This window comes from Rhinolophus hipposideros (assembly GCF_964194185.1).
Source record: "Rhinolophus hipposideros genome assembly, chromosome: 16".
Classification (NCBI taxonomy): Eukaryota; Metazoa; Chordata; class Mammalia; order Chiroptera; family Rhinolophidae; genus Rhinolophus; species Rhinolophus hipposideros.
Genome location: NC_138062.1, coordinates 48594499 through 48704990, shown reverse-complemented (window position 1 = coordinate 48704990; position 110492 = coordinate 48594499). Strand labels below are relative to the sequence as shown.

General features: G+C 45.3%; 6 protein-coding genes and 1 pseudogene across 16 annotated transcripts; 2 read left to right on the top strand and 5 right to left on the bottom strand.

Moving 5' to 3' along the window:
- Positions 1-10818: 10818 nt before the first annotated feature.
- On the bottom strand, positions 10819-11746 carry LOC308509419 (olfactory receptor 1f45-like; annotated as a pseudogene). Its single transcript has one exon. The product of its transcript is annotated as an olfactory receptor 1f45-like (transcript).
- A 21549-nt stretch (positions 11747-33295) lies between these two features.
- On the bottom strand, positions 33296-34288 carry LOC308509418 (olfactory receptor 2Z1-like; the record flags this gene model as incomplete). The annotated part of the gene is made up of 1 exon (XM_081077390.1): positions 33296-34288. The coding sequence occupies one exon, from the start codon at positions 34286-34288 to the stop codon at positions 33296-33298; it is 993 nt and encodes a 330-aa protein (XP_080933516.1).
- Positions 34289-46915: 12627 nt separating this feature from the next.
- On the top strand, positions 46916-47863 carry LOC308509254 (olfactory receptor 10H5-like; the record flags this gene model as incomplete). The annotated part of the gene is made up of 1 exon (XM_081077072.1): positions 46916-47863. One exon carries the CDS (start codon positions 46916-46918, stop codon positions 47861-47863), a length of 948 nt encoding a protein of 315 aa, XP_080933198.1.
- Positions 47864-54602: 6739 nt separating this feature from the next.
- On the bottom strand, positions 54603-55614 carry LOC308509253 (olfactory receptor 10H1-like; the record flags this gene model as incomplete). The annotated part of the gene is made up of 1 exon (XM_081077071.1): positions 54603-55614. The coding sequence occupies exon 1, from the start codon at positions 55548-55550 to the stop codon at positions 54603-54605; it is 948 nt and encodes a 315-aa protein (XP_080933197.1). The 5' UTR covers positions 55551-55614.
- A 9125-nt stretch (positions 55615-64739) lies between these two features.
- Positions 64740-65618, top strand: LOC308509259 (proteasome subunit alpha type-3). Its single transcript, XM_081077077.1, has one exon. The coding sequence runs from the start codon at positions 64772-64774 to the stop codon at positions 65537-65539; it is 768 nt and encodes a 255-aa protein (XP_080933203.1). The 5' UTR covers positions 64740-64771; the 3' UTR covers positions 65540-65618.
- Positions 65619-73011: 7393 nt separating this feature from the next.
- LOC308509255 (olfactory receptor 1f45-like) lies at positions 73012-73947 on the bottom strand (the record flags this gene model as incomplete). Its single annotated transcript, XM_081077073.1, has 1 exon — positions 73012-73947. One exon carries the CDS (start codon positions 73945-73947, stop codon positions 73012-73014), a length of 936 nt encoding a protein of 311 aa, XP_080933199.1.
- Positions 73948-82419: 8472 nt separating this feature from the next.
- LOC308509249 (cytochrome P450 4F3) lies at positions 82420-100800 on the bottom strand. Of its 10 annotated transcripts, none has more exons than XM_081077057.1 (13): positions 100754-100798; positions 99983-100399; positions 97943-98087; positions 95212-95265; positions 94991-95118; positions 91627-91748; positions 90561-90831; positions 89534-89600; positions 89213-89342; positions 85666-85799; positions 85512-85576; positions 85265-85347; positions 82420-84922 (listed from the first exon to the last, which is right to left on the bottom strand). In XM_081077057.1, exons 2-13 carry the CDS (start codon positions 100178-100180, stop codon positions 84745-84747), a joined length of 1575 nt encoding a protein of 524 aa, XP_080933183.1. In that variant the 5' UTR covers positions 100181-100399; positions 100754-100798; the 3' UTR covers positions 82420-84744. The 10 variants fall into 10 exon arrangements, with proteins under 10 accessions (XP_080933183.1, XP_080933188.1, XP_080933185.1 ...); XM_081077062.1 differs by lacking the exon at positions 97943-98087 and adding an exon at positions 96321-96465 and having other exon boundaries at positions 82426-84922; positions 100754-100800; XM_081077059.1 differs by having other exon boundaries at positions 82426-84922; positions 99983-100329; positions 100754-100796.
- Between the last annotated feature and the right edge of the window lie 9692 nt (positions 100801-110492).

The following is a 110492-nucleotide window of genomic DNA, read 5'->3' as shown; positions in this document are numbered from 1 at the left end:
CTGTGTCTCTCTCCATCCCTCTGTCTCTCTCCATCTCTCTTTCAGTAATTGTCTCTGTCTCTATTTCTCAATTTGTCTCCATCTCTTTTTTGTCTCTATGTCTCTCTCCATCTCTCTTTTTATCTGTTTCCTTCCATCTCTCTGTCTCTCTCTTTGTGTGCCTCTATTTCTCTTTTTTGTCTCTGTGTCTCTATGTCTCTGTGTCTATCTCCATTTCGCTCTCTCTGTCTCCCCACCTCTTTCTCTCTCTCTGTATCGCTTTGTCTCTGTCCTTCTCTATCTCTCCAGGTTCCCCTCTCGCTCCTTCTCTCTCTTTATGGCTCCCTGCCTCTTCACCATCTCCCCTTCCCGCTGTGGATCCAGCTCGCCAGGGTGATATTGACTTAAGCCACCTTTCTCTCAGAAACTCCGAGAGGCCAAGGCAGGCCCGGATCAGACGCTGACCTCTTTCTCCCCCGCTCAGAATCCTGCTGTGACGCCCCAGCACCCTCAGCTCCAGGAGGCCTTAGCCCTTCAGCCTCTCACTCAAGACTCCTACTCACCCCACTCGGAGCTCAGAGTTCCTCCCACAGCTTCCCAGGCAGGGCTGCCATTTCCCACCTCTAGGCCTTTGCACCAGGTCCTCTCTGCCCGTTGTACCTTCCCTGTCTCATCCAGCAACTGGGGCAGGATTCACTGCCTTTTGAAAGATCTGTTTGCTCATCCATGTGCTTCACAAACACAGAGTGCCTTTCCTGTGCTGTGGCCCAGCAGCACTTGCTCAGAATGTGGGAGCCATTACTCTTATTATTTGGTCGCCTTTTGCGACTGGGAGCTACTTTGGGACATGACTGTGCCTTGGTCTTATCTGTGGGCCTCTGAAGATCAGAAAATCCTTCATAATTAAAATGAACAATCCCCCTCTATATATTAGGTTGCTGTAAAAGTAATTGAGGTTTAAAAGGTTAAAAATAATTGCAAACACCGCAATTACTTTTGCACCAACCTAATACTCACACACACTCTGACACACACACACACACACTCACTTCTTGAACTAGGAAACTTCTTTTCATCCTTCAAAGCCCAGGTCAGATGGCTCCTCCTCCAGGAAGCCTTCCTGGACAGTGCCCTGAACCCCCAGCCCAGCATCAAGACTTCTATGTGTGATGGGGTGGAGGTAGTGAGGTTTGCATGTTTCCTGCCAAAAGCCAAGGAAGGGAGTGGGATAAAGAGAGATTGGGCAGTGGCCAGTGCAACGGGGGACCTTGGGGGCCAGGCCAAGATCCAGAGTTCTCAGCTTCCCTGTGCCCCATCCTGATTTCTTTACTGCCACTTAAGCTAGCTAGCTTCCTTCTGTTTCTCATGGTTAGAACTTCCCACCCAAAGGCATGGGGGTGAAAATGGTAGCAAACAGAACATTCTGGAACCTCTCTTATGCTCTGAGGACATTGTTTTCTCTCTATGTTGGAGAGCCGAGAAGGTCCAGCCCAGACTCTTCCCAACTCTGTTCTACATCCCCCTCCCCATGTCCTGGCTGTGCGGAGTACAGAGGTAGATAATAGAATCCTGTTTGCTGAGTGCCCACCATGTACCAGATGCTGCTCTGAGCACTTGACTTGCAGCATCTCACTTCAGCCTCCCTGAACCCCAAGGGGCAGGGGACTGTTTTTGTTCTCACTTTATAGAGGAGGAAGCTGAGGTCCAGAATGGCCCCAGAGTCACCCAGCCTGTGACCAAGCTGACTTTAGAACAGAGCTGCAGAGAGGTCCTAATATCTCTCCCCACCATGCCTTCCCCCCAACATTCCCTGACTGTCTCAGGCTGAGTCATCAGAGGTCAGCTCACTCCTACACCCCCAGGGAGGTGCCACAGGTGGTGTGGCTAATTCCAGGCCTGACACCACCAGCTCAGAAAAGGATCCCTCCCTCAGGAGATGCCCACTCGCTCTGTGGCCTTGTAGGGCAGACCCTTGTCCCTGGACCGGTCTCCTGCTCAGGGAGCTCCCGGAGGAGGAATCTAATGCCTGAGAGGGAAGAGGGGAGCTAGGAATGGCTTTAGTACTAGCTGTGCCACTTCTACCCCCCCACGCTGCAGACTTAGGACTAGAGTTACCTCCTCTCCATGTACCTGCCTCAGGACACACCAGAAATCCTGGCTAGGCCTGAAAGGTCATCTCAGGTTCCTGGCCCCTGGGGGCCCTGACCCAGCTGTTCAGTCTGTGTGACCTGGGGCATGAGGCAGGTGGAAGCTGCCATTTATAGCTTGGGAGGAGAAAGCTCCCCTCCTACACTGTAGCTCTCCAAATGGGGGCTTTTGAGGACCCCAGTGGGGCAGAGCTCCTCATTATCATCCTGGCCACCTCATAGGCAAGAGACTCAGGGTCATTTATTGAGCATCTACTACATGACAGGCAGTGCACAGGTTTTGGAGACACTAGGGTGGACATGACTCAGGCCAGAGGGGAAAAATGCCCAATACCTGCAAACAGTTACGAAATTCATTAGGATAAGGCAAACTGGTGTCTGAGGTTGGGCTCCCCTCGAAGCAGATGCTGAAACAAGAATTCGGGGGCAAGTAATTTATTCGGGAGGTAATTCAAGTAATTTATTTGGGAGGTAATTACACCGGGTAAGGGGTAGGAGGTGAGACAAACAAGGGAATGTGGCCAGTAACCGCAGTAATGAAGACAGTTACCACTCTGGACAACTGGGGCGCAGTCCCGCCGGGGACCTCTCGGGGACAGCAGAGAGCAGACTCTTCAGGGTCTCCAGAGCTGAGGGGCGTGGGAGCTGGAATTTATCCACCAATCCCTATCCTCGTTCCTTAAAGGCAGCAGCCTGATTGGGCAGGCCGGCGGTTGTTGATTCCTCTGCCCTTCTGGCCTGACTTTGCATGGGTGGTTGTGCCCTCCACAGCAGCTGGAAAAAAACAAACAAACAAACAAAAAACCCCACCCCACCCCAAGACCTACCGTTGCTGGAAGAAGGAATCCTGGGTAGGACTGCAGTGGAGTGGAGAACAATGGGAGCTGAGGGGACCTGGGCAGCACCAAGAGTTTTGAATAAAAATGTTAATGGAATATGCAACACGGGGACCTAATGAGCCTTGGGTGGAAGTCAGGGAAGGCTTCCCTGAGGAGGTGGCAGTTGAAGGGGATGCCTGGAGGACTGAAAGGTGTGACGGTGGGGGTGGTGGAGATGAGTGTTACCTATGCGAAGACCACAGGTGGAAGGGACTGAGTGTGCCTTGGATGAGGCTGCAAAGGTCAGATGACAGAGGAGAGTATGGGGGTGCCCCTGCCCACGCCCACCAACGTCTCTCCTGGAGTTTGAGGCATTCAGAGAGACGGCCGGGCCAGAATGAATTTATTGAGTGCTGGAGGAAAAGAGCAAAGATGTTCTCAGCTAGTACCCAATGGAGTCTTGCTCATTAATAATATGACTATGAGAATCACAATGACACAGGCTAAGGATGAGTCAGTGTGACCTGAGCAGGTCACGTGGGGCGTGTAGGGTGGCGGGAATAGGGGATTCACTTTCCTTTCACTCAGAAATGTGCAGGAAGTACTTGTAGGTCCTCAGCTGGGAAGTTGCTCACCAAAGTCACACACCTGGCACATGGCAAAGGCAGGATTTGAACCTGAGTCCCTCTGATTGCCTGGACCTGAAACCACTACTGCTCCAGCCCTGCAGCCCTGTTTATTAAGTCAGTGTTGGGAGGAGTGAGCAAAAGGCCCTGGTGCCCTCCTCGAATTCTCTGAGACAGACTCCAAGGGCACTGTGTGGGTTACACAGCTTGCCCACAAATGCAGAAAAACAGGCATGACTCAAGCTTTGCAGCATAGTCATGATAATTAGTCATAATTATAATTAACACTGACATGGCCCTCAACCTGCCCGCGCTATTCCAAGTACCTTATATAAGTTCATATATTAATTTTCACAATAACTCTATGAGATAGGGATTATTGTTGTTTTCATTTTACTGCAGGAGAAGCTGGAGCACAGAGAGGTCACAGTACAGTAACTTGCTTACGGTCGTACAGCTAAAGAAGTAGCAGAACCAGGACTCGAACACAGTCTGTCTAACTCAAGCCTACACACTGAACCACTCCATTATACCCTAAACAGCCTCATATGTGTGACTTCTGGCCCAAACTACCCTTACATATGACAGCCACTGCCCATTGGGTGTCAGTGCTATTACTACTGGGAGACAATTTCCCTGAGTTTCTAGTATTTTCATATAACTCACATCACAAGCAGGGGTGAGGACAGCTTTTGTTCCAGCTATATTTTCAAACATATTTATATAGCAAACAGCCTTGGAAGGTAAAGTTTCTTACTGTGGCACAGAGGGCAGATTTGTTTGCTGTCCATATAATAAAGATGAATGTCTCCTCTGAGATAAAGGGAGAGCAAGTTTGTTTGCAGTCCCCTTGAAAAGACTGGGGTTTCTAAGCTCAGAGATTCAATGCAAACCCAATGTCCATCCAGTGCCAATGTGGGTTCACATGTGTTGTCCCTGTGGGACTTGAGAGGAACCAGCAAACACAAAGTTTATGCTGCCTGCTGTGCTGTGAATAAGTCCTTTGTCTCTGACCTAGGAATCTCGTATCTTCTGTCAGCATTGGGGAAACCACGGCAGGTTAAATTATCCACTTGAAAGTAAGGGAACTCCGAGACCCTTTTTAATTCTTGATACCTACTTGCTCTGTCTGTGAGGCAACCTGTCAGCCATGTGTCTCTCGTGGGATTCTGGATGTAGCCTGTGTAGGTCCCACCTCTGCGGCTGCCTTTCTGACCTGGTGCAGATTGGGGTGGTGAAGAGTTAAAGCATGCCAGGCTTTAAGGCTGATTTCTCCAACTTGGCACTGTTGACATTTGGGGCCAGGCCATTCTTTACAGTCACAGACTGTCCGGTGCATATAGGATGTTGAACAGCAGCCCCGGTCTTTACCCACTAGATGCCAATAGCACCCCAGTCATAACAACCAAAACTATTTCTTTACGTTGCCAAATGTCCCCGGGGTGCCGTTAAATCATTCTCTTGGTTGAGAACCACTCCTTTTTGGAAGGACCCACATCTCGGGCATCCAGCAAAGCTGCTTTATTTGGATTAAAAAGTATTTTTTTTCTGAGAAATCTCTCTATATTTCTAAATTAAATTACTTTTTTATTGTTGCTGTATTCCAATGAACCTTTATTTACAAAAACTGGTGGTGGGCCACTTTTGGCTGACTCCTGTCCTAAATAACAGCTCTACTTGTTTTGTTTTGTCTTTAGTTTCAGGTGTACAACATAGTGATTCGACATTTGTATCTATTGCCAAATGGTCATCACAATAACTCTACTTCACATCCATCACCACACATAGTTACAATTTTTTTCTTGTGAGAAAAACTTCTAAGACCTCCTCTCTTGGCAACTGTCCAATATGCAATACTGTATTGTTAACTAAAGTCATCATGCTGTACATAATATCCCCATAATTTACTTATTTTATAACTGGAAGTTTGTACCTTTTGATTACCATTTTTCCTAACATTCATCCCCTGCCTCTGGCAACCACCGATATGTTCTCTGTAGATACACATATAAGCATATAACAGATCAAACAGTATTTGTCTTTCTCTGTCTGACTTATTTCACTTAGTATAAGGCTCTCAAGGTTCATCCACGTTATTGCAAATGGCAGGATTTCTTTCTTTTTTATGGCTGAATAATAATTCATCCATCTTGAATAAACATCTTGCCAGCTCTATGACACAGATACTAACTAGCAGAACAACCAGATAAAGAATTAGGCCACCCCCACCCACAAAGATTTCTCTTTCAGAAAGCCCTATGTGACCTAGATAACTGACCGCGTAAGTGACCCTGCTTTTCCCTTCCTGCACCCGAATTTCCTCTCTTACGCTTTAAATTAGCCAATAAAGACTTAATCCACAAAACCTTAGACACCCCACTCAGACCCCAATAAAGGCAGAGCCCTAGGTCTACTCTCTCTCTCTTTCTCTCTCCCCCCACGACCTTGCAGTGTGGACCCCAGGTGTGCCACATACCCTCTAGGACCTGTGAGTAATAAACCTTATTTTTTCAAAGTTCCCTGATGGTTGTTGCTGAGGTGTGTCTTGCAATCAAGAACTGGTCCAGCCACAGCATAAACTCAGCTCTGATGGGGAAATGTCCGTGGGGGCTGCTGAAAGTAGTCCAGTTGATGCCATCACTATGGATAGGCTGAGACTTTTGTATCAAATTACCTCAGTCAGCCATTCTGAACATGATAGACGTGAGTCATTCAAGGAATGTAACAAGGAATGAAGGAACTTTGGGCGTGGTTACTGAATGGAAACAAATAGCCTACTAAGTGTTCTAGAGAATTATCTTGAAACCATGAGCCCACTTTGTGTCTGTTTGAGCCTTAAAATGCTCTCCAGGTCTGTAATCTGCGTGGAGGAATCAATCTATGACGGCTGTAAAGTCCCCAAAACAGGACTCAACCACCATATTCACTTCAAATGTGAGGGTAATAATCATGGAGGGTAATAACAAAGAAGATCACCTCAGATGGTGTCACGAGGGGTCTCAGCTCCCGCTCCCCACATAAGAACACACGATATGGAGAGGTCAGTCCCCCATACCATTTAACACCCATGGAGCCATAGATAGAGGAGTCATACCACTATATCCTCCCTGGCGGCCGGGTGAGACACATGACGTAGGATCCATATGATCCGCAACCCGCCATCAGCTTTTTTGCCTGCCAACCAACCAACCAACCAACCAACCAACCAACCAACCAATGCAGTCACAGCAGTTACATCATCAGCCAATTGGCTAACTGGCTACAGCCAATGGCCAACCAGTCACAGCCTACGGCCATCCACTACCCCAGCCAGCACCCTCCCCTCCTCGGCGAGGCCAAGAGGGCCTCTGGGCCTCTGGGACTCTGTCCCCACAGATGGCAAAACCACAGATCACAGTGAACAACAGACAATGGGCTCTCCTGCAGAGAGCCAAAGAATTTATTCCACTTCGTAGCAAGGAATTCTTAAACAAATCCTGCCCTGTCGGATTGGATTTCTATTAAGGACAAGCAGCTGGTCTCATATTGTGCACTGTGTGAGATAAATGGACTTTTCATTTATAAATTATTGGATCATGGGAGAAACTTTCCACCCTGATGACTCTAAGCTGAATGCATTGGTTGGATGGGACTTCAGGTTGTCTCCTTCAAGGTGGGTATAAGTGGATTGCATGGGTGGAAAGAAGCATGCTTTCATTAACAAGACCTTAGAGATATTGTAGATTTGGTTGCAGACTACCACAATAAAACAAGTATCTCAATAAAGTGAGTCACATGGATTTTTTTGGTTTCCCAGTACATATAAGTTATGTTACATTATACTTTAGTCTATTAAGTGTGCAATAACATTATGAGTAAAAAAGAAATGGCCATACTTTAATTTAAAAAATACTGTATTACTAAAAAACTGCTATTATCTGAGTCTTCAGAGAGGCATAATCTTTTTTGCTGGTGGAGAGTCTTGCCTTGATATATTAGTGGCTGTTGACCGATCAGTGTGGTGGTTGCTGAAGGTGACTGTAGCAATTTCTTTTTTTCTGAATGATTAAATTTAAAAAATTTATTACAGTAAAAGACACATTGCCATTAATCCCCCTCAAAATAGGCCCCCTCGCTTCAAACACACTTATCCCATCATTCTTGCCACTTTCTGAAGCAGTTCTGGAAGTCCTCTTTCGTGAGTGTCTTTACTCCATCCTCCATCACGACAACACTCCGTGTCACATATCGCTTCTGGTACAGCAATTTCTGTCAAATAATAACATTACGGTGTGTCCTCATCCACCTTATTCACCAGATCAGGCACTGTGAGACTTCTGGCTCTTCCCCAAAGTCAAAATGACCATGAAAGCTAAATGTTTTTAATCGATTCAGGACATCGAGGCAGCCATGACAGCTCAACTAAAGAATATATATACCTCATGAGCCCCAAATTGAAAGATTGAAGGGAGAAGACAATTCAACAATAATAGTTGGAGACTTCAACAACCCACTTTCAATATGGACAGAAAACCTACATAGAAGATCAACAAGGATGGAAGACTTTCATAACTCTAAAACACACGTGACCTAATAGATATCTGTAGAACATTCCACCCAACAACAGCAGAATACACATTCTTCTTAAGTGTATATCACCTTCTCCTCTGTGCACATATATTTAGCAATATCTTAAAATAAGACAACAATGACGCTTGCTACATGGACTGACTCTTCTGTTCGTAAATGATTTCTCAAAGATCACCAATCACAGAGCACCATAACAAATATAACAATAAAAATGTTTGAAATATTTCAAGCATTAGCAAAATGTGACACAGAAACACGAAGTGAGCCAATGCTTTTGGAAAAATGACGCTAAAAGACTTGCTTGACACGGGGTTCCCACAAACTTTTAATTGGTAAAAAATGCAATATCTGTGGAGTGCATTAAAATGAGGTATGCCTGTATTTGGTGGCTAGAGGCATGGAACGTGGACTGCTAGCTCTCCAGAAAAATCCACTCTCTCCTTCTTCTGTAATAACAGAATCACAACCTAGCAACACAGCTGACCATTTATGCCACATTTCCTGGCCTCTCTTGCAGCTAGGTGTAACCTGGTGTGAAAAGTGAGAAATACAAAAGTGTGTCATGTGGGGTGACAGGCAGGGTCTCTAGTCCCGCTTCCCACATAAGATCACAGGATATGGTGAGGCCAAACAGGAACACCCATGGAGCCATAAGTAGGGGAGTCATACCACTATAGTCTCGCTGGTGGCTGGGTTGGAAACACAGGCAGCAGGAGCCACAAGATCTGAAACCCGTGGTCCACTTGTCTCTGCCAACCGACCTCACTTGCTAGCTGTAATCCGCCTCTCTGCAATCCATAATTCACACTCTGCCACACCATGCCATGCTCGGACGCCACACCAATACACCACCATCTTACTAGCTTAGCCGCGGCAGTTATATCAGTGGCTAATGGCTAACTAGTCACAGCTGATGACCATCTACTACCTGAGCCAGCACCTTTCTATGTGCTGGAAACTGCTCTCTGGGGCTCTGTCCCCACAACATGGCACTTCAAGATCACAGACTTGCCTCCCCTGTGCTCTCTGATTATATTTTTTGTAATCTAGAGTTCACAATTTCAATTTTATAGACAAGAATAATGCCCTGGAAGATAGGCAAGAAATAAGACATAGGGAACATGGGTCTGTAAATGACTTAAAAGAGCAGTCACCCACTGACCTAGAACTTTGTTACATGAAAGACAAATTTTACCTTGCTTGAGTCCTATTCCTTTAGAGTCTTTCTTTTTTCTTTTTAGCAAATGTTATGAGTTGAATTATGTTCCCTTCCCAAATTCATATGTTGAAGTCCCAAACCCCAGTATTTCAGAATGTAACCTTGTTTAGAAGTAGGACGGTTGCAGATATAATAGTTAAAATGAGATCATATTGGAGTAGTGTGGGCTTCTATTCAAAGATAACTGGTGTCCTTATAAAAAGGGGACATTTGGAGACAGACATGCACACAGGGAGGATGCCTTGTGAAGATAAAGGCAGATATCTACAAGTCAACGGACATCAAAGGTGGCTAGCAAACCACCAGAAGCTAAGGGAGATGCCTGGAACAGATTCTCCCTCATAGCAGCAGAAGGAACCAACCTGCTGACACCTTAATTTCAGACTTGTGGTCTCCAGAACTGTGAGAGAACACGTTTCTGTTATTTAAGCCATCTAGTTTGTGGTCGTTTGTTACAGAAGCCCTAGAAAACTACTACTTTGTTTATTTATTTTAATACAAAAATTAGAACCAGAAGTGGATGGTGCCATCACAAAAATGAAAAATTAGTTGCATCAGCTTAGTGGTCTGGTGGTAAGAACATATATTGCAGGCTAGAAAGCTGGTGACCTTTGTTATACCAAAGAACAACATTTGGTAATACCATCACCTGTGATAACCTGAGAGGTAGATTATGTATCTACAGAGCCTGTGTCTCTAGAAGTGATTGGAAAGAGCTAGAATGTCACTGTGAGTTGACTGCTCCTTGGTGATTGTAGCAAGGAATTGCAAGAATAAGATAATCTTAGACAAGAATTGGCCACTTTTCAGTTAGAAACATCACAAAATTGGAAGAGCCAACAGCTTCCTGTTCCCAAAAACAGTATAAATAGAGATCACGCCTCTCACAGGAGGCTATGGTTTCAGATGCCCATTAGCTGAGAGTTACAAAGATGTAGAGAGTGCAAGGACGCAAACAAGGCAAATGAAATAGACCCAAGAACTATGGCTAGGAAAGATCATTGGATGTGGTTCCTAGCAATGGAAAACTAGAAGCACCTAGACCAGATGCCTGCTAAGCTTTTCAAGGAGCTATATTGCTAAAGTAATAACAAGTTCAGTTAGCAAAATCTTATGACTTTTGAGCCTTTGCATTTTGGGTCTTTTTGTTAGGTGCTTACCCTGAACCTTAACCCAACCTGGGGCTTGAATCCTGGTGTCTTTGGTTTCCACGATGTGTTCTTCACACTGTAGTGTAAGCACCACAAGGCCAGGGATTTTGTTTCCTACTGAACACTCAGCCCTTAAAAGAGTGCTGAAAATGTAATAGATACTCAGTAAGTAGCTGTTGGAAGGATGAAGAAATAAGCAAATAAGCCAAGAATGATATGAAGAAAATGTCTAAGATTGGGACCATGGAGGGAGATTCAGGACAGACGGGCACTCTGTGCAGACACTCAGACGTCCCCGTGCTGTGGTCATCAAACAATAACTGGCTTTCTGCTGACAAGGGCCCCCAAGGTGCCCTTCGTGTTGCTGTTGCATAGACTGTAAATGAAGGGATTCAACATCGGACAACGTACATCACTGCAGCTGCCATGTTCTTCGGGCCGTGTGGGAGAACACGGGGCTGAAATAAACTCCAATGAGCATCCCACAGAACAGGAACACCACAGAGAGATGGAGCCGCAGGTGGAGAAAGCCGGTCTGTTGCGGACGGGATCCTCAGCATAGTGGCAAAGATGTGTGTGTAGGGGACGAAGATGCCCACAAACGGGGTGATGATGGGCGTGGCTACACAGTGTATCCCACTGCATTGTTGAGGAAGGTGTCAGAGCAGGCGAGCTTCAGCAGAGGGCTGAGGTCACAGAAGAAGTGGGGGACCTGGTGGTGGGTGCAGAATGAGAGGCAGGTCAGTAATACCGTGTGGGTCAGGGCATTCCTGAAGTCTGCATCCCAGAATGCCATCCCTCGGAGGCCACAGGATTGCGGTGTTACAGACACGGCATAGTACAGAGGGTGACAGATGCCTGCATAGTGGTCGTAGGCCAGGGTGGTGAGCAGGAAGCTGTCAATGTCGGCAAACCAGATGAAGAAGAAAATTTTGATCAGGCATCTGGAATAAGAGACCCCTTTGTGCCCTGATACATAGTTGGCCAGCATCTTGCGAATGGCGGTAGAAGTGAAGCAAATATCCATGAAGGCCAGGCTGGTCAGGAATAAATACAGGGGAGTGTGGAGCCAGGCGTCAGTGGCGATGGCCAGGATGATGAGCAGGGTTCCTAGCCCCGCGACCAGGTACAGGCTTAGGAGCAATATGAACAGCAGCTGCTGGTGTTTGGGGTCTTCTGAGAGGCCCAGGAGAAGGAACTCAGAGACCCAGGTGAGGTCTGCCCCTTCCGTGGCCATCCCGTAGCAATCAGAGAGGAAATGGGGGAGCTGTCCGAGGTCCTGGCCAAGGGCAGCCCCTTCGTTGGACACTGGATCTCATCACAGGTCGTTCATTCAGACATTCATCAATTCTTCCCACTCTCTCCTGCAACAGGATCCTCCCACCCACCTGCTGCATCGTTTCCGTCAGTGAACACACTACTCATTGCCCACAGCCCACCTGCAGGATGTCACCTGCAGTTTGGTGACAGACACACAGACTCCCAGACACACTGACCATTTCTCACCTCCACCACCGGCATTTCTTTCTTTCTTTTTTCTTTTCTTTTCTTTTCTTTTTTTTAAGGAGGGCGCCGTTCACAGTGGCCCATGTGAGGATCAAACCAGCAACCTTCATGTTAAGAGCACCGCGCTCTAACCAACTGAGTTAACCAGCAGCCCCACCGCCTGTATTTCTATGCCCCAGGGCTTTATACGGCCCCAGCAGCAGGGTTAGGCCACAGATGGGGTTACATGGAAGTGCTGGGGGTCGACACCCCCAGCGAGGAACGGCGCTGATAGGTGACTCTCCTGGTTTCATCAGTCCTGAGGGAGGCAGTTCTGAGGTGTGTTCTACGTTCTCTCAGAGATCCCTAAAAGGGTCACTCCACAGTTGCCCAGAATGGGAACCTACTCATTCACACATTTCTTCCCCAAATGCGCATTGGGTCTCCTGGGATTATTTCCTAAATAAACTAGTTGCACTCAAGTCCTTGACTCAAAACCTGCTTTGGTGAGAACCCACACTAAGTAAGACGCAAGGGCTCCAAAATTTCTTTTCCATTTGTGAAAGAATCCCTTCTTCACCCCAAATACCCCTCCAGCTACTGCCCTCTTGCTCTGCTACGTTGGACCCCAACATTCCTCAAAACGTTGCCTGTCCTTGCCTGTCAAAAACAACCATGACTCCTATTGCTAATCCAAGGCTAGTATACATCCAGCATGCACCAGTACAATTGTCCCATTGATAAAATTCAGAAATACTTGGCACAGGCTAGAAAACACGTGTATAGTCCTCCCAAAGAACAGGAAAATTAATAACCATTACGAATTGTCATGTAAGCTCAATATTTCAAGCTAACTGTTGTTGAATGTTGCAATGAGCTTTGATACACAGGGAGTATTTGCACAACTTTTTGCCAATTTGGCTCTTGTCACTGTGAGCAGCGTGGTTGTGTGCATATGAAATGCTGTGACCTACTGGAGAGGTGCTAGTTTATCATTATCCTCAAACTTCAAGATTGGTTCTGGTTTTAAATGTTAATCGTTACAGTTTACTTTGGATTTTATTGTTTGTGCATTGTACATTTTAGGTGAGGTGCAAGTGTGCAATGCTTTGCTAATTATCAAATGAAAAGTCTATAATAAAAGATTAAAAGAAAACATCCAGAATGAAAAGGCAACCAAGCTTGGATAAGCTTTTTAATGATCCTATTAAATATCACAATGGACACTCCGCTGTACTTGTGGGAGCACGAGAAGTGATATTTACAGCGAACTGCAGCCTTGGCACATCTGATACTTGAAGAACTCAGAGCAACCTAGAACAGTGAGCCTGCTGGGTAAGACTCTCTGTAAAATATAGCAATTAATTTATATTTTTTGGAATAAAAAACAAAATTTAATAAGTAACACTCTGGGTGGTTTATGCTAATGGGGGCTATAAACATTGGATGCAAATGCTGTTCAAAAACTCTTCATTAAAGTCGGAATTGTTGATACTTAAATATTTCATCTGAATGGCAATCATGTTTTGTCCATTTTGGCTCAAAGAAAGGAAATTTGTAGTAGTCAAGCGGAATTCCGTGTCACATTAAAAAAAATTTGAAGGGGCCGGCCCGGTGGCTCAGGCAGTTAGAGCTCCATGCTCCTAACTCCGAAGGCTGCCGGTTCGATTCCCACATAGGCCAGTGGGCTCTCAACCACAAGGTTGCCAGTTCAACTCCTCAAGTTCCGCAAGGGATGGTGGGCTCTGCCCCCTGCAACTAAGATTGAACACGGCACCTTGAGATGAGCTGCCTCCGGGATGGCTCAGTTTGTTGGAGCGCGTCCTCTCAACCACAAGGTTGCCGGTTCGACTCCCGCAAGGGATGGTGGGCTGTGCGCCCTGCAACTAGAAAACGGTGGCTGTACCTGGAGCGGCTGCGCCCCCCACAACTAAGACTGAAAGGACAACAACTTGACTTGGAAAAAAAGGCCTGGAACAAGAAAAATGGCGGCGTGAGGTGAGCCTCTGTAACGTTCCCCTGGAATTTACAACGAATCGGACAACAATAACTCCACAAAGGACTCCTTGCACAGCAGACAGGCAAGACGAAGAGGCCGACTACTGAATTCACCTTCAGGTGGGTGAATCGCGCGAGCGGGGGAGGAGGGAGAGGAGAAGTGCGGAGACGGAGCCGCGCGGGCGCAGGACAGAGACCTAGCTCAGTGCTCGGAGCCCGCTGCGCCCGGAACTACCGCCGCTGCGGGAGAGGGAAGGACTCGGACTGCTAGGGCTCCGCTTACGGCCCACAGGGCTGAGGGGGCAGCATACAAAACCGCTAAACCCAACGCTCACTCACGGCAGACCTCGGAGCAAAGACTGAGGGAAGAGGGCTGAAATCGGTGGTTTAAGCCCTCACTGCCGAGCGGAGAACGGAAGCCTCAGGCACGGAGACTAGCCGCCCCCTCCCTACCCTCCCAGAGCTCGCCCCGCCCCCACCTGCCCGGTGCTAGAAGCGATAAAGTAGCAGTGTCGGATCAAAGGACAGAATATTTGCTGCTCTGAGAACTGTGGACCGCAGACACAGATTCGCAGCTCAACTAGTTCCGGCAAAGGGGAGGGAGCTGTGGAAGCAGGACTGGCTGTGGTGGTGGTCGCCGCCATTGCTCTGGGCCACCTCTCACAACTCACCCCGCCCCTGGCCCCACCTATCTGGGCGGATCCCTGCAGGAGTAAACAGAACGGCTGAAACAAACGGGCTCTGAATCTGGTGCAGAAAGAGCTTTGGAACTCCAAAAGCTCTTCGCATACCTATCAACCTGTTGCAGAAGCCACTCCTGTAGATGTCTAGGAAGAGAAATAGTAAATCAGTGATTGCCATGAATAACCAAGGCAACAAGATAGCTCAGAAAGAAAGTGAAAAGTCTCCAGAAAAGGAACTTAGAGATATGGACCTTTGTGATTTAAATGACAGAGAATTCAAGATAGCAATTCTGAAAAAACTGAACGAGATGCAAGAAAACACAGAAAGGCAGTTTAATGAACTCAGAAACACAATCAAAGAACACCATGAGCATTTTACAAAAGAGATTGAAATCTTGAAAAAGAACCAAATAGAATTTCTGGAGATTAAGAACTCAATAGAAGAAATTAACAATAAAATATCCAGCTTAGGTAGTAGAGTTGACCAGATGGAGGAAAGAATCAGTGACATCGAAGATAGGAACCTGGAATTTACACAGAGGGAAGAAGAAAGAGACTTGAGACTTAAAAGAAATGAAAGAACTCTACAAGAACTTTCTGACTCCATCAGAAAGAGCAATATAAGAATAATGGGCATACCAGAAGGAGAAGAAAGAGGGAAGGGAACAGAGAATATATTCAAACAAATCGTCGATGAGAACTTCCCAAACTTGTGGACAGAACTGGATCCTCGAATCCAAGAAGCAAATAGAACACCTAATTACCTCAATCCCAACAGGCCTTCACCAAGGCACATTGTATTGAAGCTGTCTAAAATCAATGACAAAGAAAGAATCCTCAAGGCAGCCAGGGAAAAGAAGACGGTAACTTACAAAGGAAAGCCCATTAGATTATCATCAGATTTTTCAGCAGAAACTCTACAAGCTAGGAGGGAATGGAACCAAATATTCAAACTATTGAAAGAGAGAAATCATGAGCCAAGAATAATATATCCAGCAAAGATCTCTTTTAGATATGAAGGAGGAATAAAGACCTTTCCAGACATCCAGAAGCTGAGGGAATTTTCTAATACACAACCTGCACTACAAGAAATACTAAAGGAGGCTATTAGACCACCATCAACAGGGACAACTTGTGGCAACCGAAACATAAAAAGGGGGAGCATAAAGGCCTGAACTGGAATATGGGAATAGAGAAAGTAAGCGTACTGAAGAAACTGGAATACTCTAAATATCAAACTTTCTTTTACATAAACTCAAGGGTAACCACTCAAAAAACATCCAAATCTGAAATATATACTGTAATAAAAGAAGAAACAGAGGGAAACATCATAGAATACCACCACACAGAAATAACAGACAACAACAAAAAGGCAAAGAAACAATGGAGACACAGCCTTACCAGAAAACTAAAGACAGAATGACAGGAAATCCTCACATATCAATAATCACCCTAAATGTAAATGGACTGAACTCACCAATAAAGAGACACAGAGTAGCAGATTGGATCAAAAAACTAAACCCAACCATATGTTGCCTACAAGAGACACATCTCAGCTACAAGGACAAGCATAGACTCAAAGTGAAAGGGTGGAAATTGACACTCCAAGCAAATGGTACCCAGAGGAAATCAGGTGTAGCCATAATGATTTCCGATGAAACAGACTTCAGGGTGAAAAAGATAACAAGAGACAAAGATGGACATTTCATAATGGTAAAGGGGACTATACAACAAGAAGACATAACAGTCATCAATATTTATGCCCCCAATCAGGGAGCACCGAAATATACCAAGCAACTACTAACAGAACTAAAGGGAGAAATTGACCAAAACACAATTATACTAGGGGACTTAAATACATCATTGACAGCTATGGATAGATCATCCAAACAGAAGATAAATAACGAAATCGCAGCCCTAAATGACACATTAGATGAATTGGACATAATTGACATATATAGAGCACTTCATCCTAAAACATCAGACTATACATTCTTTTCTAGTGTACATGGAACATTCTCAAGGATAGACCATATATTGGGACACAAAATCAGCCTCAGCAAATTTAAGAAGATTGAAATCATACCAAGCATATTCTCTGATCACAAAGCTTTGAAATTGGATATCAACTGCAAAAAGAAAGCAGGAAAAAACACAAATACATGGAGATTAAACAACATACTTTTAAAGAACGACTGGGTCAAAGAAGAAATTAGAGGAGAGCTCAAAAGATACATAGAAACAAATGACAATGAAAATACATCCTACCAAAATTTTTGGGATGCCGCGAAAGCAGTTTTAAGAGGGAAATTTATATCATTACAGGCCTATCTCAAGAAACAAGAAAAATCCCAAATAAATAATCTCATGTTACACCTTAAAAAACTAGAAAAAGAAGAACAAGCGAAACCCAAGGTCAGCAGAAGAAAGGAAATAACAAAAATCAGAGCAGAACTAAATGAAATAGAGAACAAAAAGACAATAGAAAAAATTAATGTGACAAAAAGCTGGTTCTTTGAAAAGATTAACAAAATCGACAAACCCTTGGCTAGACTCACTAAGATAAAAAGAGAGAAGACACTAATTAACAAAATCAGAAATGAAAAAGGGGAAGTTATCACGGACACCACAGAAATACAAAGGATTATCCAAGAATACTATGAAGGACTATATGCCACCAAATTTAATAACTTAGAAGAAATGGACAAGTTCTTAGAAACATATAGCCTTCCAAGGCTGAATCATGAAGAACTGGAAAATCTTAACAGGCCGATCACCAGTAACGAAATTGAATCAGTCATCAAAAACCTTCCCAAAATCAAAAGTCCTGGACCAGATGGCTTCACCAGTGAATTCTACCAAACCTTCAAAGAGGATCTAATACCAATCCTGCTCAAACTCTTCCAAAAAATTGAAGAAGAGTCAGTACTCCCTAACTCATTTTATGAGGCCAACATTACCCTGATACCAAAACCTGGTAAGGACAACACAAAAAAAGAAAACTACAGACCTATATCTCTGATGAATACAGATGCTAAAATCCTAAACAAAATTCTAGCAAATCGAATACAACAATGCATTAAAAAGATTATTCATCACGACCAAGTGGGGTTCATCCCCGGGGCACAAGGATGGTTCAACATTCGCAAATCCATCAATGTGATACATCACATAAACAAAATAAAGGACAAAAATCATATGATTCTATCAATTGATGCAGAAAAAGCATTTGATAAGATACAACATCCATTTATGATTAAAACACTTACTAAAATTGGTATAGAAGGAAAATACCTCAACATAATAAAGGCCATATACGACAAGCCCTCAGCTAATCTCATAATTAATGGTGAAAAGCTGAAGCCCTTTGCTCTACGTTCAGGAACACGACAAGGTTGTCCCCTATCACCTCTGCTTTTCAACATAGTGTTGGAAGTCCTCGCCAGAGCTATCAGGCAAGAGAAAGAAATAAAAGGCATCCAAATTGGGAATGAAGAAGTTAAATTGTCACTCTTTGCAGATGACATGATGCTATATATAGAAAACCCTAAAGACTCCACCAAAAAGCTATTAGAAACAATCAATGAATACAGTAAAGTTGCTGGCTACAAAATCAACGTACAAAAGTCCATTGCTTTCCTATATACCAACAATGAAATCACAGAAAAAGAGATAGAAAAAACAATTCCTTTTGCAATTGCAGCAAAAAGAATAAAATACCTAGGAATAAACTTAACCAAGGATGTGAATGATTTATATGCTGAAAACTATAAGACATTTTTGAAAGAAATTGAAGAAGACACGAAGAAATGGAAAGACATTCCGTGCTCATGGATTGGAAGAATCAACATAGTTAAAATGGCCATATTACCCAAAGCCATATACAGATTTAATGCAATCCCCATTAAAATCCCAATGGCATTTTTTAAAGAAATAGAACAAAAAATCATCAGATTTGTTTGGAACCACAAAAGACCCCGAATAGCCAAAGCAATATTAAAAAAAAAGAACAATACTGGAGGTATCACACTCCCTGATTTTTGCTTGTACTACAGGGCTACAATAATCAAAACAGCTTGGTATTGGCGGAAAAACAGACACATAGACCAATGGAATAGAATTGAGAACCCAGAAATAAAACCACATAAATATGGACAGATAATTTTTGACAAAGAAGCTAAAAACATACAATGGACGAAAGACAGCCTCTTCAATAAATGGTGCTGGCAGAATTGGATAGCTACGTGCAAAAGAATGAAACTGGACTGCTATCTGTCACCATGTACCAAAATTAATTCAAAATGGATCAAAGACTTAAGCATAAGACCTGACACAATAAACTGCATTGAAGAAAACATAGGTACTAAACTTATGGACCTTGGGTTCAAAGAGCATTTTATGAATTTGACTCCAAAGGCAATGGAAGTAAAAACTAAAATAAACAAATGGGATTATATGAAACTGAAAAGCTTCTGCACAGCAAAAGAAACTATTGACAAAATAATGAGGCAACCAACTGAATGGGAGAAGATTTTCGCAAACAGTTCCTCTGATAAGGGGCTAATATCCAAAATATACAAGGAACTCATGAAACTCAACAACAAAAAAACAAACAACCCAATTGAAAAATGGACAGAGGACCTGAAGAGACATTTCTCCAAAGAGGATATACAAATGGCAAATAGACATATGAAAAAATGCTCAACATCGCTAATCATCAGAGAAATGCAAATGAAAACCACAATGAGATATCACCTCACCCCAGTCAGAATGGCTTTCATCAACAAAACAAATAGTAACAAGTGTTGGAGAGGCTGTGGAGAAAAAGGAACTCTCATACACTGTTGGTGGGAATGCAGACTGGTGCAGCCGCTATGGAAGGCAGTGTGGAGGTTCCTCAAGAAATTACGAATAGAATTACCATATGACCCAGCAATCGCTCTCCTGGGTATCTACCCCAAAAATATAAAAGCATTTCTCTATAGAGACACGTGTACGCCAATGTTCATTGCAGCTTTGTTTACGGTGGCCAAGACATGGAAACAACCAAAATGTCCTTCGATAGATGAATGGATAAAGAAGTTGTGGTACATATACACAATGGAATACTATTCGGCGTTAAGGAAAGATGATATAGGAGCATTTGTGACAACATGGATGGATCTCGAGAGAATAATGCTAAGTGAAATAAGTCAGACAGAAAAAGCAGAGAACCCTATGATTTCACTGATATGTGGTATATAAACCAAAAAGAACAAGACAAACAAATGAGAAACAAAAACTCATAGACACAGACAATAATTTAGTGGTAACCAGAGGGTAAGGGGGTGGGGGGTGGGTGATGAGGGTAAAGGGGATCAAATATATGGTGATGGAAGGAGAACTGACTCTGGGTGGTGAACACACAATGGGATTTATAGACGATGTAATACAGAATTGTACACCTGAAATCTATGTAAATTTACTAACAATTGTCACCCCAATAAAATTAATAAAAAAAAAAATAAAATAAAAAAAAGGCCTGGAAGTACACAATGTTCCCCAATAAAGTCCTGTTCCCCTTCCCCAACAAAATCTTTAAAAAAAACCCAAACATTTGAATAATAAAAAGTTCCAGGAAAAAATTGTTTTATGTCAAAGAATGTTGGCAAAGCAGACTGAAAGCATTTAGAATGCAATATAAGACTTTAAAATACTCTAATGTATGGTTAAAAGTAATTGAGACTTTTCAGATAGGAAATAATTAATAAAAATTCAAAAACTGTAATATCAGTATGGGATTAATGTTGCCACTCAGACTCATGGCAAAACCTGTTTACTGAAAAGAGCACAGCTCTTTGGAAAACTACATATGAGGTCGGACAATTAAGTTTGCAAACTCACCCTAGAAAAAGTGCTCCATACCTCACTGCTGGATATCACTACGGTCACCTTCGAAGTACTCCCCTTGGGAAGCTATGCACTGATGCCAGTACCTAGTCCACCCTTCAAAGCAATTTTGGAACTCTTTTTCTGGAATGGCCATCAGAGCTGTCATCGTATTACCCTTGATGTCCTGAATGTCATCAAAATATCTTCCTTTCAATATTTCCTTTCTCTTCAGGTAAAGAAAGACATCATTGGGGACCAGATCAGGTGAGTAGGAAGGGTGTTCCAATAGTTATTTGTTTACTGGCTAAAAGCTCCCTCACAGACAGTGCCCTATGAGCTGGTACATTGTCGTGATGCAAGAGCCATGAATCGTTGGCGAAAAGTTCAGGTTGTCTAACTTTTTCACACAGCCTTTTCAGCACTTCCAAATAGTAAACTTGGTTAACTGTTTGTCCAGTTGGTACAAGTTTGTCATGAATAATCCCTCCGATATCAAGAAAGGTTAGTAACATTGCTTGCAACAAGTTTGAGAACTTAATTGTCAGACCTCGTAAGTCGGTATAATTTCAACCATGATCAATGAAGCTTCAATGGTGTTGCTAAAATTGTTTCCGTAATCTATTTAAAAAGTGGAAATCAGGACTTTGAAAGCAGTTCAAGGTTTGTTGTTAAGCACACAAGGCGGTGATTTATTTCAGAACATCTGAAATAAAATCTGAAAAAAGTGAAAAAATAGAATTAAATTTACTGAATCTAAAACACAATCAAATGAGGTGTGTGATGTTCTGGTGGTGGTTTAGAAATGTCATTGCAATGAAAAATATTTATGTGAAGACTTTCTTGGATGTTGTACAGATATCACGTAATTCCGAGTTTCCGGAAAAATTGCAAAACTTGCTGGATGTTTTAATTTGGTACCATTCAAGTCTCTTTGTTAGGTTATCTCTGGATGATTCAAAAAAGATGTAACTCAAATGAAACACTTTAAACGTTTTTCTCAAAACTGTCTATATGCCACCATGCATCCAATAAACAGAATGTCAAAGAGATATCATCATCCCCTTGTTCATTGTGGCGTTATTCACAATAGCCAAGACATGGAAACAACCGAGGTGTCTGCCTATGAATGAATGGATCGAGAAAATGTGGTGTATGTACACAATGGAATATTATTAAGCCACGAAAAGAAGGAAATTCTGCCATTTATGACAACACGGATGGGCCTTCAGGGCCTTGCGCTAAGTGAGGTAAATCAGACAAAGGAAGACAAACACTGCGTGATATCATTGTATACTCGCATGTGGAATCTTTAAAAAGAAGTTTAAAAAAGTCCATATCTTGCAAAGTCTAGCCCCTGCTCATCTCCCCAATCTCCACTCACACCACGGTCCCCCAGCCACACAGGTCCCTTGGTCCAAGATTGGGTCTACCTCTGGGCCTTTGCACCTGCTGTTTCCTCTGCTTCTAATGTTCTTCCCTCAGGACTTCTCTCCAGCTTACGAGACCCACCTCAAATCTTTCCCTGTCCTATGGCTCAGTCTGTAGTGGCCGCTCAATCCTCTATCCTATGACTTCTGACCTGGAAAGGAACCTTCTCCGTGGGTCCCTCTGCTTGCTGCCCTGGTTCTCTCCTCCTTTGCCCAGGAAGTCTATACACCCTGTTTTACATCCCTGTTAATTCATCGATCACTCATGAAGCATCTTCAGTGAGGCATTCCCTAACCTGGGGATAGGAATTCTGACACAGTGACAGAGACAGGGTTCCCTTCCCGACCCAGCAATTCCTCCAGAGTGCACAGTGCACAGTGAGGCACATTCAAGGACATTTGGAAAGAGAAGTGGCCACCACAGTAGGGGCCCATCCGTCAAATATGATCCTCCCACTCCATGAGCAATTCTATAGTCACAGAAATGGAAGAAATGTCAAACTGTTCACATCAACCTGGATGAATCTTAAAAGCATCATGCTAGGCAGGAGAAAAACCACCATAGAAGGAGGTGCACAGAATGATGCCACTTATGTAAAGTTTAAAAACGTGCAACAAAATTCTATGTATTGTTCATGGATCTGTCTCATGTTGAAAGGTGAAAACTGTGCCTGGGAGTGATGAACAGTTGTGTAGGATGTTGATATCTCAGAGAGAGGGAGGGAGGGAAAGAGAAGGGGGCAGGATGGAGGAGAGATGGAGGGAGGGAAAGAGAAGGGGGCAGGATGGAGGAGAGATGGAGGGAGGGAAAGAGAAGGGGGCAGGATGGAGGAGAGATGGAGGGAGGGAAAGAGAAGGGGGCAGGATGGAGGAGAGATGGAGGGAGGGAAAGAGAAGGGGGCAGGATGGAGGAGAGATGGAGGGAGGGAAAGAGAAGGGGGCAGGATGGAGGAGAGATGGAGGGAGGGAAAGAGAAGGGGGCAGGATGGAGGAGAGATGGAGGGAGGGAAAGAGAAGGGGGCAGGATGGAGGAGAGATGGAGGGAGGGAAAGAGAAGGGGGCAGGATGGAGGAGAGATGGAGGGAGGGAAAGAGAAGGGGGCAGGATGGAGGAGAGATGGAGGGAGGGAAAGAGAAGGGGGCAGGATGGAGGAAAGAGGGAGGGAGAGACAGGAGAATAGGAGTATGGGAGTAGGGAGATGTGCATGAATGCTTTATTTCTTGAGTTGGGTCATGAATACAAGCTGTGTTCCAGCTTGAATTATGATCTATACTTTTTTGAGTGCCTGAAACATGTTGTAGCAGAATTCCTTTCCTTTTTAAGGCTGAATAATATTCCACTGTGCGGATGGACCATTTTGTTTACCCATTCATCTGTCAGGGGACACCTGGGGGGCATCCACATTCCAGCTATAATAAATAATGCTGTTATGCACATGGGTGTACAAAAATATCTTCAAGACCTCACTTTCAATTCTTTTGGGGATCTACCCAGAAGTGAAATTGCTGGGTCATATGGTTACTCTATTTTTAATATTTTTAAGAACCTCCATACTATTTTTCACAATGGCTGTATCAATTTACATTCCCACCAACAGTACACACGGGTTCCAATTTCTCCACATCCTCACCAACACTTGTCTGATTTTTTTCCCCCCATAGTAGCCATCCTGTTGGGTGCGAGGTGATATCTCATTGTGTTTTGATTTGCATTTCCCTGATGATTAGTGATGGTGAGCATCCTTTCATGTTCTAAATATTTTTGACCTCAAATATCTACTGGTAAATACTGGGGGTGCCAAAAATGTGTGCACATGACTTGTATTCATCTTTTGTTATCGATATGTATGGAGCATTACAATTTTATTATAGTTTTTTTCCTTTCTTGAAATGTGTATATGTTTTTTGGCACCCTCTGTATATTTGAACACAAACCCCTCCTACATTTATATTTATTTAAAAACTAAATATGACACCACTGTCTTAATGGTGTGATAAATGCTAATAAAAGATCTCCCAAATTGAAATTTAAAAAGGGACACTATTAGGATGAAATAAACTCTTGGTTGTTTCAGTAAAAACCCTAACAGTAGGTAATTGTCATGCGGGGTGTCATGCAGGGTCTCTAGTCCTGCTCCCCCATAAGAGCACACGATATGGTGAGGGCAAAAAGGAACACCCACGGAGCCATAGATAGGGGAGTCATACCACTATAGTCTCGCTGGCGGCTGGGTTGGAGACCCAGGAAGCGGGAGCCACATGATCCGCAACCTGCCATCCGCTTCTCTGCCAACCAACCAACCCCACTTGCTGGCCGCAATCCGCCGTGCTAACTGCAATCTGCGCTTGCAGGCTCAGCCACCATCTTCTTGCTAGCCCCCATTTTTTTGTTAGCATAGCCAAGGCAGTTATATTAGTGACCAATGGCTCACCGGTTACAGCTGACGGCCAACTAGCCACAGCTGATGGTTATCTGATCACAGTTGATGGCCATTTACTACCTGAGCCAGCACCTTTCCATGTGAGGCCGAGAGCCTGAAAACTGCACTCCTGGCTCTGTCCCCACAGTAATACTTCGAGGTACCGTGGAGCAAAATTCATGGTAAAGGGTCACAGACAGAAACACTTATAACAAACAGGTTTTTTACAATTGAATAATGCTTGGTTATTTCTCATCACCAATGCTTTCTCTGTCATCGCTTTTTCCCCTCACCATGTGGCTGACACAAAGTTCATTTTAGAGGTACAAGTGTCTCCATCACCATTTTTTGGTTGGCGTTAGGGTCAACCTGTGGTCTTTCATGTCACAGGTTTATTTCTGATGATGGTTTGAGAAAAAAATGGATAATAAAATGTGTAAATCTATTAGTCTTGGTCCATGGACACTGAGTTATACACATCAAAATAGGCTGAAAGTGAAGAGTCAACGTAGTGAAATAGGAAGTGTTAGAGAAGTACACATTCTTTTTATTTTTTAAAAAATGTTTAATGTTGAAATGATTTTAGACCCACATGGATATTGCAACACAGTACGGAGTGATCCTATGTATACTCCACTCCGCCTCCCCCAATAAAAACTTACAATTATATATACAAGAGATATAATTATATATTATATAATGTATTTATATATTTATATAAATACATTATATATAATTATATATTTATAGTATAATTATATAAACCAGGATTGACTGCGGCACAATACTATTAACTAACGACATTATTTGGAGCTCACCAATTTTTCTATGCACTCAACTGCTTTGAAATGTTCTATGAAATTTTGTCACTTGTGTAGATTCATGAAACCACCACAATCCGGACACAGAACTGTTCCATCACCCCAAAGAAACTCCCTCCTGTTGTCCCTTTGTCACCCCCACTTCCTTAACCCCTGGCGACTGTAATCCAGTTAACATAACCTCCGTGATTCTGTCATTGTGAGCATGTTATGTAAATCATATCATATAGCATGCTACCTTTTGAGATTGGCTTTTGATACTCAGCACAAGACCCTCGAGAACCATCCAGGTTGTCACATGTGTCAATAGTTCATTGCTTTTAACTGCTGAGTCGTATTCCATTGTGTGGATGGACTACTGTTTCTTTAGACATTCGACTATTGAAGGAATTTGGGTTGTTTCCAGGTTTTGGCTATTATAAATAGAGCTGCAATGAATATTCATGCACATACATTTCCATTTCTCCAGGCATGAGATCGTTGGGTTATATGAAGTTTAAGTTTAACTTATAAGAAACTGTCAAACCATTTTTCAGAGTGGCCACACCATTTTGCATCCCCACCAGCAGTAACATACGGGAGTCCTGATTGCTCTGCACTCTGGTCACCACTTGGTATAGTCAGTGTTTTTATTTTAGCCATTCTAATAGGTGTGTCACACTGATTTGCATTTCCCTAATGGCTAATGATGTTGAACATATTTTCATGCACTTGTTTGTCATCTGTATGCCCTTTTTGATGAAGTGTTCAAATGTACAAGTCTTTCATTCATTCTCTAATTATTATTATTTAAAACATTTTTTGGAAAATAAAAATGAATGTGAATGTTCTTCAGTTTTCTCCTTACGTGAAGTGCCACTATATGGCATAATTTCCCCGCACACGCGCGAGCGCGCGTGTGTGTGTGTGTGTGTGTGTGTAAGCACCCTTTTCATTGCAGTCTGTGTGAATGGCGCCCCTCTAAGGTTAGTGCCTTGCACAGCCTGCTCCACTGTTTCCCCAGCAGCCCTGACTCCCATTGTAACAACTTGCCTGCCCCAATTTGACAACAGATGATGCTGGTCTAGTCTCTTGCTGTGGAATGTGGTCCCACTCCTTTCGCTTGGTACCAGGGTCATTTATAACATAGCCTCAGTTGGCCTTGCCAGTCCCCTCCATAGTCAGTTCCCACGCCCTCTCTGTCGTAAAATCATGCTTTCTCAAGCCTCAGGACCTTTGCACATGCAGTCTCTCTGCTAGAAATTCTCCCATGCCTCCAGACTAATGATTCCTCGTACTCTGCTCTCCAGGTAAGTCCAAGGCAATTCTCCAGGACGTTTTCCCTTCACTGCTCACCAACCCTGGGAACCTCACGTTGGTTCAGCCTGAAACCTTTGGGCTGGGAGTCCAGTTCTGTGTCCAGTTCTGTGCTTCCACCCCACACTGGAACTTCTCAAGGGCAGGGTCCTGTACGGAGCTTTCTCTGCTGCCCCAACACTGCTCAGCATTGGGGCTGGGCACAGAGGGCTGGCAGGACAGGCACTGTTGCTGAAACAATCAGTCCTTTCAAAGAGGACTGTGTGAACCAGTATTCAAATTTTTGTAATGGGATCATATGAATTTTGAGTTGAGTGGGAATATTGTACAAGAACAGGTCTACATGCTCAGATATCTGTTCATTTATTCACTCACTCACTCATTCATTCATGCAATCGTTATTGAGTACCTACTATGTGCCAGGCCCTGGGCCAGGTGAAGAAAGCCTCTCACCCCTCACGCCGATCACAGTTGAGTGAAAAAGACACACAGAAATCCAATCTTTGCACAAATCATAAATTTATGGTGTTTGTCATGCAGGGTGTCATGTGGGTTCTCAGCTCCCGCTCCCCACATAAGAACGCAGGATATGGTGAGGCCAAAAGGAAACACCATAGGGGAGTCATACCACTATATTCTCGCTAGCGGCTGGGTTAGAGACACAGGAAGCAGGAGCCACACAATCTGCAACCTGCCCTCCGCTTTTCTGCCACCCACCCTCACTTGCCAACTGCAATCTGCCATGCTAACTGCAATCCGCGCCTCTCTGCAATCCACAATCCACGCTTGCTAGTGTAGCCACAGCAGTTATATTAGTGGTTAATGGCTCACTGGTTACAGCTGACGGCCAACTAGTCACAGCTGATGACCATCTATCTACTACCTGAGCCAGCACCTTTCCACGTGAGGCCGAGAGCCTGGAAACGGCTCTCCTGGCTCTGTCCCCACAGTTATAATGTAACATGGTCTATGAAGCACGTGATGCTAAGCCAGAGGGTAATGGGGGTCCAATTTGCGGTGAGAGGAGGTATCATGCAGGGTGGCATGCGGGGCCTCTAGTCCTGCTCCCCACATAAGAATGCAGGATATGGTGAGGCCAAAAAGGAACACCCACGGGGCCATAGGTAGGGGAGTCATACCACTATAGTCTCGCTGGCAGCTGGGTTGGAGACTCAGGAAGCAGGAGCCACACGTTCCGCAACCCGCTGTCCACTTGTCTCTCAACCTCACTTGCTAGCTGCAATCCGCCTCTCTGTAATCTGCAATCCACACTCGGCTGCCTGCTAGCTTAGCCACGGCAGTTATATCAGTGGCTAATGACTAACCGGTAACAGCCGATGGCCAACTAGTCACAGCTGATGACCATCTACTACCCGAGCCAGCACCTTTCCATGTGAGGCCGAGAGCCTGGAAACTGCTCTCTGGGGCTCTGTCCCCACAGGAGGCATGAGGCTTCCCTGAGGAGGTGACACTGAACTGAGACACGAGGAGTGAATGGGAGTTTCGTTGACCAAAGTGAGAAGGGAAGAGTGATCGTGGGCAAAGCAACAGCGTGTGCTAAGGCAGGAGGCTGGGTGGGGCGTTCCTGGGCACCTGCATTCTCTGGGGTCCTGCTTTGCCTCATAGCAAACATATTAAAAAGCACCCACATTATGCCTATTTCTTCCTCTGCTTAAAAAACGTAGAAAGAATAGTTATATATTTTTTTTGAAATTATTTTGGTGCCATGTAAAACTCATTTACTTATTATGCACCTACAGGAATTCTTGCAAACGGAGTCCGTGTAACGCACCGATAACTTCCCAACATAATGACATTTTGGGAAAGTGTTCAAGACAACAATGAATGAAGCTGACATCATGTTAGCTTAAAAAGACATTTCATTCAAACGTTTTAGTTTGATTTTTCAGCCTTGTTTTTATGTTTTCAGACCTCAGACTGTGATTTCTAATATATTCTTCCCGGTCTTGAACATGTTCAAAGACTTTTGGAAAACCTACTGGCGCGGCGATATGCCAGCGCCTCCCAGAGTCCGGACTAGGAAACGCACCCCTGCAAGGGTGTTGATCACCCCCAACTTGAGGCTGCAGAAAATCAACCTACAGCCGTGGGTGGCCTTCCAGCTCTCCTCCTCTTCTCTCATAGTTGTCCCATCTTCACGAAACCCAAACTCCAACCGGAAGTCCTTCTTCCCTCATACAACATTCCGTTTAAACCCTTCTCTGCCTTTGCACCTAAAGTTTCCTCTTCATTCTTTTATTTATTTTAACATTACTCCTATTCTTTAGAAAAACTTTGAGGCAGAGGGAGGTCCAATCGGTCCGGTCTTTTGGGTTCCAAAGCCTGCTCTCATAAAACATTTCGATATAGGAGCCAGTATGGTTTACATATATGAAGACTTTCTGGTTCCATTTATACAATATGAAGATTAACTCATCAGGACTCAGAGAGGCAAAGTCATTTGCCCAAGGTCACACAGCAGGTTTCGTTGACGCCAGAATTCCTGCTCTTTCTTTCTGCTTCCACTTGTTAACCTCTCTCACCACTTCCTTGGCAGGTGAGCACTAAGCCCAGGGTGACCTATATGTTTCTACCTTCTGGATCTGGAGATACTTGTTGAGTGGTGAGCTTGGCTTCATGGAGAATGGGGCCTGTGGCTTTGAGTGATGGGGAGGTAAGTCTGTGGTCCCTCAGGGAGGAACTTTAGCGCTCACACTCTAATCCCTGTGCCCTGGGCTGAGGCCTCAAGTGCCTTGTTAGGGATCCAGATGACAAATAATTGTTTGCCCTAAACGGAACCACTGATAGATGTGGCCACTTGAGGAAAGCAAGTGACGCTCATTGTTTTTTTATTATTATTTCCTTTTCCCACACTTCTGCTGATCCTGGGGTGGGGAGAGGCTTTGATCTCGGAGGCACTTATCCTGGGGAGAACTTTCTTCAAGGGCTCTAGTATGGCAGAATTCCCTTGGCACTTTTGGGTCATTGTTGCAAAGTTATGGTGCCCTCCTCCCAAAATCTCGCCATGACGTCTGTCTCTAGACAGGACCTCCATACTTTTTGACACAGACTTTTATAACTAAAAGCATTTAAGCCATATAGTCACACTTAATTATAAATTCTATATATATCTACCACAGAGATAATATATAATATTTTATAAACCATATACTGTCAATATTAATTTACAGAAAGCAAGAATAAGATGAATTCTATTTAAATGAATTTATAATGCAGAGACTTCATAGTATTCTTAGCTTAAACTTCAAGGCACTTATCATGGTTGACATGAGTACATACAAGTCTGAATATCTGATAGTCTTCTTGATGTTTTGGATGTTTTTTTGCAGGGGAGGCTGATTTCCATCCCAGCTGTTTCAGTGATCAATTGCTGTGTACAGTAACCCGTAAAGTTAGTAGATTAAAACAACAATTACAACACTTATTTTGCTTATGAATTTCTTAACACTTTTTTTAGGTGGGACCCCTTTTCCTCTTTACTGAGGTATAATTGACAAATAAAATAGTATATATTTAGGGTGTACAAGGTGATGATTTGATGTACGTATACATTGTGAAATGGTTACCATGATCAAGTTAACTAACACGCCCACTACCTCACATAGTTACCATTATTTTTGTGATGAGAACGCTTAAGACCCACTCTTTTAGCAAACTGTTGTGGACTATACTGGCATTTTTATAAATGTTAAAGCCAACAATTAGTGAAGTTGATGTAACATTTCATTTAGTAGTCATTTCTTTAAACATTTATTCATTTCAATTTTGTGGTTTTCCTTTCGTGTTTTGGAGCAAAACTCTTGCTTCATTCTTTGTTTGTTTGTTTGTTTGTTTGTTTGTTTTTATCCCTTGATCATAATTATTTTCAGAATCTCCTGGAAAGCTGCAGAGGTCGGGGGCAGGCACTGCAGGGCTTTGATGCTTGAGGAAAGACATAGCTGGTGCTGGCTAGAACCTCAGTGGCCAAATATGCCTCTGGAGAATCTTGGGAACGACCTACTTGATTTAGAAACGCTAGCGCCGCCTAGCTATTGGTTTGAAATACACACTACGGAAGAATCAAGGATCAATGTGAAGAGAGTTGAGAAATTAATGCATCTACAACATTTATATTTATATTTATATCTTCTTGATCAATTGATATTTTTATCATTATGAAACGTTCTTTATCTCTGATCATTCTCCTTGCTTTCAAGTGTGCTTTGCCTGATAGTAATATAGTAGTCCCCCTTATCTGAGGTTTGCTTTTCTGTGGTTTTAGGTACCCCGTGGTCAGAATATATTACATAGAAAATATTTAATATATTTAATCTATTTAATAGATTTAATAGATTTAATAGGTTAGAATATGTTAAATAGAAAATTCCAGAAACAAACAATGCATAAGTTTTAAATTATGCAGCGTTCTGAGTAGCGCACGTGATGAAAATTCGTGTCATCCTGCTCCACCCCTCCCAGGACATGTATCATCCCTTTGTCTAGCTTACGCACACCACATATGTTACACACCAATTTTCCTATGATTAGTAGTTTCATAATTGTCTCTCCATACTTTTACAAGAAATCTACAGCCACAGAAATTTGAATGGCCAATAAGCTTATGAAAAGAGTCTCGCCTTCACTAGAAATCAGGAACCTTGAAAGTAATACAACCAAGAAATGTAATGTTCCTCCAGGAAATGGGCAAAAATGTGAAGTTTTATTACCCGACATGTCAGTCACATAATTGTGGTAATAAACACTCTCATCCATGGGTGGCAACCGTTGCAGAGTAATTTGGGACTATCTATTAAAACTAAAAAAATGTGTGTGCTTCACAATGGAGCTATTTGTCTTTTAGAGATCTCAGTTGTGTGTGAGAAGGAAAAAGAAGAAAAGGGAAGAGGTGAGAGATCCAGTCCTTTTGACAAGGTCAGCCATGTAGATGAAGGAAAGGGAAGAGCTAGAACCAGAACTGGCATCATTTTCCCCACTGAACATGGCTTAAAACCTTTCACTCTTTCTGCGATGCTCATGAAATGTCTAAGAAATAAAACCAACCAGCCCTTTGGAGCCTTACTCTTGTTTATGTTCCCTTCAGTACATCAAACACAATAGAATATTTCTTAAAAGTATTTTAAGTTTGGGGAGAAATATACACATGCCTCCAGTTTACTTTTTAAACTTTAAGTCTATTTCTTATAACTTCAGGGAAGTTTTACTAGATCTGAGAGGAACAGGGGTAGAAATCCAAGAGAAAAGTGACAGAGAATATTCAAGATCTTACTGACTTAATCTTGATGGTTTGTAAACTGCGTAAAACATTCCCTCCACACCTCACATACCTGCTCAGTTCTTAGAGCAGCAAGACCATGAGAAGGGCTTCCAGTTTTGCCTCTGACCTTCACTAATTCACCAATGACCTCATAATGAGGCCAGTTCCCCTACTTCCCAGCTGGGTGACCTTGGACATGTTACCTAACTCCCTGTGCTTCACTTGTAAATAAGACAATAATAGTATGTACTATAGTGTTGTTGATAGTAGAAAATCCTTGTGGCTTTACAAGTAAAAGCTCATTTATTGTCCACATAAATTACAGTATAGGGCATCCCTGACACTATAATACAGTATTATAGTGATTTTATACTGTATAAAGTTATATTATACTGTAAGATAGTATACTACAGATAGCATTCTTGATGCCTATATTGACTAGTCCCAGACAGCTTTGAAAATAGGGCTTGAGCTTGAGTGTGGGCTTGATAGCATTGTTCAAACCCTTAAAATTTCCCACTCGACAACCTCTTTCCTCAACACACACAATACCTCGACTCAGAGTTGGCACCTGCCATTCAAAATGCTTCGGATGGCATGTCAACTCAGCCTTTGTATACACAGAAATGGCTCTGATTATTGATCCAAAGATACATTAGAGGGGTGACCTGTTAGCTCAGTTGGTTAGAGTGTGGTGCTAATAACACCAAGGTCGCCAGTTTGATCCCCACATGTGAGCTGTGCCCTCCTTAAACAAAAAAAAATGTACTGTGTCAAAGATACATTAGATAAACACTTCTGCAAAGATAAAGAGCAGGGATGTATCATTCCCCTGGAAATCCTTAATTGAGTAACCTTAACTCTTGTTCCCATTGGTGATGGCAGTAGAAGTTTAAAAATGCCGACATCAAATCTTAGATGGCCCCGCCATTCAGTCAAGAGTGAGCTTCACCATCTTACATCTCTGTTCTATAATAATTGAGGCAGCAAAAGTAACACATGCTGGATTGACCATATGTGTATATTTGTGTATATTTCTCCCCAAGGTCATTTGGGTGCAGTCCCCACGTCTGTAAAACCTAAACATATGACTCCCAGAAAGACTGTGCTAAGAACCAACACAGGCTGGGACTGTCTGAGCGTCACTCTCAGAGTACCAGTCCCTGAATTCCCTTTCTTGCTTGGATTTCAAGCATTGGGTCCCAGAGCCATCGCTCACTGCACTGAAATGTATAAGAATGGGTGTAAGTCAGGACACTTGTAGGTGGCCAAAATATCCATGAGCTGGCATTCATCTCTGATGGTGAGTTGGAATTTTTGCAGTAAAAATTTTCTTGTTTAAGACGAAATGTTCTTGTTTAAGACGAACCCAACCATTTCTCCTGTTTAAGTGATGGGGATCGCTATGTTTGTTTCTTACAAATCCACAAGAGAAAAGTGAGCCTGGGAGGAGGATGGGAGGTGGTCACAGAATGCTTTGCGTTACATGGACTGTAAATGAAAGAAAGGTCTTAGCTGTAAGGGAGAGTCCTTGGATCAACCCAGCACACCCCATGATGTCTTCTCTTTGATCTGAAGCCAGTTCTACCAAGGACCTTGACCAAAGCCACTCGAACTTCTCGGTTCCTCAGGCTATAAATGAGGGGATTGAGTGTGGGGGTGATGAGACTGTAAAAGAGGGAGACCACGTTGTCCTGCTCTGGGCTGTGGTATGTTCCTGGCACCATGTACATGAACACAGCAGCCCCATAAAAGAGCCCCACTACAGTGATATGCGAAGAGCAGGTGGTGAAGGCCTTGTATTGGGCCTCAGCTGAGCGCATGCGGAGAACGGCCCCCAACACGTGGCTATAAGAGGTGACAATGAGGGACAGGGGCAGCAACAAGATCAGCACCCCCGAGATGGACAGCGCCAATTCATAGCCAGAGGTGTCCACACAAGAGAGCTTCAGCAGAGCTGGCAGCTCACAGAAGAAGTGGTCCACAGTGTGTGAGGCACAGTAGGGGAAGTGCAGGGTGATGGAGGTCTGGATGGAGGCCACCAGCACACCTGACAACCAGGAAGTACCCACCATGAGCAGGCACACCTGGTGTCTCATGAGCACAGGATAATGTAGGGGGTGGCACACAGCAACGTAACGGTCATAAGACATGAGGGATAGCAGGACACCCTCAGAGACACCCAACAGCATCAGGAAGAACATCTGAGCTGCACAACCTCCAAAGGAAATGGAATCTTTTCCCTGCAGGAAGTTGGCTGCCATCTTGGGGATGGTGACCAGTGGAAAGCCAACATCCAACAGGGAGAGTTGTCTGAGAAGAAAGTACATGGGTGTGTGGAGCCTGGAGTCTGTGCAGATCAGAAAGAGCAGGATGGCATTGCCCAGAAGGCCCGTGGTGAATACGGCTGCCACAAGGGATAATAGCACCAGATGTGGTCCTGAGTGGCTGAAGAGACCCATAAGAGTGAAGTCCAAGGTCATTGACTGATTTGATTCCCCCATCCTCTGGGGGGTATCATTCATCTTCAGGAAGAAGATACTTGGCAAGGAGTCTCATTGGGGGTAGTTTCACCTTACATGACAACTGCAATTGTTTGAGAGTGACTGCTGGAGTCTCTTGAGAAGCATGAAGAGCACATTCAGTCTCAGTAGGAAAAAAAAATACCATGCTTGATTCAGTCTTCTCTGGCCAGGAGATGGGGAACAGCAAAATAATGCCCTGATTTTGCTATTTCTGTGTAAAAGTCTTGCCTTCACCCTCTAGGCAAGCACTATCCACCAACATTTGCAGTTAAATTGTCTGTCTCCAAGCTAGAGAGTGTAAGCCAGCCACAGTGGAATATTGGAATACACCCCATTCCAGGTGCCCTAGGGGACAAAGCAGAGGTGGGATTTTGAAGAGACTAGAAAATGAAGTAAGGAGAATTTGCCAAAGTTGATATATGGTGATGAGAATGGATCAAAAATTAAGTCCAAAACCATGAGGAAAGGCTTGTTTCCAAACTCAACGCCTTGATTTTGGAGTTCTGTCCTCCAGAACCATAAGACAATAAATTTCTATTGTTTTAGGCTGCCCAGTTTGTGGTACTTTGTTACAACCACTACAGGAAACTCACACGTCAACCTAAGATCACCCAGCGGACAAGTGGCAAGATCAATTTTTAAACAACAGCTGGGGTAAGTCCAGAGTTCCTGTATTTCCCTTCATATCTTACTTTCCAACAAAATGTAATGGATTGTTCGGATCCTGCTTCCACAAGTAAACCTTTGGCTTTTCTGCTCCCATCACGTTATGTGTACCTCATCGATTTGATGATTGTCCCACTGCCTGGCCTGGGACAGAAGCCACCTCACCAGCTGTAGGATCCAGGGTCCTCTTAGGTGTACTTGCCCTGGTGCTCCCCCTGGTCACTCACCCAGCTCTGAAATGGTGGTCATCTCAGCTGATTGGTCAATGGCCACTCAGTGTCTGCCTTGAGAAGATACCATGTAGCTCAACTCTGGTTTACATCCCAGAAGTGTCGATTGGTCTGAAACACGATGTGAACTTAATATCACTGGCCCTGGTACTTCAGATCCCCTACCTCTGAAGAATATATGGCATCCCCAATGTCTTACCCATAAGAGGCCCCCTTCCTTCTCACACGCACTCAACACTGTGTTTCCCTGACCTCACTTTCCCTTCCAGAGTTACCAGGGGGTCCCTTTGCTAACGATGAATCCACTGAGCAGCATTTCCCCTCTCTGGTTTTTGGGATCCTCTGCAAATAGCTTCTCCAATAGCACTGCGATCCCCTTGTCATGGTTTGCTCTGGGTTTTGGGCACATTCTTCCTTCAGGGCATTTTAGTGAAAAGACCAGTCCCTCCACTAACCCACCTTCCCCAGTCAGGCAGACAGGGCTGTATAGAGACAAGGCTTGGCTTGGGGTTTGTTATGTCCTTGTCCTAAATCAGCTCTTTCACACTTTGGGTTGAAGAACACTTCCAGCCAGTTTTTTGAGTTGACTTTTAAAATCCTTCCTTTTCACATTTTCCTCGTTGCTACTTGTACTTCAGATCTGATGCGCTTTGCTGAAAATGAGAGACAGGAGAAGAGGCATCGGGTTAGTTGACTCCCTGTTGCCAGGGAAACCTTCGCGGCATCTCTCACCTATGATGGAGAATGAATGAGGCACAGAAAGTCCATGAAAATGGTTTCATTTCTTTTAAATTCAGAAGAAAAAAGATGACTCTATCCAACCTGAAGTGTAAGTGTCTTTGTACCAACAACAAGCTGTAAAATATAATTTTTCGTGTTATTTATTTATTTTTAATTTTTTATGAAGGAAGAAGTTCACAGAAGCAAAAGTGCCTCTGGCCCATTCAAGGTACACTGCAGCCCCACTTTCCCTCTCTTGCTTACGTTAGTAATCAAATAATGAGTGACTTCAGAGCCCAGTACACAAAGCACTTTTGCTTTTACTGTCTATTTGACCCTCACTCCCAACCACACAGCACACCAGGAGTGAAGCAAGCACTCCATAAGCATTTTCTGAGTGAACATGTCTAAGATGGTAAAGGGATTGACTGGCAGAGGTTGGAGATGAACCCATTCTGACCAATTCCAAGTCATGTGTTCTCTCTCCTCTGATGGTTTGACAGAGGTTTGGTGTTTTCTGCTCTGGCTCTCCAAGCTAATCTGATTTCACCTTTGAAACTGCTTCAGCGTGTCAGTGTTTTAGACTGTCCTTGGAAGGAGCTGAAGGAGTCTCTGGGCTATGCCAGGGAGCATGTCATAAGTCCAACCTCTCAGCAAGGATCAAGAGCTCCAGGTCTCCCCAGCTCAGCAGCGTCTAAGCAAGTTCAAGTATGGACTTTAAAATACACGAGCTCGGGCCGGCCTGGTGGCTCAGGCGGTTGGAGCTGCATGCTCCTAACTCTGAAGGCTGCCGGTTCGATTCCCACATGGGCCAGTGGGCTCTCAACAACAGGGTTGCAGGTTCAACTCCTCGACTCCCCCAAGGGATGGTGGGCTGCGCCCCCAGCAACTAGCAACGGCAACTGGACCTGGAGCTGAGCTGCGCTCTCCACAACTAAGACTGAAAGGACAGCAACTTGACTTGGAAAAAAGGCCTGGAAGCACACACTGTTCCCCAATAAAGTCCTGATCCCCTTTCCCAATAAAATCTTTAAAGAAAAAAAGAAAAAATAATTTTCCAAACATGTTTGAACACAAAGTCTTATAAAAAAATAAATAAAAAATAAAAAGAAATAAAATAAAATCCATGAGCTCCCCTGAGGGGCTGGCATACTTGGACTCATGGCAGTGCTGCTCAACGGAGAAAAAGTCAGATGCCCAGCTGTGAGCTGGGAACGTTAAGAGGCATACTCTCTCCACATGCCTGCATATACTCAAACTTGGTGTGAGTATGACAATGAATTATAAAACTGTCAGTTCCTGGGGTTCTTTCTTGTTATAATAGCTCCTCTCTAATCATACCCAGACCCCAGAAAGACGCTCAGCTCTCCTTGCCATGTTTTGAGAGACTCTCCTCCAGCCCCTACATACTCTTGTGTCCCTATCCTGGGACGCCCTCTTGATAAAACCTCCCTGGCACCCAGCACCTTCACTTCATGAATCTTGCCTTGGTCTGTGGAGTGACTGACAAAATTGTCCGAGGATAGAGGCTCTGGAGGACAGTGTTGCATCAGAAACCTCCTTTTTTATCTCCATTTTTTGTCAGAGAGAAAATTAGCAACCATGGGAACTTGAGCCCCTGAGACTGGAATTACCCCAGGAGACACATTTTCCAACTCTCAGTTCCAGGAAAGTGGGAAGCACGCGGCTCTGTTTAGGTCTTCAGTTGATTGGATGAGGCCCACTCACTCTAGGGAGGGCAATCTGCTTTGCTCAGTCTATCGAGTAAAATGCTAACCTCATCCAGAAACAACCTCACAGAAACACCCAGAGTAATGTTTGACCAAATATCTGTGCACCTTGTGGCCCTGTCAAGTTGACACATAAAATTAACCCCCACAATGTTTACCCGTATTGTAGCACGTATCAGCACTTCCTTTTTATGCCTGACTAACCCATTGTATTACATACCATGTGGCATATTCCATATGGCACATTACAGTGTGGTACATTACATATACCACTTTGTTTATCCACCCATCCATTGATGGACATTTGGGTCATTTCTACCCTTCGGCAATTGTGAATAGTGCTTCTTTGAACATGTGTGTGCCAAATATACATTTTAGGGAATATTTTAAAATGAACCCCAAGTAGCCCAGGTCAAGAATCAGACCTAAAGACACACCAGAAGCCCATGTGTCTCTTTCCAATTCCATAATATGGAGAATGCTCATAGAGCCACCTCTCTACCAAATAAACGTGGTTATCTCTCCAGTTATTTAGATTAAAAATTTTTTTTATCAGGATTGTTTTGTAGTTTTCAGTGGAGACATCATGCATCACTTTCATTAAATTTATTTCTTGTTTATTTTTATGATGCCATTATAAATGATATTGACATCAAACATTTTTATTTTCTAATTATTTATTGCTAGTACATCCAAATGATCATGATTTTTGTATATTGGCTTTGCACCCTCTCACCCTGCTAAATTCATTTATGGTTTCATTTACGTTTTGTCAATTCCTTAGGATTTTTCTATGTAGACAATTGTGTCATCTGTGAATAAATAATATCTTGACTCCTCTCCCAAACAATGTATGGACTTGACAATGCTTTAGCTTTGTTACTCTTCCTTCTATACAATTGTTATACAATATTTTAATTCTGTGTTTCATACACCCTACAATTAGACTCTATTTCTTATATTTTTCTCTTCCATTGTATCTAACCTGTATTGCCAATCTGTTTCTAGAACCATGGGAAACTGAGCAATTCTAAAAGTGTTACAGTGAATGGGTCACCTTGTCTAGTGTTTGGGGTGGAAGGCACAGCAGTAGAGGATGTTCATGCTGAGGACCAGACATCTACAGCTCTCCAGTATCCTTTCCTGACGTCTGCTGAGGGAAAGAACCACCCTAGAAGAAATCATCCTGGAATCCAGTCCCATTTCCCCAAAATACCTATACTTGGGGCAGCCCAGCCTGACTTACCCAGTTTGGGTAAGGAGTGGGAAGGATTGATGACCAGAGCTTCTGAGAGGAGGTGATGTCTAAACTGAGACCTGAAGGGAGAACAGTACTGAGCCAGATGAGAGTGAATGGTGGGTGGGAAGAAGGCGTTCCAGGTAGAAGGAACAGTATGTGCAAAGGCCCAGAGGATGGGATCCTTGTGTGTCCAGGAGAAATCATAGATGTGGGGATAGAAGAAGGGAAGTGAGGTTGACATGTGGGCTGGAGTCACATCCCAGGTGGGGAGCTCGGATTTTATTCTAATCTGAGAAGCCATTGGAGGGTTTGAGGCAGGTCAGGGACATGATCTATTTCATGATTTCTCTAACTGCTCTTCAGAGCGTAGACTTGAAGGGGTGGGGTTGGAGGCTTGGAGACCAGGCTGGGAAGGTATCTACGCAAGAGATAGAAGTGTGATAGCCCAGACTAGTGTGGGGTGGTGGAGGTGACATAAGAGGCCAGAGTTGAGTCTTGATTAAGTGATGGAACCCACTGATGGTGGTAAAACAGCTGTGGAGAGGAAGAGGTTGGGGTGGAGGCTAAAGGCAAGATTTTGGCTGAGATGGGGGCATGGTATGACAGAGGGAAGGTTGGCATTCCCTAAGACGGAAATGACGCAGGCAAAGCAGGCAGTAAAGGGAGACTCTAAGACACAGCCTGAGGAGAAAGTGCCCTCCCAGGCTCAGTTTCAGTATGCCCCCCACCCCTCTCCCAGGACTTTCCTTCACTGGTTCTCCTGCTGTTTAGTTCTGATCACAGGAGATGGGATGTTTGTACTCAGCTCTGCCTCTCCCAAGACTGAGGGCTCCTTTAATGCTGGACGATGGCAGGATTCTCTTTGGGTCCTCAGATCCAGACCAAGTTTTTTAGCTAGGGCTCAGTGAAGATGTGACAGATGGATGAAGGGACGAGGGAGGGAGGAAAGAAAAGAGGGAGGGAGGGAGAGAGGGGAGGATGGAAGGAAGGAAGGAAAGAAGGAAGGAGGGAGAGAGGAAAGAAGGAAGGGAGGGAGGGAAGGAAGGAAGGAAGGAAAGAAGGAAGGGAGGAAGGGGCATTCTCAGGGCCCCAGCTATCCTCCTTGGACTTGGAGGACCACACATCCCATATCCCCAGGCTCCTGGGAGAGGCCTCTGGGAACCTGCCACTGGGGAAGACGCCCTCGGAGATAAAGCCACCTCTCTACCAACCACTGGCTCTGCTGGGGCAGCCCCAGGCCAGGCTGCAGGCAGGCGTCCCCAGAAGAACAAGGCAAGAGGAACTTCTGTTTCCAGGGCCATTTTCCAGGAATAGGTGACGAGAGCTGCGAGACTAGAAGGGAGAGGGCCAGCGGATCACAGAGAACTGGAACAGAGCGAGGCCCTAGTGGGGAAAGGGCACGGGAGTAAGGTGAGGCGGAGAGGGGGTCTGCAGCCCCAACACCTGGCCCCAGGCTAGGTCGACCAGTCTGGGCTTCTGGTCCCACACTGAGTCCATCTACTGCCCACAGCTGTCTCCTTCTCCCGGTGCCTAGACCCACAGCAGCCATAGTGGCCAGAGTCCCTTCCTAGGCAAAGAGTGGTCTTTGTAACAGGTTGGGAGGAGGGCGATTATGAGCCAGAAGGGTCCCTGTGTACTCCTGTGTGCACTGTGTGTCTGTGTATGTGTAGTTGTATGTGCCTGTATTTGGTTTTTGTGGCCGCTGTAGCAAAGTACCACAAACTGGGTGGCTTAAAATATTGGGAATGTATTCCTTCACAGTTCTGGAGGCCAGAAGTGCAAAACCAACGTGTTGGCAGGGCCACGCTCCCTCAGGAGCCTCCAGGGAAGGATCCTTCCTTGTTTCTTCCAGCTTCTGGTGGCCCCAGGCATTCCGTAGCTAATGGCTGCAGCACTCCAATCTCTGCCTCCACCATCACCTGGCCTTGTGTCCTCCGTGTGTCCCCTTCTATTCCTATGAGGACACCAGTCAGTGGGTTTAGGGCCACCCTAATCCAGTACGACCTCATCTCTATCCTTTCCTTGATTATACTTTCAAGTACTCTATTTCCAAACAAGGCCACATTTTGAGGTTCCAGAGGACATACATTTGGAGGGGATTCTATTCACCATACCACAGTACGCTTGCTGTGAGGCCCCTGCCTTATCCCAGTCCCAGCCCAGCTCCAGGCATCTGGGAAGTGCTCAGTAGGTATGTGCAGGATAGGTGACAGTGGCTCTGTTTCCGGCTGTTTCCTGGGTGTCACAGCCGGTGTGTATTTCTGAACCCGTGTACCTGTGTGTGGATGCTCTGTGACAGTCTCTACGACACAGGTGCATGAGCAGAGAGCTGGCTGGGCTGAACAGTGTCCCCTTGAGGAGGAAAGGCGCAGGGGCGAGACCTGGGAGCCAGGCTGAGCGTGCCCTGGCTTGGGGCTCTGGCTGGGAGCCCAGACCTGGGATGAGGGTCCTGGCCTTTCTCTTCCCTTAAGTCCAGATTTGTGCAGGTGACCTGAAAGCCCGCTTGAAGAGTCCTGCCGAGGTGTTGTCCTGGGCATGGGTGACATAGGTAAGTGCTAGAGGGAGACAAGGAGCTCAGCTTTTTTTTTTTTTTTTTTTTTTGTAACATTTGTACATGTAGGAGCTGGTACCCTGGAGCCCATTTGTAGCCAGGAGAGAGGAAGACGTGGGCTGCCCCAGGGAGTGGGGCTGTGGGCCGAGGGGCACTCACAGTGTCAAAGGAAGGATTAGCCTGGAATTCGGGTTGAAACCCTGTACTGTCACAGAGCCAATATGTGTCACCTGGCTGGGAAGGATGAGTGACTACCAGCCCAGCAATGACGATAAAAGATGACAACAAGGCCAGGTAGCATTCCCTGAGAACTTTCTCTGTGCTGAACATTTGGCACCAATCCCCATCGAGGACCTACAAGAGCGATTCTCTGGTTGTCCCAGCATGTGGTGAGGACCAGGATTTGAACCCTGGGTCTGCATGACTCCACGAACTATATGTGTCCCAGAGATCAGATGCTGGCAGCCGGACGAGGGGTGGACAGAAGAGGGGAGACAGACAGGCACCGTGCTCCAGGAGACAGGGCATGGAGCCACGGGACAGGGGTCTGGAGGGTCTGGAGATGGTGGCTGAGGGACGAGGAAGGGAAGGGAGCTGAGACTGGCACCCCAGATATCCGCGGGGCTGCCTAGTTCCCCTCTAGCCCACACATGCTGCTGTCCTGTATGACACACCTCATCTAGACACTTAAGCCACATTGTCCATTTTCCGGTGGGGATTCGGGTCCTCCAAGCAAAGGCTGACCATAGCTCTAAGGGAACAATTAGCGACAATCTGCTAAGGAGAAATGGAAGGGATGTTGTAATATGGGAGTGAACCTTGTCTGAGGTAAGTATCTGAAAACTTGTTATCAAATGTATATATAGTATATATGATTGACATATATATATATCTGTATGTATCACTGATATATATATATATGTATATATATATATATATGTATAAATATGTATATACTCACAAATTTTTGTTGGATGTAAGACTCAGGGACTTGAGTTAATCATGCTCCTTAGTTAATGACATTTCACCTACATTAATTTGCACAGATTCTGTTTTACTTATTCCCATTTATCATCATGTCCCACTCCTGTTCCCTACCCCTAATAGGCAAATGGTCTAATTCATTCCATGTGTATTCTTCTGTTTACACGAATTCTTTTTTTTAAATTAAAGTTTGTTGGGGTGACAATGTAGTAAAGTTACATAGATTTCAGGTGTACAATTCTGTATTACATCATCTATAAATCCCATTGTGTGTTCATCACCCAGAGTCAGTTCTCCTTCCATCACCATATATTTGATACACAAATTCTTATAAGATGTATATTGTTGCACATACGTGTTTTGACTGTGTTCCATCGTACTGTGCTGGAGATCTCCTTTTTTTTTCTTCTTCTAATTTTTCGCCCAGTGCTATATTTTTAAGAGCCATGTTGCTATGTGAGTATCAGATTTTTTCTTTCCCTAAATGTTGTTTACAACTTCCTGGTGTGTGACCACCACATTTTAATTCTCCACTCCCTTGGGTAGCGGGGAGTCTCAGATTGTCCCCAACTCTCTGCCAACACAGATAATGCTGCAATGGATGTCCCTGATGGCAGCACCTCACTGACACGTGTGAGAGTTTCATTTGGATGGAGACCCAGGAGCAAGTGATGGCGGCCCTTAGGGTAAGTGTCCTCTGAATTTGGCCATGAACCGTCAGGTACCTGCAGAAAATGACTGAAGTCCACCTGCCTTCACATCTGGGCCAACACATAGCACCATCCAGCTGTCTAATTTAGCTACTCTAACAGGTGTAAAGTGATGCCATGTTGCTGTTTTAAATTGCATTCCTCTAGCTGCTCATGAGCTCAGCAGATCTTCATTTCCTGTTTGCCTATTGCATTTTCTCTTCTGCACATCCCCTTGTCTACCCTTTGCCTGCTTCCTATCATGATTCCAGTTTGTATTTCTAATTGGTTTGTAGACATTCCTTGTAGATTCTAGTATTAGTCTCTTGTCAGTTTTTTCCAGCTTTGTAGAGGTTTGCATAATATCCCGAACTCTGCACATAGTTAGTGCACACATTTTGATGAGTTTGGACATATGTCTACATCAGTGAGATACCACCACCACAATCAAGGTAATAAGTCTATCCATCACCTCCAAAACATTTCTTGTTTTCCTTTACTTTTGTGTGTGTGTGGAAGAGCACTGAGCGTGCCCTGGCTTGGGGCTCTGACTAGGAGCCCAGAGCTGGCATGAGGGCCCGGGCCTTTCTCTTCCCTTAAGTCCAGATTTGTGCAGGTGACCTGAACAGCCCCTTTGGAGAGTCTTGCCAAGGTGTTGTCCTGGGATTGGGTGACACAGGTAAGTGCCAGAGGGAGACAAGGACCTCAGCTTTTTTGGGGGGTAACATTTGTACATTTAGTAACTGGCACCCTGGAGCCCATTTGTAGCCAGGAGAGAGGAAGAGATCTACCCTCTTAATTTTTTTTAATGGAAATAGAATAGACATAGAACACCTTATAAATTTAGAGTGTACATGCTAATTTGGCACACTTCTGTACTGTAATATGATCGACATTGTAGCGATAGCACCTCTGTCACACCACATAATTAGCATTTCTTTTATGTGGTGGCAATAATTAAGATCTCTTAGCAAATTTGATGGTTATAAAACAATATCGTTGTCCATATTCTTAACAAGTTTTTAAGTGCACATTATCGTATTGTTAACTACAGGCTCTGTGGTGTAGAGCAGATCTCTAGAACTGATTGTATATTGCAAACATCTTGCTTCAGTCATCGGTTAACTGTATCCATGACGCTCCTTATTAATGTGATTCATAATTTTGATGCAATGGAATTGATCTTTTTTATTTATGGTTTGTGCTTTCTTCTTTTTAAAGAACTCGCTTCCTGTTCTTAGATCACAAAGATCCCACTACCTTTCTTTTATTAACTATGTTTTTATCTTTCACAGTTAGGTTTAATCCGTCTTGATCCTCTCTTCGTACTAATTAAGAGTCCAGTTTTGTTTTTATCTATATAAAGAGATAATCTCCCCGACAGCATCCCCTGAACAATTTGTCCTTTTCTGATTTATTTGGGGTGTGACCTTAACCATATATGAATGGCTTTATATCTGAAGTCTCCATTCTGAACCACTGGTCTGTTTGTCCTTGCAATAGTCCTGCACTGCTTTATTTCCAAATCTTGTGTAGAATTCTCAGAATCTTTGAAGACAGTCTCCTGCACTGCCTTTCACTCTTCATTTCAAGGTTAACTTAGTTATTCATAGATCATTATCCTTTCATAGAAATTTTAGAATAAGTTTATCATTTTTTTGAGAATATTACATTGAAGGTATAGATTAAATTTGGGGGAGAATGAACATCTTTATGATGTTGTCTTTCCATTTCATCCACTTATTTATATCGTTTGCCATATTTTCTATTAATTAGAGGTTTAATTGTTCTCGGTGGAGGACTTGTGTGTGCTCATTTAAATTTATTGCAGATACTCGATAGATTTTGTGCTACTTTGGATGGTATCTTGTTTTTTTAATTTTTAACTAATTTTAAACTTACATAAATGTTGCAAAAATAACACAGAAAAATTTTGTGCTCCCCTCACTCAACTTCCTCAAATGTTAGCATCTTACAGAATTTCAGTACAGTGATCAGAACCAGGAAAATAACATTGGTATAACGCTCTATAGCAAACTACAGGTCTTCCTACAATTTTTGCAGTTTTTCCATTAATATCCTTTTGTTCTACTCCAGGGCACAATCCATTCCATTTAGTCATTTCAATTTATCGTTATCAATCAGTTCTTAGTATTCCATAATTTTCCTTTGTATTCCCCCAAATTCCCCAAAATTAGTGAGTAACGTGTTACTATGTCACTGTCAAATGGTCCGTGTTCCAAATATGTGGGAACTTTCAGGTATCCTCTTCTTCTTAATTCTTAATTTTATTGCAGTATGGTCAGATACCCTGGGTCTTTGCAATATTCGCACTTGGAAATTTCCCTAGACTTCCTTTATGGCCTCACACAAGGTCCTTTTCGGTGACGATTCCATGTTCTTATTGGTTTTGGGGGGAGGGGATTGCTGTGTGTTTTTGGTAGAGCAGATAGGAGTATGTGCACATTTTTGTGTTTTTATATGTTAAGTATACATACATATATAAGTATATGCATATGTTAGCTATTTTTATTAATATATATTTAATATATAATAGCTCATATATAATTGCTCATATTAATATATAACATATAATTAATAATAGCTCATAGTAATATATAATAGCTCAAATTTTAAATGACAGAATTAAGTCCAAACCAACACTATTACTAAAAAGATAAATGCATTAAATGCACCAGTTAAAAGAGAGATACAATCATAACTAACCCAAAGCTGTTGTTGTTTTTGACGCCTGTTTTGAAACAACTTCTCAAATTTATTTAACTCCCGTGGATAACATGGTAGAGTCTTGAATGAAAAGAAAAAAGCCACCACTGAATACTTGCTAAGCCTCGCAGACAGCTCGAGTTTAGGCTGCATATTTGAGCATAGTGATCACAGGATTTCCATCATCCTTTCAAAGACGGAACTCCAACCAGCATCAGATTTTTCCAATGCAAAAAAATCTTATTAAAGATCCCAGCATAATAATTTTTTTTAAAAAAACTGGATTGTTGCTTTTTAAAATTTTCCTTGCCTATTTAGAAAAATGACTAGGGGCAATGACAAGGTCTGAAATGGAGACGCTATACCCTCAGAACCAGCTCAGACGGGTCCTATCCTGTGGTCTAACAAGACGTGGAACCAAAGTTGCAATCTTGGATACATCACTTGCGAGTAACCCTTGTGAACCTTTAACTGCCCCACAACGGAACCAACGGAAGGGGATCTGACTGGAATCTGAACCTGACCCTTTCAGAAGCAAAGGGTCTGTTGTCCAGGAAGATCCGGGGATGAACCCCCTTAAATCTGGCCCAGAACCCGGGGAGAGAGATTTGAGCCTTGTTTCCTGTCTCCTTGCCAGCCAAACTCGCAAAAAAATAAAAAACGAAAAGCGAGTTCTTTTCTCAAAAACCAGTGCCATAGTGTTGACTTCTATGCACATCAGGCAGCGAGTCCTTGCTAGGAAACAACTCCACCCAGGTGTGGCTGGATAGAGAACCTGAGTTCTACCACTGTGAGTTAAAAATAGTAGTAATAATGATTGTCATTTACTTACTGAATACTTGGTGGCCAGGAACTGTGCTAAGCACATTAGATGCATGGTTTTATCTAAACCTCAAGCAGCTCTGTGGGGCATAGATCATTATTATTAACGCCATTTTGCAGGTGGACTAACCATGACTTGGAGAGGTGAGGGAGTCCCTCAGGGAAGTCCTCGCAGGAGGGCTCACTAGAGACCCCAAGTTTCTAGTCACTGAGTTCTTCCCTCTCTCCCCGACCAGGTGTGACCACCATGCTAGGGCTCAACCACACCTCCATATCTGAATTCATCCTCATCGGCTTCTCCAACTTCCCCCACCTCCGGCTAGTATTCTTCCTCTTGTTCCTGCTGATGTACCTGTTCACGTTGCTGGGGAACCTGCTCATCATGGCCACCATCCGGAGCGAGCGCAGCCTCCACACGCCCATGTACCTCTTCCTGTGCGCCCTCTCCATCTCCGAGATCCTCTACACCTTCGCCATCATCCCGCGCATGCTGGCCGACCTGCTCTCCACCCACCGCTCCATCGCCTGGGCGGCCTGTGCCAGCCAGATGTTCTTCTCCTTCACATTTGGGTTCACCCACTCCTTCCTGCTCACGGTCATGGGCTACGACCGCTACGTGGCCATCTGCCACCCGCTGCGTTACAACGTGCTCATGAGCCCCGGTGTCTGTGTCTGCCTGGTGGCCTGGTCTTGGGCGGGTGGCTCAGTCATGGGGCTCGTGGTGACAGCGGCCATTTTCCACCTCACTTTCTGTGGACCCAATGAGGTCCACCATTTTTTCTGCCATGTGCCACCTCTCGTGAAGTTGGCCTGTGGGGACAACGTCTCCACTGTGGCCCTGGGCGTGGGCCTGGTGTGCATCACGGCCCTGCTGGGCTGCTGTCTCCTCATCCTCCTCTCCTACGCTTCCATTGTGGCCACCATCTTGCAGATCCCCTCAGCTGAGGGCCGGCACAAGGCCTTCTCCACATGCGTGTCCCACCTCACCGTGGTGGTCGTGCACTACGGCTTCGCCTCTGTCATCTACCTCAAGCCTAAGGGTCCCCAGTCCCTGGAAGGAGACACCCTGATGGGTGTCACCTATACAGTCGTCACACCCTTCCTCAGTCCCATCATCTTCAGCCTCAGGAACAAGGAGCTGAAGAACGCCATGAGGAAGACCTTCCTCAGCAAGCTCTTTCTCCAGAGCTCTTGAAGTGGCTGGTTTTGTGGCAGAGGGTGTGGTGGGTGGAGACACTTCAGTCTTTGTCTGTAAAATGGGTATAATTATGCTTCACTGGTGATGATTCCTATATGGGAATTCCTCCTACCTGTACCCTTAGTAAGTGCTCTGTAAATTCTAGATGTTTGTTTTCTCTTCTTTCCCCCAATCTGATTGACCTCATTCCTCCTGGATTCCTTGAGGTCATAACCACCCCAATATTGACTTTGTGTGTCAACTTCTTCCTGTTTCCCATACCTGAGAGTGGCATGGCAGAGGGGATGTCCATATGGCTGTGTCAGGAAACTTAGGCGCGTGGCTTATCTTGACTGAGTGAATGAAAGATGTTTGCTCTGCCCAAAACAACAATAAACAGTGACAGGGATTTGGCGTCTGCTGTGTACCAAATATCATGTTCTGTGCTTCAGACACATCTTCCCTCTCATTCTGACCAACGTCTTGAGGAAAGGAAAGCATTGTTTGATGGTGAAATGGTTTTTCACCTTCAGTTCTTCACAGTTTTGCAGGAGGGCTCCTTCTATGAGTGGCCTCTGCTGAGGGAGCTGAATGAGAGGTTTAAGGATGCGAATTGCAAAGAGAAAGAAGGGATCTGAATTTCTCCTTGGGAGAAAAGATATGTGTAGAAAGATGAGGTAAAGGTGTGGGAGAAGGATAAGGAGGTAATGGCTGGGTTAAGGGAAAGCGAAGAGACAGGAAGAAAAACCTGCTTCCTGGTAATTGACCCAGACTCAGTGGCTGATGAAAACATTTGAGAAACAAGCAGGGACATAAATGGGCATTTTATAAGGCTTATAAGGTTGCCATAGAGTGCCTACTATAAATCCCCTTCCCCAAGTCCCTTGAAATTCTCAATAAAATTCCATTTCTCTTTCATGTGTTGTGGAGTCAGATATATTGGGGGGATGTACCTGCAGACCTGGCCCTTTCAAGGGACATGCTCCGGCAGAGGCAGGCAGCCCTTTTGGGTTACACCCCATTTAAAAATGAGGAAATGGACACAGTGAGCTTTGGGACTTGCTCAGGGTCACAAAGCCAGTACAGTGCAAGGGTGCAGTACGAGGTGGGCCGAGTGAGTCTCCTTAGGCAATGGGTCTCCAACGTGGGGGCACATCAGCTTTACTGGAGGAGCTGGTGAAGTCGTAGGCTGCTGGTAACTGAGTGTCTGATTCAGTGGGTCTGGGAGGGGTTCTGCCGTCTGATGTTCTAGAATAGAAGCTGCTGCTGCTGGTCTGGGAATGACACTTTGGGGGCCACTGCTCTACAGAATCTTTCGCTCAAAATCAAGCCGGATGTTTGAATTGGAGACAAAAGTAACTGTCTTCTTCCTTCCTTTCTTTCTTTCTTCCTTCCTTCCTTCCTTCCTTCCTTCCTTCCTTCCTTCCTTCCTTCCTTCCTTCCTTCCTTCCTTCCTTGTTAACAGTTAACAGCTTCCAATTTTTTGAGCGTTTATCATCAGCTAGGTATGGTCTTTTAAAAAATAGCTGTCTTGAGATATAAGTCACATGCCATATAATTCACCCACTTAAAGATATGCGTAATCATTACCACAGTCAATTTAGAACATTTGCATCACCTCCAAAAGAAACCCTATACCCTTTAGCTATCATCCCTCTTTCCCCCTTCCTTCCAGCCCTAAGCAATCACAAATCTACTGTCTCTATAGATTTGCCTGTTTGGGACATTTCATATAAATGGAATCATATAATATGTAACCTTTTTTTTGTCTGGCTTCTTTCACTTAGCATCATGTTTTCAAGGTTTATCCACATTGTAGCCTGTATCAGGACTCTCATTCCTTTTTATGGCTGAGTAATATTCTATTGTTTAGATATACTACATGTTATTTATTAATTCACCTGTTGAAGGGTTGTTTCCTCCTTCTGGCTGGCATAAGTGATGCTGCTATAAACATTTGAGTATTATAGTTTTTGCATTTTGAGGTATATAACTATCCCCCAGTGGAATTACTGGGCCATATGGTAACTGTGTTTAATCACTTGAGGAGCTGCCAGACTGTTTTCAGCAGCGGCTGCACCATTCTATGTCCCCACCAGCAGTGGACGAGGGTTCCAATTTCTCCACATCCTCGCCAACACCAAGTTATCTAACATTTTTATTATAGCCATTCTAGTGGTACCTTATTGTGGTTTTGGTTTGCACTTCCCTAATGACTAACAATAAGTATGGCCTTAAGTGCTTAACACACATCAATTCCTTTATTTCACAAAGAAAAATTAAACCATTAGTTTGACCCCTTACAATTTGTAGTCAAGGTGAGTGCCTCACTTGCCTCACCCTAGATTCTTTCACCACCATCTCTCAAAAGCTGTGCACTTCTTTTCTCTCAAAAGATCAAAACCCAGAAGCCATCCTTAACTTATCTGGTGATGGAAATAGTAAGTGCCCAAAGGTCGATGAACATAGCCAGGGTCCTGGGGTGATGAGCTTCCACACCACAACCCAGCCCCTCTGCCCACAGTGTCATCCAGGCCACACCCCAGGGGCTCTATGCTCCCCTCCACTCCATTATTCAGCTTCTATTTTCTAAAGTTACACACACACACACACGCACACACACACACACACACACACACACACACACCCCGCATTCCTAGATGTTTGCCTTTCCTGGCTAATGGTCCCATCAGTGCCACATTCTTTGGTATCCCCAAGGCAGGGCCAGAGCCCAGAGAGGTGATTAAAGGGCATGGAGCACAGAGGAGAACTGTTGAGGGGGAAATCTCCAGACTTTAGGGGACACTCTTTCCCTGTGCTAATTGGAGCCCCCAAGTGTTTCGATACTAATTGCTGGAGGCAAAGGCCAACCTGAGAGATGCAATTTGCTGCCTTCACTTCTCATGCTCTGCTCTTCTGAAATGTTGACCCCCATCTCCTTGCTTATGGATGAAAGCCCAGTCCCCTCCTCAAGGATGTTTTCCTTCTCCCACACCCTCAACCCCCAAGGCTGTCTCTGTCCAGCAGCCAGAGGAATCCTTGCAAAAGGAAAATCTGAAAGATCACCCTCCTGCTTATACCCTTAGGGTACAGGATAAACCCTAATGTGGTGGGTCCATATTTCATCTCCAACTCTATCTCCCAGTCTTCCCCAGATCTCCAGCCCGACTGGCTCCCTGGCTATTCCTACAATAAACTAAGCACTCTCAGACCTCAAGAAATTTGCATGTGCTGCTGCTTTTACCTAGAACACTCTTCTCCTTCTCTTATACATCCTTAGGCCCAACCTTAAATGTCACCTCCTCAGGAAAGCCTTCCCTGATTTCCCCCATACTGAGTCACCATCCCCATTGTAAGGCCTCATAGCAACTCCTTTCTTTTCCTCATAGCTTTTTTTTTTTACAACTTATATGTATTCATTAGTGTGATTATTTGTTTAATATCCAAATCTTCACCTTCTCAAGTGCAAGCACTGAGATCAGGGGTCACATCTAATCAGTACAACATTATATCTCCAGTGACATCTAAAAAAGTGCCTGGTAGGGGTGGCCGGTTACCTCAGTTGGTTAGAGCACGGAGCTCTTAACACCAAGGTTGCTGGTTCAATCCCCACATGGGCCACTGTGAGCTGCACCCTCCTTAAAAAAAGAAAGAAAGAAAGAAAGAAAGAAAGAAAGAAAGAAAGAAAGAAAGAAGGAAGGAAGGAAGGAAGGAAGGAAGGAAGGAAGGAAGGAAGGAAGGAAGGAAGGAAGGAAGGAAGGAAGGAAGGAAAGAAAGAAAGGAAAGAAAGAAAGAAAGAAGTGCCTGGCACGCAATAGGTGCTCAATAAATGTTTCCTGTGTGGATACAGCAGGGTGTGTCACCCTTGACACTGTTGACATCTGAGCCTGTCTCATTCTTTGTGGTTCACTGTCCTCTGTATTGTAGGAGCTGAGCAACACCGCTGGCCTTCACCCACTAGACAGTGTAGCACATTTTCCCTCCTACAATTGTAACAACCAAGAATGTCTCCAGAAACTTCCAAGTGTCCTTCGAGAAGTCGGGGAGGCACTGGTGACAGCCTCTGGGTAGTGGAATGAGGGGAGACTGGCTGCTGCAGCCCAAACTGCAGCAGTCACACCCCTTTTGGTGGCCTGTAGCCCTTGGTCCATATGTTGGTGAGCGCCCCGATTTCTCTGTACCACGGAGCATTCCCCCAGCACCACGGAAACTCTTCAAAGACAGGGAATAACAACAAACCCGTCTCTGGACTCCCAACACAAGCACAGGATTTGAGACAGAGAAGGCCACAAATAACTATTAAATAGATCTTTTAAAAGCGGGCATTTATTGAGTGCTTATTGCATGCCAGTCACTATCTATTGCCCTACATAGGTGATATTATTTAATTTTCAGAAATATCCTGAGTGGCAACATTATTATTATACCCAGTTTAATGATAGGAAACTGAGGCCAAGAGACGGAGTGTGATTTAACAAAAGCATTTTGCTTCATCACTTAATCACTGCACAGCTCTATCTGCTCTTTAGAGCATCTCTTTTTACCTCTTGAGAGTAAGGTGTCACCTGTCTCCTTTCCCACCCACGGTTGCCATGGTGATGAGTCATGGGAACCATTCATGGAAGCTAAGAGCCATAGAGAGGAGGCTATTCCTGGAGAAGGAGATTCTGGGAGACCAGGGGCAGGTGAGGAAGCTCAGTTGGAGTAGCACTTCTCCCTGTGGCACCCCTGCTGGACCACAACTCCCTTCACTGAGGTCCCACTCCTTCTACACTGGTAACGGAGATGGTCAAAGTTGGTGCTCCAATTGGACATTTCCCCAACTCACACCTTCCCCTCTGATACCAAGCTCATCAAGCAAAACTTGCAATTTTTTTTTAATGCCATCCTAGACCATCTATGGATTAAAAGGCTCTTAAGATGCTTTTTAAAGATGTGTTTGATTTGAAAATGGGCTAGTCCTCCTTGAACCAGAGACCCATGAAAATCACTGTAGGAAGATGGTGTGTGAAGCATTAGGGGGACAGGAGTGGGAATCAGAAAAGACCTACGTTGGAAACTGAGCCTTATCCATTGGCATGATCTTGGATGAGCCGTGTAACCATTTTGAGCTCTGTCTGACGGAGAGGATATGAGTTTAACTGCCTTGATCCTCCATTGTAAGGCTGTAATGAAATAATGTACATGAGGGGTAACAGGAAACATGCAGTATATTCTGCAAAGGAAATGCTTTGGGTTCCCCAGTTTTGACTGAAATTGTTTCCCAAATCCTCCCACTTCATGTTAACATGGAATCTTTTATCGCTCAAGTTATAGAGAAAGACTGAATTCTACTTTAGGACAAATGATACACGGTTTACTATTCAACTTTAAGAGGAACACACATGTTTTCCTTTCTTCTAACTTTGGCTAACTTGATTAATTTATTGTTTGTGCATTTTAATCATATTATGTTGTGTATAACAGTATCACATATAACAGTATGTGTCCATTAAGTATTATAAATTGCTATTTTAAAATAAATGTATAAATTCATATTCAGAAACAATATAAATTTATCAGGGAAACCTTTTTAAATTGAGATTATAGTTGACATAACATTGTGTAAGTTTAAGATGTATAACGTGTTGATTTGATACATTAATATATTGCAATACGATTACTACCGTAGTGTTAGCTGTCACCTCTATCTTGTCACATAATTATCATTTTGTTTTTGTGGTGAGAACAATGAAGATCTAATCTCTTAGCAACTTTAACCTTTATAATACGGTATTGCTATAGTCACTCCGTTGTACATTAGACCTCCAGGACTTATTTATTTGTACCCGTAAACATCTCCCCATTTCCCTGATCCCTCAGCCTCTGGTAACCACCACTTTACTGTTTTTACAAGTTCAGCTGTTTTATGTTTCACATGTAAGTGATATCATACAGTATTTGTCATTCTCTTGAATACATGTATTTACAACAAATTATAAATACCATGCAGTATAGTCAACCTGAAATCCTCTCTCTTGCCCATGGGGGAGCATTAAACTGGTGTAACCATAGGTACACCTTTATCCTGGGCTGTGCACTCATTATTGTGGTTCAACAAAGAGTCCCCCCATGGCCCATGTGCCACATCACTCTCTAACACAACAGGCAACTTCTCATGGAGGGACTTCTTTCCTCAAACCAACTGTAGAGACTTCTCTGTCTCTCTGCAGCTGTTCACGCTTCACATTTGAAATGCAGGGGTTTAGTTTGCTTATTACTGTTTCTAACTGCTCCTGCACAGATCTGCGCAACTGAAATTTAGGGTGCTTTGTTCTCCTCTGCTGTAACCTGGCTTACTTAGTCTTTTGTAGCCTTACAAAATCTATGTTGTAGCTACTTGTTGCTGCCTAGTTGGGGTTGGGGGGGGGACACTGACATCTTCCATTTCTCTTTGCAATATGGGTTGATGGTGTTGGGAGTAATTAGACCACTCTGGTTCCTGGAAAGAGAAGAACCGATTGCAGGGTTAACGCTACCTTACAAAGTGTCCTGCCAACAGATAGGAATCACTGAATCTGATTTTCTCATATATCCTTCCACCCTGAATATGTCCTTGATGCTGTTTTGTTTAACTATTGTGTGTGCATTTGAATGTTGCCTGCAAGGGTCCTTGCAAACCTTAAAGCACCAGACAAACATATTTACAGGGTGCCATTTCTAGTGACAGCACCAGGTAACCCAATTTACCTGTTTCCAAGGAACTCTTCCCAGATTGTCATATTTTTTCTGGGTAGATTTTGCTGAGGAAGGTCTTCCTCATGGCGTTCTTCAGCTCCTTGTTCCTGAGGCTGAAGATGATGGGACTGAGGAAGGGTGTGACGACTGTATAGGTGACACCCATCAGGGTGTCTCCTTCCAGGGACTGGGGACCCTTAGGCTTGAGGTAGATGACAGAGGCAAAGCCGTAGTGCACGACCACCACGGTGAGGTGGGACACGCATGTGGAGAAGGCCTTGTGCCGGCCCTCAGCTGAGGGGATCTGCAAGATGGTGGCCACAATGGAGGCGTAGGAGAGGAGGATGAGGAGACAGCAGCCCAGCAGGGCCGTGATGCACACCAGGCCCACGCCCAGGGCCACAGTGGAGACGTTGTCCCCACAGGCCAACTTCACGAGAGGTGGCACGTGACAAGCAAAATGGTGGACCTCATTGGGTCCACAGAAAGTGAGGTGGAAAATGGCCGCTGTCACCACGAGCCCCATGACTGAGCCACCCGCCCAAGACCAGGCCACCAGGCAGGCACAGACACCGGGGCTCATGAGCACGTTGTAACGCAGCGGGTGGCAGATGGCCACGTAGCGGTCGTAGCCCATGACAGTGAGCAGGAAGGAGTGGGTGAACCCAAATGTGAAGGAGAAGAACATCTGGCTGGCACAGGCCGCCCAGGCGATGGAGCGGTGGGTGGAGAGCAGGTCGGCCAGCATGCGCGGGATGATGGCGAAGGTGTAGAGGATCTCGGAGATGGAGAGGGCGCACAGGAAGAGGTACATGGGCGTGTGGAGGCTGCGCTCGCTCCGGATGGTGGCCATGATGAGCAGGTTCCCCAGCAACGTGAACAGGTACATCAGCAGGAACAAGAGGAAGAATACTAGCCGGAGGTGGGGGAAGTTGGAGAAGCCGATGAGGATGAATTCAGTCACTGCTGAGAGGTTGGCTCTTTGCATGGAGCCTGTGCCTGAGAGGTGGGGGTGACAGAGAGAACTCAGCTACTGGATGGAGAAAGGTCATTGTCTTTCACCTGGACCTGCCTAAGGGGCTTCTCCTGATAAACGACAGCTAGCATTGATGGAATTCCCACTCCATCCTCTCATCAACCTAATGAGAAAGGTGCTATTTTTATCACCTCCGTTTTAAGTATCTTGAGCATACTCATTGAGAATATTGGGGTACAGAGAGGCTAAGTAACTTGTTCAATGTAAGACTTTCAAAATGGCAGAGCCAAGACATGAACCCATAGCTGGCTGTATCCCTTCTAATCCTCTAGATTGTCTTCAAAAATGAAAAATGTCCCTTCACACACAATGGAGCTTCCAGCCATTGCTGCTCTCCTGCTCTACTACAGAATGCTCCTTCCCCATGGAGACAACGCCTTGAGCTAGGGTGCGTCTCTAACTTAATATGAATCAATCAGATTCTTCCTCTGGCATTATTCATGCCAGAAATCAGAGGCCGGAAAGTGTTTGGAAATAACATTCTTGTTTTTGCCAGCTCCCATGAGGCATGTCAGTATGTTGAGGCAATGCAACATAGCCATCAAAGTGGGAGTCAGCCAACATGAGTGAGAATCCATGCTCTGCCTGTCATATAAACTTGAGTCAGTTTCTTCACCATTCTGTACCTCCATTTCCTCTTACCCATTTCAAAGAGCTGTTGTGAGAAAGAAACGAGCTATACGGTGGTACCTTGGTTTTTGAACACAATCCATTCCGGAAGACCATTCGAGTTCTGAAACATTCAAAAACCGAGGCACAGTTTCCTCATAGAATGCAATGCAAAATGGATTAATCCATTCCAGACCTTTAAAATCAACCCCTAAAACTGCAAATTTAGCATGAATTTTACTATCTAATGATACCATAAATTTATAAAATATACGCCGTTTGTAAACCGAAATGTTCGTCAACGGAGACGTTCGAAAACCGACGTACCACTCTACTTAGAATGTGACCTGGCACACAGTAGGTGCTCCCTATGATAATTAAATCTATACACCAAGTGAGCAAAGGTACATAGCCTGTGATCACTAAATAACGTCAGTTTAATGAGATATCAATATTTCTTTATGAATAACTTAACTATTTTTAAATGATCTTATTTTATTAGACAATGTAAAGTATAAAATGTAGTAAACTTTTAATCTCCATTCTGTCTCTATGAATTTGCCTGTTCTGGACATTTCATATCAATGGGATCACGCATTCGGTGGCTTTCTGTGTCTGGCTTCTCTCAGCATGATGTTTTCCAACATGTTCATCCATGTTGTAGTGCTTCATTCCTTTTCTTGGCCAAACAATATTCTGTTGTGTGGATGGCCCACATTTTACTTCTCCATTCACCAGCTGATGGGCATTTGGTTCCCCCCCACTATTGTAAACAATGCTGTTGTGACCATTCATGTAGCAGTTTAAAGCACATCAGTGATTGGCAGGGGCTGGAGGGATGGAAGAATGGGGAGTGACTGCTAAGGCATCTGGCACTTTCTTTAGGGGTGATAAGAAAGTTCTGGAACTAGACAGAGATGGTGGTTGCACAACATCATGAATGTGCTTAATGCCACTGAACTGTATACTACAAAATGGCTAAAATGGTACATTTTATGAGTGTGTCACCACAATTTTGAAAATAGAAAAAAAGTAACACATGCCCTCTTAAGTGGGCTGCGGTCCTTGGTCAAGCCCTGAGAAGTTGACAACGAGACACAAAGAGGGAACCAGCCAGTTTGGTGACTAAAGGCTGTGATATCACTGGTTTCCAGAATTTCTTGACTTCCCGCCCCTGGAATCACAGGCATCTTTCCTCCACTTCTGGGTCAGCACCTGCCCATAGGTCCCCAGGGTGGTGGCCCCAACAGCCTCCCTCAGTCCTGTCACTCTGCGATCTTACAGGGGCGAGTCAAAGTCAATGATTTGGAAACAAGAGCGTCCAAGAAGAGGCTGGATGGGTAGGGTCAGGGTCACACGGGTTGTACTCACAAGCCTCCCTTGTTCCCCAATGTCTACTGCAGGGTTTCTCAACTGTGGGACTCTTGACATTTGGAGCCAGATCATTCTTTGCCAAGGGGGATGTCCTGTGCATTGTAAGGTGTTTAAAAGCATCCATGACCTCTATCAGCTACGTGCAAATAGCCCCTGCTCTGTTGTGACAACCAAAAATGTCTCCAGACATTGCCAATATCCCCATGGGGGGCAGATGTCATCCTGAGTTGAGAACCAAGAAGCTACAGAATGCAGTTGCAATTCCTTGGCACTCTCCCTCTGCCTGGATCCTGGTTCTTTCTCTTCTCTACCTGCAAATGCCTGTTTAAGATTCAGCTTAAATGTCACCTCCTCTGTGCAGACCTCCTGCATATTCTCTTCCAAAGCAGAGAGACATGTCCCTCATTCCAGGGTGCCTGCAAAACGATTCCTGAGAATCATTGCTCCTGACTTTGTCATGACCCTCATCATCATGTGTCCTGGATTTTGAGCACTTGATGAGAATAGCTACCCTTTATTAGATGTGTCCTATTGTAACTGCAGAACCAGCTCACACGGGTCCTATCCTGTTTCTAACAAGAACCAGAACCAAAGTTCAGGAGTAACAATAGTGAACACCACTCAGGAGTAACACTTGTGAACCCTTAATTGCTCCCCCCGACGAACCAAAGGATGGGACATGACCAGAACGTGACTGTGGAACCCTTTCAGAAGCAAGGGGTCTGTTGTCCAGGAAGGTCCGGTGCTGAAACCCCTTAAATCTTTCCAGAAGCCTGGATCAGAGACATATTTGAGCCGAGCCTCCTGTCTCACAAATAAACTGAACTCACAAATAAAAGCTCCTTTTTCTGAAAAGCTGGTGCCATAGTACTGGCTTCTGTGCACATCGGCCAGTGAGCCTTGCTCGGTAACACTATGGACCAGGCACCTGTGGTCACATGTTTCTTACTAAATATTTACCGCAACACCATGAAGCACCCATTATGATCCCCATTTTACAGATGTGGCAGCTGGATCCCACAGAAGATACATCACTTGTCCAAGGGATCACAGCTCCAGATCTGAATGTACATCTGCTTGACCCCAAAGCCTATCTTTTCCTAACCTTTTTGCTACACTCACCACTGGGCTGTTAATGAATGTCAGAGGCCACTTCCAGGACCAGAGAGATGTCGGCTTCTCCATGCCATTGCATTCACACACCCCTTCCCCATATCAATTAAGATCACAAAACCCCACAGCCATGAAGAATGAGAGGGAGGGGAACTATGAGAAGATACGAGCTTGCCATGTCCTGGAGAGGTGGCCCAGGGGCTGCATATACTGTGTTTCCCCAAAAATAAGCCCTAGCCGGACTATCAGCTCTAATCACCTTTTGGAGCAAAAATCAATACAAGACCTGGTCTTATTTTACTATAGTATAAGACCTGGTCTTTATGATATGATATGATATGATATGATATGACATGACATGACATGATATGATATAACACAATACCAGGTCTCATATTAATTTTTGCTCAAAAAGATGCATTAGAGACGAATGTCCAGCTAGGTCTTATTTTCAGGGAAACAAGGTACTACCCTCTGAAATGGTGGGAATGCAGAATGCAGCTAAGAGGGCTGCCCATTCCTTCTAGAAAAGGCAAAACTATGGAGACAGCAAAAAGATCTGTGGTCGCCAGGGGCCCTGGGGAGAGAGGAAGAGGTAAATAGGTAGAACTGGGGATTTTTTAAGGTGGTGAAACTGTTCTGTGTGGTACTGTGATGGCAGACACATGACAATGTGCATTCATCAGAAGTCACAGGGTGTTCACCAGGAGTGCACCCGAATGTGAACTGCGGGCTTTCGTTAATAGTGATGTTCATCTGCTGCAACGCGGGTACCTCATTAACGCAGGATGTTAATAACAGGGGAAGCTGTGTGTCGGGAGAGAGGGGGTATATAGGAAGTCTCTGTGCTATCTGCTCAATTTTCTGTAAATCTAAAACATAAAGTCTATTCATTTTTTTAAGTTAAAAGAAAAAAGCTGTAAAACCATGATGGGTGTGGGTTCAGAACGGCAGAGAGAGGGACTAAAATCTCCTGGCATTGGCATTGATCCGCCAGGAGGACACTGTAAGTAGGGGTTCCTCTGTGAGTAACCTGAGAAGAAGAGAGAGCGAAGGGGGGGGAGAGAGAGAGAGAGAGAGAGAGAGAGAGAGAGAGAGAGAGAGAGAGAGAGAGAGAGAGAACCCGGCTATCTGTAACTTCGAGGAACGCGCAGCATGGTGAGGACAACTCCCCACCTCGAGACTTGGGGGCCACACCTGTTGATGGACAAGTCTTGCCCGCATATATCCCTAGGGCAGGGTTTCCCCACTTCGGCATTAGGGACTTGGGGTTGGATCATTCCTTCTGGTGGGGCTGTCCTGTGCATTGCAGGATGTTGACCAGCATTCCTGGCCATGGATGGCAGTGGCATCTCTCAATTATGGTCATCAAAAATATCTTCCCACATTTCACACATTGTCCAATGTCCCCTGGGGGGCAGAACTGCCCCTAGTTGAGAACCACGGGCTAGGTGGGCCTTGTCTCTCAGACCCCATCTTGCCTTACCTGTCTGCCCCCATTCTGGCCATCTCTTCTTAATGAGCTGTTTCGTTTCCTTCTGCATTCTCCCTCCCTTCTCTCCCCCTTTTCATCCTTAACTCCTTACCATCATCCCACCTATCCCACCCTCACCCCCCATACTTCAAAACCTGAGTAGTGGCCGAAGGCTCTCAATCCTGAGTCCTCTTGTCTCTTGCTTTTCTCTGCTTCTCCCCAACTCTTTTACTGTTGGTTTATGGCCAGAACAGAGAGGGGAGAGATAAAAAGTCAAACAGGTATTCCGGGTAACTTTAAGTGGAAGTTCTTTTGCACCAGAGTTTTCTCACCTGTCCAGTGAAACATCCTCATAAGGTAATAATTGTCACATTGCCTTGAAGCTAGGAAGTAAAGCCCTGCCTGCTGCCCCCACCCCAGAGATTCAAATTTCACAAGGAGTTGTATAAACAGGGGGGCTTCTCTGAGCCCAGGGCAGATGCTCATTCCCCAGGTGTCTCTAGTCAGGTGGAAGGGAGAAGAGGTGACTCACCTGAGGCTCCAGGCCCTGTACCCACTTCTGCCTACCCCAGTGGAAGAACCTGGCTTAGCATTTCCCTGAAGATAAGGGCTGTACAGGTGAGGGCTCGGCTTCAAGGTGAGGAGCCTGCTGCCCTGAACAGTGCCAGTGGGGCAGGGGGTTCTCCAGATCCTGACCTTCATTATTTATGCCAACTCTGCTCCCTGCCCGCTGCCTTCTCTTGCTGTGGTCCTATTACCTCTGCTTCTGTTACCGGGACGCTGGGACCTCTGGGGACCCTGTGAGGGAGGGGACAACCTCAGGGAGGCTATCCGCACTTTCCTTCCCTCCCTGCCTGTCAGGGGTGAGTCAATTACTTTAGCTTCTCAGGGGCTCGAGCGAGCGAGCAGAGTTTAATATTCTGCAAATTGGGATTTGGGGCCCTGGCTGCTGGCGCTGGCAGGAGAGCAGTCCTGCTGTTGCCCATTGGGGCTGGGGAGGCTGCCTGACATGCCCTCTACCTTTATCCTTCCCCATGCAGGTCACTTACCCAATTAAATGCCTTTTTAAAGATTTTAAAAATCAAACAACACACAAATATTTACTTCTTCTTACTAAATAATTGAAATGTCACAAATGATGCTAAAAGTTATGCAATGGCCATGTGATCATGATGATGTGTTTGATGGGCATCCTTGCAGACTTTTGTCTGCATGTGGCATGTGAACGAACACAAACCCATAAAATAAGAGTGCTATTGGGGTGGCCGGATGGCTCAGTTAGTTAGAACGTGAGCTCTGAACAACAGGGCTGCCAGTTTGATTCCCACATGGGATGGTGGGCTGTGCCCCCTGCAACTAAATATTGAAAACGGCAATTGGACTTGGAGCTGAGCTGTGCTCTCCACAACTGGATTGAAGGACAACTTCATGGGCCCTGGAAAAATGCACTGTTCCCCAACATAAAAAAATATATGTATATATAAAAGAGTACTATCGTGGGGTTTTGTTGTGCTTTTGGGGAGGTTGTTTTATTTTTTTTATTTTTTTAAAGATTTTTTTATTGGGGAAGGGGAAACAGGACTTTATTGGGTAACAGTGTGTACTTCCAGGACTTTTTTCCAAGTCAAGTTGTTGTCCTTTTAATCTTAGTTGTGAAGGGCACAGCTCAGCTCCAGGTCCAGTTGCCATTGCTAGTTGCAGGGGACAAAGCCTACCATCCCTTACGGGAGTCGAACCACCAACCTTGTGGTTGAGAGGACGTGCTCCAACCAACTGAGCCATCTGGAAGCTCAGCTGCAGCTCAGCTCAAGGTGCCCTGTTCAATCTTAGTTGCAGGGGGCAGAGCCCACCATCCCTTGTGGGACTCGAGGAATTGAACCGGCAACCTTGTGGTTGAGAGCCCACTGGCCCATGTGGGAATCGAACCGGCAGCCTTCGGAGTTAGGAGCACGGGGCTCCAACCGCTTGAGCCACCGGACCAGCCCCTGGGGAGGTTGTTTTATTTTTGAGGTGACATTCACGTAACATAAAAATAATCACTTTAAAGTGAATAATCCAGTGGCATTTAGTACAATGTTGTGCAACCACCACTTCTATCTAGTTCCAGAACATTTTCATCACCCCCGAAACCCATCTCATTAGCAGTTATCCCTCCCCAGCCCCTGGCAACCATGCCTCTGTTCTCTATCCCTATGGATTTGCCTGTTCTGGACATTTCGTATAGATGGAATCATTTAGTATGTGACCTTTGTGGTCTGGTTTTCTTCGCTCGGCATGTTTTCAAGATTCATCCATCCTGTAGCATGTACAGTGCTTCATTCTTTCTTTCGTGGCTGAGTAACATTCCTTTGTGTGGACAGACCATGTTTTGTTTATCCATTCATCCACTGATGGTCATTTGGGTTATTTCCATCTTTGGGCTATAGTCAATTGTGCTGCTATGAATATCTGTGTACAAGGATTTGCTTGAATTCTTTTCAGTTCTTCAGTACACACCTAGGAGTGAAATTGCTGGATCATATAGTAATTCTATGTTTAATTTTTGATGAACCACCAAACTGTTTTCCATACTGTGTGTTTTATTACAGATCTGATTCTCCTCTAAGTACTTCTGTATAACTTGGCTTTTTCACACAACATCTTAGAATGATATCCACGTTAATTTATATAGATCAAGGTTTCTCAGCCTTAGCAGTGTTGACATGTAGGGCTGGAGTTTTTGTGGAGGGGGCTGTCGTGTACATTGCAGGATCCTTGATCTCCACCCCTAGATGATAGTAGCCTGTCAACCCCAGCCATGACCAAAACATCTCCAGACATTGCCAAATGTCCCCTCAGGGGCAAAATCACCCCTGGTAGGTGGGAACCACTGCTATAGCACTGCCTCGCTTTTACAAAATCAGTTTGATATTCAATTTTATGAATATATGTGATGTATATTTAACCAAGAGACACCTCAGTTGCTTCCAGTTTTTCACCGTTATTATGCAATACATATCCTTTTGTGTCTTTTACTATACATAGGCACAATCTGATTCAAATATAAATTAAGTAATGAGATGGTCAGGTTGTAGGAAATATGATTCTTAAATTTAAGAAGAATTACCAAATTAAACTCCCAAGTGGCAGTGCTAATTTACACTTTCAGCACCTGTGTGTTGGAGGTTATATTTTCCATACCCTCATTCACACTTGATAGAGTGAAACTTAATGTTGGCAATATGGTTACCAAGTGGTCTCACCTTGTCACTGTACTTTGTATTTTCCTAATTACTAGTGGGGTTGGAAAATTTCCATTGTTTATGAGCCGTATAGGTTTTCTCTATTTGATATGTCTATTCAAAGCCTTTCCTCATTTTTCTATTAGATTGTCTTGTTCTTATTGATTTGCAGGAATTTTTAAAGATTTCCAAAGAGATTCTAAATACTAATTTTGTCTACCAATCTTTATCCTTTGGCTTCTGTTTCTTGTACTTTAATACTATTCAGAAATATTTTAATACTGTCAGAAATATTTTCCTTAATTTCTTCTAATAAGGGTGAAAATCTACAACATGTGGGTCTGCTGCCTGTTTTTATAAATAAAGTGCTCATTCATTGACATCATGGTTGTTTTTGTGCTACAAAATGGCAGAGTTAAGTAGCTGTGATGGAGATATAGGGTCTACAGAGTCAAAACTATCTACCATCTGGTCATTTATAGAAAAAGTTTGCCAATCTCTCAAACTTTAATCTACCAAAAAACATTGTGCAAACATTTCAGATTGGGTTTTAACTTTTCTTAAAAAGACATTATTATTATTATTATTATTATTATTGTTATTATTATTTTAGAGCAGTTTTAGGTCACAGCAAAACTGAAAGGCAAGTACAGAGATTTCCCACCACCCCCCACCCCCCACGTACAGCCTCTGTCCCATTATCAACAGCCCCCAGAGAGGAGCATTTGTTATAACCCATGAATCTACATTGACACGCCATCGTCAGCCAAAGTCCATAGTTTACCTTAGGGTTTATTCTTGGTTTTCTATGATTCATTCTGTGGGTTTTGACAAATATATAATGAGATGTGTCCATCATAACAGCTTCATACAGAATAGCTTCACTGCCTTAAAAATCCACTGTGCTCCGCGTACTCATCCCTCCCTCCCCACGACCCCTGGCAACCACTGATCTTTTTACTGTCTCCATATTTTCGCCTTTTGTAGAATGTCATAGAGTTGGAATCATACAGCATGTACCTTTTCAGATGGGCTTCTTGTACATATTAATACGCATTTAAGGTTCCTCAATGTCTTTTTATGGATTGATAGCTCATTTCTTTTTAGCACTGAATAATATTCCATGCTATGGATGTCCCACACTTTATTTATGCCTACTGAAGGGCGTCTTGGTTACTTCTGGTTTTGGTAATTATGAATTAAGCTGCTATAAGTGTTCCCGTGCAGGTTGTTGTGTGGGCCTAAGTTTTCAACCACTTAGGGTAAATACCAAGGAGCATGATTGCTGAATTGTTGTTTTATAAGACATCAACAAAATGTGTTCAAAAGTGGCTGTATCGATTAGGCCTGGAAACCCTACGCGTTCCGCTGGTTTTAGCAGGATGAGTTCAATCGGCACCGGGTATGACCTGTCAGCCTCTACATTCTCTCCTGATGGAAGAGTTTTTCAAGTTGAATATGCTATGAAGGCTGTGGAAAATAGTAGTACAGCTATTGGAATCAGATGTAAAGATGGCGTTGTCTTTGGGGTAGAAAAATTAGTCCTTTCTAAACTTTATGAAGAAGGTTCCAACAAACGACTTTTTAATGTTGATCGACATGTTGGAATGGCGGTAGCAGGTTTGTTGGCAGATGCTCGTTCTTTAGCAGACATTGCAAGAGAAGAAGCTTCCAACTTTAGATCTAACTTTGGCTATAACATTCCACTAAAACATCTGGCAGACAGAGTGGCCATGTATGTACATGCATATACACTCTACAGTGCTGTTAGACCTTTTGGCTGCAGTTTCATGTTAGGGTCTTACAGTGTGAATGATGGTGCACAACTCTACATGATTGACCCATCAGGTGTTTCATATGGTTATTGGGGCTGTGCTATTGGCAAAGCCAAGCAAGCTGCAAAAACAGAAATAGAAAAACTTCAGATGAAAGAAATGACCTGTCGTGATGTTGTTAAAGAAGTTGCAAAAATAATTTACATAGTACACGATGAAGTTAAGGATAAAGCTTTTGAACTAGAGCTCAGCTGGGTTGGTGAAATAACTAAAGGAAGACATGAAATTGTTCCCAAAGATATAAGGGAAGAAGCAGAGAAATATGCTAAGGAATCTTTGAAGGAAGAAGACGAATCAGATGATGATAATATGTAACACTTAATTCAGTAGCTATTTTAAATTTCTAATACAATCCCCATGTAACTATTTAGTCCTGTGGATTATTATATACCCACTGACCAATTTTCATTAAATTTTTGTCTTGTAAAAAAAAAAAAAAAAGTGGCTGTATCATTTCATATTCCCACCACCAACGAATCAAAGTTCCTGTCGCTCCACATCCTCACCAGCATCTGGTGTTGTGAGTGTTCTGGAGTTTAGCCATTCTCATAGGTGTGTTGTGGTAAAACTTATTTTTTAATGGCTAACTAATTATTTCAACGTGATTTAATAAATAAGTCACTGATTGAAAATCACCTTTTTTCAATCACTTATTTTTTCATAATAAGTTTACTTACATATGGGTCTGAGAGAGACATGGGAATAGAGAGAAGGAACATCAATCCTCTGGAGAAATCCAGAAGGTAAGTGGGACAGAATTCCATTGCTGAAGTTCAGTTCTGGCAAACCGTTTGTTTTCCAAAGTCCAGTAAGATGATAAAAACAAAACACCAGCAGATGAAATTGAACTTGTTGAAAGGACTACCTCAAAATTAAAAATAAAAATTCTTGTAGCAACAATTATATATAATGAGTTTGGGATGCCTTTATTGTTTTTTTCTCTAAGCCCTCTCTTTAAAAATAAACACTTTATGTCTCTGCTTTGCACAAAGGCGGGCATTCATTCTCAGAAACACCATACAATCTTTATTTTTGTAATCTTGACGTTTTCTTCTGTCCAAAATCTTACTTCTCATGAATTCACAAGACCTCAAATTCTGGGGCTATTTTCGGGGCCTTGATAAGTGACAGCCTATTCACAGGCAAAAGGAGAACTTGAACCCAAGGCTGTCAGAATTTAAAGCCAGTGCCCCCAAATCATCATAAAATTCCACTCTTTTTGCTCTTGACTCAGCACAGGTGATCTCTTTGACCCAGTACACCCCATTCCTCATGCCACATCTGAGTACCAACAATGCCATCATTTACTCAGTAGCTTCCTTTCAACTGAGTGTCTTTAAACCGATAAAGTTTTTCATTATAAATGAATAGATCACTACCATAAATAGAAAGCCAAAACCTCATGATAAGTGGGCCAGCCAAAGCACGTTTTCCATTTTCCCACCTGGACACAAACTGTCACAGATGATAAGAGTTCAAAGAGAATAGCATGTAAATGAAAGAAAGTTGTTCAAAGTCTAGCCTGCTGAAGGCTCCAAGCCCAAGACCTTCCTTCTCATTTTCTAAAGGGATGTTTATGTGAAAAGTATTAAAGTCATAGTAGCACCAAACCAGAATGTTCTCAGAGTATAATCAGAAGAATGGAGAAAATTAAAAAGGGAATACCTTTTCTGAGGTATTTAATGTGTGTCCCTGGGTCAAGAAAAACCACCCTGAAAAGCTTTCAATTTCAACTAATATTTGACAAGGGATCCAAGAACACCCAATGAGGAAAGGGGAGTCTTTTCAACACATGGTGCTGGGAAAACTGGATAAACATACACAGAATGATGAAATTGGACCCCTTTGTCACACCACTCACAGAAATGAACTCAAAATGGATCAAAGACTTAAACAAAAGACTTGATATGATAAAACTCCTAGGAGAAAACCGATCTAGGCAATGATTCTTGGATATGACACCAAAAGCACAGACAACAAAAGCAAAATCAACAGATGGGACTAAACCAAACTTAAAAGCTTCTGTACAGAAAAAAAAAAGAACTAGCAAAATGAAAAGGCAACCTACAGACTGGGATAAAAATTTTATAAACCATACATTGAATAAGGGGTTAATATCCAAATATATAAAGAACTCAGACAACTTAGTAACAAAATATTTTTTGATTAAAAAATGAGCAGAACTAAATAGAAAAATTTCCAAAGAAGACATAAAAGTAGCCAACAGGCACATGAAAAGATGCTCAACATCACTAATCATCAGGGAAATGCAAATCAAAATCACAGTGAGACATCACCTCACACCTGTTAGAAAACCCATTACCAATGAGACAAGAAATAACAACAATGGAGATCCAAGATGGCGGAGTAAACACTGCCGGCTTCCTTCCGAGAACAAATTAAAATTACAACTAAATTATAGAAAAATCTACCTGGAGCATCATCTGAAGTCTGGCTGAACAGAAATTTTATAACTAAGGATTAAAAAAAAAAAGCCATGTTGAGACTAGTAGGAGAAGTGGAGACGGGGAACTGGCTAACCCCAAACCTTGGTGTGGCGGTTGAGAACCAGGAGGGATAACTCAGCTGTGGAGGTTCCTCCCAGAGAAGCAAGGGCCCCCAGCCCCACACTGCCCCCCACCCCAGCCCGGAGTACTGGTGCCAAAAAGAGGAACCCCCACAACATCTGGCCGTGAAAAACAATGGGTATTCCAACCACCCAAGTGGGATGGAAGGCGGTGGGAAATCCAAATGTCCTCTTAAAGGGCCCACACACAGACTCTCTCACTCTCAGGCACTCACCCTGGAGTCCAGCATTGAGACATAACTCGGGGAGTGTCAGGACATGCGGGGGGTCTTCAGGACGAGGGCTGGAGGACTGTCGGCATTTTCCCTGTGTGGGTCCTTTTCCCATGCAGCCTGCAGGCAGGCACCATCTTGCCTGCATTGAGCCCTCCCCGACACGGCCAAATCTGAATCTGATTGGTCTGATTGGTCTGGTGAGCTCCACAGCTCCATCCTGCTGACTCACTGGGGCTCTACCCTACCCAGCTCCCCCAGCACAAGAGGCACTTTCTCCAAGAGAAGCCAGCTCTGAATTGCACTTTCTCTTGGGAAACTATCAGCATCTGAAAGATCCCAGGCGGATGTCAACTGGCCTCAGTGTGCTCTGAGACTTTTGCTGAGTAGCTTGAGTGTGGGGACAGAGCCAGGCTCTCGGCCTCATGTGGAAAGGTGCTGGCTCAGGTAGTAAATGGTCATCAACTGTGATTGGATGGCCATCAGCTGTGGCTATTTGGCCATCGGCTATAACCAGTGAGCCATTGGCCACTAATACAACTGCAGTGGCTACGCTAGCAGCAGATGGTGGCTGAGCTAGCAAGCACTGATTGTAGTTAGCATGGCAGATTGCAGTTAGCAGGGCGGACTGCAGTTAGCAAGTGGGGTTGGTTGGTTGGCAGAGAAGCGGACAGCCGGTTGCAGATAATGTAGATCCTATTTCCTGTGTCTCCAACCCAGCTGCCAGTGAGACTATAGCGGGATGAACCTCCCATCCACGGCTCCGTTGGTGTTCCTTTTAGGCCTCACCATATCCTGCGTCCATTGGTGGGGAGCGGGAGATGAGACCCCACATAACAGCCTGCATTACACTGAGGCTCAGCACTGGCACCAAATCAGAATTTACATTAACCTGATGACCACAACTCTTCCCACTTTAGTGACTCCCTGAGACTGTGCCTCACCCAACTTACATACCACATGAGGCTTTATCAGTAGCTGAACCTTAAGGGAGCTGGCAGGTGGCAGCAAGTCTCGGGGTGTCCTGGCATTTTGAAAAGCTACCCCAGGCCTGCTATTGATGGAAGACATTCTTGGTTCACAGTGTGGCCTCTCCCATGCACCTTCAGTGTTAATATAGGCAGTGAACAACTATGGATCATTTTGTCGCTCAGCCAGTCACAGGCAGTGGGTGACCTGGGCCTGTATCAGAGCTCTTTGCAAGAGGCCCCAGTTCAAACATATTTGGAGGCCAGCTTCAGACTAGAGCAGAGCACTGCCCAATTAACCCTACAAGCAGCACACCCAAGGGATAGTCTCAACAGGCACCAGAGCCCACAAGGACAAATCTCACTCAGAGGCGTAACCCTCCACCCCCACCCCACAGCACCCTGTAAGCTGTGAATTGGCCAAATCCCACAGACAATCAGCCTCAGGGTCAATTCCACCCACTGATGTGCCAATAGCAACCAAGGCTCAACACAAGGCACACATAACATACACAAGGGAAACTCCTGGAGCATCTGGTGAAGGTGACCAGGGAGACTGTGCCACTGGGCCCCACAGGACACCAACCATGTTTTCCCCAAAATAAGACCGGGTCTTATATTCATTTTTGCTCCAAAAGACACATTATGGCTTATGTTCAGGGGATGTCATCCTGAAAAGTCATTCTAGAGCTTATTTTCCGGTTAGGTCTTATTTTTGGGGAAACATGGTACTACATAAGTCCACCTGGACAAGACTGGGGGATGTAGCAGATCTACCTAATACATAAAAACACGGAGAGGCAGCCAAAATGAGGAAACACGAAAGAAATACATCCCAAATTAAAGAACAGGAGAAAACTCTAGAAAAAAGAACTAAACAAAATGGAGGCAAACAACCTACCAGATAGAGTTCAAAACAATGGTTATAAGCAGGCTCAAAGAACTGAGTGAGAACTTCAACAAAAAGATAGCAAACATTAAAAAGGGCATAGAAACCATAAAAAAGAAACAGTCAGAAGTGAAATACAACAACTGAAATGAAGAATACACTAGAAAGAATCACCAGCAGACTAGGTGAAGAGGATCAAATCAGTGATTTGGAAGACAAAGTAGCAGAAAACACCAAACAGAACAGCAAAAAGAAAAAAGAATTTTAAAAAATGAGGATAGATTAAGAGATCTCTGGAACAACATCAAATGTAATAACATTCACACCATAGGGGTACCAGGAGAGAGAGAAAGCAAAAGACTGAGAACCTATTGAAGAAATAATGACTGAAATCTTTCCTGGCAAAGGAAATAGACATACAAGTCCAGGAAGTGCAGAGAGTCCCAAACAAGATGAACCCAAACAGGCGCACACCAAAACACATTATAATTAGAATGGCAAAGGTTAAAGACAAAGAGAGAATCCTAAAAGGAGCAAGAGAAACTCAACTCCCATAAGATTGTCAGCTGATTTCTCAACAGAAACTTTACAGGCCAGAAGGGATTGGTACAAAATATTCAACGTGATGAAAAGCAAGGACTTACAACCAAGGACTTACTCTACCAAGCAAAGCTATCATTTCGAATTGAAGGACAGATAAAAATCTTCCCAGACAAGAGAAAGCTAAAGGAGTTCATCATCACCAAGCCAGTATTACAAGGAATGTTAAAGGAACTTCTTCAAGATGGAAAAACAAAGATCAAAATTATGAGTAATAAAATGGCAATAGCTACATATCTATCAACAATTACTTTCAATGTAAATGTTACTTTTCAATGTAAATGGATTAAATGCTCCCCTCAAAAGACATAGGAGGGCTACATGGATAAGAAAACAAAAACAAAACCCATTCATAGGCTGCCTACAAGAGACTCACTTTAGATTGAAAAACACAGAGACGAAAAGTAAAAGGATGGAAAAAGGTATTTTATTAAAGTGGAAATAAAAAATAAAAAAAAAGCTGGAGTAATAATACTTATGTTATATAAAATAGACTTTAAAACAAAGGCTATAACAAGAGACAAAGAAGGACTCAGTAATCTTACTTCAGGGTATTTATCTGAAGAAACCGAAATGCTACTTCAAGAGGACGTGTGCATCCAGATGTTCATTGCAACATTGTTTACAATGGCCAAGATGTGGAGGCAGCCTGGGTGTCTGTCGATAGAAGGATGTATAAAGAGGAGGTAATATACATATTAATGTTAATATATATTAATATTGCTTGACCATGGAAGGTAATGGGTTCCTGCCATCTGCAGCTGCATGGATGGACCTGGAGGGTATTGTGCTGAGTGGAGTGTCAGACAGAGAAAGACAGATGCAATGTGATTTCACTTATGTGTGGAATCTAAAGAACAAAATAAACAAACAAACCAGAAACAAACTCATAGATACAGAGAACATATTGATGGTTGCCAGATGGGAGGGGGGTTGGGGTTGAGTGAAAAAGGAGAAGGGATTATTAAGAAGTATAAATTGGTTATTACACAGTAGTCATGGGGCTGTAGAATATAGCATAAGGAATATAGTCAATGATATTGTAATAACTATGTATGGTGTCATACTGATACTAGTTTTGTTGAGGTGATAGATGGAAGGGGTTGGGGGCAGGGTGGAAAAGGTGAAGGGATTAAGAAGAACAAGCTGATAGTTACAAAATAGTCATGTGGATGTAAAGTAAAACATAGAGAAAATAGTCAGTAATATGGTAATAACTTTATATAGTGCCAGGTGGGTACTGGGCTGGTCAGGGCTATCATTTCTTAAATGATACAAATGTCTAACCACTATGCTGTACACCTGAAATTAATATAAAAAATAATATTGAATGTCAACTGTAATTGAAAAGGGGGGGAAGGTGAGGGAGAGTAAGAGGTTCAAATCTCCATGTATAAAACAAATAAGTTATGAGGTGTAATGTACAGCAAAGGAAATATAGTCATTAATATTGTGATTACATGATATGATATCTATCAGATGGTTGCTGAATTTATGGTGATCACTTCTTTAGGTATGTCAATGTTGAATAACTATGGTGTATACCTGAAACTAAAATAATATTGTATGTTAGCTATATTTTAATAGAAATCTTTTTTAAAAGAAATGAGTGTTGGTGAGGATGTGAGAAAAGGGAATCCTCATACGCTGTTAGTGGGGATGTAAATTGATATCGCTATAGAAAACAGCATGGAAGGTTTTCTCAAAAAATTAAAAATAGATCGGTATGATCTAGTAGTTCCACTTCTGGGTATATATCCAAAGGAAATAAAAACTGGATTTTGGAGAGACATATGCACTCCTATGTTTACTGCAGCATTATTCACAATAGCCAAGATATGGAAACAACCTAAATGCCCATTAATAGACGAATGAATAAAGAAGATATGATGTATGTATACATGGAATATTGTTCAGCCGTGAGAAAGGAGATTATCCTTCCACTTCCAACAACATGATGGACCTTGAGCACATTGTGTTGAGTGAGATAAGTTGGGCAGAGAAAGACAAGTACTGTATCCTATCACTTACATGTGGAATCTGAAAAAGTCAAACTTGTAAAAAGCAGAATGGTGGTTATCAGGGGATGGAGGTTGAGGGAATAAGATTGATGTTGTTTAGGATAGAAACTTGCAACAGGTAGTAAATAAGCTATGGAGTCTAATGCACAGCATAATAAATATGGACAATAGTATTGTACTACAATCATCAAACTTGCTAAGAGGCTACAACTTAATTAACCCAACCACTAAAATGAAAGCTAATTATGTAAGGTGACAGAGGTGCTAAATATCACTACAATGGCAATCATATTACAATATGTAAATGTATCAGATTTACACATTATACACCTTAAGTTTACACAATGTTATATGTTAAATATATTTGATTAAAAATAAAGTACTTACATGAATAATAAGAAGTTTGTATCCACCTTTATAAAAGAGAAAGAAAAACGATAAACAACCCTGACTTCTAGCGTTGGAAAGAATTAGTTTTATTTCAAAAGCAGTTGGGTCTAAAAAGAGTCTTCAAAGAGGTTTGGCAAAGTGGTTCTCGCTGAGAAGTTTCCTGAGGGCGGTCTTCAGATCCCGGTTCCGCAGGCTGTAGATGAAGGGGTTCAGCATGGGAGCCACCACGGTGTACATCAGGGTGGCTGCCATGTCTCTCTGGATGGTGTGTAGGGATGTGGGGTTGAAGTAGACCCCAATGATAGTCCCGTAGAAGAGAAAGACGACGCAAAGGTGAGAGACACAGGTAGAGAATGCTTTCCACTTCCCCTGGACTGAGGGCACCTTCCACACAGCCACAGCAATAAGTGTGTAAGAGGCCATGATGCATACAAAAGGGACCAGAACCCCTGAGCTCCCAAGGACCAACACCAGCAACTTGTTGACTTGTGTGTCAGAGCAGGAGAGCTTGATCAAGGCATTGAGGTCGCAGAAGAAGTGTGGGATCCTATTGGTGCAAAAGGACAAGTGGGTCATCAGAATAGTGTGGACCATGGAGATGAGGTTGGACAAGACCCAGGGTACCACCACCAGCAAGGCACATCGAAGGACGCTCATGATTGTCATGTACTGCAGAGGGCAGCAGATGGCCAGGTAGCGGTCGTAAGCCATGGCTGAGAGAAGGATGCTGTCGGCTGCCCCAAAAGCAATGAAGAAATACATCTGGGCCAGGCATGCGGAGGAGGAGATGGTGGTGTGCCCACTCAGGTGGTTCAGCAGCATCTTGGGGATGGTCGTGGAGGTAAAGCAGATGTCAAGAAGAGACAAGTTGCAGAGGAAGAAGTACATGGGGCTGTGGAGGTGAGGGTCTGAGACGATGGCCAGGAGAGTGAGCATGTTCCCCAGACACCCTATCAGATACAGGCTGCAGGACAGCCCGAAGAGCACCTCCTGATGCTGGGGCTGCTCAGAGAGGCCAAGGAGGACGAATTCAGAGACTCGGGTCCAATTGTCCATGTCTGGGCTATTCTAAAACCAGAAGCAAAGGCGTCAACAGTGGCTGGATTCCCAGGGAGGAAATGGGTCACCTCACTGCTGTCCCTCCCACCCAGCTTTCCAGGTGCATCTCACTTAACCTCTCTGAGCCTCAGTTTCCTCATCTGTTACGTAAGATTAATAATTCTAACCTCTTAGGATCATTATAAGGATTAAGTGAAAAAAAATAAGAATTAAGTGGGAAAAGGGGGGCTGAAATTCATATTTGACATGTAATACGGATGATTATTATTTTTTAAAATAAATTTTATTGGGGAACAGTGTGTTTCTCCAGGGCTCATCAGCTCCAAGTCATTGTCCTTCAATCCAGTTGTGGAGGGCGCAGCCCACCATCCCATGCGGGAATTGAACTGGCAACCTTGTTGTTGAGAGCTCGCGCTCTAACCAACTGAGCCATCCAGCCATCCCAGATGATTATTTTTATTAGCGGGATTTCCCAGTGGTGCTATCAAAATAGTACCATGTTAATTAGCTTGACTGTGGTGATGATTCCACAGTCTATCAAAACATCAAGTTGTACACCTAATTATATACTACTTTTATCAGTCAATTATACTTCAATAAAGATGAGGAAAAGAAATAAAACTGTAATGAACTGCCTAAATATTTCCAGGATTTGGTTAAGAAAAATGAGAATAAATAATAGAGTGATTAAAGGCATCAACTCTGAAGCCAGACAGCCTGGGTTTAATTCCAGCTCTGCCACTTACCAGCTGTGTGACATGAGGCACACTGGGCCTTAGTTCTCCCATCTGTAAAATGCATGGTAGAGTTGCTGGGAAGACGTGATGGATTAGGTAAAAGGCTGAACATTAAGTATTTTTCTGACAGTTAACATCTCTTAGAACAGATTGATGGTTGCCAGAGGTGAGGATTGGGCAGGGAGGGGAAAATGGATGAAGGGACTCAAAAGGTCCAAAGCCCAGTTATAAAATAAATAAGTCATGGGGGTGTAATGTACTGTATTGCATATTTAAAAGTGGCTAAGAGAGCAAATCTTAAAAGTTTTCATCACAAGAAAGAAATTTGTAACTATGTATAGTGACATCTTAACTAGACTTATCGTGGTGATTATTTTGCAATATATACGAATATTGAATCATTATGTTGTACACCTGGAACTAGCATAATGTTGTATGTCAATTACACCTCAATTCAAAAAATCTCTGAGTGGTTGAAAGCAAGGGGATCTGGATCCAGAATGACCCTGTTTGAACACCATCCCTGACACTTATTAGCTGTGTGAGCCAGTGATAGACACGCCCAAAGCCTCAGTTCCCTGGGAGGATTTAGTGGGTCAACGAGAGTGGAGCGCTATGAAAAGAATGCTTTTTTTTAAAGGCACCACTCTGAAATGTTACAATGACATGTCTTGTACACCAGTCTCCTCTTTGGGCCATGAGAGCATGTACAGATTCATTATATCTTGGGGTAGATTATTTCCAAAGCGAGTTAATTTCACTCATTTTATGCTTCTTAACATCAATGTTAGAGACAAACCATCTTAATTTGTCCATCCCGGCCCTACTTGCCAAGTGGGGCTTGTATTCCCCGGAGCCTGACCTCTACTGGGCAGCCCACTGATTGCAGTACCATATACCTGCAAATCTCAGCGGTTGACAGCAATGAAGGCTTATTTCTCACTCAGGCTACATGTCCATCACAGGTTGCTATGGCTGTGCTCTGTGATGAATTCACTCCAGGACTCAGGCCAATGGCTAAACCTTTGTCTGGGACATTGCCAGTTATCACAGAAGCGGGAAAAGTGAATTGTGTGCTGGCTTCTAAGAGCTTCTGCCAGGAAACACCCTCCTCTCACCTCCACTCACATTTCAGTGGCCAAGCCTGGTGTCAAAGGGGTGAAGAGATAGAAATCTCCCGCAGGGAGCAGCTGCAAATATGTGTGAAAAATAAAAGACTCTCCAAAGCTGTGTGGTCACCATCTTCTTCTGAAAGTTGGAGAGAGAAGTGCATGCATTTCTCTGTGAGGCAACTTGTCCTTTTTTTGTATCTGAGGAGTCCTATGCTCCGAGCCCCGGCATGCTGTTTACCCTGCAATCCCCACGCTGGATGCCACATTATGCTCAGGGCACATCTGAGGCGTGAAAATATAATACCGGTGGCAGGTGTCTCGATGCCGGGGGCCCTTCATCTTCCACAGTCCCTTACACGTTTCAGTCAATGACTGAATTTCTGGCTCCAGCACCCACTTCTCTGCAAACACCTACTTAATTCTTGCTTCCTGGACATCACTCCCAGATACCTCCTACCTTAGGCACTCCAGCCTCCCGAGGCCCAAAACGGGACCTCCCGGGCCAGAGCTGCCGAGGTTGCCCCGGGAGTGCGCATTGCACAATTCCACGGGGTGCACAACCCTGGCCAGCACAACCAGCTGCTCCTTCACCTCTCACATCCCATCGATTCCTAACTTGTGCATTTTAAATGTCATCCTCATCTCTTAGGCAGAAGTAGAAAATATATTCCCAGAGTGAGCACCCCAATCCAGGCCATTTATTGTCTCCCATCTGGACGACCCACCGTGCGCTCGTCTTCCCGTGGCCTCTCTCGCCCCCTGCAGTCCATTCTCCATACTGCAGCCACAGTGACTGAACGTGTAGGTGGGATCTTACGCAACTTCACCCTGCCCTGGCTCACTACTGCTCCTCTCACTCCGGACGTCTTCAGCTTCCATCTTCCTGGTTTTGGCTCCTGCCTAGACCCTTTGCACCTGTTTTGCTTCCTGTTGGAAGCCTCTAGCCCCCAACTTCATCTCACCCCCATTACCTTCACTTCTGCAGAAATGCCCTTCCTGATCCCCTTCTGTTGGGTGGAGCCCAGGGCTTCTCAACCTGGACACTACTGGCATTTGGGGCTGGATGACTTGTTCGAGGTGGGGACAGCCCCATTATTGTAGGATATTGAGCAGCATCACTGGCCTCGACCTACTGGATCCCAGTAGCACCTCTCCCACCCCAGGTGCAACAAGCAAAACCACCTTGAGGTCCCTTGTGGAGGGGTCAAAATCTCCCTCCATTGAGGATCACTAATCTAGGTTAACCCCCCACCCCCGAACTCTCTCTTCCCACAGCACCTGCTCGAATCAACTAACTGAGCAGGACAGCGACATTTATCCAATGTAATCCGTATTTGAGCTAACCACTTGACACATATCATTCCACTGAACACTTAACACTTCCACGAGGCAGGCAGCTGAGGCTTCAAACTTAACTCCTGCTTGGAACTGGGATCGAGCCAGGCTCTGGTTCTGGTGTCTGCTCTCTTGACCAGCTCCCAATAACGCTGTCCCCCATGAGGCTCTGCTGCAGAGCACCTTAAGTCCTTGTGGGTGAAACTAAGCAGAGAGCCCCAACCTCTAGGGGTACTTCCAAGGGGGTCCTCCCCTGATACCACTCCCCTGCAGCTTGTCTTCCTGATACACTTACTTGACCAATGGCTACTGTACCTCCATCAGATCCCAGAACCTCTCAGCCCCCGAGTCATGTGTCCAGGGGTTAGGGGCTGCTGCCGCCTCAAGTTTGCTTTCTGGCTGTGGAGAAGGAACATGGTTTCTCAGGGAACATACAACAGAACCACCACCATTAGATTTATACCATATTCTCTGACCCCAGAGGCGTGGTGCCCAATGAACCTTGTTAGAGCAAATACAATTAGCTCACTTCCCCTAGTGGGGCCTTTGAGCCTAGCAACCCTATGGGAAAGAATTTTGTCCCAAGAGCATTGTCTTTCTTCAGACCTGTCTCTCTTGGTCGACAGAGGTATAGCATGGTACCCATTTTTTCCCACGCAGTAGCTTTTAAATATATTATTGCTAATAACGGTTATAGTGCATTAAATATTTGTTACATGGTTGGAGCTGTGTTGAGCATGCAATGTCCTATAATTCTCACAAAAGCCTGATGAGGAAAGAAACTGACCATCTCACTTGTCCATCATCATGCCCCTTAAAGTGACAGATCTAGGATTCAACCTAGGTAGTCCAGCTCCAGGGAAAAAAAACTAATGAATATAAGTGGCCCTGAGCATACACATAAAAGATTTTACTACCTAGTATGGCCGAATTGTATGTATACAATCCAATGGTTTCTAGTATATTCACAGAGTTGTGCAATTACCACCATAATCAATTTCAGAATATTTTTACCAAAAAGAAACCCTGTATATTTTGGCACTCAACTGCACCCCCCCTCCACGCACACACACACACTTTCCACTTCTCCAGGTCTAAGCAATCACTAATTTTCCTTCTGTCTCTATAGATTTGTCTATTATGGACATTTCGTACAGATGGAATTATACAAACTTTTACGTCTGGTTTCTTTCACTCAGCACGTTTTCAGATCCATCCATGTTGTAGCATGTATCAATAATTCATTTTTTAAATTGCTAAATAATATTCCATTAGCACATAATACCACATTTTGTTTGTCCAGTCATCCATTGGTGGACATTTGGGTTGTTACCACCTTTTGGCTATTATGAATAGTGCTGCTGTGAACATTCATATACAAGTTTTGTTTGAGGATCTGTTTTCAATTCTTTTGAGTATACATCCAGGAGAATTGCTGGGTCTTATAGCAATCCTATTTTTACCTTTGAGGAACTGCCAAACTGTTTTTCATAATGAAAGCACCATTTTACATTCCTACCAGCAGTGGATGATGGTTCCAATTTCTCCACACACCTACCAACACTTATTGTTTCCTGTTTGGCTCTTTTTTAAAATTATAGTCATTCTAATGGGTGTGAAGTGGTATCTCATTGTGGTTTTAATTTGCATTTCAATAATGATGTTGAGCATCTTTATTTTAAAGAAAAGGTATAGATTCCTTAATATCAGAAGTGAAAGTCTAATGACTACATTTTTTTCAGCATGTTTTCACGTGCTTATACATGCTACAATGTGGATGAACCCCCAAAACATCATGGTAAGTGAAAAAGCCAAACACCAAGGGTAACATATCATATAACTCCATGTATATGAAATGTCTGGAACAGGCAAATTCATAGAGACAAACAGTAGATTAGTGGTTGCCAGGGGCTGGGGGAGGGTAGAATGGGGAGTGCCTATTTAATGAAGATGGGGTCTTCTCTAAGGGTGATGAAAATGCTCTGGAACTAGGTAGAGGAGATGGTTGTACAACATCGTGAATGCATTAAATACCATTCATTGTTCACTTTCATGATTCATTTTATGTTATGTGAATTTTACTCAATACTAAAAAAGAAGTTTAATCTCCCTCATGGTTTAAGAAATTCCAGTAAAAACAATGAAATACGACTTTTGGCCTGGCAGACTGCTAGAAATGCACAGCATGGATGACTCTCAGTATTTGCAAGGATATGGGGATCGGGGCATGAGCACATTCATGAAATGCTCGTGGGAATGCAAATTGGTACAACCCTTTGGGGAGAGCAATCTGTGGGTGGAGTTTGCCTTGTTGAAGAACCATTTCTTGGGGTCCTGGATGCCTTAATCACAGCTTCTTCTAGAGGCCAGTGAAGCGTATATGCCTCAAATAGTGTTTGGTGAAGAGACCAAGGCAATGGGTATTTATGAGAAAGGGAACAATTACATGCATAGAAGGAAAGTATTTCTGGTGGTGCAGAAAACATACTATGGTGACAATATAGAGACACTAATTCTAAAAAAAAAGAAAAATTTAAAAGTTTTAGTCTGGTAGTCATAGTTCTGCAGTCATCATAACTGCCTTCTCGTTATCCTTGAAAATAGTGGTTTGGGCCACAATGTTGCTGTAAGTCCAGTGCCAAGGTGATTTTGCCCTCTTTTAGCCTTCCAAAAGTTTGAGGCCTAAATCATGCTAGGCGTTTTCTCTGGGATGACAGCTCTGGCTCCATTTTAAAGTGGCTTTATTGATTTATTTATTCAGAGGTTTTCCCCATTTGATCAAGAGTTTCCCTTGAAAGCATTACTGAGGGGATTAGAAAACAGTCGGTAACCACAAAATGGCCTCAGGGTTTTTGAAAAATAATTTGGGGACCGTAATCAATAATGTTGTAAAGATTTTGTAGGGTATCTGATGGACACGTGTCCCATTTGGGAGACCACCTCAGGGATGATGTAGATGCCTGATCACTGCACTGTACACCTGAAACTGAACAATAATGAATGCCAACTATAATTTTATATATATAATGTGATGGCTCGGTGCGAGGTCGGAGGGATAGTGGATGGGGGGATGGGGGAAGGGGGGCTCACAGTGTGAGGGCTAAAAATGATGAACGTCTAAAAAAAAAAAGAAAAGAAAAGAAAAGAAAAGAAAAGAAATCATTACTGATTAGTTATTAAAAGCATCCTTGGTCCTCCATTGGCAGGTGGCTCATTTTGGGTATGCCATGCCATTATCAGTCCCTCATCTCCAGGAAGGCTCATTCCTAGGAAGGAAAGTAGTTTTCTTTTTCCCCAGGATCTTTAGGCAATTGGGTATGAGAGACCAACAATAATCCACCGAGAGTAGGGCAGGCTGGAGTGGAATAAGGAGTTCATGGAGAAGGTGGCTTTTCAGGTAAGACATTCTGCTCCAGGGGCAGAGGGAGAGGGAGGGTACACCAGGCAGAAGAGACAGCATGTGCAAAGGATCTGAGGTAGGAAGACGATTGCCCATCCAAGGAACAGAAGAAGGCCAGTGTGACAAGGCTCTTGGGCAACAAGGAGGGGGATGGCTCAAAATGGCCTAAAACGACTGATAGGGGTCAGATTACAGAGGACATTACTCCATAATCCCAACAGGCATTGAGATGACACTCATTTACACTGGGGATCCTGGCTGTGATGCCCTCACAAGGGCCGGTGAGATCCTGTGACGTCAATCACACTGAAAACTGAATTTCAGATCCTGAGGGGATGGCCATTCACATTTCAGAAGGATTTTGCAGTACACCCACTTGCCAGAAAGCTGTCATAAGTCATTTATTTATTGAGCACCTATTAGGTGCCAGCCGATGGGAACACGATGGTGAGCAAGTCCAAGAGGTCCTACTCTCTCAGGCCTCCAGCCGAGTGGGGGAGGAGGGTGGGTGTTGACCAAGTAACTTATATAACACCATGCAGTGAGGTGGAAGTAGAAGTCTCAGCCGTGAAGACTTCACCTCTGTGCACACCCAGCAACAGGAGACGCTCAGAGTAGCCACACTCAGCACCAGGTGCTTTGCCTGCTTTGGGTTTTGCAGCCAGGGCGCCACGATGCCTGCTGTAGCATTTGGCAATTTGGAACTCTGGGCATCCTGTGGCTTGGGAGAAGAGAACGCCTCCTCCGATTCCCATTTGTGTCTCTTGATACTAATCAAATGCCTAAGTTTGGGCTTGAGTCTCAGCAGGAAAACTATCTGAGGACCATTGCTCCGGAATGAGGTGAAACTGTGGCTCTGTCTCCACATTGGCCCTGAGCTTTGCATCAGATCTCATTTGCCTGCAGCACTGCTGCTGCTCCTTTGGGATTCTTTAATTTGCCTAAATGAGGTAGGGGTTGGGGTGGGGAATTGAGAATCAACTTTTAATGAGCTCCCGGGTGTCAGTGAAAAGCCCATGGCTTGTTCACTCACAAAACTTGAAATTGGCTTCTCAGGGTTGTTATGCCAGTGGAGTTTGGCAGAGTGTGCAAGATGCATGTCCCACTGGGCTCTTTAATACCAGCCAAGTCAATAATATTTGTAATCTATTTGTGATCTCAAGGAAGAATGCCCAGAAGGCTTCACTGATGAGCACAGAGGGCGTTGGGGTGGGGCTAGGGGTGGTGAGTTGGGATGAATTCGAATTGACTGCTGCGGAGAACCCATGACATCACTTTAATTGAATTCTCTAGGGACTTCTTTTCTTTTCTTTTTCTTTTCCATTAATTTATTGTTCTCATTTATTAAGCAGAAACCCTCTGGCCATGAGTGTGAATTGTTTCTCTTCAGGTTCTCAAACACAGATTAAATAGCCAAGGGGAGACTTGTGCAATTGTGTGGATAGTTTCCTGCTTTAGGCCACTGACTCACATCAGATAAATATGGGTTCAAAGCCTGACCCTGCCACTTCCTGGCTGTGTAACCCTGAAGCAGTAAATTGACCTCTCTGAGTCCCTGTCTGCAAATGAGGAAGCTGATAGTAATAGCATCTGCCTCATGGTGTGGTGCAAATAAACTTATTGGCACTTAGTAAATGCTTGATAGATGCTAGGTAATATTGTTTTACCACTCAGAGTCCTGTAGGTGTTTGAGCCAACCAACTATTTCATTTACCTGACCCCATGTTTCGAGAACTCATCCAGTCATTCATGCAAACAACACTTATTGTGCGCTTTCTGTGTTCCAGGCTCTGGGAATTCAAGCACAGAGCAAGCAAGATAAGGTCCTCCACCATCCTGGTGTTGATGTCACAGTGGAGTGAAAATAATTCACAAGAATATGAGTGAATGAGTCACAGGGTTACACATTTGTATTGGTGTCTTAAAGGAAATAAAAAGCATGCTGTGGTTTTAAAATAGTATGTCCTAGGCATTGAACTAGAGACCGGAATTGTCATGCTGGTCCTGCTCCCCACATAAGAACACAGGATATGGTGAGGCCAAAAAGGAACACCCACGGAGCCATAGATGGGGAGTCATACCACTATAGTCTCGCTGGCAGCTGGGTTGGAGACACAGGAAGCAGGAGCCACACGATCCGCAATCCGCCACCCGCTTCTCTGCCAACCAACCCACCCCTTGCTAACTGCAATCTGCGCTTCTCTCCTCTCCCAACCAACCAACCAATCCTCTAGTGTAGCCACAGCAGTTGTATTAGTGGCTAATGGCTAACCAGTAACAGCTGACGGCCATCTAATAACCGGCCAGCACCTCTCCACAGGAGGCTGAGAGCCTGGAAACTGCTCTCTGGGGCTCTGTCCCCACAGGGATGCCCCAAAAGAAGCATTTTCTTATGATTAAAGGCATCCAAAGAGGAAATGACACACCCAGGGAGGAAGGGAGTCTTCAAACAGAGGTTTGCTCCTTCCCCCTTTTCTCCATAGCCTCGCCATTGGGCCATTTATCCAGTTCTATGCTTTGGGCCAACTCATTATCAAAGGGCCTTGTAGTTTCTCATCGATGTAACTAATGGATATTTTAACCTTAGTAAATAGTCCACACGATTAACAAGTAAACGAGATTATTCCAGATGACAGTAAGACCTACAAGGGAAATAAATGGAGTAATGAGATGGAAATTAACTGTGCTGGGGTGCTACTTGCATGGTGAAGGAAGAGCCTCTATGAGGAGGTGACATTTCAGTGGAGCCCTGAACGATGAGACACAGTCACAAAAGATCTGGGAGAAGAGCATCCCCGCAGAGAGAACAGCACATGCAAAGGCCCTGAGGAGAGGTAAGACTAGGTATAGTAGCAGATCAGAATGGAGGCCAGGGTGAGTGAGTGAAGTGAGGGAGGGAGATCAGTTGGACAGAAGGTTCAAGGGGTCAGCAGGGGCTTGGTGGAGCACAGTCCCATTGGCTATGAAAGGAGAACTACCTTTGTAGCAGGATATTGCCTTGAGATATGACCTGAGGTTCCACTCCTTCTTGCACCTCCTTGCACTTCTCACCACTAAGCAATTATTGCTGACACGCATGGCCGCAAGGGGGGGAGAGAGCTCGTGCAAGGAGCACAGATACTAGAGGGCTTGCCTTTTAGTTCTAAGATATACTCTTAAAACTCCTTGCAGAAATAAAGGCATCAAAGACAGCAGGCATGAAAAGCCAGGAATTCTGAGAGAAAAAGCAATAATGGCCACATTTATTGAGCATCCACATGTCCTTGAGACAACCCTGAGCTGCATACCGCTGGTGTCTCTATTGCATAGTTGAGGTAACCAGGGCACAGAGAAGGGAACTGACTTGCCTAAGTTACTGAATCTTAAACCCAAGCAGCTTGACTCAAAAGCCGATACTCTTGGGGACGATTTTTGTTTCCAATAGTCTGGCTTTGAATTTCAGGAGTTATGGGATGGCCCTGTGCCCACCCCACCCCAAAATGGGCCAAGGGTGGCCTGTGGGGGGAATGAAGAAGGAACCGGAAGGTGAATGGGCAGGGATGAGCCCTTCTTGCCCCACACTCTTGTGAGAGCGCCTAGAACACAGTGGGGGCTCAGGCTGCCTGGGCAGCATCAAGGGGCTCCAAAAATGGAAGTGAGGGGCTTTCCTGAAGGCCGGGCAAGAGAGTCACCAGAGGGATGGAGCGACTGAGCAGGGCACACACAGTGATGGGAATGTTGACACCAGTGGGGAGGAGAACTTAAGAGTCCTGGAAAGGATGCCAGGGTGTGTGGACTGCTGGCTTACTCCCCTGTGCTCTGGGCTGGCCAGGGACCTCTGTTTGGGGAGGCACCTGCAGCTCAGAGAAATGAATTTGCTTCTATGGGTTCTCCTGCGTGACTCAGAGCCTCAACCGTGCCCCTTAAGTCCTGACTTTAACGCTTGTCCCGCTCCTGCTCAAACACCTCCCATAGCTCCCTCTGGCCTACAGGGTAAAATCCATGCTTGGGCACTGAACCCAAGATCGGGGTGAGGCTCTGTGGTCACCTGGAGAGGCAGTGGAGGTCTGGGCTCAGAAACACCAAATCCCTCCACCCAGCCAGGCCCCAAGCGCGCCCTGCTGGCTCTCGGGGAAGCTGGGACAGAGGTGATAGCACTTTTTTTTTTCCTGAGAAGCTAAAATCGGAGGTACGTAGGGTCAGGGTAGACCTCAGGCCAGGTGGTGGAGGGTCACTGAGGCCCGGCGCCCAGCGGCTCCACCCGCAGCCAAAGCCCGCCCTCCGCCCGCAGGATCAGCTCCGGCTTCCTGCGCGGCTCCGCCTCGTCCGGCAGGACGCGGAAGCGCAGCAGGGTGAGCGCCAGGACCACCTTCATCTCGGTCATGGCGAAGGTCTGCCCGATGCAGTTCCTGCGGGCGTGAGGGCGGAGGGGCTCAGATTGCGGCCGGGACCTGACCCGGGAGCCCATCCCAGCCCGCAGGGGTAGCGAAGGGGGCTAACGGTGCCGGGGACCCCCATGGAGGCTGGCATATCCCCTGGTTCCAGCCCCCAACTCAGACCAGCAGACGGGAGAGAGGGTTCTGAGCACGTGGGGGGGACCCCTTCTTGGACCTACCCAACCCCCATTCCCCAGACCCTTACCCATAATCTCTGGGGGAGGGGAGGAAAGGAGAGCCCAAACTCTGACCCTCTTCAATTCCCTTCTTCCTCCGTGTGTCCCCCTGCCTGACTCAGGTGCCCACCGTTCTCACCTGGGTCCCGCTGAGAAGGGAATAAAAGCCAGAGGTGACCGCTTCTTGACGTTTTCTGGTTCGAAGCGAAAGGGGTCATAGACCTGGGGGCGAGAGGCCAACAAAGGGCTGCTGGGTGGGGTCTCCCAGGTCAGCTCGCCTAGGACAGGCAGAAGTGTGTATGATGGGGGGGGGCGTCAGAACCCTGTGCCCTCCCTGAGGTCCCCCCAGGGGAGTAGACGAGGAGGAGGAGGGGAGGAGGAAGCACCTCAGGGTCTGGCCACACGAGTGGGTTGTGGTGGGTCCCAAAAATACTGATAAGGCAGATAACACCTGTGAAAGAGGAGGGCTCAGTGAGGAACAGAGCCCTGATGGGCCCCTTTTCCTGCCCGGGTGACTCCTGCCCCTGTCATTGCCAGCACCTTTGGGGATGACCCGGCCATCAGGGAGCTTAATATCCTCGGTACAGCAGCGTGAGATGACCGTCACCGGGGGGTGCAAGCGCATACTCTCCTTGATGCACATGGTCATGAAGGGCAACTGGGTCAGGTCGTCCCTAAGGAACACCCCCCCAACGGTTATCCAGGGAGCAAAAACAGATACCCCCACCCCCAGCCCTCCTGCTGCCCCATGAGATGCTCTCTCTATATAACAATAAATTCCAGGTGGATCAAAATCTCCAAACTCATTAAGTTGTATACATCAAACACATACAACTTTTGTAGGTCAGTCATATCTCAATGAAGTGTTTTAAAAGAAGAAAGAAAAGCAGTGCTGCAGAAGTACCAGAAAAAAATTTAACCAGGTATTTTCAGAAGATTTTCTGAGCAAAACAATACACAAAAGCCACCATAAAGAAAAAATAAACATGTGAGACTGCATCAAACTAAAAAGTTTTTTCATACAAAGGAAGCCATCAATAAAACAAAAGGCAGCCTACTGCATGGGAGAAGATATTCACCAATGATACATCCGAAAAGGGGGTAATCTCCAAAATTTATAAAAAAACTCGTACAACTCAATACCAAGAAACCAAATAACTATTAAAAAATGGGCAGAGGACATGAAGAGACATTTCTCTAAAGAGGAAGTACAGATGGCCAACAGACATATGAATAAATGCTCAATGTCACGAATCATTAGAGAAATGCAAATAAAAACCACAATGAGATAATACCTCATTCCTGTCAGAATGGCTATCATCAACAAACAACAAGTGTTGGCGAGGATGTGGAGAAAAGGGTACGCTTGTGCACTGTTGGTGGGATTGCAGTCACTATGGAAAACAGTATGGAAGTACCTCAAAAAGTTGAAAATGGAACTACCTTAACCCAGCAATTCCACTCCTGGGTATCTATACAAAGAAGTCCAAAACACTAATTCAAAAAAATGCATGCACCCCTATGTTCACAATAGCCAAGATACCGAAACAACTGAAATGCCCATCGATAGACCATTAGATAAAGAAACGTGTACATTTATACAATGGCTATAAAAAGGAATGAAATCTTGACCATTTGCAACATGGATGAACCTTGAGAATATTATGCTAACTGAAATAAGTCAGACTGAGAAAGACAAATACCATATGATTGCACTTATATGTGGAATCTAAAGAACAATAAATGAGCAAACAAAACAGAAATAGACTCAGAGATATAGAAAAGAAAACCTGTTGGTTTCTAGATGGGAAGGAGGAGGGGATGGGGGAGAAGGTGAAGGGAGTAGAATGAGCAAATTAGTAGTCACAATATAGTCATGGGGATCTGAAATACAGAATGGGGAATATAATCAACAATGTTGTAAAGATGTAAGGAGCCAGACGGGCACTGGACTTATCAGGGGGTCACTTCATAGACGGTGTAGATGCCTGCACACTGTGCTGTACACCTGAAGCTGAAGTAGAATAATATTGTATGTCAACTATAAGGAGAAAAATACACATATATATGTATATATATACATATATATCACGGGAGATGGGGTATAGCATAAGGAAGATAGTCAATGGTATCGTAAGTATATAAGATGTCAGACGGGTAGCAGCTTGTGGGGAGGGATATTATCACTTTGTGAGGGCTGTAAATGTCTAACTATTATGTTACTTCGTACACCTGAAACTAATAAAATTTTTAAAAAGCGCACCATAACAAGGTTTACAAATTTGCATAAAAAATAAAATACTTTTTATGTCAGGAGAGCAAAATCAAAAGGCAAATGAGTAAGAAAGAAAAGAAACAGGTCCAACGGTTTACTCTTATTTATCACGGTACTAGAGATACTAGCTAATGCAATTAGACAAGAGGAGGAAATAGTAATGCAATCTGAAATGTGGGGGTAAGTGTGCCATTTTTGGCAAATAGTGATTTTATCCTTAGAAAATGCAAGAGAATTCACTGGGAAACTTGTATAAAAGCTTGTATAAATAAATATCCAGTAAGGGGGCTGAATTCTTTTTCTTTAATCCCCTTCTTTTTGGGTGGTGATTTACATTCTTAATAGCTGATAGAGTCAACTAGTTCAAAACCGGAAAACTACAAAACACACCAACCCTGAAAGGACACAGGAAATCACTGATGGAAGTTACTCCTAGGGTGGGGATTAAGAAGGAAGTTCATTTCTATCATAAACCATTTTGTACTCCTTTCTTTTTAACTAAGTGTATAATTCTGTTTGAAGACTTCGTTGAAAACATATAACACTGTTTCTCCACCTCACAAGACTGCTGTGCTAGGCAAATGCTTTGGGTGGAGAACATTACCTCCAAAATGCCTGTCCAGCCTAATGCCTCCTCACCATCCCCCAGCCCCTGGAATGGCTCCGGCCTCAGAAACCCCTCCCTGGGCCCCCATTCTCCAGGGTGTCCCCGACACTAGCCCTAGAGCTCTGGTACCCAGATCTCATCTGTCCTCCTGCTCAAATACGTCCAGTGGTTCTTCATTGTCCTTGGGTTAAAATGGAAACCATTAGCGTTGCTTGCAAAGTCTTCCACCTCTCTCTCTCTCTCTTTCTCTCTCTCTCTCTCTCTCTTTCTCTCTCTCTCTCTCTCTCTCTCTCTCTTTCCCTCTCGCTCTCTCTCCCCCCCCTTTCCCTCTCCTCCCTCTCTCCTTCCCCCACCTCCTTTCTCTCTCCCTCCCTCTCATTCTCTTCCTCTCTCCCTCCCACTCTCTTTCCCTCTCCTCCTTCTCCCTCTGCTCTTCTACATTCACTTTACCCAGGTGTCTTCTTGACCTAATTGCACCCCAAATACATGCAAATATCTACTGATCAGCATTCAGAGTCTCAGCTGAGACACTCTCTCCACCCTCAGCTTTGCCTGTCTTACTGTCAGCCCCAGTCCTGCTCATGCGGACTGGAGTGCCCTGACCTGCTGGGAGCTGCTGGAAGGCAAAGGCTGAGCCTGGATCGTTCCCAGGTCTCCAGGACACAGAGTGGGGCTGGAAAGAATGGGACACAGCACAGAACTGGGGGTGAGAAGGTCATGTGGCGGTGTTTGCTGAATAGGGACTGAATAGATGACGAAGCAGGTGTTCCTGGACAAGAGTTGAGTGACTTCAATCCCTAAGTGTCCTCCGTGAATCCTGGACTAAACAACGTGGGAAGAATTAGGAGGCAGGAGATGAGTAAACGTGCAAGGAGCAAAGATGTTTGAAAAATGTGATTTCACAAGGAAATGGAAGGGAATGGAGGGAAAGTCCACTTACGGAATATGTGCTAAGTGGCCTCATCTGCCCTCACACATTGTCACTGCTTCTCACAGCAGCTCAGATCTTTCTGTCCCCAAAGCCTGTAACATTTCCCCTGCTATCCAGGCTGTATAGCAGACCCTGCATCTGGGCTCTGCTCCCATTCCCACTAAATGGTATGACAGGATGACAGAATCAACAAAAAAAGATCTTCCCTCTTCTTCACATTGGGAGCAGAGCCAATGAGAGGGGTTCAGGAGAGGCCATGAGAACCTGCACTCACCATTCAATCTCTTTAGGCTCACGGTCCCTCAGGAGCTCCTGCACCTCCTGCCGGCAGCGCTCCTGGTACTCTGGGTGTTTCGCGAGGTTGTACAGGACCCAGGAGAGGCCGCTGGCCGTGGTGTCATGGCCTGAAAGGCAGCCAGACAGGGTGGGGTTTCTGGGCTGCTTCAGCACCGCAGGGTGGACAGCACCCTTACACTAAGCCCCTCAAGGAAGGTGGGGAGGAGGAGGCAGGATGGGGTGGTACAGGAGTCACCCACCAAGTCCCTGGGAGGGAGAGACCCCTGCCTCCTCTGTAGTCTCACACTGGGAGCCTCACCCTCAAACATGAAGGTGTCAGCTTCAGCTCGAATGTCCTCGTCGGATAATGCCTTGCCATTTTCATCCTGGAGATAAAGCATGACTGTAAATCATACCAGCTCTGAGTGCCCCTGAGACAGTCTCCATCATCCATCCAGGCACCCACGTCCACCCTGCCCTCCTAGACCTCCCTTGCTCACTATCGCCGGAGGCCTCAACCCACAAGCCTCCTCCTTGGTCTCCCTGCCTCCTGGTGGGAGGAATCAATGACCCATGAGTATTTTCATGTTTCTATGTGATGAGGGCTTTCTGAGAAAAAAGTTAATGGCAACTTGGGTTCCAGGATGATTGAATGGCATCCTGCCTTGGGAGTTAGAAACTGAGCATTGCTCCAGAGCAAGTTGTTCACATTCTAGGACAGTAAATCCAGAGATTCTTTATCTTCCTGGAGATAAGGAATGGGTTTTAAACCTAGAGACGTTGCCTTCTCACTGAAGAGAATTTGTTTATGCCCCCGAACAATAACAATCTCTCTCGCTCTCTCCCTCCCCCCTCCCCCTCCCGTCGGGAAGAAGGGGCAGATGTGTCAGCTCTCATATAAGTGCCAAGATTCAAAATGTGGAGGTACCGCCCCTGTGATGCAAACACGATTGCATGTACAGGTAAAACCATCATGTAGCCCTTGGAAGAATTTGGGAATGGGGAGCTAGAGCTACCGTTCTATTCTGGCTACTGCTGCTGCTGTGAGTAACAAATGGGCTGCTCTGATCCATAGTTCTGGGTGTGTGTGTGTGTGTGTGTGTGTGTGTGTGTGTGTGTTAAACTAACTTACTAACTTGGAGGTAGAGTAAAATCTCAGACTTAGCAGTCCCCTACAGACTGCAATGCACAGTCATCTCTAAAACTTATCCCTGACCTTTCTCTCCCTTCCCCAAGCACCCTCCATGGCTCCCCAGTGCCCTCTGCATCAAGCCCAAGTTCTCCGATCTGACATTTGAAATCAAGGTCCTTTTTACCACGTGCATTCAGATCCCAGAGAAGCCCACCTTGGACATCAGGAGCACATCAATGAAGTCCAAAGTCTTGGTCTTAGCCTTGGCCTTGAGGAAGTCATCAACACCCTGACCAGAGAGGGTGCGGCGCCGCTCCTGGATGACGGCATCTGTGAAGTCATGCACCAGGCGGCAGGCCTGGCGGAAGCGCCGTCCATCAGGGCTGAGGTGGTACAGGAAGTCCACATGCAGGAAGAGCTGATTATGCCGTTTTGTCACAAGGGTACTGAGCTCCAAGATGGCGGCAATATATTCACTGGGCTTTCTGAAGGATGAGGGCAGGAAGGGAGGCAACAACTTAGCTCACCTGAAGACCAAGGAGCACCTTCCCCCAGAAGCCAGCAGCTGCCTCCCCTTAGGAAACTGAGTATCCAGGAACAAATGACCCCACAGATACATGGTGGGTTTGATGCAGGAGATATGACTTTCCAGACTTTCTTCTCTCCCTGCTCCTATCTCTATGCGTCCATGCCCCAGGCACCCTGAGCACAGCTTAAATATCATGCTTCTCACCTCTCTCTCCAACCCAGTGCCTGCCCCTTCTTCCCAAAACTGTCCTCACAGCTCAGACTTCATCCTCTCCCAACTGGTGAATGGGCCCAGACCCCTCCCTAGTCTCCAATGTCAACACTGTCCAGAATCTACACAATAGTTGGTCTTCTTTAGAGTCAGATGTCCAAGAAAGCTCGGCTTTGGCCACAATCCTCATCTGCTCAAACACCTTCCATAGCTCTCTGGAAACCTCAGGATAAAGTTCATACCCCTTTTCCTGGCCTTTGAATGGCCTCAAGATCCATCCCCTGCCAAGGCCTCCAACCTCATTTCCAAGATGTCTCCTCACGGTTGCACACACTCTGCTCATCCTAGACTCCTGGCCTTTATCAAATATTTCTACCCACCTGAAAAGATGACTCTTTCTCCTTCCTCTTCCTTGTCCTTTAATGTCCATCTCTGACCCACCTCCTCTAGGAAGGCATCTCTGGTTGCCCGGGTCAGTCCTCCCTCCATCTACTCCCTTGGGTCTATGGCTCATGTTCCCGGGCTCTGGGCAGAGACTCACTCCTGGCAATTGCTGTCAAAACTGAAGACGCATTTCTGCAGACTGTCGAGGGTCATGAGGCTGATGTGTTCAAACATGTCCAGACGGGCGCTGCCTTCTGAGGTCAGGCGTTGCCACTTGGCCTGGACAGAAAAGGGGACAAAGCTTGGGGTTCCCTGAGTCCTTCCCCAGCCCCAACTGAACAGACTCCCCAAGACCCAGCCTCTTGGTCCTCTGCCCCAGGCACCCATCCCCAAGGAGGACCAGGCTTAAGTGGGAGTGGAAGCTGTTACTCTAAGGATATGAAGACCCCATGCCTGGCAGTAGGGAGACCTGGGTTCAAGGTCCAGCTCTGTCTCTTATGACCTTGGTCAACTCATTGACTTCCTTTGGGCTCCACCTGTCAAATCTTCAGTAACAGTGAAGATAACCTACTTTGGTGTCCAACAAACCAGATTGGAATCCCAGATCCACTTATTAGCTGACTTGCTAGCTGTGTGAACGTGGGCAAGCCTTCTAAAGTCTGTGCGCCTCAATTTCACCATATGTAATGGGGAAAAATAATCTCTACTTCATAGAGTTATGAAAATTAGATAACATATGTCATGGAATTGGCACATTTCTGGCATATAGTAAGTGCTCAATAAATGTTAGCTTTCACCATTTTCATTGTTATGAATTGATTAGGAAAATGTCCCATGTTGGGAGAAGTAGCCCTCTATGGGCCCTGAGCACCCCTGAACAACCTTGATGCCGAAAATGTAAGATCCTGATATTCTTTACCTGAGCCATCTGTCCGAGTTGTATTTGCAGCAAACAACCTTAAGGGATGGGTTGTCTCTCCTTAGACAAAATATTTGTCTCTCCTTAGACAAATATTAGGCTTGCTTGCAATTGCTATAAAAGTCATACGAGGACTGACAATTAAGTTCGAGAACTCATCCTAGAAAAAGTGCTACCTACCTCATTGCTGAATATCACTGTGGTCACCTTTGAAGTACTCCCCTTGGGAAGCTGTGCATTGATGCCAGCACCTAGTCCACCCTTCACAGCAATTTTGGAACTCTTTTTCTGGAATGCCCGTCAGAGCTGTCATCGTATTACCCTTGATGTCCTGAATATCATCAAAATGTCTTCCTTTCAATATTTCCTTTATCTTCGGGTAAAGAAAGAAGTCATTGGGGGCCACATCAGGTGAGTAGGGAGGGTGTTCCAATACAGTTATTTGTTTACTGGCTAAAAACTTCCTCACAGACAGTGCTGTGTGAGCTGGTGCATTGTCGTGATGCAAGAGCCATGAATTGTTGGCAAAAAGTTCAGGTCGTTTTCCTGCAACATTTTCACGCAGCCTTTTCAGCACTTCCAAATAGTAACCAAATTGGTTAACTGTTTGTCCAGTTGGTACAAATTCATAATGAATAATCCCTCTGATATCAAAAAAGGTTAGCAACATCATTTTGACTCTTGATTTGGACTGATGGAATTTTTTTGGTCATGGAGAAATGGCTGACTTCCATTGTGCACTTTGACTCTTTGTTTCAGGGTCATATTGGTACACCCGTATTTCATCACCAGTGATAACATGGCCCAAATATCATCTTGCTTCTCTAAAAGGTTTTGGTGAACTTTGACTCTCCTTTGCTTTTGCTCATCAGTAAGCTTCTTCAGGACCATTTTTGCACACACCTTTCTCATGCCAAGATTTTTCAGTTAAGATTTTCCTGTTTCTCTTTCGATGTTTACTTGGTCTGCTATGCTTCTCACAGTCAGCCAACAATTTTGACGCACAATTTGATGAATTTTTGAAATGTTTTCATCAGTTCTGCTCATTACTAGCCACACTGACCTCTCTTCATCAGTGACGCATTCTCTCCCCTCAAAAAAACACTTAATCCATCTGTACACTGCCGTTTTCTTCATGGCATTATCCACATAAACTTAGACTAACATGTACCTGATTTCACTTCCCTTTACACAAGTTTAGCAAGAAATTTAATGTTTGTTCATTGCTGTAATTTAAGCTCAGACGTTCTCCTGACGGCACACAAAAACATGCAACAATAATGAACGTCACTCAGCAAGACACTGTCACACGTCGACACGAACCCAACTGTGAGACACTGACATATCAAGGTTATGAAATCTCACCGAGCTGTTTGTACAGTTCTGCCAATTGAAGCACAAGGTGGCAAGTTCACAAACTTAATTGTCAGACCTTGCCGAGTCCCTAAACTTAGTGTTCACCTGCCTTAGTGTTCACCTCACCTGCTACACAAGTAGACATCCATTGAAACCCACCTGTGTCACCCTATGGGATTTGGTGACTTGGAGAAAGAATGCAAACCAGTAAGAAGCACGTGCCATTTGCTGTGCCATGAGTAATAAACTGTCCTTTGTCTCTGATCCAGGAATCTCACGTCTTCTGGCAGAGTTCGTGAAATATAACAAGTTCACTTGTCAGCTTGCAAGTATGGAAAAATCCCAGGCACTTCATAAAACTCTTACTTCCAATCCTTCACTTTCCTGTATGTATCCACACCTTTTACAATGTGATTTTTCACCATCTTCCATTAGGAGGTGGAGCCTATTGCACCACCCTTTGATCCTATGCTGGGCTTTTGACTTGCTTTGGTCAACAGACCATGGTGAGAATGATAAGGTGATGATCCTATGCCTAGATCTCAAGAGGCATTGCAGCTTCCTCTCAATCTCTTGGAAACCTGCTTTTGCCATGTGAAGAGCCTGAGATACCCATGCACGAGAGAGACAGAGAGATAGATGATAGATAGATAGATAGATAGATAGATAGATAGATAGATAGATAGATAGATGGAGATAGATGACAGAGAATCCCATGAAACAAAGTCCAGTTGTCCCAGCTGGGACCATCCTAAGTCATCATGCAGCTAGCCAAACCCCAATCGTGTGAGAGGACTGAGCTCAGATCAGCAAAGCTGCCTACCTGACCCACAGCTGATCACATGAGTGACCCTATCCACATCCAGAAGACCCAGCCAACTGACTCACAGATTTGTTGGCAATAATAAACCTTATTGTTATGAAGTGGTTTGTTACTCATCAATAACTACTGTGCAATATTCATCATTACCATCAACTGTGCGTCAGGATTCCAAGGCTTCTGTGAGGGCAGCATTGAAACTAATGCCTTTGAGCATCTACTATGTGCCAAAGACATGACTCCATTATGTCATCTTGACCACCTGACAAAATTGAGACTGTTTTTCCAATTTACAGCTGAGGAAACTGAGGCTCAGAAAGGAAGAGCAATGATCATAAAGCCACCCAGAAGAGCCAGAATTCAAGATGTCTCTGAGCCCCCATCACCCTGAGGCTCCAGCTGGGCCCCTGGGTCCAAGAGACTCACGTGCATGACATTCACACTGTCATTGAAAATCTTCAAATAGGGCTTCAGGATGTTAAAGTGGAAGGCAGGTGTGAGCATTCGACGATGGCTGCTCCACTTGTCACCAGCACTCAGCAGAAGCCCATCCCCTAGTAGAGGCAGCCACAGGGAGTGGGTAAGGGCAGCGCCTTCTCCTGGCCCCTCAATGGTGTTCCCAACCCCCTTCACCCACAGTTACTCACCCAGCCAAGGCTTCAGGAAGCTGTAGAAGACACTGTCCTTGGGCGCAATGGTGGCTGAGATGAATGAGGACCATCAGAGGCCATGAAGAGGGGGAGGGGAGGAACTTTTGGTGGGGGAGGAGGCTCCCACCCAGGGGTCTGCATTCCCCCTCCAAGCCCAGCATAGCAGGAATGGGACAAGGACAGAAGAAACAGGGAGGAGGGGGTAAGCGAGGAGGGACTAGACCAGGCTGCAGCAGAGAAGAGCAAAGGCAGAGCCCACAGACATACCCCCACTTACTTAGACACATCCCAACATGGAACAACATGCCCAGCACACCTTGACATGGCTCCTACCTGGTCCAACATGCTGTACACACCCAAGCACAGCCCAGCGCTCTACAAAACATCTTAACAGGGATCCATAAGACCCTGTCTTCCCCAGCACTCTCTGACATCTCCTGGGACATCTGACATGGCCCAACATGTGTTAACATGTCCTGACATGATACAACATGCATGATACACCCTGACATGACACAACATACTCTGACATAGATGCAAACAATCTGACATGACCTCAGTGTGTCCCACAGATGGGCCCCAGACAGGATTTAAATATGGTCCCATTAATATCACAGATATGGACCTGGTGTGACCCAGACATACCCTATGACCTGCCTTGGACACGACTCACATAAGGCATCAGACATTTCTTAGACCCTGGGTCCCAGGTATCAGACAAATCCCAAACATGGCCCAGACATGACCCGCGGGAGAACCAGACAATCTCAGACAAGCACCAGACAGTCCTCAACACATCTCGAATATCCTTGGCCACAGCTCAACCCCAGACATGACTGAGGCCATTTCTATTTGATCGCAGGTGTGAACATATACCAGCTGTAACGAGGACACAGGTGGAAACATAAATGTGACCAGCCATGGCCATACAGAAGGTGTCACACAGACACACCCTAGGAAGAAGCAAACATGACCAGAGGGAGGGCAGGTGGGGGTCCAGATGAGACAGAGATAGCCCCTCTTGTCTGCACCTGGGTCAATCCCACCAGCTGGCGGCAGCACAGAGACCTCAGCAACAGGCAAGCTGTGGCCAGGGGTATGTCTACCTGGAGCAAAGAGCACAGGTTTGATGCAGGTGGGGTGGAAGATGCGAACGACCGCATGCCAGGGCCCCACCCACCAGCAGCACACATCCCCATAGGTGCTCGCCAGGCCCTGTGTATAGAGGAGACCTTCCTCTGAGCTGCGAATCTGGAGAAAAACCAAAAGGACCCAATGCATACTCTTCTAGGTATCCAAAGAGAAGGACCTGCAGGACAGAGACCCAGACCTGAGCCCCATGAATTTTATCCAGCAGATCATCCTCCTCGTGGGGTCCCCCCCACACCCTTGGTACACGACAATCAGAGTGTGTCCTCATTTGGATCCTAAACAGCACATGCACCTGCCTTCTCTCCTATCTCCATTTTCCAGATAAGGAAACTGAGGCTCTAAACAATGAAGTCACTCGCCCCTGGTCTCCCAGATCGTAAGTGGCATGCCTGAGACCAGAGCGCAGGTCTGTCTAGATCCAGAGCCTGAGTTCTTAACCATCAAACTGCTTTGAACTCCAAAACAATAACTCTGAGAACCCTATATCTGCCAAGACGGGGGCAATCAGAGTGGCAGTGACTGAAGGAGGAACTGGGCGAAGACAGGCAAATTAAAGTGAATCCTGCAACTTTTCCTGGAACTGTTGGGAATAAGCTTACTTTTCCATGGGGGCTGAGCTTCTGGGATTCATCTTTACCAGAATGAGAATGAAGAAATCACAGAGGAAAACAGAACTAAGAAACGAAGACAGAGTTCTGAGAACATTGACACCTGGATCCAGCTGTGCCTGAAGGCAATCTCTGTGGAACTGACAGTTGACCGATTCCCTCTCTTTGCTTAGACCACACAAGATTGAGTTTCTACTACTCAGAAATGAAAGAGAACTCGGCAGCCAATGAAAGCCCACAGTCACCCAGAATTTTTGTGTCTGAGCCAAGCTCTCTGTCAAATGCTGCTTGTGACCTGCTCAGCCTGATCTGTATAGGGATGAGTAAGGTAGAGAGGAAAGGAAGGGATACAGGCAGGGGTGGAGTCTCCTTGGGGAAATTCCTGGGGCCTGTAGCAACAGAGCAATGAATGTGAAGTGGACGAGCCACAGGATCGAGTAGAAGGAACCGACCCCCCCAGAGATGGACATCACAGAAATAGCAAGCGCAGGGTCCTCCACCAGCTGCAAACCTTCACTGCTCTGGGCCTGAAGGGGGTGGGTAGGTCTGAGGCCAGGCCTAGTAGAGTGCCTGGGATGCTAGCAATGCCCACTGTATCATTCTACCCTCTGCTTTAAAAACATTTCTGCTCATTGTTCCAGATCCATTTCCAGCATCTCCTCCTCCAGGAAGCTTTTCCGCCCACCCCAGCAGAAACCTTGCTTCTCCTCTGGGCTGCTACAGCCTCCTCTGGACAATTCCTGACCACACCAGGTTGAGGATCTCTCTGTCCAGATCTGTCTCCTCAAGGTTGGGGCTTCCTCCAGAAGAGGACCTTGAATTGAAACCTCTTGGGGCCCCAGTGGTGCCCAGGACACCAGGGCGGGGACAGATGGCATTAGAGGGAAGAGGCAGGTTTGAATGCATAAAGAGAAAGATGACTGAGAGAACAGAGGGGAAGAGGGCTGGGGCAAACTCTGTGTAGGTACCTGAGGCATTGGTGATGGCACGGACCATGTCAGGGTGGCATAGAATGACGAGGGGCATGATGGGACCCTGCCAGGTCATAAATCCCTGGGGGCAGGTGGCCACCAGCTGAGTTACGTCCCTCAAGCCCTGCTCAGAGGGGGTGATCTGCAAGTAAGGCAGGTTGTCACTCCCCAGAAGGAGCCACGCAGCCCCCCCTGCAGCCTCTGCAGTGGGCAGTGTGTGTAGATTCTGCATGGATGGAGGGAATCTGCTTCTTCCTGCTCCTTCCCTCTTGGGGCAGGAGGGTCCTGGAGGCCTCCTCAAGTCCCCAGGTTCACCCCAGTGCACAAGGAGAAGACATACTCTCTGCCCACAGAGAGGCCAACCTTGGCTGGAAGAGATGGAGTTTTCTCACCTTGAGGTGGTTCAGGCATGGAGTGGGGGGGTACATGGGAGATCCCATGAGGTTTATGGGCAGCAGGGTGGCCTCAGGATTTGTCCCAAGATCTTGTCCCACATCCTCTCACATCCTAGCCAGTCCGTACGGCCTTCAGTTCCTTGAATGGTGAAGGGTCTGCAGACCCCAAGGGACAGACGTGAACTCTGCTCATCAATCAGGAAGGCAGCTAACACCTGTGAACCTCTTCTGCTGGCCAGACTAGTGCATTCCATCTATTACCAATCTATCTATCTATCTATCTATCTATCTATCTATCTATCTATCTATCTATCTATCTATCTATCATCCATCTTAGTACATCCTGCCTGTCTATCTACAGAGTGCATCTTTCTCTATCTGTCTATCTATGTCTCCTCAACCTGTGGACACCCCCCAACAATCATGCTATTTACAAATGAAGAAACTGAGGCCACATCCTGCAAAAGGGGAAGGAGGGCAGGTCACCTCCTGGTGAGGTGTCCTCCCCAGTCCCTCAGGATGCCCCATCCAAGCCTGACAAATATCCCAGGTGCTCCAGTGAGGTGAACATAAGTTGTTTTCACCCTTGTGACCTGCTCCCTGCTCCCCAAGGACCCTAAGGTGAGATTGGTCCAAAGAGGGAGAGTAACTCAGCTGCAGTCTGCAGCAAGAGGAACTGGAAGAGAAAGGAGTGACTAAGGCCAGCCCCATGACCAAGCCCTCAGAGGAGGAAACAGAACTGCTGTAACTTGGTAACATTACTGCTGCCTCCAAGGCTGGACACTCATCCCTTCGGCCTTGAGCGACTGAGGCAAGTTCATCACTTAGGTGATCAAACATTTATTAAGTGCCTACTGTATGCCAGCCGCTGGCCTGGGCACTGCAGATAAAATGTCTTCCCAGAGCTACCATCAAGTTGGAGAGCCAGATAAGTAATTGGACAAATTGAATGTGTAATTAAGCATGAGCAGGAACAAGTCAAAGGTCAAGGTCTGGGGTGTGGGCAGGGAATGAAGGCTTCTGAAAGGGGGAGTGGTCAACTTCATCCAAGTTGGGCAATTTGCCCATTGAGACATCTTAGCGGGGAAGAGTAAGAGAAGGGGAAGGAGATCAGGGAAGGAGAGGAGGTGGGGAGCTGTCCCCTGAGGGTGGGGGTGGGGAGATCTTAGCTAATTACTGTGATGAAAGTGCAGCCCAGAGTGAGCAGACATAAGAAAATGGGCCAGACGCAGGGAGCGGACCCTGGACAGCGCCCCTCAGTGGTCTGAAAGCTAGCTGTGGAGAATGGGACCACTAGACAATGCAGCTGTGTGCAGCCCACTCTGGGAGCCCCTCAGAGGTGCACTAAGATGGGGAATACAGGCAGGAAATGGACTCAAAGCAGGCTAGGGGTAGGACAAGGACGTGGAAGGGGCTTGCCACATCAAAGCTGAGGAATGAGTGAGGAAAGAGAGGCTCCTCTTGAACCTTCTCTCTCCTCTGCTGTCCTAGATCCCATTCCTAACCCTTTGGGAGGTCTCATCATGTCTGAGCCCCATTCCTAACCCTTTGGGAGGTCTCATCATGTCTGAGCCCCATTCCTAATCCTTTGGGAGGGCCATCTACCTTGGTATCCCAGACTCGTCCTGCTGCCCATACTCACCAGACCCAGGTGACCCCAAAACCAGTTCCGCTTTGGGGGCTGTGGGAAACATCGGAGGCGGCAGCAGTTGTCATAGAAGGCGTATGTCCAGGCCAGGAAGCGGGCCAGGAGCCAGGAGGCCCCCACCAGTAGCAGCAGCTGCCATGGGGAGACTGCCAGCGGCCCCAGGCCCAGCCAGGACAGGCTCAGCTGCAGCATCCTACAGGGCAGACGGGGTGAGCTCCTGGGCCCAGGACAGGGGCGGGAATAGTGAGCTCAGAGACAGGGACAGCTTACAGGTAGCGGGAGACGGTCAGGTGTGAGGGACAGGGAGGGGCAGGGAGGGCCCAGAGATGGGCAAGTGGGGGCTCAGGAGGGAAGGGAGAACCGGGGAAATACAGAGGAAGAGGGAGAGGGAGAGAGACAGAGAGACAGAGACTGAAAGGGAGAGACAGGGAGAGAGTGACAGAGAGATGGAGAGAAGGAGAGAGAGAGAGACAGAGAGACAGAGACAGATAGAGAGATAGAGAGAGATAAAGATAGAGATAGAGGGAGAGGGAGAGGGAGAGGGAGAGGGAGAGGGAGAGGGAGAGGGAGAGGGAGAGGGAGAGGGAGAGGGAGAGGGAGAGAGAGAGAGAGAGAGAGAGAGAGAGAGAGAGAGAGATGTAAGTTACCCCTTGGTAGCCACTTAACTTCTAGACCAACTCCACTCCCTGGAGACACCTCTGCCTCGGGCAGCTCCTCTCCCACTCTGGGCCAGGACCCCCAGCCCCCTGATCCCCAGGCTGGTACCTTCTGCCAGGAGCAGCTTAGCCCACACAACCTCGTTTGCCCTATTCCTGGGAAGTCTTTGGCCCTGGTTTATGAACTAGGGGCGGTTGGGAGGGGCCAGCTGAGTCAGCCAATCCCAGAACATCTGCTTACCTCCACCCTACCTGGCACTGGCCCAAATAGAGGGTGGGGGAGGGGCTACAGTATTGTCAAGAGAGGCCTAGAGCTAGCTCCAGGCCACACAGTGTGAATACTGGATCCTCAGGACTCAGCACCTCCCATGTGGGGAAGGGGGCAAGTTGGGGGGCAGGCAAAGGTGACTCAGGACCCTCAGATTTACTGTTTCCTCTACCCTGCCAATGCCAGGGTGTGGTAGGTAAAAGCTTGAACTTGATTGTTGCCAGATGAACCTTGTCCCAAACACTTTTCAGTCTCATTTCCACTCTGGGCCCAGAATCCTCTCAGAATCACAAAATTCAGAGACAAAAGCCTTTGGCCTCCTGGCAGGAGTTCAAGTCCTGCTTCCAGGCAGCCCAGGGCCTGGCCTAGACCTGCCTGCTGGGAACAGGAACAAACAAATGAGCCTGACTAGGGATTTCTTCATCAGATTCAGGGGAGGAAGGGCCTAGTGGGAAGAGGGCACCTAAAGTTGAGGGAGGTAAGTCTGAGGGGTCCAGACAGAGGACGACAGAGCTGGGAGACCTTGAGTAAGTTCTGCCTTGCTCCGCTCTAGTGGCTGTGCCAGCGCCCCCTGGGCTGTCCTCCATCTGGAAAAGGGAATGTCAGGTGAGGTCTTGAGAGGGGGACAGTGGAGTGTTCCACAGGAAGGTGGGAAGGATCAAGAGGCCCCCTCAAAAAGTGGAGTAAAGAGAAAGGACTGGCAGTTAGTACTTGTGCCAGTATGCCACATAAAGTAAGCCTGTTCTTCTCAAAGGACTGTATGTACAACGTGCCTACCGTGTGCTGGGTATCTCAAAGAGCATACCTACTCTGTGCCAAGACCTCTACAGAAAGTGTGCCCACCGTGTGCCAGGTGTGCTATATAAAGCGCATCTACTCTGTGCCAGGTACTCTCCGCCAAGTGTGCTACTGTGTGCCAAGTACTCTACATAAATCCTGTCTACTGTATGCCAGATATTGTACACAAAGTATGCCTACTGTGTGCTGGGTGCTCTCTAAAATTCATGCCTACTAAGTGTCAGAAGCCCTAGTTGTGCACTATGTAAAGCACAACTACTGTGTGGAGGGTATGCTATGCAAAGCATGCCTACTATGTACCAAGTACGCTACATAAAGCACACCTACTATGTGTCAGGTGCCCTACATAAAGTAAGCTTTATGTACTTACGTAAAGCATGCCTACTATGTGCTGGGTACTTCATATAAAATGCCCCTTCTGTGTGTCAGGTACACCACATAAAGTAAACCTACTATGTGCTAGACGGTCTATCTACAGGGTGATGCATCCCCCTTTCCTGAGCTCTCTGGGCCAGCACCCAGGGGATCAGGTAAACACCCGGCTGACAATATCCACAGGAGGGAAGACACCCATTTAACAGAAGAGCAAACTGAGGCTCAGAGGTGGCAAACCAAGTTGTAGAACTGAAAGGAATCCAGGTCTGTCATACTCCCAAGCCCAAGCCTTTTCTCTCTGCCACACTGCTCTACCCCCATCCATAAGGGACAATGCCCTATTAATCCAGGGACAATTATAGTGGTGAATGTTAGGCAATGTGGTAATCCCAGGGGGAGATATCTTGAAGCCCTGAATCATGAGGAGGATCATCCTTCCAGCAAAGCTAGTGCTCCACTCCTGGCCCGTGACTCTGTACAGAATTACCCTAGGGGGTGGTCGTTGGTGAGTGAGGGCATGAAGGACAGTCCTCCTGACGCTGGCAGGATGTTGGAGAGATCACAAACCTCCCTCTCCCCCACTCACACTGGTCGGGGTGTCCAGGTGGCTGGTTCTAGAGTCCTCAGTGGGGTGGCATGCACCCCCCCAGGATCTCTTCGCCTCTGCAGGAACAGAATTCACCTGCCAGCAAGTCCATTCACATCAGAGTCAGGGGGCGAGGCCAGAGTATAACAAACTAGACAGAATGGGAGGACGCACAGGAGAAAGAGCCCCCATGGCCAGAAGGCTCAGCTCACTGTAGACCTACTGTGTGTAAGAATGGGCAGGAATGGCAGCCACCTCCAGCATTGGACAACATGTCACCGAATATGTTCTAAGCCCTTTAGATATATATTTTTTCATTTTACAGATGAGATAACTGAGGCTGAATTCTATTTGAGCGACTTGCCCAAAGTCACACAGCTAGAGGAGCCGGGTTGTGTACCAGGTTTTACGCTGGTTGCCCCCTATATCCAAGCCTTAATGATCTTAAGTCAAGATCTTGACCTCTGGAAACAATACCCCATGTGCTTGGCCAAATTTCTTCAGGTAGACTCCCCCAACCTCCTTGATGATCCTGTCTTATCCTGCGTTCCCCCATGGCCAGACAGCCTCTGGACTTGCCTCTTCCCCAGGCTTCAGCACCCCCTCCCTTCTCTCCCTCCCATTCTGCCACCCCAGCCCTTTCCCTATCTCTGGCAACCCCTCCCTCTTACTCCACTGGTCCTGGTCTAAGTCCTGCAGGGACCGCCCATAGTGGGATTCATTATAAGGGAGACGGCCTTTGGATGGGAGTCCGCCATCCTCCCTGGGTGCTAGCATTCGGAATAAGCCTGCTTTTAAAATAAATTCATGTTATCTCTGTTGCAAAATTCGCCAAGAACATAGCTTGGATAATTGACTTTGTGACCTCACAGAGTTAAGAACTATTAAGAAGTAACTACAATACAGTTTTAAATGAAGCTTTTCAGTAGTAATTATATAATGTGGATGCTTGGATGCAGTTTCCCAGCATCTGTTGGTAACTTAAGATTTTAGTTGCGCTAAGTTGTGTTAAATGACAAAAATTATTGACTATCTAGGTATTTCAAAACAATGAAATGCTGAAATATTAATTATTAGACAGGATTGAGAAAAATCGAGAGAATTTTACGTATAGTTAAGCTAAATATGATCAATTAAATAAATTTAAATATCAACAGTAAGCTAGTAGAGTTGAGTTTTCTCTCTCTGCTAAGTAGGACAAATTTCTTAGACTATTGGTCTGCTGTTGATATTATTAAAAAGTTTTGTACCTAAAAAGCAAAAATTATATGTGTCATCCAAATAATTTATATGCTTTATATTGTCCTAATCAGGTCCTTGGTTACTGTAGAAAACGAAATCTCCACACTAGTAAGAACTAAGTTTTGCTAATAATTAGGTAAGCTTCTGTATTCTAGGACTACTGGAGGTCATGGGCCCTTCTCATGCCAGACATAAGCGAGGGTAAAGCATGATTGAACTGTTTTTACCAAAAACCTAGTTAAGTTTAGGGTACATTCATTAAGTTTGACCTAATATTTTCCATGACCTATCAGAATATGACAGTAATTCTGATCCATTGTTGTATCTTAATGAAAAGGCACAGATCCTAGAGAAGGCCAGGAAATTTGTTTAAACGTCTTCAACAACTGAGACTGGGAAGACAAAGAAAGAAAGGAACAGTGAGACTGGAGGAGGCCAGAGACAGGCCACCCTTTTTGCTGCAGTTAACGTACAGGCCAAAGCCACTTCAGGGGCACCTTGGCAACCCCAGAGAAGGAACACCAGGTAAGGGAGCCTGCTTTGCATGTGGAAGCCCAGACCATGGAGTAAGGAGGGTCCTAATCCTCCAAATCAGCCATGCCCCCTGTGCAAACTGAAAAGGGCTCTGAAGAGAGCAGGGACCATTTCCCTCCCCACAAATGACTGTAATCAACCGACGGGCCAAAAGTTCCCAGAGGCTCCCAAGCTGTGCTCATCACGGGGGCAAAACCACGGGTGACCCTTGACATGGCAGGTAAGCCTGTTCATTTCCTAATTGTTATGGGAACCGTTTATTCTATCTTAACCACTCACTCTGGATCTATTTCCTCTGAAACCTGCTCAGTGAAGATAAATACATCCCCTTGAAAAGGACTCTGGGAAAGCTTGGTCAGGAGACCTCTAAGCCGTGGCTCTAATTACTGCTCATTGCTTTAGATTCAGACCTCAATTCTGTTATTTCCTATATTATTAACTTGGGAGAGGCTCAGCAGGCACTCAGGAAATATAAGGACTGGCACCCCACTCCCTAGACCAAACCCTCTACACATTGTAGCCCCGGAAAGCCAGCAGACCAAGTATTGTTAGAAGCCTAGAGGGTGAGGGGTCCCTGACAGACCAGTTAACTCCTAAATAGAAGGGACCTTATACAGTTCTCCCAAGCACCCCAACTGCTATTTGGCTACAGAAAGTCAGCAGCTGGGTCCCCTTCCCTCCAATCAAACATGTTTCATTTAAGTCCCTACAGGACTCCCCCAGAAAGGAAGACTGTCACTTCCATTCCTGTGAGCCAATTGAAGATCTTAAGCTCCTCTTCAAACAAGTCTATCTCCCACAACTAAGTTCTAATAACTAACCCCAGACTCCTGGAGCTGCTCTTTATGACCTCTCCTAAGAGTTCTTATTTTCCTCTTTACTTGCTCCCCAGCTGGGACCCCCTTTTCACTCTTAGGGATCCTAGTTACGGTCCCTTCTGTCACCTTTACTAGTTCCCCTCCTTATTATTTTCAGGTTACTTCTATTTGGGCCATGTCTCTTTAACCTGCTGGTTTGTCTCTTCCAGAATCGAGTCCACTTAATTGCAGATGGCACTTCATGCAAGGCTTCCAGCCCATCCCTGCGGATGATGCTGAAACGGCCCTCAGCCCCAGAGATCAGAGCTCCACCTCCCAGTCTGGAGCCCTTAACTTGATCTAATTTCTAGATAGAACCACCTCGATTTTCCAGGTCATTCCACCATCTTTGACCGGCAATCTCGTAGGTAGGGACAGCTCTATGCCCCTGCCCAGCTCTGAAGCAGTTACAGAAGGTGGACCCTCCTCCCGATCTCCAAAGATTTTTCATCGCCGATCAGAGATGGGTGAATGATAAGACAGGGAGGATTGTAACGGTGGCACTAAATCTTCTGTTTTGATATTTGAATCTCTAGTATAATTCAAATTAACAAGTGTAATTTAGCTTGGGACTTTTTGAAAGCTTTCTTTTCTTTGCCTCCTTTCCACCAAGCCTTAATGACTCTGCTTACTACACATTCACTATGAAGACCAGTTTCAATGGTTCTCTTTACTTGGCCCAGTGCTGGCCCTAGGACTTGGGAGGTTTTGCATACGTATGGGGTCCACTCCTCGCCCCGACTTAAATCTATATAGCACACACAAAGATTTCGAGAACCAGTTTAACCTCACTTTCCCCCATCCCACTGAACAAAGCCAAACATAATAGAAGATTCCATTACAGGCTGAAGCAATTTACATCCTGGTTAGAAAATACGAAGTATAAAATTTCAGGCAAAACAAAGACTCAAGGCAGTAGTTTCCAGCAAACTCCGCCCAGCTGACCCTTCTCTTACTTTAATAAATCTTCCTTCTGTATTTCTACCTGCCTCATGAATGCTTTCACAGCCCACGAGGGATCAGCCACAACACGAACTCTACCACTTGCTGGCTGTGTGAGCTTGGGCAAGCCGCTCGCCCTTTCGGAGACTCATGTAAAATGGAGAGGTGGATGTATACCTCCCAGGTCATTCAGGCCTTAACGACAAACTGTAGTTGCGCACCTATTCTGTACCAGACACAGTGCTAGGACCTGGGATCCAGGATGAACAAGATAGATGAGGACTCTGGATTACAGTGCTCATGTCTGATGGGGGAAGCTAACAGGAAATAGACCAAGTCAGATGGGGGTGGTAATGAAGGATATTAAGTAATGGACTCGTACTAGAAAGTGACTGAGGGGGCTGTTGTGGACGGGGCAATCAGGGAGGGCCTCCCAGAGGAGGTGATCTCTGAGCAGGAACCTGAATGACACGGAGGAGTGGGCAGTGAATAAAGATCACCCCCCGCCCCCAGCCCCAAAGCCAGGCTAGGACTGTGTCATGCAGAGTGTCATGCGGGGTCTCTGGTCCCGCTCCCCACATAAGAACGCAGAACATGGTGAGGCCAAAAAGGAACACCCACAGAGCCATTGATAGGGGAGTCGTACCACTATAGTCTCACTGGTGCCTGGGTTGGAGACTCAGGAACCAGGAGCCACACAATCTGCAACCTGCTGTCTGCTTTTCTGCCAACCACCCCTCTTGCTAGATGCAATCCACCGTACTAACTACAATCCGCGCTTGCTAGCTCAGCCACCATCCGCTGCTAGCGTAGCCACGGCAGTTATATTAGTGGCCAATGGCTCACTGGTTACAGCTGATGGCCAACTAGCCACAGCTGATGGCCATCCAATCACAGTTGATGGCCATTTACTACCTGAGCCAGCACCTTTCCATGTGAGGCTGAGAGCCTGGAAACTGCACTCCTGGCTCTGTCCCCACAGACTGTAAAGACCCAGCACAGGGTGGGGCAATGAAATGGCCTAAAAAGTGTGTCACTCTTGCTTCCTTCCTCAAAAGTTCTGAGATAAACAGATAAACAGAGACAGTAGTGCAATTTCCGCTTACTCATCACATGACAGAAGTGGAAACCAGCGCTGCTGGAAACTCACAGTTGTGGTGAAATCTGGTCCACACTCAAGCCAGAAGCAGCTGCTGCATTTCACTTACCATAATAAAGGTCCCAGTAAACTGGAGGACTTCACACCCTCCAGTGAAGTCCAGGTCTGTAATTTGAGGTTGCCAGCTTCTTCGAGAGGTACCAGATAATCTCAAGAGCTGGTTTTGGAAAAATAGTGTGCAAGGAAAACTTGAGCAAAGTCCTGGGAACCCACACTAGTTGGCAGCCGCGTTCCCTGGAGTTTTGAGGTGATACCCGTTCTGACAAGTAGCCTGACCACTACCACACAAAGAAGGGAGGGACACAAGGGGATCAACAGAGACCATCCTTGTGGAAGGGAAAAGGGTGTTTCTCATCCAAAAAACAATGGGGGATCCCAAGGGTATTGCTCAAAAGCAGCAGAGGAGCCTGCAGGGGGTAGGACAGAAGTTTGCTCCCCATTCGGGTATCTGCTTAGCCAGCTTGCAAGGGGGCCTCCCAGGTACAGAGGAGCTGAATGAATGCCCGTCTGGGGCAGCATGTGCTACTGACATTGACACAGGTAGAGCCCATGGGCTACATCAGGCGTCTTTGGCCACCTACCTGCAGCCTCCTTGAGTCAATAATGAGGTGGCATTTGGTGAGTGGGAGGCACCTGCAGGCAACCAGAGGGGATTAGGGGGAAGATATCCGTCCTCTGCCAAAATGACTTTCAGCTGTATCTACTTTCTCTGGTTTCCAAGAACAGCTGCTGCCTTGTCCCATCAGCCTGAGGGAGGTGACAGCTCCAGGTACTGCACTAGCCTTGAAGGCGTGCCTTGGCCCTGCCCAAGTCTTCGGAAATGACAACCTCTATCCCACAAGGGGACAGAGCCAGGAGTATAGTTTCCAGGCTCTCAGCCTCACATAGAAAGGTGCTGGCTCAGGTAGTAAATGGCCATCAACTGTGATTGGATGGCCATCAGCTGTGGCTAGTTGGCTGTCAGCTGTAACCAGTGAGCCATTGGCCACTAATATAACTGCCGTGGCTACGCTAGTAGGAAAATGGGGGCTAGCAAGGGCGGATTGTGGATTGCGCATTGCAGAGAGGCGGATGCCGCCAGCGAGAATATAATGGTGTGACTCTCCTATCTGTGGCTCTGTGGGTGTTCCTTTTTGTCCTCACCATATCCTGCGTTCTTATGCGGGGAGCGGGACTAGAGACCCCGCATGACACCCCTTCTTAAACTATCTTTGTTTAGCACATCTGAGGTCACTACCAAGATCCAACTGTTACATTCCCCAAACGGTTGGGAATCATGAACAAATGAGTAATGTGGGTGTTCACTAATGTTTGCCTAGGCACAGAAAAAACTGAAAAAGTACATCTAGCACCAGGAATGGGAAAGGGAAGAGGACAGAAGAACTTTTTCTTTTCAATGTCTACTCTTACCAGTTGTTTCCTTTTCTTATGGGAAGCCTGCATAGCGTTTCAAATGATAATTACTAATATATGTAATTCTAAATTATATTTTTAAAAGGAAAAATGGTTAGCATCACGCCTGGCACCTGGTAGGACTTCATACATGAGGCCAAGATTCAGTACGTGTGGCCTGGCACGTAGTAGGACTTCATACATGAGGCCAGGATTCAGTACGTGTGGCCTGGCACGTAGTAGGACTTCATACATGAGGCCAGGATTCAGCACGTGCGGCCTGGCACGTAGTAGGACTTAGTATATGCTGCGGCATTGTGGTGAAGAACAAGGACTCTAGGTGCCAGGGTTCAAATCAGAACAAGCTGCGTGAATTTAGGCAGATCTCTCTGTGTCTGTTTTCTCACCTAAAACTTGTAATAACAAGGTGGCTGTGAATCAGATGAGTTGAAATGAGCAAAGTCCTTACCACCCTCCCTGACACACAATCAGCGCCAAGCTTGTGTTTGCCATTATTTCTCTTATTTCATGACAGAATGAAGACACAGGCAGTAGCCATGAGCCTTAGGACACTCTGGTGCACACAATAAGAACCTTCCTGGCTGTGAACCTCCCTCTAATTCCCTTGGTCCCTAGCAAGAAGGATGCTCCCAGGGGGGAGAATACACTGAGCTTGGGGTCAGATTGCCCAGGGTCAAAGCCCAGCTTTGCCACTCTCCTGCTGTGTGACCTTGGGCAAGTGACTTGCCCTCTATGAGCCTCCTATTCCTCCTTGATAAAAAGGTAGTAATAATAGGTCTATGGGGGTTAGAAGAGAGAGCCTACTTGTGTGTCTTAGTTTGGATTACCTGGAAGCAGACTCTGATGCAAAAATTCAAGTGCAAATACTTTATTTGGAGGTGACCCTGAGAAAAGAATTCAACTGCAAGTTGTTTCTTTGGGAAGTGATCCCAGGAGACACCATTTGGCCAGTGGGGGAGTAAGACAGGGAAGCGAAGGCAGCAGGGAAAGGGTGCTTTAGCAAGGAAGTTCCCACTGTGGGCACCTGGCGCTCAGTCCCCCTGGGGACCTCCGGGGGAGAGCAGAGAAGATGCACTCACTGCCATTAGTCAGGGCTGCTGGCAAGGACGTTATTTCTCTGGAATGTCCTGCCTGCTGCAAGGCTGAGGTCTGGGGAGCAGAACCTCTGACATCAGCTATAGCAATGTCAGTGAACCGAGACACACACACTCACATCTTTACACACATACACCTATACGTGCAGACAACTGCATACACAGTCACATACATAAATGTACACACTCACACGTGTGCATCAAGTGTGCGAACATGCACACATTCACACACATGCGCATACAATTACATACACACACGGACACACACTCACACATGCGTGTATATGGTCGCCCAAATGTACACACAGTCACACATACACTTACACACAGTCACACGTGCTCCCCCACACACTGAACTGATAGACACCAGACGAGACCAGAGGTCTTAGAGCCTGTTATCCTGGAACCGTCCAGTAGAGGGAGCTCTGACACGCTCAGGAGAGGTAAGAGGCTCTTAACACCTACCTTCCAGGGACAGCGCAGGCCCAGATATGTCTTAAGAATCACAAACGCAGGTGCAGCCAAATCCTGAGGCCCCACGGATCGATGCCGCCCCTCCTCCCTCATTCATCCACCATCC

Coding starts and splice junctions, on each gene's coding strand:
- LOC308509259 (XM_081077077.1), top strand. CDS start 64,772: ATGAGTTCAATCGGCACCGGGTATGACCTGTCAGCCTCTACATTCTCT.
- LOC308509249 (XM_081077062.1), bottom strand. CDS start 100,180: ATGCTGCAGCTGAGCCTGTCCTGGCTGGGCCTGGGGCCGCTGGCAGTC. Junction 96,466..99,982: donor TTTGGGGTCACCTGGGTCTG/GTGAGTATGGGC, acceptor GTTTTTCTCCAG/ATTCGCAGCTCAGAGGAAGG. Junction 89,601..90,560: donor ATGTGCTCCTGATGTCCAAG/GTGGGCTTCTCT, acceptor CTTTATCTCCAG/GATGAAAATGGCAAGGCATT.